Source organism: Rutilus rutilus (assembly GCF_951802725.1).
Source record: "Rutilus rutilus genome assembly, chromosome: 6".
Taxonomy (NCBI): Eukaryota; Metazoa; Chordata; class Actinopteri; order Cypriniformes; family Leuciscidae; genus Rutilus; species Rutilus rutilus.
The window spans coordinates 4,581,407-4,717,637 of record NC_140214.1 but is presented as its reverse complement, the minus strand read 5'-3'; the positions used below and the strand labels follow the sequence as shown (position 1 = coordinate 4,717,637).

At 37.7% G+C, this 136,231-nt stretch overlaps 3 protein-coding genes across 5 annotated transcripts in view; all 3 read right to left on the bottom strand.

The window, feature by feature from the left end:
- The window catches only part of tle2c (TLE family member 2, transcriptional corepressor c), a 22,581-nt gene extending 14,137 nt beyond the window's left edge, over positions 1-8,444 (bottom strand). For both annotated transcript variants that reach the window (XM_084410851.1, XM_084410852.1), the window contains exons 1-2: positions 8,101-8,444; positions 1-32 (exon numbers count right to left, since the gene is read on the bottom strand). The exon at positions 1-32 is cut by the window's left edge and continues 69 nt beyond it. In XM_084410851.1, coding sequence (XP_084266977.1) covers positions 1-32; positions 8,101-8,139 — 71 coding nt within the window. In that variant the 5' untranslated portion in view covers positions 8,140-8,444. The remainder of the gene's footprint in view (positions 33-8,100) is intronic.
- A 6,598-nt stretch (positions 8,445-15,042) lies between these two features.
- Positions 15,043-31,751, bottom strand: chico. 2 transcript variants are annotated; one of them, XM_084412709.1, is made up of 7 exons: positions 31,109-31,751; positions 22,743-22,840; positions 20,549-20,612; positions 19,843-19,887; positions 19,443-19,505; positions 19,180-19,254; positions 15,043-18,591 (listed from the first exon to the last, which is right to left on the bottom strand). In XM_084412709.1, the coding sequence occupies exons 1-7, from the start codon at positions 31,133-31,135 to the stop codon at positions 18,367-18,369; spliced, it is 597 nt and encodes a 198-aa protein (XP_084268835.1). In that variant the 5' UTR covers positions 31,136-31,751; the 3' UTR covers positions 15,043-18,366. The 2 variants fall into 2 exon arrangements, with proteins under 2 accessions (XP_084268835.1, XP_084268834.1); XM_084412708.1 differs by having other exon boundaries at positions 15,043-18,594; positions 31,109-31,739.
- Positions 31,752-37,190: 5,439 nt separating this feature from the next.
- gna11b (guanine nucleotide binding protein (G protein), alpha 11b (Gq class)) lies at positions 37,191-84,347 on the bottom strand. The gene is made up of 7 exons (XM_084411300.1): positions 83,378-84,347; positions 54,018-54,202; positions 50,371-50,525; positions 43,776-43,904; positions 40,573-40,702; positions 40,286-40,439; positions 37,191-38,973 (listed from the first exon to the last, which is right to left on the bottom strand). The coding sequence occupies exons 1-7, from the start codon at positions 83,511-83,513 to the stop codon at positions 38,783-38,785; spliced, it is 1,080 nt and encodes a 359-aa protein (XP_084267426.1). The 5' UTR covers positions 83,514-84,347; the 3' UTR covers positions 37,191-38,782.
- Positions 84,348-136,231: the final 51,884 nt, after the last annotated feature.

Genomic DNA, 136,231 nt, shown 5'->3' with positions numbered 1-136,231 from the left:
TTCATGCCGGCGTGGCCTGACACCAGCTGAGCCTGGAAACACATGAGCAGTGTGAGGGGCGTCACTCCAAAACAGACTATTAATTACTATTTCTACATTGTAATGGGATTACCTTTGCTAATTAGTCTGTATAGATTAATCATGTTAGGTAATCTCAGGAGAACAATACCAGGATAGATGACAAATTGTACTTTCAATTCTGTTTATTTACCATACATGATACACAATGCCTGGCCAAAATAACAAGTTAGGCAAATGTTTAAGAGTCAATGATTGGATTATTATTTCAGTGATTATTATGTTTCTAGCATGTTATTTGTTTGGCAACAGTTCTTCTAACCCTAATTAATGGAGTGTGTAGCTTTTCATTTCTTAAACACCCATGTAGGGAGACACATCATGGCCATATTCCAGGATGATAATGTTAAGATTCATCAGGATCAAACTGTGAAAGAATCATTTTGAAGAATCATTTTCACACATGAATTGATCCTCTGAGTCCAGAGCTTAAATTCAGTGACGTCTCTGGGATGTGCTGGAGGAGACTTTACAGAGGGCTGGACTCTTGCATTGACAATACACGATCTTGACCAAAAATTGATGCAACTCTTGATGGAAATAACATCACAACATATATTTCCATCAAGATCTTGTGTTGACAATGCAAGAGTCCAGACCCCTGTAAAGTCTCCTCCGGCACATCCCAAAGACTTTCAATGAAAGTTGGTTAAGGTTTCACACTCCATCAATTAGGGTTAGAAGAACTGTTGCCAAACATATAAGCATAATAATCACTGCAATAATGATCCTGTCAAACCTGAAAATCCAGTTTTTTATGTTGTTTATATGTCTATGTGGTGTTAAGACGAGTCAGCACCATTGCTGAGTATTTTCTCTTTAAACCTGCAGTGAAAAAAACACGGTTTGAAATCGCTGGTGTTTCTGACGTCACAAACTACCGTGTAACCAATCAGGTCAATGTCCCGGCGGGCTTTAGCATATCATTAACAGCAAACTAGCAAGGAGTCTCGAGAGATGCCAGGTTATCCCGGTATATTTTTCTGTTGATATGAAAAATCGGGTAGATTTAGCAATATAGCGGGTTATGTTCATGTTATGATGAACTATATGCCTTTCTCCACTGACGCTCTGTTGATTGTTAGAAGGCAGCTGTCTGACTCTGAGGTGGCGAACGGGAACACGGGGAACATGGTTCATGTAACATTAGCAACACATTATTAGCTGTAACATAGTCAAGCCTAAGGTTAATCATATTAATTACCCTTATGTGTCCAACGTTGTAAAGAGCGATACCATTGTGCAGCGTTTACCTCAGTAAGTTGGCAGAGTGGATCTGTGAGCTGGAGTGAATGTGCCTGTCTTATTTTATAAACCATCGGTTTGTTTTATTGGGCTTTTTCATGCCATAGTCGATGGTTTTAAACTGATTAAAAATAGGCAGATAAATATCGGCAACTGACACATCTGTGCATCTCTAGTGTTAACCAAAAGAAAGACGGTGCAATGAACATGTGAACATGGAATTAACAGGAAGAAGAGAGAGCAGGCCCTTAAAAAACCCTAATCTGATTATAGTAATGCATTACATATGACTAAACCATCAGAACGCACTGACACAACCCAACCACAGCGCTGTGACCAAGACAATAAAGTTCAACCGCTCACACTTAATCTAAACTAACATTGAAATATTGCTTATCATGCTTTAGTTACATTCTGATACCGCACTCTCATACTGTATTGAATACAGGTGATGCCATTAAGAGTTTAAAACGAGAAGAAAAGGATTGTGGGAAAATCCTGCAGCTTCTGTCTATTGCTGAATCCATTCCCAGACAGAATTAATCATGTGAAATTATAAACTTAAACATTAAAAATACCTTTAGGGGAAGTGGGAATACACAATCAAATCCTCTGATACCATACAAAGGGGGCTTCACTGCATGGGTTAAGAGATAATTTACTGTCCTGCCATTGACAATAAACGCTTTATTTTGTCAACTTTATCAAAAACACGAGACTGGCTGCAGGCACATATTCAATATTGACCTTGATACGACCCGTGATAGAAGCCAGGCCGTCACCTGACAGCACTTCTTAGTTACAAACTATAAAAACTTGTTTGCTAGATCACACCAATAAATGAAGCTCGAAGCTACAATGAAATAAAATAATAACATTTTGTCTGGAAGACAGCAAACAAATGATGATGATGTATCGAGTTGCACAGCACTATACCTTTTGCAATAAAAAAATTAAATCTGTTAGATAATGCCAACAAATGATTCTGCATGGAATTGTTTTTGTTCTACGTTTTTTGCATTAAAATAAAATAATAAAATAAAATAGAATTTTGTCTGTTAGACAGACACCAACAAATTATGCTGTGTGGAATTGTACAATGCTTTTAGCATTAAAATAAAATAACATTTTGTCTGTTAAATAATGGCAACAAATGATTCTGTGTGGAATTGTACTACGCTTTTTGCATAAAAAAAAAAAAATTTATATATATATTTTTTTTATGCAAAAAGCGTGATAAAATAAAATAAATAATTAAAATAAAAATAAATTAAATTAAATAATCAAAAATAAAAATAAATTAAATTAAATACAATACAATTAAAAAATATATATATTTTAAAAAATATTTTAAATAAATAAAATAAATAATCTAAAATAAAAATAAATTAAATTAAATACAATAAAAATAAATTATATAAATAAAAAATAAATAAAAAAAAATCTAAAATAAAATAAAATTTAGTTTGTTAGATAATGGAAGCAAATTATTCTGTAATCTTGCACTATACCTTTTGCATTAAAATAACTGTTTGTCTGTTAGCAGGCACTTCTATATACAGTATTTAGAGCATGCTGGGATATGGTGAAGAGCAGATATATCAATAGGACTCAGAGGCTTTGCTCAGGAAACAAGAGAGGGTGTTGTACAGAGAGCCGAGTACAGCGTGACAGAGCCATGAATTGTCACACACACTGTTCCCCTCACACCAGCCCTGAAAGAACGCAGTCATCTATCTCACACTGTTTACTGTGCAGGGCACTTTCAGACCAGAGATAGACACGGAGAGGGGGAGGATTCACGGAGCCGTGAATAACCGTAGGCTGCTGAAATATTCAGCACATGTGGCACAAACACAAGAGCAGTAACAGCCGTGTGTGTGTGTGTGTGTGTGTGCAAACGACACATGAACCTGCTGTGTTCCCAATCCACGCTTCCTGTGCCGATCACTGCTATTGGCAAAAAAAAAGAAGAGTTCGGGAGGGGAAAAAACAAGCACATCTGTTGGGAGCTATCGTCTCATTCCAGAAGACTGCATCCGTACTGTACATCAGCTCTGATGAGCGGCTTGTTAAAGCCTCGATACACAATACTGCTCTGATGAGAACTGACACCAACACACACACACGCATGCAGCCGCTGACTTTATTAGGGATGTTCACTTTACATCCTAATTTGGTGCCGTTAATTATTTAAAAAATTGCAATAAAAAGTAACGCAAAATTAATGCACATTTATGCAATACATCAGGAATGTTCTTACCATCTGTGAAATTCAAGCTTGAAGCACTATAGCTAAATGTACAGCGCATTAATGCATGTTCTGCAGTCACTGCCGCTACATGCAACATGTTTCACTTAAACACATTTACAGAGAGCAGACGGCACAGAATGAGTTCAAAGTTTAACTTTTTAAGTTGAGACAATTCTTGAAAACAGTGTTGATGGTGCGAGACCATGAGAAAAACTGTTAGGTGTGACCTAAATGGCCAAATCCATCTGTCTGACACTGAATTCACACACACATACAAATAATAGCGCCGACTGAACGCAAAAACTCTCCGTTTCTCTCTCTGATATTTGACATCTCAATAGTGAAAAATGAATTGTAGGTCAATGATGTCTCGAATAATCTCTATTTGTGGGCTTTCCTCAGTAAATGTGGAAATATGTTATAGTGTTGTTAGCAACTCACTCACTGAGATCTACACTCGTGCGAAAACTCCATCTATATTAAACAAAGCGGTCTACACTTCACAATGAATCTCTTAGGCCTGTTTACTGCTGGTATTAAGATGCGTTTCAGTCGATCGGATCACAAGTAGACGAGGGAGACACATTCCCGTTTACACCTGGTGTTTTAATCCGTCTCTTTTGTCCACTTTCAACCACTTCTGTCCTGATTTCTTCGAGGAGAGGGTCTATGGGCTGGTAAATGTATGGGTTTTTATGGACAAAATAAGCTCACACAATTTACATATGAACGTGCCTGGAGATGACGGAAAAACACACGGAGAGCATCAGTTTTCATTTCTGCTCTGACAGCCGCAACACCAGCCGAACACTGTGAGTGTGTGTTAGAAATCAGCAATGGAAAGAGAACATTGTGCTTGATACGTTTTTTGTCTCCAAACCAAACTTGGGTCTCCAGCCGAACAAAGTTTAAATCCCGTCTGGCTAGGGGACTTCCCATAATGTTTACGCATTAGGTCAGTAGACGGTCTTTTGTGGCTGTTCGAACACATTCGATCACATGAGTGTTTACACTACGAAAGCAATCCGGTCGAATGTGTCTCCAGCTACCTCTGGAAGTGGTCAAAAGTGGACCCCGTTTACACCTGTATTTAGTGTCGTCCACTTGTGATCCGATCGACCGAAACGCATCTTAATACCAGGTGTACACAGGGCCTTATTTACATCGTTTTTACACTTTGCTGGTAAAAAATTAAAGGATTGCAGAACTCAAACACCTCTGATTGGACATTGCATTCACGAGTTCAACAGATACTTCTGTGATTGGCTACAATGATCAACGCTTCAAAAACACGTAAATAGAAACCTTTGACGGACTTCACAGAATCAGCGGGTACCGAATACACCTGGTATTACCTGTACTGCAGAAATGCTGGTATCATCAGTTGTTTTAAATGTCAGTACCGACTTGGTACCAAAGTACCAGTACTTTTGACAACCATGTACAGGTATGTGATTGTGAGGAGCTGAACTCTTAGAAACGTCTGTAAAAATAGGGTGCTGTGTTAATATAAAGGAATTTTCTGTATTGATTTTTCACAGGTATTTTACCCCGTATTTTGAATTATGCATTGCAACGTGTTTTAGGCTTAAAGGGGTCATCGGATTCCCATTTTCCACAAGTTGGTATGATTCTTTAGGGTTTTCATGTAAAGTTTGTAACATGCTTTGGTTAAAATAACAGCTCAAAAACAGCTATGGTTAACAGCGACCAGTTTCGGTGCATGTCTCTTTAAATGATAATGAGGGTATTCATTACCCCCCCCCCCCCCCCCTCTTTGGATAAAAGCATCCGCTAAAAGCATAAATGTAATTATAATAAAAGTACATAAAAGTAAATTATCATTAATTCAATGAATTAGTCATCATTAGAATTAGCAATCATCTTTAACACTAATTAATTGTTTAAATGTGCATGTAAAACTGACAGGGTAGGCCTTTGAGAGATGTTAAACCCAGTGTGTGTGCAGGTTTATATATATATGTTCGGTGTTAGAAGAGTGTGTTAAAGACATATCTAATCATTAACACCATCAACGTAAAAACAGTAAATACAGCACAGATGGTGAAAGATACAGGCATCCGCGCACACATTTACACGCGCATATCTGTCATTCACACACACATTCACACTGCACTGCTTCAATGTCTGAGGCCGCTTACATCTGGTATTTACGTCACACTCGAGAGTGATCCGATCACAAATGATATAAACAGAGTGCAACAGTAAGGTTCTAAAAATCACATTAATTTTCCAGAAATTGATTATAATAAAATATGAGATCCACCAAAAGCAAAAGAGCTCAGCAGCGCCGTCCTTTCCCGAGAAACATTGAGAATGGCGTGATCCAGTCTCCCTGCACTTTAAATACACCTATACATAAACATATTTGCATATCTAAGTATTTTCAATAAACTAAAATATTGTTTTTATAATTGTAACTGTAGCAGTTTTTCACTCATGAATTTAAAGGCAGGGTAGGCGATTTGTTCAGGGAACATTTTTTTGTTATGCTGGTTGAAAGTCTCTTCACATCCTGGTAGCAATCACTAAGCTCAGTGATCTAAATGTAAAAGATTGTGAGTTCGGTTCGAATGCAATGATACAATGTCCTTCCTACCTGTCAACGTATGCATTTCCATACCTCACACAAACATCACACGTCATCAGCGCGTTTCATGCTCAGAGTTAGACAGACGTCAGTCACAGAGCGCCACAAACAAACAGCAGGACCTTTTACAGTTCCTCCTGAACCAAAACAACCAGCTTATGCTGCGTTCACGCCATAACTACTGTCATTTGCAAGAGATGGAAACCCGTGATGATATACTCAGAGCGTTTCGTGACTCCAGTTTATGCGTTTCATTGGAAACAACACCATCAACACTGAAATGAATCTGCAGCAGTCAGGTGGTACAGGTCAGCGCTCTTTAAGTTGTTTATGTTCATTATTATTGCAATGTTATGTGCTTTGAGACACGAGGTAGTTTCTCGTGACTCTTTTGTTCGCTCTCTGCTGTGTGTGTTCATGTGTTTTGAAGGAGGCGTGGCTTTGGAGACAATCTAAAGGGAGGGTGGGATCTCATGCTTTCAAAGCTAGCTCGCTAATGCTAGCCTCTCAGAAATTGCCTACCCTACCTTTAAACACAGAGTAACTACCAACAGCAAAGGCCTGCGGTTGTGCTTAAAACAAGTGTATTAAGCAGTTTGATCAGGAAAAAACTGGAAACAATTCTCGGCCGTCCACTTGTGATCGGATCAGATCAATTCCATATATTTATAAAAACTATAATAGTATCTCAAAGATACTAAAATAACAGTGGATGTGATCACAGAGGCAGATGTTAATCCCAGGTGTAAAGCAGTCATGAGCGTCCTGTATCAGATCCGACAGGGTTTCGAGAGCAGACAGATCATCAGCGGCCCAGCAGGCATCCGCTGTAGCAACAGCACACACAGTCATAATATATCACCACATACTGTCCGCTAAACACACGGATATAAACAGCACACGCTAACAAACCTAACCACATTTGCACACTCTCTAAAGGTCATTCATTATGCACACTGAAACTCCTAACTTTAAAAGCTAATGCAAGCTACCACAGAAACTGGGTCTCCATGGGCCTGTAATAACATGCCATCATAGCAAAGGTAGCTTTGAAGTGCAGCTCAGTGTGTGTGTGTGTGTGTGTGGTATCGTGTTGCCCAGTGATGATGATGGAACATGACATTTGCAGCAGAGAGTGGGGTGGCCTGGATCCATATGTAGCAACATGCAGCAATAACTCGAACAAACCATTCATTCACCCGTCCGTCCATCCATCTGTCCATCCCTCCTCCACACACAGCAAACTCACAAATCTCTCTGTTCATGAATGTCATTCTGCAGCATTTCTGCCTTGAATCATTTCTCTTCTTCTGCACATGAACATCTGCCCATCTCTCTCTCTCAATTCAATGAGTTTTATTGCCATGACTGCTGAATAGGCAATACTGTAGACAAGAATATGGCTGAATTACACCTGTTCAAATGAATATTTGTGCATGTGAACTTAATATAATTGTGTTTAAATGTGTGTCAGCTTGAGGTGGAGGGCTTCCCAAACTGAGTTTTGGTTCCTCTAGTCTTGGGGTTTCTTGAAAGTAGATTAATGTAGAGTTTCATAAAAACAAACAATAATAGTATAGTAAAAATACATACATGTGTGTGATACAAAATATCAATACTTGTAAATAAATTATTACAAATGTCAAAAGTAAAATAAAACTCTGGATGCAGATTCATGTAAAATCTAAAATAAGCAGGCTATATTTAATAATAGGCTCATTTATAGGCTGACTGTAATGGCTATTTTCGCAGCCCGTGTATCAACTGAACCCATAACGCTGTAATTAACTCTTCATCGTGACCTTTACCCTGACCCTAACACTAAACATAATGCACGTTTAAACGGGCCCCCTCGCGCAACTCAACGATCCGCTGGAAACGATCTGTAAAGGAGTTCATTAGGCTGCGGTACCTGGGGTCTTCCGTGCGGATACATGGTTCTGGAGGTCATCCACGGGGATCTCGATGGCCAGGATCGAATCCGGAATCACCGTCCGACACCGAACCCCCCCCCCTCCCCGTGCGCTCGCGCTGCGTAAACCCGGATCTCTCCTCCGCTCCCCGCGCTCCAAGCGTTCTCGAGTAACCTTAGAATTTCGAGGTATCCGATGAAAAGTTTAAAAACGTTCTATGCGCCTGTATCGAACGCTCTTCCTCTTTATGACGCACAGTTACGGCGCGCTACAATGTAACAAGATCATCCTGTGCGGGGCGCGTGCACGCAGAGCGCGCGTCGGAGATCAGAGGAACATAAACAGCGCTGACCTGCGCGCACACGCGGTCTGAATAATCTAAGCGACTCGGTTCGTTTGAACGATTCGTTGATTCATTTGAGTCTCCTTAAAATGGACAATAGCAATCACGGTTTCCGCCAAAATACTATGATTATTTTACTACGGGGTTTGGAGGTATGTGTCACCATTGTCCTCGTAGAAATAAATTAACCGAATGAATTCTTGTTTTAGGTAGGCTATGTCAGAGCAAACCGTGAAAGTATCTTTAAATAATGTTACCACAGTCCCCGTTTTACACGCAAATGTAATCACATTTTGTTTGTAATGTGAATTTTTCGAAGATTTAATACGGTTTATTTTATTTTATAAGGAAAGTGGTTAGCGTGGTGAAATTCTGTAAGAGGTTAGTCAATTTTTCGAAAGTTCTGCGAATCGGCTCGACCGAATCACTAAAAAGAACCGGTTCAAAAGAATGATTCGTTCGCGAATCGGCTGTCAACGAGCCAAACTGCAGTCAGCGAGGGGTGTATTGGATTTCTGAAAATCTAAAATAAATATATGAGACACTGAGTCGGAGAGAGAAAGGGGTGAAAGATCAGAAGAGAAAAGAAAACGCACAGCAGCTCTTCTCAGCGGTGCAGCCTGTGAGATATTGACTTTAAGTGCGGAGAGCAAAAGCTGCCTTTAAGGTCGACCGCTTACATTTGTTTATGAAGATTACATAAATAGGATAGACATGTAACAATCGCAAGTGAGAAGACAGTTGAAACCAAATTCCATTGACATATATTATACTATTATAAACTCATCTGTTTAAAATGAAATACTATTTGAAAGAGAACAAAGCCGCAAGCCGCTATTACCATAACACAGAACATAATGTACAAACATTGCAGCCTTAACGTCTCTTTTCAAGACTGGACCCTGATTGGCTAACAAGATTAAAGTCAAGGCCAATAAGTGACCCAAATGCCCACGTTGTGTCATGACATACACTTTGATCTAAACCAATCGTGAAGCAGGACTCCAGCGCCGGCGCGTCTGAGTTAACCAGACAGTGTTGCTTTATGGGTAATGAAGTCATTTATGTTCTCAATCGCCGCATGATGAAGACGGAAAGCCAATCAGCGTGAAAGAGGCGAGTTGACATAATGTGAATATTTATGAGATTATGAGACAATGATCCCCACTGACAATCTGTACAAAAGAGGTATTATGCGCAAACCGACACATGCACATAATATTTAGAAATGAAAAACGGAAGTGATGAGATGAACCGACCAAACTCATCATGACGTATGCCATATCCATAGACTGTAAAATAATGTCATGGCCATATCATATAGGCTGTCCATTATAAATTACCTATCATACATATATTCATATATTGGATAAAGTATTAAACTCACAGATTTAAATATGCAAATCATAATTCGTTTACACACTTAAAGGCAAATAATTCAAATTAATTAACATCAGTACAATCACTCTAAAAAATGCTGGGTTGTTTTAACCCAATGTTGGGTCAAATATGGACTAACCCAACGTTGGGTTAAAAAATGCAATTTAAAAATGGACAAACCCAGCCGTTGGGTTACATTTTTAATGTAACCAATGCAATTTGTCCATTTTTTTATTGCATTTTTGTCCATTTTTGATTTTGTCCAAAATGCAATTTGTCCATTTTTAAACTGCATTTTTTAACCCAACGTTGGGTTAGTCCATATTTGACCCAACATTGGGTTAAAACAACCCAGCATTTTTCAATAAAACATATATTCATTTTAAATTAGAATGAGTATTTTCCTTAAAAAGAAATATTTTGAGTGGATGTAATTTTTACAATGAAAGACTGTCAATTATACAAAATATTTTCTTGGGAAAATTGTTTTAATTATTTTGTCCTCATTAGGCCTATCATGTTCAGTTATTATTATTTTATGTTTTTAACTAAAAGCCAGCTCATTACATCATCCTGCAGGAAGTGACATTTTCGGTGGAGACAATGTGTATATACTTAAAAATACATATAGCCTACACTAACCCCGTATCTCCATCATGATAAAGACGGAAGGGAAAATATGAAAGATGGAAGAAAGGAACAGGAGCCCACAGACCTAAAGAGGAAGAGGAAGAGGAGGAGGAGGAAGAGGAGGAGGAGGAGGAGGAGGAGGAAGAGGAGGAGGAGGAGGAGGAGGAGGAGGAGTGATGCAGTGTGGCAGAAATGAAAGAGGGATAGGAGGGTGACGACAGGCCGAGGAATGAGAAGTGAGAGACAGTGACAGCGCGCACAGTCGCGCACACACACACACACACACACCGCCTGACAGAGTTTAATGAAATATCATGTCGGAGCGCCCTGCCACAGGCCACATCTCCATCAACCAGAGGAAATGAACAGAGAGACAGAAGCGCACACATTCTGCACTGAAAGAGAGAAAGATTACCTTCATTCTGCAGACCTAAAAAATGCTGGGATGTTTCAACCCATGTTTGGGTCACATATGGACAAACCCAACCGAAAAGGATTGATTCAAAAATGTAAACCATGTTGGGTTCGTCCATATGTGACCCAAACATGGGTTGAAACATCCCAGTGTATGAACTCAGAACACTACACTGCACCCAAAGGCAAATATAAAACTATTATGATTATTATTCTGATTATTATAACCAGTTGTATAGATCTACACAGATCATATCAATCACACCGCGCTTTAATACTTCCCCACGCAGTTCTTTTAATTTTATTAATATTTTAAATTAGCTTATATTTTTAGTTTTCGTGTTCATTTTAGTTTGCTTTTGTCATTTTATTAGTAAAAAAAAAGTGTAGTCTCTCAAAGTACCATCTCAAAGTCCGGCAACCAGCGCTTATTAGGGCTTGACTGGATGACCCAGCAGCGACAGCATCTGAAGCATCCCGAAGGACCTCGAAGAGCTGATGACATCAAGCCGGCAAAATCCAGATCCCTGGTGCCGAAGAAAGGAAAGGTCACCAACAAATCCTGCTTTACACTTGGCAACATTCCAGACAGAAACATAGTGTCGGCCCAGATCTGCTACGAGTGGAATCCACATGTACCGGATGTGGGCCGACACTATAGGGGCTTTCGCACCGGAGGAACTAGGAACGATTAGTTCTAGGAACTCCTTTTGGAGGAGCTGATTTAGCTCCTATACAGAGTCGGGTCTAAACCAGCACTATATAGGAACTACCAGTGACGTCCATCTTAAGTCTGTTCAGCGGTTCATTTTTGTTGTAAAAAAGTTATTAAGAAGAAGACCATCACTTTTATCAGGGCTGGGGAGAAGGTGTCACCAGTTAGGACCAGCTGATAACAACAGCACAGGACTGGGAGCTGAGACTCGACCTGGGGAAGAAAGCTCTTAACATCGCTAAAGCCAGATGTGGTGCTGATCCCAGAATCCTTCAAGCAGATTATCCTCTTCCAGCTTACATTTCCCGCATCGAGGAGGACAAGAGAACCACGGACACTGAGCTGGTATAGGAGAGGATTCGCAGCCCAGTCTCTCTGCAGGGACTATAATATGCTGGCCATTAAATATAATAAAGCCAGTTGCCAAGGCCACATTTCTCATTTTTATTTGGTAGCTTGATGTAGCCGACAGTACTAACTACAATAATTTAACATATATAATAACATAATGGCCAACAAAAGTACAAAAAATGTAAATAAAAAATAGAAATGTAAAAACGAATTTACTTGATGTGCTAAAATAACTAACAAAATTAAGTCTATAGTCTATTTAAAAAAACAAAATGGCAAAAACGCACAACAAAATTACTACAAATGTAACAAATTAAAATGAAACATAAAAACTATTTTACTTATTGTACTAAAACAAAATTAAGTCTATATAGACATTTAAAAACATAAAATGGCAAAAACAAAACAACAAAATTACTAAACATTTTAAACAAATTCAAAAAAGACAAATTCAAAATATAATTAATTAATTAATTAATTAATAAATAAATAAATTATAATATCATCTCAATTATAGTAAAAACCCAAACATAAAAAGAACAGCCCAGAACACTATAGACATCCAAGCACAATAAAAAAAAAAAAAAAAAAAATCCTATTTAGAGCTAAATCATTTAATTAATAAAACAAACAAACATCTGAAGTCACAAGGAAACCAAATCAGATAACAAGCTAAAATGTAAGTATATATATATATAAAAATATATATATACATATATATATATATATATATATATATATATATAATATGTCACATATATATTATATCAGTCATTACACAACATCACATTCATAACTTACTATCTTACTATACTATACTATACTATATATATACACGTGTATATATGTGTGTGTGTATATAGTAGCCTATAGTATAGTAAGATATGAATGTGATGTGGTGTAATGAGTGATATAATCGCTGACAGACACAGAACTGATGAAGCGTGCTGGTTAATGTTGTGTTTCTAACGCGTTGCTCCTGATGAAAATGACTGTAATTTCAGCTCAATTCTGGACACAGACGCTCATCATAACATACACAAACACGAACGGTTTCTGCTTCATAAGCAATTTAGACTGTAAACAAATACGCAGTTTAATAATCTTGATGTTGATACTCAACTTCATATTTATGCAATATCAGCACGCGGTGAAAAGCCTGCATTACTGTAAAGCAACAGCAGCACCTGCTGTACACTAGAGAAACTGACACTGAATGGAAACTCACTGCCATTATTGACTCACCCTCATGTTGCTCCTGATGGACTGTCTTCCTCCCATGGCGTTTTCCCACAATGTTCACACGACTCTTTTCAGTACAGAGAAAGCGTAGACAGTGACCAAGAGTGTTCAAGGACTTTATGAACGGACAGTTCTGGCCCTGGACGAACTGTTATAGTCATACTAAAATAAGCAATATTAACCTTTAAATAGCTTCTAGAAGTTAAAGTTTCAACGAAAATGCAAATACACTGCAGTTAAAGATTTGGGGTCATTAACATATTTAAATGTTTTAGAAAGAAGTCTCTTCTGCTCACCAAAGGTGCATTTATTTAATCAAAAATATGATGAAAATAGTAAAATATTATTACGATTTAAAATAATCTTCAGCATCATTACACCAGTCTTCAGTGTCACATGATCCTTCAGAAATCATTCTAATATGATGATTTGCTGCTCAAGAAACATTTATTATTATTAATATCAATGTTGAAAAACGCTTTTTATTTTTTTTGGAAACCATGTTGCATTTAAGAATTATTTTATGAATAGAAAGTTCAAACAAACAGCATTTATTTGAAACATAATTGTTTTTTGGAACATGAATACCTTTACTGTCACTTTTGACCAATTTAATGCATTTGTGCTGGATAAAAATATTAATAAAACATTTATTTATTTATTTTTAAACTAAATGAAACATTTTTTAACAAAATGAAACAAACAGAAGCACAAATAAAGGTCCAATGAATCTTTTATTTGTAAGGCACCATAAATACTTCCTTACTGCTCAATCTCTCATACATGAATAGTAAATGTTTTAACCTTTTTTTTTTTCTTCCAATTGTCTTTAAATGAAGTTATAATAGCAGATTATCAACACAAACAAAATACATTTCCATCAAGTACATCATGTCATATACAACACGCACACACACACACATTTTAAAAAACTACTACAAAGCTCCAAAATGTGGCAAATATTTGATGAGTACTGTCAGAAGAGGGAGGGGCTTATGTCTGGAGAGAGGCGGGGCTTCAGGGATGGGCTTACAAACCGGTTTAAGTCACAAACTAGTCTCTTTCAGCAGATGTTCATGAGACTGAGACCAAGGCAGAACGTTTAGCAACTATAAGACCAGCAGCCAGTGTTACGTGCATCTAAACAAATCAATTGACTATTAAATGATTATAGATTTCTGTATATCTCAGACCTGCGCTAAATGTCCTCTGGGACACATACACCATAAATGTAGCTTTATACATACAAAAATGTGTACAAAATTATATGTATATTGATATATTTATACATGTACATAAATTGGCCAGCAGTTTTTTGAGATCAAACGGAAAGGATAAAAACCAGAAAACGTAATTTAGAGATAAAAAAAAAAAGAAACAAAAGAAAGGAGAATCAAGGGCTCAATAGCGAACGCTTCGTAGTATACATCAGCACTGGTGTACTGAAAAACACAAAGGAATTATGGGAAAAAATCTAATACATGTCCAGGAACACACAATTAGAAAATACCCACAATGCACCAGTGCATATGTACAACCTTAGGTCGACGTGTCTTTAAAATAGCATGGAATATTAGCATACTACTTACTGTGCAGTATATACTGTGTGATGACCTCATTTAGCGTCCATTTAAAATAAAAATGGTTATTTTGTAAATCGCAGGTATATTTTTACACTGGAAAAGGTCTGTGTGGTTTGTTGTAGGTCATCTGGGTAATCAAAGTACACAGAAAACGTGCACACTATGCAGGGCACTATTTATGCTGTAATTATGACAAATCTGCTAGGTTTTTTATTAACAGAAACTTGGGAGTATTGATAAGTTAATCAATTCATTTTGTGATTTTTTGGGGGGGGGGGGGGGGGGGGGGGGTTGAGTGTTTTATTACTGTATTTTTGATCAATATCAATAATAATGCATCCATTTAAATGCTTTATGGCTATCTTGGATGTTGAGAAGCACAGCTGCAGACACAGTAAAGGTAGTATGCCATTCCAAACATCCTATTACAGCTTTACAAGCAAAGACTGTAAAAAAGATGGATAGCGAGTCTCCGCTTCTTTCCACTGTAGAAAAATGAAGCCAAAAAATGACGTCGTTCAGAGCCCGAGTCTGCGAAGTAGTGGAGTATCAAGGTCCCGCCCACACTCGATCTCAAGCACAGCTGTCAATCATGACGTTACACCCCGTTTTTATAGCATCAAATAACTAACTAAAACCAAACTTATTGGGAAAATTAACCCATGAACATACATCTGTGATAAGAACTAGTTAAAATGACCGAAACGATCTTTCTAATAAAAGTGTTTAAGGTGTAATTGGAATTTTTTGTTTGCCTCGCGTCCCATTCGATTACATGGAGAGGGCGGGGTTTATGAGCTTTACTGCAGCCAGCCACCAGGGGGCGATAGAAATGCTTTGGCTTCACTTTTCACAAATCATTTAACACGCACTCACTAGCTGCCACCTTCTGGTCACACATGGAACCACATTCACTGCAAACCAGGCGGCAGAAAAACAAACTTCCTTTTACACAAAAAAAAAAAAAAAAAAATGAGGATGTGGGTCCGGATTGGGAATCTCTCTTTGCTTTTCTCAGGACTGTCACTTTCTTACACAGACTGTGGGCTTGATCAGTTCAAGGGCTCTTAAGGCTTTGCTTTACCTTGTTTTCTAGGCAACATCGACAGTGTGCCGTCTTTTTATATAAAATACTTAAATCAATTAATGTGAAAGGGTCACTACAGGGTTTAAACCCTTAACTAGATAAGCCTAGAATAAAATATCATGAAATACATTGAATATTAGATTAACAGAGGAAATTAACTGCAAGCATTTCTGATCCACTAAACAGACCACTGGCCAGCTGAAGTGCTTCACTAACCAGTGACGTGAAAGCATCGGAATCAGATGCTAGGCCATTCCAGGTGGTTGCCAAGGCGTTGCTATGGTTTCTAGGGTGTTCTAAATGTTTTTTTTGTAAGTGCATTGCTATGCAAATGCTAGACCGTTGATATGCGGGCTGCTAAGTTTTTCTGAGTTGTTGTTTGCACATTGCAATGTATTTGAGGTGGTTGCTAGGGCAGTTGTGCAGTTGCTAGGGTGTTACTAGGTGCTTGCTAGGCCATTCTGGGTGGTTGCTAAGGTTTTCTGAATATTTTTAGCATGTTGCTATGTCACTACTAGAGTGTTCTGTGTGGTTGCCAGGGTGCTGCTCTGTGGTTGCTACATTGTTCTGAATAGTTAAAGAACAATGCTAGGGCACGTTTTGATTAGTTGCTAGGCTGTTGCTATGTGATTGATAAGTTGTTCTGAGTAGCTGTTTGAGCGTAATGTGTTTGGGGCGTTTACCGGGGCAGTTGCACAGTTGCTAGGGTGTTCTAAATGCTTTGAGCATGTTGCTATGCCACTGCCAGAGTGTTCCGAGTGGTTGCTAGGTTGTTGCTCTGTGGTTGCCACAGGGTTCTGAATGGTTGCTTGTACATTGCCTTTGCAAATGCTAGATTTAATTGGTTGCTAGGCCACTGCTTTGTGGTTAAGTTGTTCTGAGTGGTTGTTTGTGCAATATTTGTTTAGGGTGGTTGCCAGGGCAGTTATGCAGTTACCAGGTGGTTGCTAGGGTGTTCTGAATGTTTTGCACATGTTGCTCTGCCACACCTAGAGATATCTGGGTGGTTACCAGGGTGTTGCTGTGTGGTTGCTAACATATTTTGAATGTTTTTGTGAATTCCTATGCAAATTCTAGAGCTTTCTGATTGGTTACTAGGGTGTTCTGAATTATTTCTGTGCCACTATCAGAGTATTATGGGTGGTTACTGTGTGGTTTTGTTAGTGCATCGCTATGTAAATGATATGACGTTTTAATTGGTTGCTTAAGTGTTGCTATGCAGTTGCTAAGTTGTTCTGGGGTGCGTTTTCCAAAAGCAACTATGGTCGCAAGTTCAATCCTTACCAAAAGAGTTCAACAAAACTTATGAATATAGTTGGCTAACGATGCTTTTGGTAAACGCAGCCCTGCGTGGTTGTTTGCGCAATATGTATATGATGGGGTGGTTGCCAGGGCAGTTATGCAGTTGCTAGGGTGTTACTTGGCGGTTGCTAGAGCGTTGCCTGTGCGTTTTGGGTGACTCATAAGTGTGCACTACCTAGTCTCTATGATATTCAGGTCTCTAGATATGGTTTGGGTTCCTCCGTCAATATCTATGAAGCATTTTTCACCCATTTTATCATCTGCCAGTAGAGCTGCACGATTCTGGATAAATCAAGAAACATAATTTTTTGGGGGATGTTTTATTACAATCAGCGTTTTTAAACGAATCTCTTGTATCAATGACAAATACATTTTTAATAGTCCCTTGTCGCCACCTACTGGGCGTAACAATATAATCGATACAATCGTTATTTGAAGCAGCGTTACTTTCAAAAAGGGATTCTATTCTCATCGTTACCGTAGACAACAGTGTTTATATCCGAACTATAAACTGTTATCCCAGTACTTCTGTGATAATTTGAATATTTGTAACACAGAAATAGTGATACAGTGTGGCTGAATAAACTGTTTGTGAAGCTGTTTAATTCCTATAAATGACAACTGTTCTCTCTGGCTCAGCCCAAACACCAACGCAGATTTGAGTGTTCCGGTGTGATTTTGTCAAAGTGATTTTTGTCGAATTGTTGTCATTTAGGAATAAGATTGAGTGGGCGTTTGAATCGAGATTGCGATGTATTAACGATTAATCGTGCAGCTCTATCTGCCAGGAAAAATTAAGAGTCATTTACAGTAATAATACACCTCTCCTCAACAAGACACACGATTTGAGGTATGTTACATGCTGAAGTTTAATACTTAGGGTTAGGGGTTTGTTCAGATCACTAATATGATACCCCAAATATGATAGTAATAGAACCTTAGCAAGCACCACTAATGAAAAGCAAAAGAATCAAACAATATTACAGAGGAAAGATTCGCTGTAGAGAGAGAGAGGGGGAGAGAGAGAGAGAGAGAGAGAGAGAGAGAGAGAGAGAGGAGAGGAGAGAGGAGAGAGAGAGAGATTGAATCAGACCCAATCCAATGAGACAGGTGTGAAGAGAGGAAAAGGAAGGTTTCGGCGATCTCTCCTCGTCTCTTTCTGAGCTCCGCCACTCTTTACAGAACTCATGAGACAGAATCAAACCATCTCTACGAAGGCTAGTCGGATTTGTCTGCATCATCCTCGCGGTGGCCGTCAGCCCCGTCGCGAGAGCTCTTGTCCTCCTTGGCCATGTGCGCGTGTGACGCGAGGATGCTGGACAGCGACAGGAGGCCAGAGCTGGAGGTGACGGCGGGCAGGGAGGGCTGAGTCAAGCCCAGGGGCAGATGGTTCATGGGTAACGCCAAACCCTGAAGCTGAGAGAGCTGGTGAACCTGAAGCTGCTGCTGTGATCACATCAAAAAACAAACAAACAAACATCCGTGGAGGTTAAAGACAGCTTTAACTTTCTTATTGTTGACATGCATGTGCATTTAACAACGACAAAGCCACATTACATTTAACTTTACATGTAAAACACTTACTGATAAGAATATAATTGTAATGCGCACTTTATTTTGCCATAATTTTCACTATTATTTCGCCTTTCCGAGTATGAGAGCGCTAATACAGAGTTGTTTTAATAGCGTTGCTTATTCGAACCGTCCATTTCAATGAATCGGTGCAAATGAGAATCTAATATTCAACAGTTTGAAAATTTGCTTGAATTTCATGGAATATAAATATTATAATATTGCAGTCTTTTACTTGCATAAAACCAAAAAACTAAATATTCTTCATTCAGTGCGGAAAAATAATTCTCGCATAAAACAATTTGAATCTAATTGGCTAAAATGATGGATCCTCTGATTTTCTAATATCTGTATTTATGTATCTGTATACATATCTACATACATACTTTCTTTTTTCTTTAGCTATAATCTCTCGGCCCTACATAATAACACTCATGTTGAACAGTATGAAGATCCTACCCGAATAATTGAGTTCATCTCAGGAGGAGTGACCTGTTTGGCTCGCTCGATCGCCCCCAGGACCTGCTGCTGGTGCTACACACAAAAACACACACACACATTTATATCTGCAGGTAAGATAAAGCACAGCACACAAAAACCAACCAAAACCCTCTTCAGTGTATAAAAGCAACCCATGACCAGCAAACCAACAGCACATTTATGTCACTAATGAGGCTGAGAGTCATTATAGAGAGTGTCATAAATAAATCACACAGTCTGACCTCTTGAGACAGGTAGGGCAACACCTGAGCACAGATTCCGTTCAATCTCTTCACGATCTCCGCCTGCGGACAGAACACAAGCACATCTCATGGGTTTACATGCATTAATAAGGTAGCTGGGGATGCGCTTACAGTCTGCTGATGTTGCACAAAAGCACATGAACAACAGTCAGTCATGATAATGTATGCTGACCGCGTTTGATGGAAGAACGCTACTGAATCTAGGACGCTGCATACGTAATGTACAAACCATACAAGTAGAGTTCTGCACTTTAAAGGAAACTATGCAGGTTTTGCTCAACCCTCAATCTAAAAAGCTACATTTCTTGTCATATTTATTAAATATTTTGACAACTATGATAATGCAGACAAAAAAAGACACACAAATTCATATTCTCACCTGTTTGTGCATTTCAATGTTGAGTCCATATGACATCTCGTAGTACTGCAGTCAGAGAAACGGGAAAGAGGAACAGAGCAGGTATTTACATTTACAGATACATATGAACATGGAATAGCTGGACTTTTAGCGATTCCCATTTTCTAGGGTAAATTAGGACATCTTAAAACGTCTCAAACAGCGTCTCAAAGAGGCATTACAAAAGAGTGTGGAGAGAAGAAAGCAAAACACACAGTGGTGCATTGACAGTCAGAATCTTTACATTCATTAATGATCTTTTTCTAGTATTTCTCCTGAAACTGTGATTTAGTCTCGGTGCTCGAAGCGTCGCTCTGGGGTAAAGCAGCAGATCACTCAGATCTCTGCGGCCCCGCTCTCAGACACAGCTGTTACTGACACACATTCACATTGATCCGTCACGAAGACGTCAATACGCTTGTGCACACTTAAAACCCATGATACAACTGATCAATGAGACGCTTGTGTGTGAATTACTGCAGACGCCCACAGGGTTACAGACAAAAGAAAAAGACTAGATTAAATGAATAAGGGAATGGAAAAAATTGCACAATTAAGCCAAAAAAAAAGGGGGGAGAGTGTACGAATTGTGCATATAAGAACTAAATAAGAGACTATAGAAAGAAACAGCATAATCTGAGTATAACTATAGGTCTGATAAAATGTTGAACATTCATGCTTTACTCACCATTATGTAATGACGCTGCATTTCAGATTTCTCACTCGCCAGTTTATCACATTCCATCTTCAGACTAGGACAGAAAGAGAGCAAAACACAAGGCAGCATGAGATGAAATGTGTTTAAGGAGGGAAAATGACATGATGCATCTTTAGGTGATGGAAAAGATGGAGAAGTTCTTATGGTCTGAATGACACGGTCTGCATGTATGACAGCTTAAATATTTGCATTTCACCCTAAAACACACACACACACACACACACACACACACTCATTGAGGCTGTTAGCTGCACTTTACCTCATTTTCTCTCTTTCACTCTCGAAGCAAAAAAACCCCAAAAAACGAGAGAATTCTGCAACATTCTATCACCATGACAACAAGTTTTCTGTCTGGACAGTCTGATGGAGACTTGTGATTGGCTGGCCGTGCATTTAGAAGAACGTAACTATGAAATAATGTATGATTCTGTCCTTCATATAATACTTCACCCTTTCTAAAAGTGGCTTTGGTAATGTTTTACGTTAAATTGTCTGTGCTACACATACACTACCACTCAACAAGCTTTGGGGTCAGTAAGTTTTTGAAAGAACTTTCTTATGCTCACCATGGCATGAATAAAAATGGCGATATTGTGAAATATTATTACAATTTAAAATTTGTGAATATATTTTAAAATGTGATTTATTCCTGTGAATTTTCAGCATCATTACTCCAGTCTTCAGTGTCACATGATCCTGCAGAAATCACTGAAATATGCTGATTTGCTGCTAAACAAACATTTCTGATTTTACTGACTGACGCTAGTGTATAGCTACACTAAAAACTGACATAAGTGGATATATATTAGCTTTGGACGTCATCTATATGCTAATAACACTCCTAAACGTTGACAAAATAAACCTTATGCAAATTTACAATCATTCTCTGCCGGGAAAACTGTTTGTGGTACAAATTTTGGATATAAAAATTAACAAATGCACTCCAGAATGAGAATGTCCTTCCCCCAACATCACCTGCCACCGGCTAAAAGCAAGTAGTAAATCATGGTTTATGACTGTGATGTAAACTAAAGACTATCGACTAGTTGAAACAAATTACTTTTTTTTTTTTTTTTATATCCCCATCCCAACGCCCTAAAATCAACACAGGAAAGAAAATTGCATTTGTCAAGCCATTTTATGAGGTCTTTAATCACTAAAAGCAATAATAATAATAATAACAACAACAACAATGTAATCACAAGCAGCTCCACAGCATGACGACTCATTAACCGGCATGATTTAGTGTGTTCTTGGGTAAATACTCAGTGACGTGACGTGCCGTGATTTGATTTTAAACGTACACCAGAGTTATGGCTTTTTCACACGGAGAGAGAATATTCAGCGTGGAAACCTAAAGCGCCGCAGTGTGTCGTCTGGTCGAAGCGGCAGATCTGAAAGACATCAGCACACTCTCGTTTGTTTATCCTTCTCCATTTCCCTCTTCCTTCCTCCGTCCGTGGTGTGTCTGATGTGTGATGGCCGGATGCCCTCCATGATCGCTCGTATCTGTGGTGCTGACAGATGATGACAGGAAGCTTTTCCAGGAGGGGTCGCGTTCACACCATTCGACCGACACAGAGAGGAATTCACTCGGGCAGGGTGTTTTTAGGGTGTCGAGTGAAAGTGCCCGTGCTTCTCAGGGCTGTGTTGAATGTGCTTTAACTAACGGGTAAACTAGTTTTGTGTATTTGAAAGCTTTGGTATGTGCCTGGCTACACTGCCATTCAAAAGATCACCAAGGCTGCATTTATTGAATCTAAAAAAAATACAGTAATTTTGTGAAATATTATTGCATTTTAAAATATGTTTTCTATTTTTAATATATATCTTAACATGCGATTTACTCCAGTGATCAAAGCTGAGTTTTCAGCATCATTACTCCAGTCTTCAGAGTCACATGATCCTTCAGAAATCATTCTAATAAGCTGATTTGCTGCTCAAGTTTTCAATGTTGAAACCAGCTTAATGTTTTTGTAGAAACTACGATGCCATTTGTTTCAGGATTCTTTATTTGAAATATAATCTTTAGCAGCATTATAAATGTCTTTGCCTCTTTTGTTCAATTTAATGCACCCTTGCTAAATAAAAGTATTATTTTCATTGAAAAATAAACCCTACTGAGGCCAAACCTTGTGACGGTGGTGCACGAGTGCTTGTATACCTGTGATATTGTGCCTGCAGGAACTGAAACTCGTCTTTGATGCGATCACAAGAGTCTGATGTGGTGAATTTGAGCGGCTGTGCTGATTGAGACGAAGCCTGAAAAACAAAAGGCATTAGATGAGAGATTAGATTCGACAGTGACTGATGATGAACGAGCGAGGCGGTAGCTAGGAAGAAGTAGGCTAACACACTGAACCATATTTCAATTGTTAAAACTCTTCGTTTCCAGTTATCAAGCTAATTTTAAGACTGAACTGATGCTAAAATGTGCAATAAGTGCATAACACAAAATGTTACGACCACAGACAAAAAGCAAACCCCAGCCATGATAACAACTCTTTTGATCATATTTAGCTTGTGGTGTGACTGGTGTCCCTTCTCAATAGCATTTCATTACTGCAAAGTGCAAACAGGTTAAAAGAATTCTTCTAAACGGCACAACTGAGACCGTGATTATATCTCGTATCTGAGGTGAGCTGCTCAGGTCAGGCTGAAATTAAAGCTTCGCACAAAACAGAATAGAAGGGCCATTGGCTTTTCACCTCTGCCCTGCTTTACTAGGGGTCGCTGACATGTGACCTTTAAGACCAGACAGACAGGAACAACACAAACCATCACACCTTAGAAAGAGAGAAACTGGATATGTTTCTGTGCTCAGCGTGTTTTACAGTCACACAGTCGTTTGAAAGCGGACAGATGCACACAGAAATTGATGGACAAGTGTGTGTGTGTGTGTTATGATACAATTGGCCCCCAGAGGAGGAATATACAGGCAGAACAAAACATCTTTTACACACACACACTTTCAGTTTTCATGTCTTATGGGGACTTTCCATAGAAAGTCCCCTAAACTTTTATACTGTACAGACTGTATATTCTATCAAACTGTATATTCTATCCTATCTCTTTCATGAAAACACATTAGAAAGGTAAACTAAAGCACCTTTCCCATTCTCCTCCCTCACATTCATGAATGTCCATCCCTCCATGTCTCTCCTCCTGTGGATGATAAGTGTCTCGAGGGAGAGGAGAGACATGTGTGTTTCAGTAAATCCCTCTAGTCACTAGTCTATGGGCTGCTAATAGAAATCAATTAGAGGAAGAGAAACAGCAGCATCACCTGTGACCCCTGAACCTCCTCCTCCTCCTCATTCACTCCAGCATCATTCTCAGATTAAATGTGCTTTATTGGCATGACACTATTGACACACTAAACTCCAGTCAGAACACCGTAAGCCTCACACACGCTACGGGACAGAAGGTCGTCGCCCTGCACACACTTAACGACTCAGGTTTCTGTTGTGTTGGTGCACACGACACGTTTATGCACTAAATTACACAGAACAGGGTAAATAAAAATGTGCTTGAAGGATAAGTGTGATGCTTTGCTCTCCTCTTGCATTCTTGTGCTCTTTTGGAAGAAAATCTGGCGACTAGTTGAAGCATGTCACGTCTCAATGAGCAACACCACAAGATCTGCCACTTCTTGCAGAGTAAAAAACATCAACAGTGACAAACTGGATCTTATAGAGCGGGCAGTGGGCACCTTAGCATTGTGACGTGTGTGTGTGTGTGTGTGGTATATATATATATATTAAAGCTTCTAGAGTAAAACAGAAATATATCAAATAAAGCCTTCATAATAAAACAGAAACACAAATAAATTAAAGAAGCCTTAAAAAAATAAAATAATGATAAAATAAAATAATTCAAATAATAAAATGTATAAAATTTAATATTTGGAATAAAACTGAAAAATAATGTTTTATTGCCAAAGCATCCAATACACAAAACAAAAAAGCACACAAACAAGCTAAAAAAATAAAGCCTCTAGAATGAAACGGCGCACACACCCGTGTGTGTGTGTGTGTGTCACCTAGAATAAAAAAAATATATAAAAAAATAAATAAAGCCTTTATAATGAAACAGAAATAATAATAAAAAATAAAAAAAGCCTCTAGATTTTTTTTTTATATATATATATATATATATATATAAAATAAAATATCTAGAAAAAAAAAATTTTTTTTTAAAAAAAAAATCTCTCTCTCCTCTGGCGGCTGTCGGGGGTAAAGGCTCTGCTGTTGCCCCCTTTGTGATGCTAATGAGGGGCTATGGCCTGAGTGACCCAGACATCTGCTGCGTGCGCACACACACACACACTTAGAGCCCTCAGGGTCTTATCTGCTTTTTTGTCTCCAAAATTGCGGCTGGTGTGTGTTAGTAGCACAGGAAGTGAGATGTTTTGAGGGGGGGGGGAGTTGAGCGTGGCGCAGACAAAAACAGTCTCGCAATTACACTCCAGCTCATGTGTGCAGGCGTATATATATATATATATATGTGTGTGTGTGTGTGTGTGTGTATGTGTGTTTTCACAGTATGACTGATCTTTCAGTGGTTCACAAACACATTAGCAGCAGCAGCAGCAGCGGGGTGTGGTGGCGGTGGTTGTGCACACACACAGTTAACAGCCGAGAGTGTGTGTGTGTGAGATTATTCCAGAGAATATGAAAGCGTGTGTGCCTGTGTGTGCGCCGGGGGGATTAACCTCTCTCTCTGTTGGGGGTGTTGTACTGAGAGGGGGGTCTTGTTAATTCAGTTGTCCTTAATAATGTCTTCCAGACCCCTGTCCACCCTCACAACACAATACACACATAATGAACCCAGACTACTCTCTCTCTCTCTGTGTGTGTGTGTGTGTATGTGTGTGTGTCTGAGAAAGAGAGTCTCATACTCAGCAGAAACGCAGAAAGAAAAAAACATTTAAAACTAGATGCTCTGAAGAAAGTGTTATGCAGCTGTTAAGGTGTTTTGAGTGGTTGATGGAACATTGCCATGTGATTGTTACAGTGTGGTTGTCGGTGTGCTTCTATGTGGTTGCTAAGGTTTTCTGCATAATTGGCGGATGCTATGCAGTTTTTAATGCTACTACGTACGTACGTACTGGCCCAAGTCAGAAAAGGCCCTAAAATTCCTATGATATTCCAACACTGTCTCATGAGAAATCATAAACGTAAACCATAACGCCCAACCTCTAAAGCATGATTTAAAGAAACATTAATGTCTGTATAATAAACAGCGCTAGGTGAGCTATAGGACAAATGTTTGTTTAAATTAGGGCAGCACAATTAATATTAATAAGAAATATGGTGATTGTCAAACTTGGTGCCAAAACGTGACGACTGCGATTTAAATATTAGTAGTATATTACAAATTAGTAATGTAATTTTATAGTAAAAAGCAATTTTATTTTGACTGATTTAGTTATTATACAGTGAAATACTACAACAGAAAAATTTCTTTGTGTAATATTTTTATGTAATGATAATGTAAATTTTTATTACTATATAAATCACAAGCATTTTTTTAAATTTGCATTTTAATTTGCAATCACATTTATTTATTTATTTTATTTTTACAAAAAACACAATTCACCCCCCCTCCCCCCCAAATCATGCAGCACTAGTTTCAATCATTAACTCATGCATAAGCAATAATAGCAGTTATGCTTGCCTTAGCAAACACCACTACGTACATAAACAAAGATAAGTGATGAGAGAGAAAGAGATCCTGTGACTGATATCTGGCTGCATAAGAACCACACACACGCACCTGCTCCTGTACACACACACACACACGTCTAACACACTCTGCTAAACGTTCACAGCTGATTAGTGGGTTTCTAACAGAATTCAAAAGTAGAATGTAACAATCATACTGTGAAATCATGAGCTGGGAATGAGCATTAAAAAAATAAAAAAATAAAAAAAGTACAATTTCCCAGAAAATGCCAACAGTGTTTCTTCGAATTTCCTGATGAATCATCACATGACCTGTGATGTGTGGAGTGCTAAAAATAGCCGTTTATCGTTGAGCTGTTATATGGAGATCTGTAAAGTTCTTGATGTTTCACTGCAGGCTCTTCAGATCAGCATTTTGGCTTCTGGTTTTGTTTAAGCACTGGTATTTGGATGGTTTTCTAAAGCACTAGAGGGTTCTTTGTGGAAGTTAAGACGGTTCTCCATGGCATCAGACTGTAAAATCCTTTAAGAGTTTGCCAAGTCAAGCATCACTATTATTATTGCACATACTGAGGGTTAGAGACTTGAACAAACCCAAACACTAAGTAGGCTAATTAACTTTGGCACGCAACTTCTTTTGCACTACAATTGCTCGGCTTGTTGAAGAGAGATGTGTTGTTATGTTTCTAAGAGACTGAACTTACAATTTACACAGCAACCAACCACACTAAGGGTGCTCTGATTGATCGTTATCGGCCGATAATAGCTTTATATAGTTCGATTGCGTTCTGGCAGTTCTACCAGGAGTCTGAAAAGGACAATAAATTTGTAACCTCTTTGCGGAGACATTGCGAATAACTCTATAGCAATGACGGCAAGAAACTAGAGCTGTGCGATTTCACAGTGGTGCGCTTTCTAAAAGCCCAAACTGAACATTCAAAACCAGCGTTTAATCAGTGATTGTTCGTAAAATACAGTCTTCAGCTGCTATTTGATAATAAAAAGTTATCAAAAAAGCATTAAAGGGATATTTCACCGCTGGAAAGATGAATGTGTATTTAAATTGGGTCATTTATGTAGTAGAAATGTGAAATTATTTTAGAAGTTGGTGCCTTCTAGAATGAGAAACGGCAGAAAATGTATTTTTGGCTCATGTGGATGAAAGACTACAACTCCCAGAATGCACTTGCTTCGCTGCCCTACGAGGCCACTCTCAAGCCACGCCTACCGGTTACAGAGGGCAGTATCGGAAGAAATGATACAGCTAGGCTACTAGTCGACTGGAAACTGAAAAGACGGCGTTTTATCGTGAGATCCCCCTATGGGCGGGTTGAACACATGCGGGACGAGCTCCTCCTACTGGCTGGAGTCTCTCGCCTCTGGATAAAAGAGCCTCTGATGAGCTAAATGACGATTTTTGCGTCATCTGAGTTTTTTTTCCCAGACACACAATACAGAAATCTCTCGTCTCAGGGGGACATGAGGGAGGGAAGCACGGTCACTCGAAAATACTACCGGGTTTCTACCGATACAAAGCTTAATGCTAATCGGTGAAGTATCCCTTTAAGCCGCGGAAGTGAGACTGTTCCCCAAGCGTCTTTCTGTGCGCATGCTCCAAGACGGAGTGAAACACGGAGAAGCAAAGTGAACTTTTGGCCGTTGAGTTTGTGCCTAAACGGTCAAATACACACCGAAAAAATTGTCAAAATGGTTAGTATTCGCTTAAACACCATAGGTTATGTCGTATGTGTAACAATATATCGGATTTGTGGTATTAAAGTATTTAATTAAACAGTTCAGACTAGTGAAACTTTGTTAATGGGACATCCCAAAACGGCAAGGGTGTTTCTAATACGTCTGATGGCCAACTTGACATTTTCCCTCTCTATTTCTGACATATTTCATAATTAATCTGGTTATTTTTTCCTCTTTTGAAAAGTCGTAGAAATGCTTCCATGGACTTTTTCCTTTCGCTATTGGAGCACCACCTGTTTACCACCATAGAAATGTACCCAACTATGATGACTTCTGGTTCGAGAATCCCGGAAATGTGAAAAGTTTCACTTTTTTTTTTACTTTATGAGAAAAAGAAAAAACACAAAAAAACACCTTCCTAATTTTCCTACGACCAAAACAATGATATCAACACAAGACCTCAAAAAGATCAGTGTGTTATCTCAGCACAAGAGAAAAGGAGTTTGTTATTGTCCATTATCTTCACTGAGCACAGAGTTCAAGAGTTCAGATGGAGAGAGGAAGAGGATGGTCATCGCAATCTGACGAATAGCTACTTATGGTCACCAAACAAAGCTGAAGCTGTAATCCTTAACCATAATCCACTGGGCCTGATTTATTACCACAAACAAGATGAAAAGAACCAACAATTGGATTAAGAGAAACAGTGTCACACATACTTCATTTAGAATTAAGTGTTTTCTATTTAAAAAAAAAAAAAAGAAGAAAAGAAAAGAAGAAAAATGATCTTTCTCAATCCTGACTGTGAACACAAGTTTAACTGTCTGCAGCAAAATATCATTCCCTTTCAAATAATTCCTAACTCAGGATTAGTCCCGAAACAATTATCAAATCTGTCGACCACAAGTCGATAAGTAACTTCAGAGGTTTGATAAGTCAAACTGATCCCAAAGATCCTGAATTCCAAAGAACACAGTAAATCTTTGAGGCCAAGATTAAACGGGGCAGTCAGCTGTAACTCCTAATCCAAGATTTGGGATCCTGCAGTTAATCTCCGCCTGATTCCCACTTCTGCTGAAATTTCAGAGGTTTAAGACCAAAGTTTGGTCAGTGTACTTAAGAATTCATCAGCAGCAATAAGACGTGAAAATAACGTCTTTAAAGTGGTCAGTTTTCGCTGTTGATGTATTAATCTGTTATTTTAAGACACTAGAGCCTTGTCAACAACAACAAAATCCCTAAAGAAATGCTGCCTGCCAAACTTCGGGATTAATCTGGAATTCTCTATGAACGGACAATATAAACAAATCATTATTTATGCATTAATATTTATTAAATAAACTTGGAAATAAACATTAAAATATTTAGAATTAAATTATGTATATAATTAAAAAATAATAATGTAAGGTCTTTAGTTTTTAGATGGTACTTGTTTGATCTTATTAGGACTAGTATCAATTATAAAAGAATCCCAAAAGCATTTAGGGGCTGTTAAGACACCATTTTTATATATTTTGGCCGGTCATTTACACAACAACACGTTTTGGGGGCCTGAAAAACGGGTTTCAAAGTGCAAGTTTTTGAAAACGATACCGTTATCGTCTCAGCGTAAACTACAAAAACGCTAATTTGTGAAAATGATGACTTCATGCGCATGCATATTATGTGTTCAGTCAAAGCGACATCGCCAACTACTGGCCTGGCATGAACGATACAACGTTTTAAGTCGTTTTCGCGGATCTACGTGAACGGGGATCGTTTTGACGACGTTGCCGTCTGTGTGCGAAAAAGGAAAAACGTTTCCGTATTTAGTACATCGTTGTCGTGTAAACGCACCCTCGTTCCTTTAGGGTTTAAAGTGTCACTTCATGGAACTATAAGGCAGAGACCATATCAATCCCAACTGAAAACACCATGCTTCAATAATAAAATATAAAATACCGGACTAAGGAATCGTTTTACGGACACCACTCACAAGTGTCAGAACGTCCCGTTCACTTTCTCACAGACATCATCTCAAGTTCGCTGAAGACTGAAATGTTCTCCTAAATTCTACTCTCTGAATTAGCTCAATTAAAGAAACCTCCAAATCCATCCACTTGTGGGGTTTTCATTTAGCGTCCTCCTGTTTGTGTGTTCACATATGCCTGTGTGCATGGGGGAAAAGGCAATTAGGCTTGAGTGCAAACAAAATAATGACTGGGGACTCATTAACACAAGCTGCCCACTGTGTGCACAGGAACAATTCGTGGAAACGACACAATTAAGCCTCTACAGGGAGGGAACCAAGCAACTGGTGTGCAAACAAGCATCTCCGACCCTACCTGAACCAGAATACATTCAGAAATGCTTTCATTTAGACATGCGACCTGGAAACCTGACATCTGAATCGTGAGACATAGGCCAAACTGTGAAAGAAACCTGCCAAAGATCAATAAACAAACACATTAAGATGCCACTGTGATCTATCCATCCATTTAGCACAGCAAAAAAACACACAAAGACATCTTCTAAAATGTCTCTGGTAATCCAGGTGAAAAAAAATCATGTATAGATTCATATTACTGGAAAGAACAACACTGCATTGATAAACATTACGTTAGGCCTAAAATCGTTGCTTTCTGAGACTCATTTTGACAATGCTTTCAAAACAATATGCTTCATGTATGTCTTTTCAATGTCAACAATGCTCATACTCTTCTACTAAAAACAAGTAGATCCAGTTTTTGCAGGAGGAAGGATACAGACTGAACAACACTAGTGAGGACTAGACAATGAGAAACTGGCCATCTTTAAAACTCACACTGGCACAATAGTGGACAATGGTGCACAAACTAAGTGGACTTAGCAGCTCCATACAGAACTTACATTTTCTGTAAGTGGACATACGAGAAGAAAAAACATGGTATTGCCATTGTACATGTAAAAAAACAAAAAAAACGCACCTTTGTGCATGTGCAGCATGGTATTACCATGGTCCATGCCCCAAAACATGGTATAATCAGGGTTCATGTCCACAAAAACATTATAGTACCAATAAAATGGTAATAACATGATATTTTCTGTTATATCAATATAGATGTGATACAATGTCCATAACACCTGCTGTGTGACAATCAGCATGAATAAAGGAGAATGAAACACTTACCGAGTGCCTGGCTTGTGGAAACATCATATCAGCCTGTTTTTGTGCTTTATTCTTTCTCTGTAGATGATATGAAAAAGCTTTGGATTGAGGTTCTCTTTGTTCGGTCTCGATTAGGTCTAAACTGATCAGTTTGAAGGTAGAAAGGTATTTAGTCTGGTCTCCTGAACAGATTTCCTGGCTATGATCTCCAGTTTTCCTGGATTTTTTTTGTTCAGCACTGCAAAACCTACATCAACTTCAGACGGCTTTGCCTTTAGAATAACAAAAACAGAAGATTATCTTTACTAAAGTTTGTGACATTGCGGTTTCAAACACGAAAAATGAATCTTCTTTTGGAAAAGGCCAATCTCAGCGATTAATCCACTGCCAGGCTGATCATACTTGCCCAATTTCCAGCTACAAGCTAACTGGCTAAAGCTAACAGATGCGTCTATATTGCAGAAAGTGAGGAGAATGCGTTTGAAAATGAGGTAAAAGCGTCTAAAACTGGTCGTGTGTACACTAGTCTTGCGTATATCTGTCTATAAACGGTGAAATAATAGCCTGTGCTCGAAAAATCATGCCTCTTCCGCCGCTTCTGGACTCGTATGTACGGACTCGTGATGCAAGACGCCAAACAACGGATTCTACTACGGTGAAGGCTTTCCTCATGAATATTAATTACTCCGTGCTCACGTTGCCTGGTAACCTTCCGGGAGCGTATGTTTACATCACCTAATTAATATTCAATGAGTGGTCTGGCTTACTGCTGGGTCTCCGATACAAAATCTAAATCTAATATTTAACCTTCTTCCAGTATTGCAAAAAGTTTCCTTTTTTTTTTTGGCACTACTTTGTTTTATTTTTGTCACAAAAATACAAGTATGATGTGACGTGGTGTTTTACAGTCACTGTATAAGTAATAAAATGTCCTTAAAATGATTTATATTTGTAGTATTATTTATTTGAGGAAGGTGTACTTGGAAGATGTTTAAAATCTATTTGTATTCATTATTTTATACCGAGAACATTTTGGCACTATTAAAATTAAAAAAATAAATTCAAGCGTTCGCTTTCCAGCCAATCCGACAGGCCTACCAGGCGAACGTCGTGTTGCGTCATTAATATTCATAAGATAAGCCTTTATCGTAGTAGGATTTGTACCTTGGTGCGTTCGCATGCGGGATTTAAGGTGGCGCTCAGTAGGCCCATTTTAAGATGTCAAATGGATGAAATAACAGTAACACCGGAAGTGTCTGTCGGTGGAAGGTGTTGGAATTGCGCTGCTTTTGTTCCCGGTCAATGCACAGCGACTCCAACCTGTAGTACAGGCAACTGCACCCATGGGACCATTTCCACTGTGGTGAACATGTTATTTATTAATATCACCAGACATATTCCTGGAGTATTAAAGACGCCATCCTGTGATTTATAATATAATATAATATGCAAATAACAAAATTAGGATGATGTAAAGCCTATAAACAACTTTTAAAAACAAGTAATTGATCAAGCACATTATAAATAACAAATTAGCCTATACTACTGTTTAAAACAATTGTAAATGCATGTTATTCCCCCTAGGCTACAAGATTATCTTAAAGGGATAGTTCACCCAAAAATGAAAATTCTTTCATCAATCACTCACCCTGAAATCGTTCCAAAACCACAAGACCTTCGCTCATCTCCAGAACACAAATGAAGATATTTTTTTTTTTGAAATCTGAGAGATTTCTGTCCCTAATTTGACAGCTACACAACTACCACTTTGATAAAACTAATCCATATGAATTGAGCAGTTCAGTCAGAAATCTCTGAAGAGACGCGATCGCTTTATATGACGAACAGATTGAATTTAGACTTTTATTTATACATTGAAAATTATAATACAGTAAATATAAACAGAAGCTCAACCGAAACTGCTTGATGCACGAGAACAAACCTCTTTCAGAAGCTCAAACGTGATGCGTAACACGAGAATGAACCTCATTGGTTCTTGTTGAAGCTCAAACGTGCTGCGTAACACAAGAATGAACCTCATTGGTTCTTGCTGAAGCTCAAACGTGCTGCGTAACACAAGAATGAACCTCATTGGTCCTTGCTGAAGCTCAAACGTGCTGCGTAACACGAGAATGAACCTCATTGGTTCTCGCACATCAAGTGAACATGCTTGAGCTTCCGTTTACCACAACTGATGTGTGAGTTGATGAATGTTTATAAGTTTAAGTTTATATGTTTTATAAATGTAAGTTTTATTTAGCAGGTAGGGAATTTTTCTGTGTGCCCCTTCTGGACAAAAAACACAACCATACTTGGCAAACAATTTAAAATAAAGGCCATAATAGACTTCTGTGCTGAATTTATAATGTAGACAAAACAAAAACAAAATACTTCCACTTCAAAAGCAGCAATGTGCAGATTTTTAACACTTCAACATTGCAGACACTGCAAAGAAAACAAGTTACAAGACAATCAGCAAGTATAGGAACAAATTTATTTAAATTTAAAACAGATACTTTATAATTTTTCTTTTTTTAGAAGGCGGTTATGAAAATCATTTCCATGTTTGAATGAGGTTCAGGCAACAGTGGTTGAAATGAAACAAATACAAATAAAAACAACAACAACAAAAAAAAAAAAATGGCGAGAATGTCGTAAAATAAATTTCCACTATGTTTCCTCGTCTCGAGGATTTCGATGTTTGTCTGAGCCCAAAACTCCCACCTGGACAAAGAGCACATGCTTTAATAATTACAATTCCTTAAAAAGAAGAAAAAAAAAAAAAAAAAAGAGAAAAACAGCAGTTTATCTTCTAACTTAAATACAAAGTAAATCCGTTTACTCTCTTATTTAGTGTTTCACTCATTTTTAAAAGGAGACCGCGTCTTATTTCACGGTCCGCATGTGATTTGGACAACAATTGGCACTTGTTACGAGTCAGTCTCAGAGAAGGGGATTGGCACGCACAATATTATACAACATTTACATTTGGTATAATTACAAAATAAAAGGGTAAAAAGAAGCAGAGAACGAATGAGAGAGAAAACCAAAATAAAATGTACATGATTGTCCTGTCATAATAAAAAAAATAAAAAAAAAGAGAAAATATTAAAGTGGTCCTGGACATAACAGCTTTCAGGTAATGTATTACAATAGAAGAACAGGGGATGAAATCAAATTTTAATGGGTCAGAACCATTTGACCATCCATCACACAGATGCATCTAACCGTACCAGTAAACATACTTGCATGGAAATAACGTAACTGTCGTGTCTGCAAAGGGGCAGCAAATTCAAAAGGAGCATCTGAAAATATTCATATGTTCATTCCATCACAATGAATCATTGAATTAAATTGCAACCGTCATGGATTCATCTTTAGGTGCCTACACACTAGAGAAAGCTCTTACAGGAATGCGGAAGATTCATTTTTGAGTCTCTGAAATGAAGCGAATACTGAGAATTTGGTTCGAACAATAGCAACTTTTACAGCCAAATTTCCTTTTCAGGAATAATAACATCTGGTTTAATGGCACAGACATTTGAAGGAAACTCTAGCGCCCTTTTGAGTACTGAGTGTTGCTACTTCCAGAGCAATGCAATTTCAACAAGACGACATGTTTGCAATGCATCGGTCAAGCATCTGCGTTTCTGTATTTGTGTACAGTATTGTTGGCCAGATGCCTTTGAGAACAGCCAAAGCCTTCATTACTGATGTTTATTCACCTGTCCACTTCAGAACCGAAATAGAAAGCCGCAGGCGAACAATTATCTTGCCAACAGCGGGACGGATACTATTTTCAATTTGCCACTCGCTGGACAATTAGGAAGTTGGCCAATGAAGAATATTTGACCTGAGGAAGGCTGTGATTTACTGCTGTGTTCAATGTACGAAGCATGCAAAATATATGCAGGTCATTGGCAAGATCCAATAAACGAACAAAGTTTTGCCTCCAAACCTCATCGACTGTGCCCTACTGACAAAAGAAGTGTGCTTGTCACGTGACTACCAATCCTAAAATGCCCAAAAAACATCACACGGTTCACAGAGGTAGAGGTTCTTGAGGGAACGTCAAAACTGGCACAGTTATAGATATGTGTAGCTCAAACGGTCGCGCTGCGGCTCGAAGCGTTTCTAGGCATTTGCCTTGTGGCACAAAAAAAAAAAAAAAAAAAAAAAGTGCATGAAGAACAATCAAAGCTATGCCGAAAAACGTGCCCTTCTTACAATCGAAGGCCTTCGAACCGCAGATATAACAAAGCAACACATTCTCATAGTGAGCAGAGCCATAATTTCAGCAGTCGCAGTGAACTAACACCAGATGCGAGCGGCGCGACGCGACAAAAGCAAATAGAACCCATTATAAAAAGTGATGCTGTCTACACTGGATGCGGAGCGACAAGAACATTCCCGCCAGTAAACTGGTGCCCCCTTTTATTTCTGATGTTGTGGCAAGCAGGGCGGGGCCGAGAGCTGTGGGAACGGAAGGATAAAAGGAGGAGTGACGACAGAGGACCAGTCCTGGATTATTTATGTTGTGTTTTATTATGTTTACATGCGTCAGTCGTCCATGAGGGGCTGCCGCTTTACTCTCTCTTTGTTGTTAAACTTTACGTTGATCGTACGCCAGTTCCCGTCTGCTTCTTCCCTTATCAACGAACTTTGTTACAGACATAGTTCAATTGCTTGCGCAACTTCTGACACCAAGAACAAATGGATTTGCAAAGGTCGCTTTGTCGCGTCTAGTGTAGACAGCCTCAAGCTGTTGCGGCGTGATGACTGTCGCGATCCATTTGAACACTTTAGAGTAAGACATGGTATTTTAGATGATTAAGTGCTCAATGGCCATGATTTGCTTCAGTGTCTTCAAATCTAACTTACTACAACAACACTGCAGGATTTACAAAATGGTGTGACATTTCCAAACCCCACTTAAACACTGAATCACACGGGTCGAGTTTACAAATATCACGTCAGGTTTTATATCCATCAAGAAAGCGCTTGGGAATGCTTCTCTAGTATGACCGTGGTAAGTGATGAACTCAAAAGTGATAAAATAATGAATAATGCATGAGCATTTGGTGGAAATGGGTGTAAAACTGATCACGTACAACAGAAGAGACGTTTCTCTTGGTACCGAATCACACTTTGAGCTGTGACCAATTGCTTCTGGCATGGTTTTTCGTAGCCCTTGATGAAAATGAATGAAACATCACCAGTATAAAATATCAACTGTAAAAGAACCATAGAACACTTTTTTTTTCTATCTGTGCATCACATACACGATGAAGGAAACAAGCTGTGAATTTAGAAAGAAATTCAAATAAAATCAGAATCGAAAGAAAAAGTCACTACTTGCAAGCGTCGACCAAATAGATCTTCAATCACAAATAAAAAGCTGTCTATTTTCATATGGTACATTTCCTATGTTTGTTTTTAAGCACTTCACCTAAACATCATTTGGAAATTTAACAAAAAAATCTGTAGGAAAGTGAAAAGTGTGGTAAGGGAAATATATTTATAGTACAATATATTGTGTGCTTGAAAAAAAAAAAAAAAATTAAAATAGAAAATAAAATAAAAAACTGATCATTTTTATCCATAACGGAGGTTTATACAGCAGTACAGACACTAGTCTCCTATTTCTGTCTCATAACATGGGAGTGCTTCAAACAGGAAACAATAGCATTCAAATTATCAACAACTTCAGATCTGGTCCATAAATTATATAAATAAAATGTTCTTTATTTAATTAATCTTTTCTTTTGCTTAAAAATCATATTTTTTATTTTCCATATATCTCATATAACATTCACACCGCAGAGAAGGCCGTTTCGCTTATCCCTCTCTGATGTTTCCAAACGCTCTAGGTTTTCTCAGACTATTGCTCATCATAACCGTGCGCGTTGATTTTTTAAACCACATTCGTCCTCCACACGTTACCAGCTATGTGTATATCCTTTGACGTATTCATAGTGACCAAAAAAAAAAAATAATCTAAAATTAAAACGAAGAATCACAGTATCAATAATATTGTAATTCATAAGAAAACCAACAGAACCATATACAATTACGAAAAAGTGATTTTTTTTCTCTTTTTTTTGCCAAAGATAGTGTACCACAGACGTTTTGTATATAAGCAATAATGTGTATACGTATTTACAAATATAAATATACACAATCAATTAAGTTCAGCGCATAAATGCTTTCCTGTCCCCCCACCCTCGTCCTCCCACGTTCCCACCGGAATTTCGTTCAGAAATTCTTGAAATTGTTGAGCGAAAAATGTATGTTATGACAATAAAAAAAAATAAAAACTGCATAAACAAATAATGGATTGTGTGCATCTGGGCCGCTGGATGACGAATATACCCGCGAGTCTACGGCCCGGATTCTGAATTGATAAAGTATCTGTTCATGAGCGAAAAAAAAAAAAAAAAAAAAAGATAACCGCGCACTAATTTATTAGATCGCGAAGTTAAAACGAAACCGGGAAGAAAGATAAAAGATAACAACCATGGGGGAAGGAAGCAATGCAATAATTTTCAACTCTAAATGTGGAAATCTGCAGAACAATACCTATCGTATGTGTATAATCCTGTTTCGCGCACATTTAAAAATCCTTAACGCTGTCTCTTACCCATCATTAATTCGACTGCTCTTATAATTTACTTTATATTCTGTTGCAGTAGAAGAAGCTATAGTTACTTATCATTAAAACGTTTTTAAAATGATCATCTCAGCAATATACACAGATTTATTTATTTTCATCTCTCCCTCACGTGCTTTTTGCTTATATAGGCATTCTTACACTATTTTCGTTCATTATCTTTTTTTTTCAGATTTTTTGTTGATTTTTTTTTTGCATTTGCGATGCTCTCACATGAAGTTTACATTCATCGATGCGAGTTGAAGACTAGCCTCGTCGAGAGAATCATCTCTGCGAGTGAAAAGGTTCTCCACACCATCAGTGGAACCCGCTGGATTTCTAGAATCCGCCGGAATCCTCAGAATTCTAGAAGGATCCGATGGATCCGTTTCGGAACTTCTGGCACCACAGCACTAGTCCTTGTGTCCATGTACAAGTATGTAAATATGTTATTATTATTTTTTTTTAGTCATTTGTCTTTTTGCAGGGCTGTGAACACCACATTTTTTCATTCATCCAGGCAGAATTCCCGAGAAACACTCGGAGCAGAGGACGTGATTGGAGCGAGTGATAGTACAGGAAGAGGAAGGAACGTCACATCCAGTTTTTCAGGCCAGCGAATCACAGATCGTTCTCATCGTAGCTCCGGCCAATCCAACATCTCCTTGAAATACGCGTGGCGAGTCGGAGTCTAACGCCCTTTGTCAAATCCAAGCCACGTTTTGGTGGTCAAATTTGATAAAAGGGAAAGAGGCCTTTGACGAGAGCTGCCGGGGCTGAGCGGACAGACTTTGGCAAACAAATAAAAAAATAAACGATGAGCAGGACACGTCCGTTACGATTCCGCTGGACAGAAAGAGAACAACTCTGGAAGCTGGGAAAGAGAAATGAAAAGAACGGTGTGTTTTGAAGGTGTACATGATGCCTGTGTGTGTATGTGTGTGTGTGTGTGTGTGTGTGTGTGTGTTGTGGACGTAGGTGTGTGCACGCTCTGTGGGTGCCTGTTCTATGCTGATTCGTGAGAGCGGTGTCGGACTCGTCACGTCTCACACCAGGTTGTACTCCTTCAGGTTTAGCTGCAGGATGGTGTCTTTCACCGCCGCGAACACAAAGCGGATGTTCTCCGTGTCGGTGGCGCAGGTGAAATGCGAGTAGATGATCTTGTCGCTGTCGGGGTTCAGATCCACGAACATCTTCAGGATGAACTCCCGTGCGGCCTGGGCGTCCCTCTGGGGCCCTACAAAACAACGTGAACATGGAGTTAAAGACTTCAGGAGACCTGGAGGAGTTTATTTACTCCACAATTAAGAGGTCTTCACCAACTGGCAACAAGATGAATGATCAAAACAGTATTTATAGAGTGCAAAAGCTAACTGATCAGTGCTTTTTCCCATGCTTTTTCCATCATTTGTGATACTGAAAATGGATGTAAAAAACAACTTTGTAGACTAGAGATATCATTCACAGTCATTTCTTGCTGAAGATACAAAAGTTTGGGGTCAGTACGACTTTTTCATGTTTTTGAAAGTCTCTTTTGCTCACTAAGGCTGCATTTATTAGATCGAAAAAACAGTAAAAATAACAGTATTGTGAAATATTATTAGAATTTAAAATAAAAGTTTTCTACATGAATTTACTAGTTTCAAAGCTGAATTACTCCAGTTTTCAGTGTCACGTGATCCTTCTGAAACAATTCTTATACGATGATTTGTAGCTCAAGAAACATTTATTAATATTAATGACAATGTTGAAAACAGTTGCTGCTTTTTATTTTTTTTACATTATTTTTATTGATGATTTTTCAAGAAAATGTCTTATACAGCATTAAGGAAAACAAGAGAACAAGGGGAATACATTCTGTTTTGGGGCAAGTATAGATTCAGATATACAGTCATTGATTTTTTTACATTACAGTACTCAATCCTGCTTAATATTTTTATGGAAAAAGTGATGCATTTTTTCAGGATTCTTTGATTAATAAAAAGTAAAAAAAAAAAAAGAAGCATTTATTTTAAATATGTTGTTTTATAACATTATAAATGTTTTAATGTCACTTTTGATCAATTCAATGTGTCCTTGCTGAATGAAAGTATTAATTTCTTTCAAAAAACCTATCTGTATAGTTTATATAATGTGCTGACAATAGAAATTTCCATGACCTTTTAAGATTGTATTAATTTACATGATTATTTTTAGGCCTGGACATCTGAAATGTCCTGATGTTTACCCACATAAAAACGATTTCTGTGATTAGCAATTTTGCAAGGTTATATAAGTAGTGTAGTATTTCATCCAATATCTGGCTATTAAGAACAATTTTCTTTAAAAAGTTGAAATTACACTGCTTTATTCTGTCAATTAACTCTAAGAACTCATGGCAGATCTGTTTTGAAAGGTTCATTTTTACTGCTGTTACGCTCTACACGCCTTCAAACATGTCAACGGAAAGCTAATCATTTCATCAGCTACTAAAACAAATGCATGCATTGGTACTGTCTGCATTAAACCAGTCTATGTGAAAAACCCTGTACGACAGGAAGAAGACGTACCATCAAACTCTGGGAAATAGTCGACCAGGTGGGAGTAAGAGATCTTCTCCTCCAGCAGGTCCTTCTTGTTGAGGAAGAGGATGACAGAGGAGTTTTGGAACCATGGATATGTGATTATCGTCCTGAACAGAGCCTTGCTCTCCTCCATACGATTCTGAACACAGACACAAAGAATGGATCATAATATATGTCAAAATGCACAGTGAAAAAAACACTCACACACTCACACACACACACCCACCCACAGGTAAAGGTAAACACGTCTATAGTCAAATAAAGCTGCTCACCTCATTGTCCGATTCTACCAGAACCTGATCGTACTCGCTCAGAGCCACCAGGAACATGATGGATGTCACATTCTCAAAACAGTGGATCCACTTCCTGCGCTCTGACCTCTGACCCCCTACATCAACCATCCTGAGAAACAAAGAGAGCGAGCGTTTGCATTATTGATTGGTTAAAGACATTATATGCATCAATAATTCATGACTATACTGTGCACAGTATGCAAATCTTCTGTGTGCATGGAAGGACCTCGTCAGCATGCTAAAATGCACAGCACACAACCAGAACACGCTGCATATCATATGTATCCCAAAATGCAATGCTTTCAACTTGAATTTTCAGTTTCAAGTGTGCCGAATTCACCGACAGCGACATCTTAACTCCTTTATCTCCTCCTTGACTTATTTTTTATATTTACAAATGAAGACGTTTCGGATTTAAAAAGCAAGATAAGTGTGAATCTTCAACATATCATAGTTTGTTTATCCTTGCATAATGCACATTTTTCAGTTTTACATACTCTTTAAAAAAAATAGTAGCCAGTATATAGTATATTCACGCATATACTGCATACATTATAGTACGTAGTATGCATGCAACAACAAAATACCTTATGCATTCCATGCAATATATACAGTTTAATAGCACTATTTAAAAATAATAATAATAATAATAATGTGAACAAGGAAGTCAAACTGTAATATGCTACATTGTTGTCACTTGACCCTTATTTTGTTGAATGTTAAATCCAGCAAGTCCAAGAATCATCTTGCAAATAAAAATATGTTTACATAGTAAAAGCATAGTACTGTTGTTTATCATTGCATAATGCACACTTTTCAGTTTTACATACTCTTTAAAAAATAGTAGGCAGTATACAGCATATGTATGCATATATTGTACTGAATACAGTGGAGTATGGAGTAACAAAATACCTTATGCATACCATGCAATATATACTGTATAGCTACTATTTAAAGAAAGTCAAACTGTAATATGCTACATTTTTGTCACTTGACCCTTATTATGTTGCATGTTAAATCCAGCAAGTCCAAGAATCATCTTGCACATACAAATATTTTTTCGTGAACATTTGAGTCCAATCACCTAATTAGTCAATAAAGACAAACTTTGTGCATATGCATAATGCACAAACAATAAAAGTAGTATGCTAGCATGCTATTCCGAACATACCCATAGCCCTAGATTTCAGTAACATGGTAAATGTGTGCAGCCAGCACTGATTTCGGGGTTCACGCGGCGCCCCCTAGTGGAGTCAGAGCTCCAGTCCTGAGCCAGCAGTTCACAGAGGGGCCTTTGATAAATGAAGCCCTCTAGGATTGGCTGCCCAAAATAAAGCTCCTTCAGATAGAAGCGTCCTCATTTCCTTCAGCCAGGGGCTCGGTGACCTACTTCTGAACATACACACGCTCTTTAATGTAGGACGAGTCTCCACATTCACTCCGCACTTAGCGAACTTTGGCAGGAGGACAGACAGAGAGAGAGAGAGAGAGAGAGAGAGAGAGAGATGTGAAAAGATAGAGAGATGGCCGTGCGCACTCGTTTTTTTTTTCTCTTCCGGGAAGCTCGACACGAGGTGCGTGTGGGTTTAAGACAGTTTTACAGAGATTAACAACCACAGAGCTGATGGTAATCATTTATGGAGTCAATATGGCAAAGAGGGCAGAAATAATCTGGTGTGTGTTTTGATGAATTTTCATATCACGTACGTACATAGGAACGATTCAAAAACACGCTGTGAATCTCATCAGCGTCTTTCATAAGCATGACAGATTTTAAATGTGTGGGTGCACTAGATACGAAAACTTTCCATAAACTTATAGCAATTTTGTTATGAAAGTTCAATAATTAGGCCTAAAACTAAAACTATGAATCTAAGTTACTGTAGTTCAGAAAAAAAAAAGTGTATTTTAGTTCACATTCTTTTGAAAACACTCATTTTGGTTTAAACTGTAGTTTTGCTTAGCTAGCTTTTGTCTACACAGGCCACACCCTTGGGTCATGAATATTAATTACATTATATGATGTCAGCCCTCACTAATTTACATTCCTATTATTCATTTAGCAGATGCTTTTATCCAAAGAGACGTACAAATGAGGACAACAACTAAGTGATTCATCCTAAGGAGGAAATAACATGAGAAGTCTACAATACAAAGTTTCAGATGTTGTCTAGAAATTAGATTTGCGGAAGTTGTTAAGTGCTAACCATGGTTGGATTACAACTGACCACTTGTGCATTCGTTTAACCACAGCGACCGGATGGCAAGAGTCCTTTTAACTGGCAACACACACTGCGGCCATGCAAAATAAACCTCTTTAAAATATAATGGTCATCTTTCAAAAGAGAAACGTTGCTACGCCCCTGCATGCACTACCAATCAAATGTTTTTTTTTTATTTTTATTAAAGAAATTAATACTTTAATTCAGCAAGGATGCATTAAATTGATCAAAAGTGACAGTGGAGACATTTATAATGTTCCAAAATATTTAAATGCTGTTCTTTTGAACTTTATATTCATCAAATAAACCTAAAAAAAAAAAAATATATGTATCACGGTTTCCACAAAAATATTAAGCATTTCAACATTGATAATAATCAGAAAGGTTTCTTGAGCATCAAATCATCATATTAGAATGATTTCTGAAGGATCATGTGACACTGAAGACTGAATGATGCTGAAAATTCAGCTTTGTATCACAGGAATAAATTACATTTTACAATATATTCAAATAGAAAACAGTTGTTTTAATTTGAAATATTATTTCACAATATTACTGTATTTTTGACCAACTAAATGCATGCTTGGTGAGCATAAAAGACTTCCTTTAAAAACATAAAACAAACTTTTTAATACTCATTTAAATTTGTGCTTCAGCCGACGAACGGTGTGTCTCTCTCAAGAGAAATCTGGAAATCGTTTTGTGGGGTTTTGATTGTTTCTCAATAAAGACAAACACATCAATTGAAAAATACAACCAAGACGACTTTAACTGATGTGGGGTGTGACTGGATCTTTGTAGGTCACACGCTAGAAAGTCGTCTTCAGCTCAGGAAAATATTAATAACTCTCCAGCGGTGGATGTATTCTCGATGCTAACCTACATTCAGTGGGACAAAAAAAAATCATTTCCTAAATTTCAAAAATGAAAGCTGATTAATAATTGCCCTGTTTCCTCTACCTGAAAATGATGCTTTGAAGGTCGAACGGGTATTCAATAATCCCTGTGGTCGGGATTCGAACCCTCAGAACATCCTGCTGGGTGGGAAGGTAGGAGGACTCGGAGATACGATCCAGATCAGTTAGATAGCTACAGAAAGAGAAGGAGAGAGATAAAAACATCATTAACCCCTTTATATCACACGCGGGTGGTTTGGTAAAGGATGTTTCCAGACGTCCCAGTCAGCAGATCTCAGAGGATGCTTATTATGGTGTCTTGTGAGACAACCTAAAGAACACAACGGCTAAATAGGGAAGACAAGTGTGTGTGTGTGTGTGTGGTCAAACTAAGGTTCTTTTATTTGCAGAATGTACACTGGTCTAATATTCCTGACGAATAGAAATCTCTTTATTGACTTGAATGAAGAATGAAGAGAATAAAAACACCATTCGCTCCAGAGGAACATTTTCATAGTTTCTATAACTATTGGCAGATGTATCTGATTTTTGTGTGTGTTTTCTCCACGGGAATTGGGAATGATTTTAGTTTATGGGGAACTAAATTAGCTCCTACTTCTAAACCAGCGCTATAGGAACTACCAGTGACGCAAGTGTACATTGATTGGCCGAACGCATGCCATACGAAACAACCAAACCCGACATTTTTAAAAAGCCATGTAAACACACAGTTTACATATACTTACTCCACGGACATGGAAAACAGCGATAAGACATAAACATACAGAAAGCTAATGTTAAAGTCTATTGCGATCTCAGAATTCCGGCCAATTGATAATACCCAGAATATCAAAATCGACTGCCGGCGGTGGATCCTTTTCCTATTTAGCACCAAAACTTTGGAACAGTCTTCCTAACATTGTCTGGGAAGCAGACACACTCTGTCTGTTCAAATCTAGACTAAAAACACATCTCTTTGACCTAGCATACACATAACACATTATAAACTTCTATAATTCAATGTTAGGCTCTATAAATTAGGTCACCGGGAACCGGGAACACTTGCCATAAATCCTGATGTATTCGTTACATCATAAGAAGAATGGCGTCTACGCTAATATCAGTCTCTCTGTTTATCCCGAGGTTTACCAGCGCAGTCCGCCGGATCCAGGCCGTATCCAGGTCTGATGAAGGACCTGCGCCTGGACGAGACGACAGCGCAGTCCTGAAGTGTCAACTAGTCTCTCCCCTGTGAAGGCCTCCTTCCCTTCCCTTTACCTCTCTATAGATAAAGTGTTGTCGGGATAATTCCGGTTCACGTGGCTAGTGATAAAAAGTGATAAAAAATTCTGTATTATACATTTTAAGGCCAGACAAGTAGTTTGTTGAGGGTTGGTTTGTAGGGAAGGACTACACGCCTGCGCACATATATTCAAACACACATACCTATAGACTGAACTCGTAATACGCATGTGCACGCTGTCAGCGTTCTCACAGGTTTGCGTTTTTAAAGTTTGCGTAGAGAGAACTTAACCCCTCATTTACACTGCAAACGTCTGCGACAAGGTTTTATTCCGTCCTCCACGCGGTGCCAACTCACACCAGGAGCATTTCAGAAGCGGGGCGACTGGATGCGCGAGACCACGTGATTTGCCTGTCCGACGTGGTTTTTCTTGATTTTTTGGGTTTCTACCATACAGTCTATGGTTTCTACCAAGGATATTGGTGTGTAATATGCTTGGGAGTTTGCACAGGGTGTTTATTTTGAATTTGACAACATTTTTTTGTATTCCCGGTGCGACTTGGACGCGCGTCCGTCAAAAATAGACTAGGCGCCTATACTGGGAAGCTTCTGAAACGCACCGCGTCGCGGCCGGTGTAAACACAAGCATTGACTAGAATGGGCGCGATCAGCTCCGGTAGCCGTGTCGCAGCCGCAATGCGCCGCAGACGTGTTCAGTGTAAATGAGGGGTAAGAGTTTTCTGTTAGAACGGTGTCGTCTTAGCACCCCCTAAGTTAATAACTAATGATCGTTGCGACGGAAGTGAATCAATCAAAACTAACTTTAGCTGGACAATAACTTTATTCTAGAGCTGCTGTAAAGCCAAAACAATCTCTATTACTTTAATTTCCTATTATCACTGTAAAGCTGCTTTGGAACAATCTACATAGTTAAAAGCGCTATATAAATGAAGATGACTTGACTTGACTTAAAGGCTGTCGCCATTGTCTGCAGCGTTGTGGTCTATTCTCAGCCTTGATTATATGTAGCACTTTACTCTTTAAATCGCATAAAGCCCAGGACACACCGAGCCCACATCAAAGAACTAGAGACGATAAAAGTTGACTGTGTTGTCGGCTGCGTCTCGCTTGAACACACCGAAAGGACTAAAGGCGACTGTCAACTAGCACGTGTGTTCTGCGCCTGCGTATAAGTAAATATCTGTCTTTTTTTCGTCATTCAAAAGGGAAAACCGAAACTAGGACTGCAGAAACAAACCGTAAAACAAAGCAGCGCTTGCTTACTATTTTCAATATCAATCACTATCAAAATATCAGAATGTAAATTTATCTCTTTTAATTCCTTTTATAACTGTTTTAATTTCCCTTGCTTTTATTTTGTGCTTATTTTCAATAGCCGCTTTCCGACCGGAGGAACCTTTTCACAGTTCCTAGATCTATTGGCTAAAGTACCCGGATGTCGGCGTGTTCGCACCGCAGGAACTAGGAACGATTTTAGTTCTAGGAACTCCATTTGGAGGAACTAATTTAGGTCCTACTTCAGAGTAGGGTCTAAACCAGCACTATAGAGAGCCTAAGTCCCGCCCCTCCGCTTCCGGCTCATGGGACCTTATTTCGGAAAAAATATGTATGGAAGTCAATGGCGAGAGACAACTTATCTTTTTATTCCGTCTGAACTGTGCCCTGAATTACACATATGATGTTTGTCAATTTAAAAGGTAATTATGAAAGTCAAGAAAGTCGCAGTTTGTCATAAAACAGAAGAGTAACGTTTAGTTTTATGTGAAAATCGCTCAATGAACTACATCTCTCGTCTCCCATTATGTACGTCACAAGATCCGTTGCTCGTGTGTGTGTATTCTGGCTCAAAACACTCAGGCATGACGGTGTTACGTTACGATTATAATGTAAGACTATAGAAAAAATGTCAGGCGTTAGCTTCAGTAAAGTTAGCTTCATTCATTGAGAGAAAAGGTATGACGTCCCCATGTGCGCCTTCTGGGTTTGTAGTCTTTGTAATTACGTATTTTCACAGTCTTATACCTCAGCAGTTTTACATCAAGCTGCGACTTTCTTGACTTTAAAATGCATCTTTTAAATTGACAAACATCATATGTGTAAATCAGGGCACAATTCAAACGAGATCAAAATATTTGTTGTCTCTCGCCATTGACTACCATACAATATTTTTCCGAACTAAGGTCCCATGGTGGTCGACCGGAAGGGGAGGGACTTAAGCACTACCCGTGACGTTATGGTGCGTTCAAGTCATCTCGTATAGATCGTATTTACGAGTTGAATGCACATGAACGCCACCACAATGTCGTAAATACCAGTGGGGAGCGACTTCCCACCTAGTACGTACGAAATTCCCAGGAGGACTTGAACGCACCATTAGTGTACGCTGATTGACCGAACGCACGCGGAGCACCAGCACCCGCCATTTTTAAAACAGCTAGAATGTAAACACACAGATTATAGCCTATATTTACTCCAGAAACTAACTATACAAACATGGAAAACAGTGATAGATGGGTCTCTAAACCTTTATGCTGAAGAGAAAATCCAACGCAACTTTGAGGGGACCAAGCCAAACATGATTATGTTTATCTGCCCAGCTAGCAACACTGGACATCAACCACACGGCATAGGCTAATAACCTTTTTTCATATACTGTGTACTTTCTATAACAGTTCTATCTGATAAGATATTAAACAGTACTGTTAGACAGATCGCTAACTAATAAACACAGAGAATGCGAGCAGTGTTTGCTCTGGCGTTCTCAGCGCCACCAAAATAAAGGTCTGTCGCGCCGTCAAAATAAAAGTCACCGTGCTTGCGTCACTCCCTTACCCCTCCTACCAGTTCCTATGGCCGCTTGGCCAGTGCGAACGCAAACAGCAAAACCGAGTTTGGGGGAGAGTAGTTCTTAGAACTGTTTAGAAGTGGACAGTTCCTAGAACTAAGTTCCTGTAACTACTTGGTCGGAAAGCGGCTTATGCAAAGCACTTTGAATTGCCATAGTGTGATATTTTAATTCCTTTCTTTGTAAAGCATTTCGAATAACTGTTTTAATTTTCCTTGCTTTTATTTTGTGATTATTTGTATTCCTTTCTATGTAAAGCACTTTGAATTGCCATAGTTTATGAAATGTGCTATATAAATAAACTTGCCTTGCCTTGCCAAATGAGATGTAGCCATCTGCATCCCGTTTTACCAATTAAACTACAATGTACTTGTTTTGAATTGATATCTACAGAACTGAAGAAATAAACTATTGAAACTATCAAATCAATAATCAAACATGCTTTCGTAGAACAGGTCTGATTCATTTGTGTGAACTGGTTCATTAAAAAAAAAAGATCCACTGATTAATTTTGATTCCTTTGCATTTTGAAGCAAAACATGTAGTAAAATGCTGTAGTTTGTCACGGTTGACGACTCAGAACAAGATCAGAAACGTATTGAAATATTATATAAACGAGTATGTTTCTAGTTTTATGTAAATCTCAGATAGTTCTACTGTACTGACTTGATGGAGTTTTTCGGTTCCTTGCCACTGTTGCCTTTGGCTTGCTCAGTTGGGGATATTCTGGGGATATTTAATTTGATTTTATCAATAAATTCCACTAGAAACAAACCTTGTTGTATTATTTTAATTTAATACTGTGAAGCTGCTTTGATGCGATCTGTATTGTGAAAAGCGCTATACAAACATACTTGACTGACTTGACTTGACTTGACTGATGTGACCTGTATTACCCCAACAAACCAGCAGGGGGTGTGATTCACATGATGCCAACGACTCCAAGCTTCATACATTTGTGTGTATTAATGTGGTGAAATATGCACTGCCTCCATATTTTATTGGGCCAGTAAAAGAAATAGGACAAGACTGACTGCCGCCAAACTGTTCAATTAGATCATCAGAGAGACGCGGACACAAACCCATTCAGAAAAAGGACCACGAAACACTGAAGCACGTTCTTTGAGAGATTAATTGATTTGTGTGTGTTGTACAAGCTGGAAGACATGTTATTTCTAAGTACAAATTGATTTGTTCGCCTTCTTGTTCCAGATTTAATAACATCTTGGATATTGGCTAGCATTAAAGAAATAGTTCACCCAAAAATGGCAATCCATTTTTACTTCAACGATCGGTTGTTTCTTTCTTTCACGGAGAATTTTTTTCTTTCGAAATTGTATTGGTCATTTTTCCACACAATTACAATGAATAGGAATGCAGGCTTTCAAGCTCTAAACAGGACACACCATAAAAGTTATCCATGTGACTCGTGTGCTGCATTGTAAATCTTCTGAAGTCACATGATTGCTTTGCTTTGTGGGAGTTATTTACTAAAAAAATCGTTCTCATTCATCGGAGTTCATGAGCAATAGCGATGTAGGTAGGACTGACCTTTTAAATCAAATCTTTTCAAAGAATCAGTTGATTTAGCTCACAAAATCAGTCTGAATCACCGGTTGATGAATCAGACAGATTCCCATAGATTCAGTGATCAGTTCAAGATCATCAGTGATTAAAGATTTCCCCACATAAGAGTTGATGACATGAATGATGACAGATTTCTCAATGGAATAACATGCACCAATGATCATTTACAATATGACCAGGAATGCGTTAAGAAAGTGTGTTGACTTTTTTTTAATTGTTAGGGGATTTGACATGGTTTAAACACAAACATGATTATGAATAATTAGGGCTGCCACTTTTGTGAAAAAATCCTGTTCGATTTTTGAGAGACAAGTGTTCACTGAATAGATCGTAAAATCGATTTTACATGTCTAAAGACGTTTCCATTTTAAACGCCAAATATAGGCAAATCCACGGACAACTAACAGGCATTAGGACGAATGTAAAGAGGGCGCTTGAGACGCGCACAAGTCAGCAATTCTTCTGATGATTTATTGACGTGAAGTTTCGTGCACAATGACAAACAGGAGTGCAACATTCTCGAAAAACAAATAAGCGTGGACTGCCATAACATCAATGAAAAGCATTACTGCAGGCTTCAACATGCCTGTGTTTACAATTAGAAATGTCAAACAAATTTCTCCTACGTAGGCGATTGTAGACCGTAGCCCGAATCTGTATCTGAATGCATGAGACTGTCTGAATACCAGCAGAATTCACATTTTTGTAGTAAAAAGAGACACGTTATGCAGAAGTATAATTTGCTGTTATGTGTGTTTGTCACTGCAGTTGCTGTGTGACGCGCGTTCGCTGCGAGCGTATCGTGACGAGCTGGACGCGCTCCTCGAGAAGGCCGTTAAAATCGATTCCCTATTTTCCTTTGCGAAACTTGTGTTGCTTGGTCCGATCGATTGTGCAATCGATTTTCGAACGTAAAGTGACTATGAATAATCATATTGTATTCAATGCAGAGATGATACTCACTATTTGGTGGAGTCTGACAGCTGGTACTCTCGGCGTCTGTCGTAGGCCTCTTGAATGCCTGGATCTGACCAGAGCATCTTTATGGCATTAATGTAGGGGTGGTCAAATGACATCACCTTCTCAATGTCCACCTCCTTCACCAGCATAGCGTTCGCCTGCAATCCAGAGCGGATCAAAAGTGTAAGACAAAAACAACGGAAGAAAATAGAGATAATCAACAGCAATGCAATAGGGCAGCTGACATTCCATGTGAAAAAGAAGTGCACTTAATCGTACTGAATGTGCACTTCAAATATTAGAAGTATATTCAAAAATAAAAAATAAAAACGTACTTGAAGATAATAGAATATTAATGAAATAAAAGGCCAATTAAGTGTACTTAAAATGTACACGTTCATGACTGTTTCTCAACTTTTAAAAAGCGCACTTTGTAATAATGTCAAATTAAAAGATTTTAAAGTACATTATGTTTAAATCCATAATCCTTTTGTCATACACACTTATTTTGATGTGTTGACTAACCTATTAAAGCACATGTAAAGTAGATGATAATTTTAACTGTAGTGTGTTACTTCACATAACATTTGAATTTAATAATATATACTAAACTGCAACTTCATATATTTAAATACATGACATAGAAGTTTTACCATACAGTTTGACCATATTTCAAAGACAACAGAAGTAATTATGAAATGCAGGGCTCAAGACTGTGACCAAATGTTTGCATTTTGCGACCTTTTTTCTTCAAAGTTACTTTGCAAGTAAATTTTGTTGGAGGTCGCACTGCCATCACCACGTTGCTCAACTGATCAAACACAAGAGCTGCCATTTCTGTTGCATATGAAAAATGGCAAAACGAAACGAAAGCAGAACAAAACTTTCACTCTTTGAGCTGCGCTGAGAGTGTATTAGCTCGGACTAATATTAGACAGCGCGGCACGAGTTCGATCACGCGACACCGTTACTACACAGCGCCAGGAGATCAAGTGAGAAAGTGTTTGAATTCGCCGAAAATCACATTATGAAATAAATGTTTTTCTCGAATACACGTTGGCCACAATTATTGGTGCCCCTAGAAATTTTAATGAGTAAAATATATCTGACGCATATTTCCCTTTATATTTACAATTTTCAGCACACCAGGGTGACTAAGAACATCTTAGAAATTATCCAGCCATGACTTCTTGTTTCACAAGAGTATAAATATGAGGAAACACAAAGGCCAAATTCCCTTAATCATCACATCACAACGAGTAAAACCAAAGAATATTGTTCTGATGTGCAGCAAAAGATTGTTGAGCTTCACAAAATAGAAAGTGGCAGTAAGAAAATAGCTAAAGCATTGAAAATTCCCATTTCCACCATCAGGGCGATAATTAAGAAGATGTTACAAAATTGCCTGAGAGAGAACGTGCGTCTTGATTGTCTTAGCGAGGAGACATCTTTAATGTTCTGGGCCTGTTTTTCTGCTGGAGGTCCTGGACATCTTCACACATACATGGATTCTATCAAATACCAACAGATTTAAAAAACAAAAAACAACCACAAATGAAGCTTCTGCCATGGCCCTCCCAGTTCCTTGACCTGAACCCTTTAGAAAACTGAAGAGGAGAGTGTATCAACATGGATCTGGGAAACTGAAGGATCTGGAGAGGTTCTGTATGGAGGAATGATCTCTGATCTCTTGTCGGGTCTTCTCCAAACTCATCCGGCATTATAGGAGAACACTCAGATGTTATCTTGGCAAAAGGTTGCAAAAAGTATTAATTGTTGCCAACGTGTATTAGAGAAAAAAAAAAGTATTTCATAATAGGATTTCCCCCCTGTTATACTTCAATGAAAGATTAGATTTGTGTGATTTTTTTTAAATAAAAGGTCAATAGGATAAACACTGCAGATTTATTTTCACAGGGTGCCATATTTAACAAGGGTGCCAATAATTCTGACTTATTTTCATAATAAGCTCTCTTTTTAAAAGAATGTACTTGTTTTACTAAAGGGCTGACATGCCACAGAAGTCTGACGTGTGCAACCCATACACAAAAGAATTGTATTTGAAATATATTTTCTGGATATGTTTTGGAATATATGCAAATATTTGAAATTGGCCCAATAAATATATTTCATACTTATATTTCATATATTTTTGTTATATTTCAGAATATATTTCAATGTATTTGGAATATATGCCACATATATTTTTGACACTTTTGGGGACCCGTACAGAAAAAAATACATTGAAATATATTCTGAAATATAACAAAAATATATGAAATATAAGTATGAAATATATTTGTTGGGCCAATTTCAAATATGTGCATATATTCCAAAACATATCCAGAAAATATATTTCTTTTGTGTATGGGAATACTCCTATAAAAGCCTATTTTAAACATGTTCTAATGTTTCTGTAATTATTATAGATAGAGCTTCTATTATGCATGACGTCTTATTAATAGTAAGACCACATGGATTATTTGTCTTTTTTTTTTTTTTTTTGCCACACTAAAGCACATTTTAAGAGAATGACAAAAAATTATGAATTGTGAAAAACCAATTCATGGTTGAAATAAGTGGTTAAAAGCAAAAGGTGACCAGTTACAGCAGCTAAAAAATAAACTTCCTCATATACATACATATAAATTTGAACCTAAAATCGTTTTAAAGAAAAAGGTTAAAGGTGCTGTTTTTAATTTGTCACAAAACTTTTTGCAATTGCATTTGGTGATACTATTGCAGCATAAAATACACACTTCACCTTTAAATTCCTTGTTATTTGCCTATTTCTGTTAATTTCAGACTCAAAAAAAAAAAAAATCAGTAGATGAATATTATTTGACATTTGCTGATTATATGAAAATCGCAACACTCTATTTGAGTACAGTAATTTTGGAAATTAAAATTTTGCCCCAGTCAAATAAAAGTAAAAATAATAATAATACAATTCTGAATTGTATTAAATGGTGTATTTCAAATGAAAAGAATTGTAATACGTTCATCACATTGTCCTAACGGGCCGTTTACACAAAAACATTTTCAGCTAAAAAACGGGAAACTTTTTATGTGTTTTGGCTGTTCATTTACATGACAATGGCTGAAAACACAAACTTTTGAAAACGGGTTTCAAATGTCACATTTTTTAAACAATACCGTTATCGTCTCCGTGTAAACTACAAAAACACAAATTTGTATAAATGGTGGCATCATGCGTATGCGTATTACGTGTTCAGTCTATAGGCGCGTAGTGTTTCTTTACAAAGTGACACTGCCAACTACTGGCCAGGCAGCAGAATACAGCGTTTTTAATCATTTTCAAACGATATCATTTTGACAATGTCGTCTGTGCGCGAAAAAAGCAAAAAAACATTGTTGTCATGTAAACGTACCCTTATACTACCACATGAACCCTGAAGTTTCTTCTCCTCAATGGCTGGATATGAAAATAAATATTTTTTATTTTCAAAAGCAAAAGAAAGAAACACGAAATTTTATTCTGCATAAAGAATTTGGCAGGAAATGTATAATGCAAAAAAGGCTTTAAAAAAAAAAAGTCTTGATTCAGGGGTGAAACATGACCTAGATGTTTTAATCAGATTAACCCTCAAATGCTTTAAAATGGTCTGAAAATACTCAACGATTCTAACCTTGTTCTGCTCGTACTTGTAGCCGATTTTCAGGTTCTCGGTGGCGCGGATCATGGCCTGCATGGAGGTGAAGATGTTCTGGTACACCAGCTTGGTGAAGCCACGTTTGTCCTCGTCTGTGTATCCAGTGCCATGGATGATACGCATCTGTTTGATGAACGTACTCTTGCCGCTCTCACCCGTGCCTAGAGCAGAGAGAAGGGTCAGAGGTCAGGTTTATGTTGAAAGACTAGATAAAGACCACATGAACGGCATCCTTCATTCATGATCATCCGTTCAGATGGTTTGGTCACAATGTGGCAGCACATCAGGACACTTAATTGTTCAATTGAGAAAAAAAAAACTCATGACTCACATTAATGTAATTTATTTTGCCCGTTTAATTGTCCTATAATTTATATATTTGTATTTAATATATATATACACACACACTGAACAAAATTATAAACGCCAGATACTGACTGGTTTTCGGACCCCCAAAATACAGTAAACCTGCACATTTTAGAGTTGCCTTTTATTGTGGACAGCCTAAGGCACACCTGTGCAATAATCATGCTGTCTAATCAGCATCTTGATATGCCACACCTGTGAGGTGGATGGATTATCTCGGCAAAGGAGAAGTGCTCACTAACACTGATTTAGACAGATTTGTGAACAATATTTGAGAGAAATAGGCCTTTTGTGTACATAGAAAAAGTCTTAGATCTTTGAGTTCAGCTCATAAAAAATGAGGGCAAAAACAAAAGTGTTGAGTTTATAATTTTGTTCAGTGTATATACATACATACAAATATTTTATCTGCTGACCTGCATTTCACCATGAACCAACATTAGAATAAACATGAACATTATTGAAATGCTAACTTAAAATCTCATGGGGTATTTTACATCTAAGGAGTTTGACTAACAAAAACGTTTGGGAACCTCTAGGTTTCAATAATGCAATGTGTTTTAATCTAAAAAATAAATAAAAATCTAAACAATGTTGAATGCCTGTGAAGCCCAGTGTACAGTCTGAACTTCAAAAGGGTTGGTATGATCTGTCACACATGTGAACTCGCCCACACACACACAGACCCCCATACTCAGACAGAGATTAAAGTCAACATGGAATGACACACACACTTTAATTCTGCAACATTTCCAAATGAAACAGGGTATTCAATGTGAAAAAAATGGGCTTCTTTTAAAGGAAGGAAGTCCCTTAAAATAGCATGCATTAATTAAACGACCTGGAACACAAAGGAAGATATTTTGAAGAATGTTTGTAACCAAAGTATTTTGTAACCATAGTATTGTTTCCCCCATACTACGGAAGTCAATGGTGGCCCACAACTGTTTGGTTACAAACATTCTTCAAAACATGAGGGTGAGTAAACGATGACAGAAGTTTCATTTTTGGGTGAACTATTTGGGTGATGCTATCCCAAGGCATCATCGCTCAAACTGTAGCCACAGTAGAAGGAGGTGAAAACTTTGTGTAGGTTTTGGTTGGAAAACCACAAACCTATTGAGAGACAGAGACAATACCAAAAGTTGTTTTTGTTGTCCCCACTCGCCTCGAACAACAAACCTCTCAAACAAAACGTCACCCTTGGCTTCCTCTCTTTTACACACAGTTAAAAGCTCTTTCTCTTTCCCTGTCTCTCGTTACATAACACTCCTGTTCTGCTTCTCGGTTCAGCTGAGTGAGGATTTCAAATGAAGGCCGCTTTTTCAGAATGAGAAAAATCCTTCATCCCCTCTGTGACTGACGGAAGTGAACCGATCAGCGAAGGGGCACGAGCATATCTGCACAAATAAAGCCAAATCCTCCTCAGTTTTTGAAAAAAAATTGTTGAGGCTCAGAGGAATGTAAATATGGCGCTGCGGTGGAAGCTTTCAACTCTACGTGCAGCACAAAATCTACCGCACACTTTCATTGTCCATCAGGTATTACAATATATCATAATACAAAAATGCAACAATATGTATCGTGGATAGTTCACCCAAAAATTCAAGCTTTCAGAGTTTTAGTGTCAGTACTACATTAAACAGCTATATATAATGTTGAATATAATGTATAATAATACAATGGGGGAATATTTGTGGGTCCTGATAATGCCAAATGTCTGATGTTACCAGTAAAAAGTGGCCTACATTATTTTAAATATATGTAGTCAGTGACAGAGAGTGCAAGCATATTCGTCTAAAATAATTCTGTATTTTCAGCTTCAGAATCATGAATATTGTTATTCTATTCTATGTTATTCTATAGCACCAAGCCTATTCATTTATACCCACAAAGTAATATCAAATTGAGCATTCTAATCAACAACAGTACATTTTTTATGAACTTTTTAACATACGTGTTGGAGTATCGCAATAATATCGTATTGTGAGTTCAGTATTATGATTGATGTATCGAATCGTGAGGGTATTGTTACACCCCTACCATCAGGTAATACTAATAAAGTTTCCAAGCAGGTTTCACAAACATTTCCCCCGCCTCCTATTTTTCCAGCCATTGCCAATATACTTTATATACAATAAGTGCATTTACTGTGCAGGGTCAACATATTACAAGCTGATATTTTCTTGGTCTAATATTTGTTACTTTTAGTAAAAAATTTAATAAAAAAAAAACTTATATGAACAATATTTTATATATATTTTTTGAACTTTTTCTAATAAGCCCCTGGAATTTATATGGCATTGAAGGGGCTTGTATTGACAAATTATACTATAAAACAGTCGAGCCTAATATTAGGGGTGCAACGGATCGTAGTTGATCCCTGATCCATACGGACCAGTCCCCACGGTTCGGCACGCATGTGATTCGCGGATTAATTGCAAAGTTGAATCATCATAGAGTGAATGTTTATCATTTGCACATGTTTTGTCTGGGCCAATTTATACATTCAAGCAATTTTAAACCATTCAAGCGCAAGAAGAGGCCAAAGAGAATTGGTTCCTCTTTCGTGTCTCCTTGCGCTTGAACAGACACATACACACAAAATGATCAAAATACCCATCTTGGCAAGTATTCTCTTAAACACAGTCGATTATGTCTTAAGTGTATATAAAGAGTTAAGAAAGAAATCAGATGTGTATCATTATATTGGATCTGTGCACTCTGTCTTAAAGTGACAGCAGCCTATAAATACGTAATGCAGTCCAAGTCATTAATGTTAATCAAACAACAAAACAAAGATCAAAATATATTTAATTTATACAGTAACACTATAGTGTTTTTATACTTTTAATGATTACATTTTTGAATACTACTGTTAGACTATACTTTATTAGTAACTTTGTATTATTTGTAATATTGTATTTATCTATGCTTGTAATTAGTGTATTTGTGACTGTTCGCTTGTCTTTAAAAATGTTTGAACTTTATTAGTTAGGCTAGTAGTTTTTGCTGTGGTATCAAAGTATTTAAAGTGTGATTTAAGGAATTAATGGAAAGCAAGTTACATTTGCCCCTGTCCCATTTAATTTTTTTTTGGTTTTAATATGATTCAAACCGTAATATGATTCGTGACTTTTGTGATCCGCTGCACCACTACTCAATATACATTCAAATTGAATAATAGTATTAAAATATTGTAATTAAATTATATAATATACTTTATTTAAATAATATAATCAATTTAATTATAATTATAATAAAGATATTTTGATTTTGATGAAATGGTGCCATTAAATGAAATAGCACAATGCCATTAGCAATTACACAGACTATTTGTGTAATATTTGCCAACTTAAAATCATAGATTGCCGCATGTGTCAAAAAATATGCATTTGCAGTGTAAACGCAGCCCAATGACAATTCTACAATGGCGTATTTAAAAAAAAACTTAAATAGTTAGTAGTTACAATACAAAAATGTTGTTTGATAAAAGCAAACATAATAGTGCAGTTAATCTGCACTTCCCACACATACAGGTCAAATTTAACCTTCTCTCTGCAGATATTACAAGTACCAAATAAAAAAACTATAGAAATAAAGCTTACTGATCTTTTAGAAGAAGCACAAGCAATGCTATTTTTCTCTTTTCTCTCTGTGGATTCATGCTAATGGAGATTAAACACACTGATTGTGTACCAGGTCCAAAATGGAAACACATTAAGACGTGATGCATTAGACAACTGATGTAGCAACACCCGAGGTTTAAACAAGAGAGAGACAGAGACCATAGAAGTCTACACTGCTTTTCCAAAGCAAAAAGAAGAGTTGGTTTTTAATGGGTCAGCGCTGATTATGTTATGACAGGGCTGGATCCCTGGAGAGTCAATGTGCCTCATATCAAACAGGTCAAACAGCGTTTGCTTCCCATGCTAAACAGATGCAAATCTAACTGCATCAAATTACAGTATCTGTGCATCATTTAAAACTCACGTGCAACCCGCAAAACATGCGTCAGGTCTAATTGTTTTATCTTTCAGCCGAGCAACATGCCACAATGTAATTGCATCTTAGAACAAAAGCAGAAAAGATGGTTTTGTTGCTCACAGACCCAGGAAATGTCCTGGACGCTGCGAAAAGGGGATTTTCCCGATCACCAAAAAAAAACTAAAAACAAACCAACAACATATTTTCCAAATATAGGGATGCATTAATGCCAAGAGATACCTAGCTTATAGGATGGTCATCAACACAAAACCTAAACTTATTTGGGCAAAATAATGACCCATGATTCATTTCAGGTAGCAGGGAATCTTCTAGAAATGTCTGATGTTAAAGGCACACTATGCAAGATTTGTACCTTAATATAACAGCTTCGAAATCATTTTCGATGGTAAACGAACTCGTAGTAACTCAAAAGTGGGGGCAAAACCAGCAATGCAGGTTTGAGAGGTGGCGTCCCAACAAATCTCGCGAGAATCACGACTTGCTTTACGGCACGACATCACATACATCAACAACATGTGAAGCAGCCTCTATGGAAGACACTAGCACACATTTCAGATGTGAATCATGGCAGTGTCGACGAAGAAAACGAAGAAAGCGCGGTCGGAAGAGTGCAGAGACGGCTCTGCGTGAGTGGTATTTACGACAGTAACGTTAAATATAAGTACTCCACAGCGACTCTAGGGGTCGCTGTTTGAGAAAAACGGAAACTGCATAGTGTGCCTTTAAATAGATCTCTAGTATCTAATGAGTAAGTGACTCATTCTTATCTCTGAATGTGCCAGTCTTGTACAGCAAACCTAAAAGACAGAAAAATAAAAATTCTAACTTGTTTCTCTGAGACAACGATGAGATTAAATGAAGACTGAAGCAATACAGTGGGTAAAGACTGAAGGCCATTCCTAACTCTGTACACACCTTTTAACCCAAACGGACCCAGGTCCACAATGCTTTCAATGAGGTGGAAAATCTTTTTAAAAGACGCACATCCGGCATTATTACACAAACTCTTCTATGCCTCTATGAACTATTACTACAAAGTGAATGAAAGTCTGATAACAAATATTTGCAGTGCTTTAAAGGAAAAAGAATCTGCATTCAAGGTTCAAAGTGCCAGTCATTTGGTTGCTATAGTAACAATGCTTCCCTTTTGTTTGTTTTAGTGCATTCATTTTCCGTCAGAGAAATACTACACGCATCAGCATCTCTCCTGAATGAGCTCTTACAGTCATATAATGCAGTATAATGTGAACTTTGGCACGTCACATTTTACTTTTTTAGTCAATCAGTTGACTACCTGCCTGAGAAAAAAAAGGTCTGTCAGAATCTCGATTTTTGGACACAGTACAAATGCGTACTAGTGCTGGTTGAAAACCTGTGTGTTTTTACATTTGGACCCTGAACTCATACCAAGCCACTAGCCTAAATGCAGACAATGTTAATGTCTGTGTAAAATGTTACAAGCCAGTAGTAGGTAATATAGCCTTCTCTACAACAACATGGCATGTGCCGTTCTACACTGGTGCATTTTGCAGCATTGCATTCACTCTTGTTGGTAATGTGCACAATCTTTTTTTTTTTAAAGAAGCCAGAAAAAACAAACTTGTGAGGAATAGCAGTACAGACTCTTCAATAGGTTGAATAACATTGAAAATATATATTTTCAAATCTCCACCAGACAAAAAAAGACGAAACAAGGACTTGTTGCCCTTTGATGATCAGGGTTGAGCTCCATTCAGAAATATAAAATGTCTTAAATTCCAATTCAGTTCTGGAATTTGAATTCAGGCAGAATGATACAACAATAGGCAGAACGATACAACGATAGACAGAATGATACAACGATATGCAGAACGAACGATAAAACGATAGACAGAACGATACAAAGATAGACAGAACGATACAACGATATGCAGAGCGATACAACGATAGACAGAACGATACAATGATTGACAGAACAATACAACGATAGGCAGAACGATACAACGATAGACAGAACGATACAATGATTGACAGAACAATACAACGATAGGCAGAACGATACAACGATAGACGGAACGATACAACAATTGACAGAACGATACATCGATAGACAGAACGATATAACGTTAGGCAGAACGATACAATGATAGACAGAACGATACAACGATAGGCAGAACTATACAACGATAGACAGAACGTTACAACGATAGACAGAACGATACAAAGATAGACAGAACGATACAACGATATGCAGAACGATACGATAGACAGAACGATACAACGATTGACAGAACAATACAACGATAGGCAGAACGATACAACGATAGACAGAACGATATAACGTTAGGCAGAACGATACAATGATAGACAGAACGATACAACGATAGACAGAACGATACAATGATAGACAGAACGATACAACGATATGCAGAACGATACAACGATAGACAGAACGATACAATGATTGACAGAACAATACAACGATAGGCAGAACGATACAACGATAGACGGAACGATACAACGATTGACAGAACAATACGATAGGCAGAACTATACAACGATAGACAGAACGATACAACGATTGACAGAACAATACAACGATAGGCAGAACTATACAACGATAGACAGAACGTTACAACGATAGACAGAACGATACAAAGATAGACAGAACGATACAACGATATGCAGAACGATACGATAGACAGAACGATACAACGATTGACAGAACAATACAACGATAGGCAGAACGATACAACGATAGACAGAACGATATAACGTTAGGCAGAACGATACAATGATAGACAGAACGATACAACGATAGACAGAACGATACAACGATAGACAGAACGATACAACGATAGACAGAACGATACAACGATAGACAGAACGATACAACGATTGACAGAACAATACAACGATAGGCAGAACGATACAACGATAGACAGAACGATATAACGTTAGGCAGAACGATACAATGATAGACAGAACGATACAACGATAGACAGAACGATACAACGATAGAACGATAGACAGAACGATACAACGATAGACAGAACGATACAACGATTGACAGAATACAACGATAGGCAGAACGATACAACGATAGACAGAACGATATAACGTTAGGCAGAACGATATAACGTTAGGCAGAACGATACAATGATAGACAGAACGATACAACGATAGACAGAACGATACAATGATATACAGAACGATACAACGATAGGCCCTATACAGAACGATACGATAGGCAGAACGATAGACAGAACAATAATACAACGATAGACAGATAGCCAGATAGATAGATAGATAGATAGATAGATAGGGTTAGGATTGCAGGCTTTCTGTCGGACACTAGTCGCGTGATGAGTTCAGCCATGACCTCAGGCCAGCACAACACACTGAACGCCTGTACTTCTGTCACTCACAGCGCTGTCTTCACTCACATCAAATTAAAGATGGCGCTTCCTCCGACTGAGCTCTAAACACATTCATTCATTCATGAAGCGAACGGATCCGCCTCCAAAACCTTCCCAGACGAGCCGAGCAAAAGAAATAGAATAATTTAAAACGTCTGATTTATTTCTCGTGACCCTGTCACAAGATTACAACAGCCCCCAACATACACTCCACCCTTCCAGTTATCTCTCTCTCTCTCTCGTTCTGCTTTGTGTACGAGGACAGACAGCCTCTCCTCTTAAATCAGTCATTTAGCTCCTCCGAAACAGCCAGCTCTCCTCCTCGTCCACTATTAGGCATATTCATAACTCAAATGCTTCTTTATTCTATTTTTTGAAATGACCTAGAAATAGGAGGGCAGCTATTATGGTCTCCAGCCGGTACGGTGCAGGCCTGCGGTCACGCTTCGGCTTCAGCTCTCTTACAAAATCAAACTGGACTGGACAACCGGATCTGTCAGAGCTAAGAAGCAAAAGAATATGAGTACAGGATTGGAAACACATGTGTCTTATCAGTTGGCCGACACAAAATATTGTGCATTTCTTTACAGGAATAGTTCATCTAAAATACAGTAGTCAACATTTGAACTTTGCATCAGTTATACATGAATTTTGAACAACACCCGGTCTTGTCTTAGGACAACTTTGATTCACTTTTTTGATCCACTTCAAATGTTGACTACTGTATAAGCTTTGTGAAATTTCCTTACCAGCAATGACAGTGAATGGTACTCATAAAACAAGTTCATATAACTATATTTCAAGTCTTCCGAAGCCATTCAAGTTGAACAATTCCTAAGCAATTTCTAAAACCTGGCAACGGATTCACGAAAATCTTCTTAAGAAAGAAGTTCTGATCAATTCTAGGAAGTTCGTAAGAATGTTCCTAAGAGCAATTCTTGGAAAATTCTTAAAGGGGTCCTATTATGCTTTTTCACTTTTACACAACAAGTTAGTGTGTAATGTTGCTGTTTGAGCATAAAAAAGATCAGCAAGGTCACAAAGCTCAAAGTCCACTCCAAAGGGAGATATTCTTTTTAACAGGAAACACTTTTCAAGAACTACAACAAACGGCTCATTGGGTCTACAACACACTTCTTCCGGATCTTGTGGAGTCCCACTGTCACTCATTTAAATAATCCAAGGAATATGCAAAAAAAGGGGACGAGGCCTTGGTGAACTGCCCTAGAAAAGACGAAGACGGCCAGGGGCTGGATTCACGAAAGTCTTAAGAATAAAATTCTTATTAACCGCTATTTTCTTCTTATTTTTTAATCTAAGAAAAAAAGATACGAATATTTTGTATTCCCAAAAAACTTTAAAAGGGATAGTTCACCCAAAAATCTAAATTCTGTCATCATTTAATCACCCTCACGTTGTTCCAAACCTTCTGCTGAACACAAAGAAAGATATTCTGAAGTAGGGTTGAGGCACCGTTGACTTCCATAGTAGGGAAAAAAATACTATGGAAGTCAACGGAATCAGAATAAAAATATATTTATACAGCTTTGGAACAACCTGAGTAAATGATAACAGAATTTTCATTTTTGGGTGAACTATCCCTTTCAGAAATACTCATATTCCTGAAAAGAACGTTCTTAAAAATCATCGTTAATAACTTCTTAAAGTTAGGATAACACCCAACCTGTCTTAAATCCCCAAAGGTAAGATGTTTAATGAATTTATTGGGTTGTTTCTTTCAAAGATTAAGTGTTACAACATAACACTGGTGTAGCAATGTTGGATGTTATGGGAAGAAGGAGGCGGGAACCGGCGAACAATCAACAGATTTTAATAAATAAATAAACAAATACAAAACGAAGTCCCTCACGGACGACGGCTGCAACATAAAACAGAAACAAACCATCAAATAAAATCCAGGCCTGGCCTCTCTCATCCTTCACTGTCTATACATATTACCAGTAATGTGGACGAGTACTCTGAAGTGACTCATCGATCATTAAAACAGTGATAGCACACTCTAGAGAGAGCGCATAGAGACAGGGAAAGAAAGACCGCTGCATCTTCTTGAGACGGGCTCTTTTAAAATAACTATTTTAACTTGACACGGCGCATTAAAAACACGGTGCTGAGAGATTAACTCCCGTCAAGCCAGTCGCAACGAAAATGTTCTGCGTGCTTATTATGATAACTACAGTAATCTACAGACACCGCAAAAAGACGGGCTTTGAGGTGTTTTTAAATAGATTTCAATCAAAGAACACCAAAGAACATACTTAAGGAAAGATTTTGGGAATACAAAATATTCTACTATTTTTCCTTAGGTTAGAAAATAAGAAAATAGCAGTTAAGAAGAATGTTATTCTTGAGAATGATTCGTGAATCCGTTCCCCTGGTCTTAAAGGGGTGGTTGATTATGATTCCACTTTTCTAACTTTAGTTAGTGTGTAATGTTGCTGTTTGAGCATAAACAACATCTACAAAGTTACAATCAAAGTTCAAAGCAAAGGGAGATATTTGCTTTTACAGAAATAGTTTTTTAAGGACTACAACAAACGGCTGGTAGGGTCTACACGACATTCCTCCCGGGTTAGTGACATCACCAACCCTAAAATTTACATAAACCCCGCCCCCTGAACACGATTTATAGATTATCAAGACAGAATATGCTAATCAATGACTAGAAGATAACTACACATAAACTACATAAATTCATCAACTAACCATTCAGAAATGTCCTGTTGCATTCTACATGTTGTCACTGAGTCTCTCCGTCACTGACTCCGTTGAAATCATCTGACTCCAGTTTGAACATAAAAGGCTAAAAGTTTTTGAAATTTCCAGTGCATGTCTGTGTGAGGTAAAAGCACACAAGCTGTTGAAGCTCCGCCCCCTGTGCCGGGAGCAGCAGCTCATTTGCATTTAAAGGAACAAACACAAAAACGGTGCATTTTTGCTCACCCTCAAAAAGTGACAATTTTAACATGCTATATAAAAATATCTGTGAGGTATTTTGAGCTAAAAACTTCACACACACACTCTGGGGACATCAAAGACTTATTTTACAATCTTGTCGAAAGGGCATTATTACACCCCTTTAAACCAGAATCCAAAACTGCTATTGTCAGAGGTGAATGGAAAAATGTACTAATCATGTAAAATTTCTAAAACAATGACTCAGTCCAGATAGACTGACTCAAAACAAAACTAGATAGCCTCAAACTATCACTTCCATTATAATCAAAAACTGTAGACACTGGAATCATCCAATGTAGTGCATTACAACGCATATTCGGTTTTCTCAAGCTACTTTATTTTTCCTGTACGACCAAAATAAATGATTTATTTATTTATTTGCTATTTTATAACACTGTACTATTAATTTGCAAATATTTGTTACATTTACTATTCATTTACAAATATATATGGTATATACACACTACCATTCAAAGGACTGGAGTAATGATGCTGAAAACTCAAGATTTGCTTCACAGGAATAAATCACAATAAATTTTTTTTATTCAAATAGAACACTGTCATTTTAAAAGGCAATAATATTTACAATATTAATATTTGCTTTTACTGTATTTTTGATCAAATAAATGCAGCCTTTGTGAGCATACAAAAAAAAAACTTCTTTTAAAAACATTACTGACCCAAAACGATTTCAACGGTAGTGCATATATTGTACAAATTTATATATTCTATATAAAAAATATAATATTTGTGAATTTATTCATACGATTTTTTTTTAGCAGGTAATTCAGTAACATAGTCAAGTTATGTAATTGTACATCTAATGATTGTCCTCTTGAACAATCCTGATTTTAGATTCAAATTAACCGGTGAAAACTAACCGAATCTGGATCTGGGCTGAACAGCGTCCCAAAACCACTTGGCAATTCTCAGGCTCAATAATTATTCCATGCACAGTGGAAATAGGAGAGCAGTTTGGGATGTAGGATATGGCGGCACCTCGGGCTACAGCCCAGCACGAGTGGCCTGTATAACACGAGAGATGCTGGCAGCAGTTGAGAGCGCGAGCCAGAAAACTCACTCCAATCTAGGCTACAACTGTCCCTCAAGTCCTGCAGGAGTCTCATTCAGAGACCGGCCTGAAACCTTGTGTGTGTGTGTGTGTGTGGGGTGGGGGGGGGGACCACGTGGGCGGACAGAGCTGAGAAACTGTGTTGTTGCCATAGAGACAGGCCGAACCCCCTCCCCCCGCTACAAACCTCCCCGTCAATTCCTGAGCGTACGTATAAAACAAGAGCACTTGTATCTTATCACGTCACTGCAGTCAAGCAAGGAAAGGAGATGATGCTGGGAAGAGAGACAGAAATGAAGAGATTTAGTCCAAAAACAGTGCAAAATGCAAAAGGGCAAATACGGCTCTGTTTTAATAAAGCATGTCCTGCTTTCAGCAAAATGAATCTGTCTGAGCTGAACCTACTCCTCCATATGTTCTCCTGACCCTTCGGTCAGCGCAGGTTTGAATCACTGCAGACGCCCAGACTGTGAGGGGGAAGCGGCACGGATGCTCCTGGAAAGCATGCAAACATAACCAAGTAGGCCATTTGCAGCGCGCTTTAACCGCAGCGAACTGTTGAGGTGAGCGTATCAGATAAACGACAACCACACAATTAGCATTGAGTGGTAGAGATAAACCTACTGAGGTTTGCATGATTCAAAAAGGAAGTGCTTGGTTATTTTATTTGACTATGCAAACTCCACTAGCGCCGGTTGCACTGAACTTTCTCCCAAAGGCCAATAAGTCTTACAAGTTCATGCAAAAACATGCATCAAACCACAGAAGTGATACGGCGACTGCAATGGATCTTAGTCGGGGTAGCTGCAATATTGAATGTCACATGGATCAAATCGTTCAGCCAATAAACCAAACCAATAAACCAATATCAATAAACCAATAAACCAAATGTCTTTTTAGCAAAAACATTTACATGGTCCAAAACTTCAGATATATGGGATGCTGATTTGTCAATAAGATAATGTTATCTAGCATGCTATCTTAAAAAAAGAGACTCTTGAGCGCATCAGTAAGAATGTGGTAAACTACAAACAAATCAGTAATATTTTGCATCATATGCTATAGTTTTTTTTAGGAAAAGTGAGTTTATGCATTTATGGAGTTAGTTACATTATAGCTGTATATTTTCCAACCCCACAAAAGCCAATTTAAAAATACTTACTAAAAATTCTACTTTTTTGTGGAAGGGCAAGTGAAAATGAAAACTACAGGCCAAACTGGACACCAAAAAGAAATAATATTTGTTGAACACTAAAGAAAAAAAAATGCAAGGCATTACAAATGTATAAAAATTCAACAAATCCAGAAAATACATTTTAAAGGGTACTAAAGTAAGGGTCAAAAGCAGTCAGGTGAGATAATTTTTTCTGGGTATAACAACACTATCGTTCAAAAGTTTGAGCTTAGCAAGAAACATTCTATTCATCAAAGCTGTTTTAGTTAAAACTAATAGTACCATTATCTTACAGCTGGTTGCCACAATTATAAACTTCACTTTAAAGGTGTGGTATATTAAAGATGGTCTTTCATCTCGAAGAGACCATAACAGACACATATATTGGGGGCAGTCGTAGCCTAATGGTTAGAGAGTCAAGGTGATGATACACAGGGCAACTTTTTGAGCAATGTTGCTGGGCACTTTCCCATTGAAAATGTTCAATACATTTCTATCTGGATAATTTAGATCGGTCATGGGCCCTGTGTCTCATCCGGTTGCCCGTTGACGGCAACATTGCCCAGCAACATTGCTCAAAAAGTTGCCCTGTGTATCATCACCTTCAGACTGGTAACACAAAGGTTGCGGGTTTGATTCTCAATACCGCCAAGAAACGACTTGAGGTTCGCTTGAGCAAGGCACTTAACTCCCAATCGCTCCCCGGGCCCTGCTAATGTGTGTGAAGAGGACAAATTCAGAGTATGGGTTACCATACTTGGCCTTCATGTCATGTCACTTTCTATTACTGAGAATAAAAACAAGACAACTTTTAAAAAGTGACTTGAATCAACACGCTTCCGACCTCTGACACTTGATTATGCACTTTAAACTGTAGAACAGAGATAAGACTAACTATAATAAGTACCAACAATGATCTCTAAAACCACATGACCACTGTTAAACTAAACTATATTCACTTAATCAAGAACTGCAAAACATTGACTTAAAACATTAAAGACATTAAAAACAAAAGTCGCTCCCACAAGGTGTTCTGAACATACGGCTCAAATGAAACTGAAAGTCTCTATTTCAGAAAAAAAAAGAAAAAAGTTCACATTATTAATTATTCTTAAATGTGATGCTGTCATAATAAGAGCATGATTTCACAGACACACCCTGCCTAACATAATGCATAGCCATATTTCTGCAATACATGGCCTTTTATGATCCCATAAATCAATAGAATTTTCTAAAACAAAAAGCTCTCAGGAGGCCTTAATGTGTTGGTGAAACTTTGAGAAATTGGTGTAATCAGCCTTTAATGTATACAAGCACAGCTGCACAACAGCGTCTCGGCTGCTTTTTAAAAGCTTATTAACGGGACCAAAGACTCCATTTTACTGGCCTTAAAAAAGTTCTCATTTTGGAGCCGTCTGTCATCTCTCAGAAGTATGCGGTTCCTCACACTAGTTGCCTTATGATTCCTAGTTAAAGCTGCCGTCTGGATGGAATGTAATGTTAATGAATGGCTACTTGTAGACTGGTAGCGTCGCCTCCCGTTTCTAATGTGCTCTTTATGAGTGACGGAGGGGAAATGCTGAAAACCAGGGACGCTCCATGTCTCAGCGCTACTACGGGAAAACAGGAAATGCTGCAGGGACAGAGCCAATAACAATTAAAAAGGTCTTTCCCTTCCATAAAGGAGAACAGTAACCAACACATAAACAAGCCTGAACCCTACGCTTAATTCTTTAAGACAACAATGTGAAAGCATTATTAGTCTCGGCTGGTTAAAACTGTTTTGGTGCTGGACCAGCAAAAAAATAAGATAGTGAAGCTGGCAAATGATTATACTTTTTGTAGTGTTAGTGTAGATTTTTGTTTTTGTTTTTCCTGTAAACATCCTTAAAACAAGATTAATTTACCTAAGAAGCAAAATGACAAGATATTATGACGAAATTTAGTAAGATGTGTGAATAAAACAAGAAAAACTAAATCAAGAAAAGGGTAAGAAAAATCAACTTAATTCAAAGAGAAAACAAGTTTATTTTTCTAACCCCACTGGCAAATAGTTTCTGCTTTTTGGTTGTTTTGCTTCTCAAATAAGTGATCTTGTTTAAAATATGTTCATTTTTACTGCAAAACAAGATCAAGAGTATGATTTTGTGGATTTAAACTGAACGACCCGTAGCACACACAAGGAGGAACAGGAAGAGGACTGAGTTGTATTTTAAAGAAATTCAATACAGATTGTGTTCTTCAACCTTGGAACACAAAAGGTATATTATTAAATGTGATCAAACTAAATATAGAAAACTAAACACAAATTTCTATAGATAGGATTTCAAACATAAGCCCATAAAGCCTATATATATTTCAAACTTCAAGGCTTCTTAAACTAAATTGGAATTTAAAAGACATTCCATTCAATTCAATTCTGAATGAAGCACAACCTTGGTAACCAGATGGTTGAGAGGCCTCGTCATCAACCTTCAAATTACGCATGCAATGAGCCAATGATTAACAAAGAGGCAAATCATGCTATGTTTAATCTCTGCATTATACTAGAATGGTTGAGATGTAGAGTTGGGGAATCAGAATCGGATACTTAAGTTCAGGAATCGAAAACTTTGATTCATTTGTGTGCATTTTAATATGACTTTAAACCATTCAAGCGCAAGAAGACCCACACGCTGTTTTCTGTTTTGCGGACACATCCAATGCGTGCGTACAGAAAGCCGCCTCTCATACTGTATAGCGTGCGATACTGAGTTGAAGAGTTCTCTTCCGTGTATTTTTGAACGGACAAATACACAAAACTATATCATAATATCCTCGTGAACACAGTCGGTTATGTCTTAGGTGAACGCAAACAGTTGACAAAGAAAACGCATGTGTAACAGTATATTGGATCCGTGCAGCTCTTAAAGTGACAGCAGCCTAATATTCCTGCTGCCATCTCTATAATAACGTTAATCAATCAACAAAAGATAAAGAGAAAATTCAGTCGCTGGTCTTGACTAACTTTTGTAACTATATTTGTAATGTATTTTTATTTCTGTACCTTAATACCTGAAAATCTTAAAATTTCAATCGTATCTTTTTTCAGTTGCAATTGCTAATTTGTTTATTTGTGCTTTTTAAATGACTGTTTACTTGTCTTTAAAGGGATACTTCACCGATTAGCATTAAGCTTTGTATCAGTAGAAACCCGGTAGTGTTTTCGAGTGACCGTGGTTCCCTCCCTCATGTCCCCCTGAGACGAGAGATTTCTGTATTGCGTGTCTGGAAAAAAAACTCAGATGACGCAAAAATTGTCATTTAGCTTCATCAGAGGCTCTTTAGTCCAGAGGCGAGAGACTCCAGCCAGTAGGAGGAGCTCGTTCCGCATGTCTTCAACCCGCCCATAGGGGGATCTCACGATAAAACACCGTCTTTTCAGTTTCGAGTCGACTAGTAGCCTAGCTGTATCATTTCTTCCGATACTGCCCTCTGTAACCGGTAGGCGTGGCTTAGGAGTGTCCTCGTAGGGCAGCGAAGCAAGTGCATTCTGGGAGTTGTAGTCTTTCATCCACATGAGCCAGAAATACATTTTCTGCCGTTTCTCAGTCTAGAAGGCACCAACTTCTAAAATAATTTCACATTTCTACTACATAAATGACCCAATTTAAATACACGTTCATCTTTCCAGCGGTGAAATATCCCTTTAATAATGCTTGAAATTTATATTAGTTATGCTAGTTGTTTTTTAAACCATAGGCAAAAGATCCTTGTGTGCGTGTTCTTTAGCCCGTTGTTTGTGTACAATTAAATGTTTTAAAATAAGACTTAGATTAAATGTGAATGATATCCTATCCAAGTTTGTTTGCTTTTTACCTTATTGGAATCGAAATTAGGAATTGATACGAATCGTAATCGATAAGCAGAATTGGAATTGGAATCGTTAAAATTAAAATATGATACCCAACCCTATTGGGATGTGAGCGCGAGTACGGTCAAGCATCTTCGAGTACCTGTCAAGAAAACGAATGTTTGCTACCAATGAGATGGCAAGAAGACTGCCTGTGTTCCACATCTACTCACTAAAAGCTCCCTTTCTGTTCCTTTCCATCAGTGGGCTTGCGTTTCTATGGCCTACTTTGTGAGGAAATTGATCTGTTAAATGTGTCAAGGATAAGAAAAGGAAAAACGTGCATGTGTGCAACAGGAAAGGCCATTCGAGGTTTGCGGTGTATAATTAGATACATGATTACCATACAAAGTCATATTTTTTGGCCACTCCGCTTCTGTTCGTCGTATGCTATGACTGAGCCTAACCAGATGAAAAATAATGAAAAGAAAGAATGACAGGAATAAAGAATGATGTGTGTGTGCCATCTATCCTTGCAGGTCTCTGTGGCGTTGCCGGAGAATGGCACCTGTTCTATAAATACCGGCACAGGGGGAGCAGAGGACGAACTCAGAAGTCAGGTCAGTCAATCACCTTGAAGAATTTCATCAAGGATAACAGAGAGAACATCTATAAATACACACATCAGAGAAAAAGAGATCCTTCACTTAGTAATCTCACTGTAAGAACCCAAACAGCAAGTTTGGGATGAAAATACTCACTATTTTTCTCTGAGCATCGTGAGGGCAAGGCACAACACGCCTGTGTCGCTTCTTTCTCACTTAGCTCTCCTCCGAGACCACCTGGCCCCGTTTGGCGCCGTGTGTGGCAGCATGTGCGGTTCAGACAACAGCGCTCTCTACAGGCAGGTTAAGATGAGGGGCTGCTTATATAAGAGGAACAGCAGGGACTCACGGCCAATTAAAATCCAGCCTCATTAAAGAGGACATCACCTACCGTTAGGGACACTTCAGGATTCCACTTGCCTGCTGTTATGCGAAATTCTGATACTAGCCTTGAAGGAACGATAGGTAGGTGACTGAAGGCATGATGAATATTAGGGCTGCACAATATATCGAAATTATCGAAATATCGCAAATGTATATATCGCGATATGCATTTCGCAACGGCTTGCAATAACTGGGGTCATGAATAAAAGACAAAGAGAAAATCACTCGCTGCTCTTGGCTGAATAACTTTTGTAGCTTTAATAAGAATCAGGATATATTTAATTCATACAGTGAAAACTAAGCAGTGTTTTATTTTTACATTTGATTATTCAGTTTCTGTTGTTGAATAAACCTAATGTAGGCCTTCCTGAAACCCTAAACCCTGTGGTTTACACTGATGTTAAAACAACACTTCTTATGCTACAGTAAAACACTGCAGCAAAAAGAATGTGAAACAAGTACGGTATGTATGTTATATAATTTTTAAAGATATTTTAAAGATAATTTAAGTTTATTTTACACACTTTAAGCATTATCGTATCGCATTATTTAATGAGTTAGTTATCGCATATCGCACTTTTCTTCAATATCGTGCAGCCCTAATGAATATTAACAAAATGCAAGGAAAAATCTTGTGAACAAGACCTCAAATGCACCATCACAGGTACACGAACACTTCTGAAGTCATTCATAAGGTCCTTGCACACTGAGTCCGAAAATTTTTGTATGCGGTTTTTCGTATTCGTCATTCGGTGGCTCTGAACTGACAAAACACCTCTCAAAATACTTGCTACAGATGCGAAAAATGCAGAAAATCGAACGGACGAGACGGACGAGAATTTCGGACTCAGGACCTTTAGGGGAAAGAAGTATTTATGTACATGTGGACCAACAATGTTATACAGCAAATCTCTTTTTCCATATGACAATACAAAAATGCTTTAAGACGTTCCCATAAAAACGGCAGGCAATAAATTGGTGATACCATTTTTCCTGACAACACACACATCAACGATAAAAAACACTTGCAAGCATGCAATCAAATCTACAACACCAGACCACAACCAAATACCCAGCGTCCACCATCAATATAAAAAAAACCGGACCGATCTCGTTGCACAGCATCTGAAATGCTGAAATGTCGGAATAAAGTCTGTCGTCAAAGCGGTTGTGTATAATTACCTTCCAGAACTGTATTACACGACTGTGTTCCCAAACAGCAGCATTCGTCTGCGCGCATAATTTATTATACACAAAATTATTTTTATAGAATGGCTTCTCCTACTGCGGCAACTTTCATTTTTCTTAGAGATATTTAGCGCTTGTTTATCAGGAAGTGACGATTTTGTTCTCTTCGGCTCACTGGATGGAAATGGTGCTTTATTCGCAAATGTTTTATGCGATATTCCAATTTTGCGCACAAGTCAAATTCGCAACTTTGGATGGAAACATAGCTTGAGAGTAAACGATGACAGGATTTTCATTTTCAAGTCAACTATCCCGTTAATTTCCCAGAATGCCATTCCCTGTTGAGACTCTTTGACCTGTAATTCAGTAAATTCCACTTCCAATTCAAATCTCACCTATGTGTTGTGGCCAATTCGATTTAAACTCACACTTTATATATTTGGTGGATCTTTGGTGGATGGGAGGCCAGAATGCAGAGAAAACTCTTTGTTTTAGAAATATCAGATGTTGTGTGGATGGGGCCTGAGAAGGTCAAACACCAGCTGATAAAAACATCATAATGCTGTAATGCATTTTGGTATCCTAGACTACGTTCACACTGCGAGCCTTAGCGTTCGATTCCGATTTGTTGCTCAGATCAGATTATTTTTGTATAGCTGTTCACATTGTTTTAAATGTGGCCAATATCAGATTCCAGTGCAAACAGATCATGTTCCTGAACTGACTTGCATGCGCATAAGAACGATAAAAAGACGTCACGCAGCACGCAGTCATACCGAAGTAAACACGGAGGACATTAAAGTAAGCAATTACGCGTTTATTTATAGTGTGATCTGCCGCGGAAGCCAGCGAATTTATGCGCAGGCAATATAAAGAAACTTTAGTCAGTGTTTCCCGAAACCATCGTTCTAACGAACATTCGCAAACAGCATCGCAAAGTTGTGTGGTTGGAATGACAGCTCTCGACCTGTGGTTAGAAGCAGTTTCTTGTTTGCATGATATGTGGACTTAATAAAATAAGCAAGCTAACATTCAGTGCAATCTGCATCCTTTATTTAGAATACATACAAATGTCATTTAAGTCTTTTTGTTTGATTGTTTGCTCTAGTACGCAAGAACGAGCCTGTGATTGAATCTGGAAATAAAGCAAAATAACTGAGAAAAATAGTCCTCAGATGCCATGTCCGTAATTTATAGCAAAACATCTAGCGTTAATTCGATCTCAAACTGATTCAAGAAGTTAATGAGTAACCCGCGTGGTTGAACGATCAATTTGCGACAGTACGGTTTTGGGAAACAGTCGTGACTAGCTAGTTGATTTCTTCAACGATGCATCGTACTATGGTAGTTAAGCAGCGAGTTGCGTCGTTTGTAAGTGAAACGCACCCCTGTTCGGATTTAGGACCACATATGGAAGTGGCCCAAATCAGAATTGGAAAGATCAGATCCCATGTGGTTTGTGCTGTTCACACTGTCATGAGAAAAAACAGATCTGAGTCACATATGAACAACAACAAAAATCTGAGCCCTAGTTCTGGTAGTGATTTGGTGGAAAATCATCTGGCAGGAACATCATCCACAGAGATCCACTGTTCTCTAAGCAGAGAAAGCTGGTGGTTCTGTGATAAACTCAGTCTATTAGCTCTCCTAACATGGACAGGAGCGACAGGAAATATCCCGCCAGCTCAAGACTGGGCTGTCATAGCGTCTTGTCACAGAGGCACAGTCATGACTTCACTGCCTTATTTGATCAAGACGGATGTCTCAGCATGTTCATATATCCATTATGCTCTGCGACGGTGGGTCGCAATCAAACAAAAGCCCCGCGCAGACACCTGATGCACACGCCGGCCAAGAGTTTCGACGCCTGCTAGGTGGAAGTCCAAAGTGCAAATCCTCTTGTTTGCACTGGACGTGGAAACCACCGTGAAGCCTAGCTTGGGAGGGAGCAGAGAAAGAGACAGCGACTGACTGGAGAACAGTTGTTGCTCTGAAAACAAAGTAAAGGACTTTTTATGAAAAAAAAAAAACAAGACGGATGTGTCCTGGGAGCACTACAATTGAAAGTGAAAGTGTGTGCAGAAGCCAAGGCCCTTACTGAAACATGATGTGGCCGTTAAAACCAAAGTTTAATCTTCAGTAGGGCAGCCAGGAACACAGCACTCCAAAACAACTGCTGCCAATGCTAACAGATTGTCAACAATACAAACTCACACACCACATCACCAGGCCATTTTGGTGCATAAAAAGCTTAAAACTGTCTGGTTTTGTTGTTCACAATGACACCGGCCCACCCACCATTAACATAAAAGCTTCCGTGTAAAGACACAGTTAAACTAGACATTGTAAACGCAAGAGACCGGAAATGGCAACTTATGCAAAGAAACTCGGTGCGTTCCACTGAGTATGAAAGTGTAATTTTAAATGCTGACCTGTTAATTTGAATGACGAGAAGAGAGAATCTACAAGTCACAGATTGACCACTTGGCCACTTTCGTTTACAACTTCATTAAACAAGGCAATTACAAGAAAGACTACAAAGGTTCTTCTACACAGAAGAAAAAACACATGAAAAAACAATGTTAAAAGGTACTGAAAAAGAAAAGAGACAATATCTAAATTACAGTAAATTGACCAAAAAAAAAGCTACATTTTAGGTAAATTATAGGTAAATAACCTCAAGCTCAGTCTCAAACTTGTAGAACAGAGCTAAAATTAAGAATGTAAAGAATACAAATCATTGTTATATATTATATATTTTCTTATTTTAAAATGTATTATTTGTGATATATTTACTAGAGTGTGACATCCTACAAATAGTTGCAGTGTAGCGTTGTTATTGTTAACTACAGTAAAAGCTCAGAGAAAATATATATTATGTAAGGGTTAATGCCCTTCGAGGTGTCCATTGTCAGGTATTAATGGGCGACGGCGAGGCGTGCCGCGTGAACCGTCCGACGCGCAGCGGAGAAGTCCATTAATACCTGACAATGGACACCTCGAAGGGCATTAACCCGCTTATACCATGGTCACTTGCCAAATAACACATTTTTAAAACATTAGTTTATATTTTAATTAGTTTTACAATCGAAATCTAAAGTTTTTACAAACAATAACTTGGTTTCCCTGGTTACGCCTGACGGTTTATTTAGCAACCGGAGATATTTATAGTCCGCTCGATTTATAGTCTGTATAGATACTTTGACTGCCTGTTGCTATGGTTACTCACAGCTGATGTAGCCAGCGCATTTATTTATTAATTTCGAACGGTAAACAGTCAGTTTCACCAGAACTCCTTTACTAGGTGTCCTCTATCACTTTTTAATGAACACCCTGCAGCCAATCAGAATCGAGTATTCACCCAGACCATGGTATAAAAATATATATTAAAAACGTTGAAAAACTAACTGAAATAAAAATAAAAATTACTGCTGAATAGAAAATTAACAAGCTGACCATATACAAATGAAAGCTAATTTAAAATCTTAGTAAATATATATATAATACTAAAATAGCACTGTTGCGGTGTTGCATGCTTAAAGTCTAGAGTTGGGGATCATGTTTAAAAACTGCTGCAATGGTCATTCAACTCATCCTTATATAAAATCGTCAAGGTTGAAGTCAGAATAGTGCTAGTGCGTCAACACCTGAAACTATTGACTAGCAAGAATGTAGCCCAGTGCAAGAAAAAACATCCCAGCATCAGTTCCACAATTCTGTCCATTCCAGCAGAGGACACTTAATTTTGGGGGACAATTTCTAGCTTTAATCTGTTTTGACCAAGTACAGAGAGCAACCAGGCTCAGTGCGCCTGGCCCTTCCATAGCCTGATAAGGGCTTCAGGGCAGACCAGGGGCAGCACAAGCCGCATGGACGGGGGAAAGGGTGGAGAAGAGCAGTGAAGCGAGCAGCAAAATGAATGGCACTGGCAGGAAGTCATGGCCCTGTCAAACTAAGCCAGCGAGAAGCAGGATAAAATGAACTCTTTACCATTTCAAACACCCGAGTTGGGTTCAAACGGGTAAAGAAGAAGAGCGATGAGCTAAAATATAATGACTTTGACCATTAAGACTTCTGAATGGAATTTGAACTGGGACAATCATCATATGTTCAAATGGGATGGCAATATACAAAACAAATGAACAGTCCATTACATCCATTACAACATGCATGTTAAAGGGATAGTTCACCCAGAGATGAAAATTCTGTCATTAATTACTCCCCCGCATCTCGTTCCAAACCCGTAAGACTTTCGGAACTCAAATGAAGATCTTTTTGATGAAATCTGAGCGACTTCTGTCCCTCTATAGACAGCTATGCAAGTAACATTTTGACGCTTCAAAAAGTTCAAGAGATCGTAAAAAACTAATCCATATGAATTGAGCGGTTTAGTCCAAATTTTCTGTATGATGAACAGATGGAGTTTAAGCTTTTATTCACATATAAAAACATTCATCAACTCACACATCAGTTGAGGTAAACGGAAACTTAAGCATGTTTGCTTGAAGTGCGAGAACCAATGAGGTTCATTCTCGTGTTACGCATCACGTTTGAGCTTCTGCAAGAACCAATGAGGTTCAATCTCGTGTTACGCAGCACGTTTAACCTTCAGCAAGAACCAATGAGGTTCATTCTCGTGTTACGCAGCACGTTTGAGCTTCAGCAAGAACCAATGAGGTTCATTCTCGTGTTACGCAGCACGTTTAGAACCAATGAGGTTCATTCTCGTGTTACGCAGCCCGTTTGAGCTTCTGCAAGAACCAATGAGGTTCATTCTCGTGTTTCGCAGCACGTTTGAGCTTCAGCAAGAACCAATGAGGTTCATTCTTGTGTTACGCAGCACGTTTGAGCTTCTGCAAGAACCAATGAGGTTCATTCTCGTCTTACGCATCATGTTTGAGCTTCAGCAAGAACCAATGAGGTTCATTCTCGTGTTGCGCAGCACGTTTGAGCTTCCTAAAAAACCAATGAGGTTCATTCTCGTCTTACGCATCATGTTTGAGCTTCAGCAAGAACCAATGAGGTTCATTCTCGGGTTACGCATCACATTTGAGCTTCACAAAAACCAATGAGGTTCATTCTCGTGTTACGCAGCACGTTTGAGCTTCAGCAAGAACCAATGAGGTTCATTCTTGTCTTACGCAGCACGTTTGAGCTTCCTCAAGAACCAATGAGGTTCATTCTCGTCTTACGCATCATGTTTGAGCTTCAGTAAGAACCAATGACAGTTGTTCTCGCACGTCAATGCTTTTATATGAATAAAAGACTCAATTAAATCTGTTCATCATATAAAGCGATCAGGTCGCTTCAGAAAATTTGGACTCAACCTCTCAATTCATTTGGATTAGTTTTATGATCTCTTTATGAACTTTTGTTCATAAAATGGTAGTTGCGTAGCTTTCAATGGCGGGACAGAAATCTCTCAGATTTCATCAAAAAGATCTTAATTTTGGGAGAACTAACCCTTTAAATGTATGTAAAAGTTGCAAGGCTGAAAGCATTTCTGTGGTCCATAAAACACGCTGTTAAAATTAAGAGTATAATTACATCATCAGGGAGAACATCTTAATTGGGAGCATGCATGAGATTACAACTTGGTGAAGATCTCATACTTGGATCCCACAAGATGACAGAAAGGCACAGCATATTTTGTGAATGCTTCTTGATTGCATAATTAGGAATCTCTAGGAATTTCTTAAATGAGCAATCATGGAATAGTCACTGCTTTTGGAAATCCAACTTCACACTTAATGTTCCACTCACACGCAAATGGGGGAGAGTGAGTGCAATACATAGGCTATGCATAGATGTTTTCTTCTAAAAGAAAACATGAATTTCTTTATATATCCTGTATAATATCCTGTTTCTTTTAGCATAATCTATTTTCTGCAGAAGCAGGACTGAGCTCTTGTATTTAAGGTTGGTTAAAATACAACAAACACTACTTTGTTTCAGAAGTCATACAGAAAATGTAAGGTTTACAGTTCAAATTCTCTGTGCATTGGAAACGAATTCATGAATGACATAACATCAAGATTTCAGTTCAAGATGTGACAGCTTCACAATAACTCTCTGAGATCTCAAAGGACAAAAACATCTGTACAACAATACATGCCACATTACTTCAGCGCTACAGCAGCAGGAAATTCATTAACATTATTTTAAAATAATAATGCATTATTTTCTAATAATTTTGTAGTGCAACGGCATTAATATAATTAATTATTTTTAAAAGTCACCTCAGAAGAAAAAGAAAATCAATACAAATGTTAAATCCAGGTCATTTGAACATCCAGTACACTTGCTTTTCCATTTTGCGGCACAGTAAAAACGGGACACCATCCCAGTATGTTTCCGCGTGAAAGTGCAATTAATGTCAATTAAAAATAGGACAAATTCTACATTTCACAAAATGTAACAGTGAATCTGCATTACCTGTGGCCCAAACAAACTGTAAAGCCACACAGAGATAATCTTAATAATACAGGCATTAGGATTACATATTCATTCAATCGGTGACTATATGAGATCTTAATATAAGGTTGTCAAAACAGCCCTGCCCAAAAGCACGAGAAAGATTATTTTCTGGAATAAAAAGATGATAAAATAATTGTAAAGGTTTCTGAGAGAATATCAGAAGATGTTCTTCTTCGGTTTTGAAAAAAGTAGATCACACACAGCATTAGCAATTACAAGGTCATGGGTTTTGATTCCCAGGGAATTAATTAACTAAGAAAAACATGTAACATTTTACATATATTCCAGACTATTATCTTCATGTATTTGGTTTAAAATGGCTTTAAAGATTCATTTTTCAGAGACAACCTAAAGTAGCCAATTGAATGTATAATGAACAATATTTAAAGGTATAATGGAGGATTTTTTTACTTCCGGGTGGATCACCTATACTATTGGTGCTCCTAATTGTCAATCATTCTGGTGAATCAATCAAACTTATTCAAAAAGTGGAGAGGGCGGGTCTTATCTAAAATTCGGAAAGATCCTCCACCTTTAATGCAAAATGTCAAAAATGTCTAAAATACAGTAAAAATCTTGTGCCAAGGCTTGGCTGTGTTAGGCTGCAATATTTACCAGCACTTTATTTTCCCAAAACATGAATAATGCCACAGTCATACAGAGACTTAATCCTCTAATACATGTAAAGATGTACGACAAGGATCCCAAAATGTGTGACCAAATAAAGTGCAGCAAAATCATTGTGAATATCTGAAATAGCGGCCAGCCCTACTAATAACCACAATTTGTCAAAGCTTAACTAGCCTAAGCTGTTTTAACAGAGTGAGAAGCTGGTTAACACAAAAGCAGCTATGGTATCAGCAATGGAAGCAAATATGTGTTCGCAAAGCCTATTAAGGTCCTGGCTAATCCAGACTAGCCAAGACTTATCCAGAGTTAGGCTGACAGTTTTAACTTATTTAGGATGGGCCATTAATAGGATGACTGAGCACCAACAAGCTGCTTTTTTTTTTTTATATATATACTTCCTTTGGTGGCATGGGGATAGGGATAGGGAATGAGACAGGGAGAGAACTTTTACTTATTAATTCTCTCATAGCGGTAAAGGTCGAACTCTTGTATTTTCACAGAGGTCACGGAGCCACATAGGAGCCACTGTGTCCTCACAATCATTCACTGTTACAGAACTGCTCCTGTTCTCGCTTAACTAGAGTTCACCAGACTAGATGAGCTCGAGTGGTGGGCAACTTCAAATAACGGGTACTACAATCTTGAATACTGGTTCGCCAATGTATCAAGTAGACTCCAAATATGCAAATAAGTCAACTGACCCTTTCCTAAGCTCCGCCCCCTTGGATACTGTAGCTAACAAGCTAACAATTTCAGTAAAACACGCTGATGAACGACACAGTAAAATCTAAAGTCTCATTGGAAAATGATATCGGTAGATAGGCTATATTAAGTTTAATTGAACATAACGCTTCTTAAATGTTTCTACAGGTACTGTCTCAGGTATCAAACGTGTTCATCCTCGTTGGGACGCCTGTAGACCTGTAACATCAAACAAAAAGAGCAATAGGTTGATAATATGGCAGATGATGATGTTTGGGGGGAAAATAATAACGAATGAAGAGTAAATTGAGGCATATTTTGCTGAAAAAGCTAATTTCAAGTTCATTCCAATGTCGTGTGAAGTCCGTCAACCGTAACCAAAGTGGGCGGAGTTTAGCGAAGGGTCAATAGGACATCATTTTAACACATGTCGTCACCAAAACTCATTCTTCTGTCCATCTCTCCCTATCTGTCTTTATTATCTGCTCAGCTTCATAGTATTTTATGATCCATACCAGCAGCTCATTTTGTGGTTTCAAGCGGAAGAACAGTCCTGACTAATAGGAAATGAATGACGGGTTGTCCGTGTCAGATATCACCGCTTACCAATTCACTGAGTCATACACAGAACAGCAACCAAACTTCACAGCTTGATAAAGCATCCAATTCTCCTTCCTTGGGAGTAACCAGAGTCCAGAGCACTCACGCCCTCATAAGGCAATAACCATCCACCATTTTGAGATAATTTGACCCAAGAACTAATGTTAAAAGTGCAACAGCGACCCGAATTTGACAGGTGGCACCGACTGACATGATAAATTGATTGATGTTTACATACAAACTAATTTTTTTTTTTTCTCATTAATTTGAAGATTATCAAGGGGAAAAACATCCTTTGCAGCCACAGAAAAGTGTCTATGTAATCACCCAATCAGGCTATTAATTAATTATATACATCGTGCATTCTGAGCTTTTTAAGCACCAAGTTCCCATACAAACTAGCCTAATTACTTGCGCAATATGTAATGTTTAATTGTGCATGCGTGGCGCGCTAATCACCATTTACTCTGCGCACTTTCACTATCACGTGAGACCCATTTGAATTCTATTGGGAATTTGCCACTTTAAGATGCTCTGGAGAAAGTAAAACGTGATCTAAAACAGCCACGTAAACTAAAAAAAAAGACTGATGAAAAGACGAGAGAATATCATCCTGCACCGACACACATTAGAAAGCTTTTTAAACTACTCATTACCACCTTTACTAGAATTTATCACGTTCTATTGAGGTAAATTTTGACTAACTTGTAGAATTACCTGTTAAGGGAATAGGTTTTTCACTAAAGATTTATATCACAACTGTGGCATTGTTGTAGATATAGTTTCTATGTGTGGGCTAATATTTTTCATAACAAATGCTATAGATAAAAAGAAAGAAATACGTTAACATTGGCCTTAGCATGGTAATGAAGCGCCATCAATGGTCTTACTTCTTATTTTAACAAATGGTTTACAATTACAATAACCATGTTACTTTTTCATAATGTCCAAGTGCAAGAGCTTTAAAAGTCAGATATAAAACCTGGATTTCAGATTTTCCAAGAATAGTATAAGTTATTTAAGTGAAATTCAGTCAAACTGAAAACGTTTTCGGTGCTTAAATAATATAAAATACATAATATATCCTATGTAAACAAGTAATTGTTAACTAGGCTAGTACTTTATTGCAGTTATGTTATCAACCACATTTGCATGTGGCTGATAGGCCTACCACAAAAGACCATTTAGCAAAAATAAATAAACTAAATGAATATCTTCAAACCAAAACTACACCCATTTCTATACTTCAAATCACTAAAGCTGTAAACGTTCAGCTGACAATCTCCCAAACCTCAGCATAATTTCCCTAAAATTTGAATAGTGTAATCTGACAGGAGTAGTGCAGTAACATATAATTTGCATTTATTGACACCTTGCATCCTTTAGCAAGCCTGCCATACAGTAAACTCATTATTGATTGCACATTTTGCACATATTCTTATAGCTCTTATCAAGCAGCATGCAACATCACACAACAGACCACTTGGGCTGACTCATAACACACAAGTGACAGCTAGAAAAATGAACTAGCTAATGTACGATTATATAGGAAGACCTATGATGACAAGCACTATCATGTACATGCACACAACAGAGAGCATGCTGAGATTTGTGTGCTGTTGCATTGCATGCCAGGCCCTGTCCAGCATTCGGCCCACATATGCTAAAGCGCTAACGCCTTAGCACTTTTCGTAACGTTGGTATTGAATAATAATAAATAAATAAATTATATATAAAAAAAACATTAACCACAAACACCTCAACCCGCCACCACACTAAAACGGAGGTGGTGTGTTTAGCACCACAAGTCACAGCTGAAAACCACAGCGAAACCTGTCGACTGACTATGAGTGTGTGTGTGTGTGTGTGTGTGTATGTGTGTGAGTGAGTTTAACGGCGGCGGCGGCAACTGCGGTCTCCGTACCGAGCAGAAGCAGCTTCAACTCCCGTCTCGAGTCGCGTTTGTCTCGACGCAGTTGCTTATCGATTTCTGCGTTGATCCGTTTCGACTCCTTGGCCTCTTCGCTCAGGCAGCAGGCCATCATCGACTCTAAAGTCATCCCCACTGCTTTACTGGCCTCGTCGGGGCTTCAGAAACCAGGAAAAATTAAATAAAATATCACCTCGCTCAAGTAGCCGTTGGAAAAAAGGCGCGAAAAAAATAATGAAATAACCCCTTTATTCTCCTTCTCTGAGGTTAACTATTAAGAAAAAGAAGGGAAAAAATGAGAGGGAGGTGAGGAGATGATCTGAAGGGGGTTTGAGAGTGGGGGAGGGGGCCGGGGGGCCTCGCGCGCTGCGTTCAGTCCTCTCGCGGCGAACGCGAGCCTCTACCCCGCGTACGGACCGCGGTGAAATCACGGAGGTACGTGAGGACGAAAAACCGGGAGGATAGAAGAGTCGACGAGGAGAAGGAGGTCCGGGAGCCTTATCTCGCAAATGATTGAAAAATCCAGGACAAACTATCCTCGCGTAAGTTACATGCGACACTCCCACAAACGGCTCCGCGGCGGCTCACCACCAACACGGGTCCCGGTGAAAACGGGACAGATCGCAAAGTCGCGACATCCACTTTTCCTGGCTATCCCCCCCCTCCTCTCCAGCCGTATCCACCCCTTCAAACGGAGGGAAAAAAAACCTCCTCTGGAAAGGAGGAATTGCTGTCCGTTCGGGGTGAATGAAGCGTCACTGCTTCACAGTGAATAATGTCAAAAACATTCCGTTTTGTGTCGTTTTTATATAATGAAAGCTCTCAGTCAGTCACAACACTTGTAGAATTTTTTTTTTAAATCCTGGAAGAAGGGAGGAAAAAGCCCGTTGCCTTTAAAAATGGAATATGCCACTTTTTTTTTTTTTTTGTGCGGATGACAGCACGCAGCGTCTCCTCCTACATCAGCGGAGCTGCGTGCGCGCGCACACTAGTGTGCGATTCTACGGATGATTGACAGAGAAAGGAGAGGCGGGAACTGTGCGCGTGCGGATAACAGGAACTGTCAAGTTTGGTCGACGGCACAAAGTCAGTCAGGCATTCTGATCTGAAAGCGCTCACTCCGGGGCGTGTCTCTTATTCTGAGGAAATAGTGTGTGCACTTGGCTGATCGCTATTACTTTCACAGGAGTCTCGCATTGTAGAACAGATTTCTGCACACACACGCACAAGTGGCATTCGCAGTTTTACTTTATTTTAAGGTGTCATTGTTACAGTGTAATTACATATTTAAGTACTGAGTAATATTAAGCAACTACATGTACTTACTACTTACTATAGGGTTAGGGTAGGATTTGGATTTGTTGCATGTATTTATGCAAAATTTATTGTTATTACTATGGTAAGTTCATGTAACATGTAACAAGGACACTGTAAAATAAAGTGTCACCTAGATAAATATACTTTAATTGTAAATGCTACTATTAATAATAGGCTACTAATAATAATATCGGGTTATTCCCCCTATGGGATGAGTTTTTTTTTAATCACATCAAAATAGAAGTTATAGTCAAAATAGAAAATTAAACAATTTTCAACTTTTTATTAGGCTATATGATTCAAATACATTTTTTTTTTAATCAGTTTATTGTAATTTGAGCTGAAATGTGAAACATCCAAGTTGATTGAAATAGCATGCATGGGAAATATATTGATACATTGTTACATAATTTAACCTTCTTTAATTATAAAGACATAAATTAAAGAAGGAAGTTATAAAAAATGAAAATCTTGCCTATGGTCATTCTGTTATAAGAGAACATATATATTAACATGTAATCTGGATTACGATTTTATTCACAAAAATAAGTATACTTGTAATTAGATTATATTACATTTTAAAATACTCCTAATCAGACTACAGTTAATTTTCTATTGATTACATGTTATTTTTTCTTTTTGCTCACTGCTTATATAAGTTCAGAAGGTCTTCCAGGTTTTTGGAGTTGCACTACCACTGAAATCTGAGACCCACACAGCATTTGATCACTGGATTTACAGGAATCATTTCAGTTTTAAGTAGTTTTCTCAACGTTGCCTATCTAGTCAGCTCCTGCCGAACACATTAATTATTATTTGAATTATCACTCAGTCATTTAAGTTTGTATGTCTTTTGGAAGGCGTTTTGTCTTTCAAACACATTAGAATGAAAAATTCACATTGTTTCATATTTATATGCAATGCAGGGATTCCCCAAGTTTTTTTGTCAGCTGAACCTCTTTGACCTAATATATTTACTTGAAGTACCCCCTTAGATTTGAAGTCAATAAGTTAGGTCAATAATAAAATTAAGTCAATAATAATAATAAAATTAAGTTCACTGGTCTCTGATGTCGGTTAATGGTCACAATGACATGCAGGTAAACAACTATTTTTTTTTTATCTTTTAAGTAAATGTTTCATTTTGATTGTTTTTATTTTAAAATGATTTATTTTAATTAAATTTTTTTATGATTTATAGCTTTTCATTAAACTCACGAACCCCAGTCTGAGAAACCCTGACGTAATGCTATATTTAATGCACTACATGTTGTTGATAACAGAAAAAGGAATAGGCTTTTATAACTTTTATCATTGATTTGAATAGGATAATCTTGTACCATATTGATATAAAAAATCAATATAGGCTATATAAAAAAATATATATTTCATTCTCTGTTATCAACAACATATACAATATATATATACATACTGTTACTGTGTAGGCTGTTAATTTAACGGTGCTGTAATTAAACATCACAATTGTGGAACTCTGCCTTCATCTAGTGGACATATCAGGTAGTACATGTTGAATAACTGACGTCATAACGTCTTGATAAAGTCCTGATGAGTGGGTATGTTAACATTTGCTTTAAGATTCACAGCGAAGTGTAAAACAGCATAAAATAAATGTAAATCAATCAAACAAATCTATACAAAAGCCAGTGCCTCAGAAGAAGTATTTTTATAGATCACTGAAAAATTCCCATACCTCCATTTGTGCTATTTTATTGTTTTAATGACTTTACTATTATTTTAAAATGTAGAAAATAGTCATATGATTTAGGATATCTGACTGGAAATAATGTTATGTTAATTTTAATTGTTGGTCAATCCTCATGTAATATGAGTGAGTACAAACATGTGGGAAACATCACATGCTTTTCTCTCTTTAAAGGATAGTTCACCCAGAAGTGAAAATTTTAAATGTATTATTCATTATTAAATAATTAATGATAAAAACGAATTCTCGTTGAGTTGTGACAGTGACAGAAAGACAGTAAGTCCGGCCATCTTTGATTTGATTGGTCATCTCGATCATTTGGACATTGACGAGCACGTTTAGATCACTGAGGCAGAGCAGCCTAAAGATTTAATCATCATAAAAATGTAACTTTTAAAACTTTTTGTCATCCTAACAACAAACAGCTTTACTCATTCTACGCTAAAAGCATAAGATAATGCAAATAAAATAAGAAAATATGAATTATATTATTATTATTATTATTTTTAAATTCATAGCTCAGACAAAATCATTGGCTCTGGTCTGGGAGGGGCAGTGCCCCCCTGGTCCCCCCTTAAACTCCGCCTATACATGTTTGCTTGACGTGTGAGAACCAATGAGGTTCATTCTCGCACGATTGAGCTTCAGCAAGAACCAATGAGGTTCATATGGATTCATTTTAGAATCTCTTTATGAATTTTTTGAAGCCTCAAAGTGTTAGCGTAGCTGTCAATGAAGGGACAGAAATATCTCAGATTTCATTAAAAACATCTTCATTTGTGTTCCTAAGATGAACGAAAGTCTTATGGGTTTGGAACGACATGAATGTGATAAGGCTAAATTAATGACAAAACTTAAAATTTTGGGTGAACTAACCCTTTAAATCCCTAACTCTATGAGCATAGTGATGCTTGACTTGGCAGTAATGCTGACAATGTCCTCACTCACTGTGATTTAGTTTGATGTAGCAATATCTGCTATTTCACCAATTCACAAAAACAATAAATTTGCATGCTAATCTGTTCTTATTTTGCGCAAATGCAGTCGCTTGCAGAATAAAGTAGATACATTAGATCCTGACAGCAGAGGGCAGCAGATATTCGTGATCAACAATCCTGATCCTATTGTTTCTTCAGACAAAAGAGGGCACTGTTCGACTACAAATGCTCTTAGCCGTGCATACTTATTCATTTCAACCGTGCACAGATCCAGTTCAAGGGGAAAAGTTATCACAATTAGCCTAATAAACCTCGAGAACAATCTCTTGCACACACATCACATTGGCCTTGCCTAATCTGCTATCCTTCTTCATAGTGCATGTTTATTTTCATGAAAAAAAGCAAAAAAAATAACCTTGATTTGCAGTTTTCTTAGAATACATTGCTAATTTCAAAGCCAATGTTTCTTCTAGTCTCACTTTATATTGTCTCGTTGTCTCGTTTTTCAAGTTGCAAAATGGACATATAGCTGCCATCACGCAAAGACAGCGTCAGTAACATGACAGCACGAGACACCGGCTATATATTTAAAAAAAAAGTTCTCGATGGCTTCGAACTTCTTTTAATTTCACAATTTACAATAAGCACAAACCCTCTGCAACGTATAAACACTGAAAAATGGCCTTTCATATAGTCGTTTAGAATAAATGCAGTATTGATTTTTGTTTTGACGCTTGATAGTGAAGGTCTCGCCCTGGATTTACGTGCTTTAAACTGGACCTGATCTGGGAGCGGTCGAGATCACTTTATTCCCGCCAGAGCTCCAAGCCTGTTTCCAATGGCAACCATATATGTGCAGCGAAGCGAAGCGACTCACTAGAGAGAGTTCCATGTGGAACGCAGAACGTTCTCTCGTCATCTGATTTCACCGCGGGATGTTTGCGATCTCTCCACCCGGCCAGTCATGGAACGTTCCGATGCCAGAACTCTCTGTACGCCTCCCGGGTTGCCAAATCTGTGATCGTGTGAAAGGTTTGGCACATTGCATTAGTAGTTTTTGTCTGAAATACTTACTTTTTTTTCTCGATTGCTTAAACACATTTCTTGAAACTATGCCTCGTATTCTCAAAACAGTAAACACAAATGCATAACGTCTCACCCAATTCCCCAAACATCCTATTTTCAGGTCAAAATGAAAATGAACCATGTATGGTGTATACACTCAAAACCTTTAACTCTTGCTGAAAAACCAAACTTTGCCCTCAGACATCACACACAAGCCCTCACAAACACACACACTACAACATAGTCTTACACACTGGTGCAATACATTTAAAACAACATTTCCAAAATGTTGCTTGTTCTTATGATTGAGGTGACTAAAATTTGACCTTACTCATAGTCCAGCCTCCCTCATGGTCATACCATGGACAAAGACATGGACAACTAGAGTGTCTTGTCTCCTTGCCCTTCACCTTCACCTTCCTCCTCCTCCACTTCACAGTCTTTCCCTTGTTCCAAAACCCAATGAACTGACTCTGGCCCTTTTATCTATCAATAATACAGTTTTTTCCAATTGCTAACACACAATTTTGCAAACTAGGCTGGTTTTATCAAAATACTTAACACAATTCACAAAACCACACACCCAAACTGCAAAATAGGCCTACCTAATATATCCTGCAAAATGAAGCACTGCAACCAAACCTACAGCATTATCAAAATCAAACTTTTGCACGAAATGCCACACACTTAATTCATATTACCAGATTTTTGTCTAACAAACTACACACTGTTGGGCATAATGAAAGTATTGAGTATGCTTTACCATAATACTAAAATAGTTCAAACTGTAGAAAATTCTTCAGATTGTTCACATGCACAGAAATATTTGCAGAGACACACACATGCTGTTGAAACATTTATTTTTTTATTTTTCACCAAACAAGTCAGTGCAACATATGCACAGCAGATATATTTACATTGGACTGAACAAAAATATGCTCACAAAAAACAGTAAACTGAAAAAGATTAAAGTGTTAACAATTAACCATTGAGGTGTTTGGTCAGGTGACACATGTATCGGCCAATCAACTCATTTTGAATGGCGGTGTTTTGAAATGGCAAACATGTGACTTTATGTGTCTTACGCAGAGAACCGTGTTCAGTGCGTTTACAGTTTTTCTCGATTGTTTACACACATTTTCTGAAAGCATGCCTCATATTCTCAGAACTCTACACACAAATCCAAACACACACACACAATGGGCAAAACCCCTCAATTCTCCTGCAAAATGAAACTTTACATTCAAAACAATGTTATTTCTTCTCAAAATGGTATTTTGTTTTCAAATGACACACACGAACCATCACATGAATAGACATTTATAAGAACCAGTTGAACACTGATGTGCTCAATGTAAAACACTATGATGAATGGAAAACACTTCTTCTCCATTCATCATAATGACTTAGGTCTTTTTTTGGTTCAGTGTTACACTTACTACAGACAGTACATACATAAGTGTGTTGTAAAATATCTGAGAATATTGTTTTTATACTCAGAACACAAATACACGCTAACAAATATATTTTATTTATCCCACAAAAACAATGTACACAGTGTACATCCCAACCAACACAAAGTTGTACATACAGTGGTCTACATACAAAACAACAGAAGAATTGACTGTATACAGTTACAGTAAAAAAAAAAAAAAAATCCAATGTTGGCATCCATTGCTCCATTGAAGAGCTCACCTGTGGCCCTTTTATGCTAAAGCTCTGATTGCTAATTGTAAAACTGTGTGACGGGTGTTTGCCCATGTGATGAGTCAGTGTGCATATCTGAATGGCAGTGTGTTCCTTGTGAAAACAAGAGATTTTCTGCATGAAAATTGTGCCAAAAGCAGAGAATTGTGTGTAGTGTTTTGAAAAAAGTGTGTTTTAGAACTGCAATTTGAGTGTAAAGCAGGAATTGTGCTTGTAGTTTAGCAGAATTGGTTCAGGGGGTTGGTGAATGAGTTACATGTTGTGGTCATTGTGTCTCAAGTACCAGAAAATGTGTGTAAACAATCGAGAAAAACTGTAAAAAGTGCCATTTTGAATTGCAAGATGTGTGTATAGCAGAAAATGTGTTTAGACTTTTGAAAACTTGAGAAGAGGTTTTGCTCTCTGTGTGTCGGTTTTAATAATTATGCTGTGCATTTTAGTGTGTTAGCAATTGGAAAAAACTGTAATATCAATAGAAGGTTCTGATTGGTTTGTGATCAATTTTGACTTTTAGTGTTTCCACTTGGGTAATTGTATGCTAATTTAGCCGAAGCTGTGCTGACTTGAGTGAACGATATTGAATGCTAGTGCTTTATACATGACAACATGGTGTAGGCAATGAGAAATGAAGGGATTTGTGTGTAGAGTTTTGCAGTGACAGTTCAACAAATCTGACTCATGTGTCAAAACAGGGGAATAGTGTTTATAGTTTAGTGAAATGGGTGTGCTTTTTGATAAATGGTGTTATGGTTTTGAAATTTTAGTTCAAAAGCCTGGTTATAGTGTTTAAGCAATCAAGAAAACCTGTAATAGCATTATACCAATGATAAAACTGTGCTAGATGAGTTTTGTGAGGGAGGGCCTTTGAGCTCCTTGATGAAAAGTGACTATGACTAAATATAGGCTATAGTGCGTATAATGCCAGACTGTAAAATATGTATTTTAGGTATGGCATATGTTGAGTTTTGATATTTGGAAAGGGCCACTGGGTTAATTCTGGCTATTTATGATTGGCCTTTGGCAGGGGTGTCCAAACACTGTCCAGCACAGTTTAGCTCCAGTTTGCCTCAACACACCTGCCTGGAAGTAGTAATGAATGGGAGAAACAAAGCTTTTCAAAGGTTTGAATCAATTGAACCAATTGGTTCGCAGAATGATTGCAATGATTAAACAAAAATTATGAAACTAAGCGTTCGAAATCCGGGAGCTGGGAGTTCTGCTGGTCAGAACAGTGTAAATGCAACAAAACACCTTTTACAAACCCATTACAAATGTTTTATTGAAAGTAAAACCTATCAAATGCAATTAACTAGTAATCTGATAAGATTAAATATCAAGTGTCTGTATAATATAGGCTATGTGTTCTTTTATCAATTTTCAGGGCTTGTTTTGTTTGTTCGATGGATTGCCTCAACTAAACTGGCCAATAAGAGATAACTACTATTATTCATTTTAATTATACTAATGTCTAATTAAAAAATCTACAAATGTATAAAACTGATCAAAGATCAGGTAAAACCTATACTTGTTCAATGGTTCACAGAGATCATCCCCTTGATTTTGACCAATGGAGCGAGTCTCTGATGCACATCTCAAGCAGCAATATCCCACAATTCAACTTGATTGTGACGTCACAGCAGATCTCGCTTAACTACATATGATATATTATTTAGAAAATTAATTATGTTGAGATTTAATCGCAAAATAGGCTACTTGTAGCTCACAGTCAAAGTTTATACTATTGATCTTTTTTTTTTGTGTGTGTGTTATTGTAATTTTCTATATATTGTAAGATTTTATATATTTTCTCCAACAACTTATATGCATATATAATGGTGTAAAAAAAGGGGGTTTAAATAATAAATCAGCACATTGAATTCCAAGTGATCAAGGGCTTAGTGTGTTCCATTTAAACCTTATGCACGAGTTCTGCCATTAGTGGGCGCACTTCCGAGTCCACGAGACGAAGGGAAGTTAGCGAGTGAAGGGCATAACAATTTGGAGTGGAATGCAGCCCTATAGTCTTATTATTGGGAAATATGAGGATCTGTAGCTCTACCACTGAAGAACGCGTAATGTTAACTTGGATTACGCGTGCCTTGATAACAATCACATTACAGCCTTGACGTCACTGAATTTCGTTCAGAGTTGTGCGACAGGCAATCACTGTGTGCAGATACCATAGAAATGAATGAGAAGCGCCGTAAACTGAAACCTGTCACACAATTGTCCCTGAGTTCTCGTATAAAACAGCATTTTTTCAGTGTAAACTCTAAAAATAGAATATTTTGTCGAATGTCTAAGAGCAAACATGTCGAAGATTAGCCAATGGGCTGTCAATTCATTAAATGATAAGTAATGAAGCCTCTCCTCCATTGACATCCATTAAAAAAACGGCCTCTGGTCTCCTCAATGCGTACCGCAGCGTTAGCAGGCGTTACACTTTTTTATTCTTTGCTAACATTGCAGGCTTGCTTTCAAGTGGCTTTGTTTCTAGTATGGCTTGTATGGGATCCAGTATTTGGAAGTACTAGAAAGAAATGCCACAATTTATCAAGACCTTGAAGCAGATATGAGGGAGAAACACCAGCTCCCAGTATAAGGGGTTTTCCTTGCCATTAATGTTTGGATACACGCCTACGTCTCCTTCCATTAAAAATAATGGCTATTGCGGTGGCTGCGATATACATAAACCTACCAACATCCATCGCCATGATTTTTTAAATGACTACATGTTAGTCATAGCCTATAACATCGGTTAATGGAAACGCCGTCATTTCGCAATAGTTTTTTTTATTAACATTTAGAAATATCGCAAAAGTTTTGCGAAGATCTGTAATGGAAACGCGGCTAGTGGCCCTCCAGGAGCAGGATTGGACACCCCTGGCACTTGGGCTGGTTTTATTACACAGACCCGGCAACACCCTGCTGTACACAGAAATGAGAACTCTGTCATCATTTACTCACCCTCGAGTCGTGCAAAATGCATTTGCTGTGTGAAATTTATGCTGTGATTCGCTGAAATTCTTCCTCTCTGCTGCAGCTCTCAAATCTCATTCTGCATTCCTCATCTTCAGGCGTTTATCTGTACTTTTGGGAGCTCGACAAACATGGACTCTGAATAGTTTCTGTTGTGTTGCATATAGAGAAAACAACAGTAACATTTGGAATAACAAGAGCGTGATAAAATAAGGACAGAAATTTCATTGATTTAGCTTGTAATTTGTGCCAAACATCTCAACCTTGGACCTCACAGTGATTGATTGCCATCTGGTTTTTCCCCCCTTACCACTTGGTCCTCTCTATTGTCAACCCCACAACCGTCCAGCTCTCAAAGACAATGATTTGGAAAGCCGCGCTCTCTGTACGTCTGTGGACGCATACGATTATGGTTTAGGATTAGTGCTTCTGCTATAAAGGGTCACGGGATCATTTGTGAAAAGGGGTGACCCATGAAACTGAAGTATTATTAAGACGTCAATCCTGCCTTCTAGCCATTATACACTTGATTAGGGCACTTAACCTCTGCTCTTCCCCAAGGACTTCCCCTGCAATTAATGCTATTAGTCAGTGACACAAAAAAGATCGGCTAATCGAGTACACCATTGGAATCAGGGCCTTAGTAACAATAAGGATTGTTTGCCCAGAAGTTATTTTATAAGTTATTCTATAAAAAATAACAACAATGTCAGAAAACTATATTTGAATCAACACTGAAAAGGCACTTAATATCAAATAATTTATGTTCTATTTCCAGTAATAGCAGGAAATGTAAAGTTATAATGTAACTCTGTGACAGCTATAAACTTCAACCTTTTTGCTGGAAACTGATGGCATAGCCCATGGTGCAAAACATAGTCATTTATCAATCGTGACTCCAAGACTGTCAAGACTTCGACAAAACAACAAAACCTCATCTATGTCGGCCAGCTTGATAGATTTACCTTGGCTACAGAATTGGCAAAACAACATGTATGATCAACAAATGTAAGATTGTTGGAATATATGAGCATAAACACTTTACCAGGGTTCAACAATAAGGATGGCCTATAGTTTTAGACCATCATTACCAGTGAATGTATGTCTCGCATGTATGATCTTACGGTTTTCTAATGAGATCTATGTGACGTTGTTGCGAATTTTGATTTGAGAATATGCTGTTTTGGTATAGCAAATCAGTATCATAATGTTTTGCATCATAATTATGATGTTAAAACTCTAACATTTCTAACATACTTTGCTAAAATAAATACTTTGCTTTCTCATTTTTGTTGTGGGGCCTGTTAAGTGAAATTAAATGTAAAAATAAATACATAAAAAAATAATACAAAGTAGTACACATTTATCAAACGTGACAGTAAAACCATTCATAATGTTCCAAAAGTTAATCACATTACATTTCTATTTCAAATAAAGGCTGTTCTTTTGAACTTTTCATTGACCAAAGAATCTTGAATAAAAATGTATCATGGTTTTCACCAAAAATTGAAGCAGCACAACAGTTTTCAATTGTAATTTCAATATTAGAATGATTTATGAAGGATCAAGTGACACTGAAGACTGGAGTCATGATGCTGAAAATGCAGCTTTGATCACAAGGAAAAAATTACATTTTAATATATTTTCATATATCCAATAATATTTATCTCAACATTGCTGTTTTTTTAATCAAATAAATGCAGCCTTGGTGAGCATAGGAGATTAAAAGCCCTCTAGTTGCATAATAAAGAGTATGTCTATGCTGTTGCAGTGCAAGCATTAGTAGCTCAGTGTTTTGCCAGGCCATAGCATTCATCATCAGGATTAGGAATATTCCCAAATGCTGCTGCATGAAGTGGCCACATAAATACTCATCATCTTCAGTTCCTGAAATCAGGATTACTAAGACGGTTCCCACATCAGGGACAGTCTCTGCGCAAAGACCCAAACTCTTCTACTTTCATAGCATAAATCACTTGCCAAACAACTTTTCATCCCTGTAGTTCTGCAGAAAAACAGTCGGTAGCGCACGCTTACAAAACACGGTTCCAAGAAATCCCTGACTGCGTCTTTCTGACAAGTTCCCAGTTATCCATCACAGAGAGCGCAGGGTAGCCGGGGTCCTGCGGTGAAGGGAAACAGTGTGTTGTCTCTGGTATCTTGCCTTTTGCAAACCCGAGTCATTAATTAAAACATCCTTCCTTCGACATCAGAAAAATTGAAACTAACCAAGAGGGCTTTTGCAATTAAGATGCACAGATCCAATTAGGAGAGTGATTAATTGCCAGGGAGGGAATTTAAATAGGAACGGCTGCAAACTAAGGCACAGTGGTCGGTCCTGAAACAGGTTCGCCGTCGGCGAGGATGAGAAATCAAGGAAATAATTGTCCAGCAACAGGAGGCTGAAAGGTTACCGTTCGAATCAGAGCTATAAAGGACGACCACGTAAAACAATTCAGGCCAGCTAAAATGATTTAATCTTCCTTTTTGAGTAAAATCTTGTAGCCTTACAGGAATGAACACAAGCATTTCTCATCAGATTCTTCCAATGTTCTGAGCTATGCCACATTAACTTTATAGCTCTCTTTAATGTATGTCAACTATTGTCTCATTTGTGTCTATTTTTAATTCTACCCATGTATTTTAGGAGAAGCATCCAACACAAAGCTGATATGGCAAATGAGTCTCCTGTGCTTTCAAAAAATATAAATATACTTATTGTAGGAGGCTATTTTAGACACACTGTAAGATTTACAGTTTTTGTAAATACTGACTGATTTTAATATATAAATGAGAGAAAATAATGACCTGTTCTAAGCATTTATTATATAAAACTGGACACATCAATATTCAGTTGTACTGATCTCATATTTTTATTCTTTTTTTACCGTTTCATATTCATAATATTGTGGAAAAAGGTACAGTAAATGGAGGAACTGGATTTGAACCTGTATCAGCCGTATGAGCACCACAGCTCAATATGTCAGAGAATGTGCGTTTCCCTAAATCTTTTTCTTCAAAGTCACCATGAAATCTTGTTTTTTTTTTATGGAATATTGCAGTGTTTATTATAAAGGATTTATCTGTGCACATCATTATTGTTTTAAATTGTATGTACCTCGTAATCTTTAATCCAAATATCTTCCCCTCCGTCTTGCAGCTCTTCTCTTCTCTTCTCTTCTCTTCTCTTCTCTTCTCTTCTCTTCTCTTCTCTTCTCTTCTCTTCTCTTCTCTTCTCTTCTCTTCTCTTATGATGAGGGCGGGGCAACCTGTCACTCACATCAGATCCACCAATAGCAAACCACAACCATTCAATTTATTCCTAATGGACAAAATCAAGTCTCATCCAACATTTGTTCTCTATTTCCAGAAGCTGTTTCACTCAGATATATGTCACAATAGAGAAGAAAATACTATTTCAAATTCTGTTTCATGCCGACTTTAAACCTTATACGTTGTGTTGTTCCCGGGTCAAAAATGACCGGCCTTTTATATATATAAAAAAAAAACCTTGTAAATCGCTTGTTATGTTATATTATCACCAAGTATTGGATTGAATCTTTTTGTCAACTTGTTTTCTTTCAATTAGGACAGGTTTTGTATTTCTTTTTCATCATAGGCCTCATTGATCTGAGCTCATGCACCTCAGTTTTTTAAGTGAAAAAAAAAGCAGTATTTGTGGATAATTTTGTCAATATTCAACAAAATATTGGAAAAAGTTGCACTGTTTTATCACACTATTGTGCTTTAATGTTTAATCAGGAAGTTTGTTTTGAAATGCTTTTATCTCGAACAAAATTGTACAGTCAAACTTCCGGGTCAAAAATGACTGGCCTACAAAAAAAAATTGCTTCTAAATCTCATTATGCTAATATTATCACCAAATATTGGAATCAATCTTTTTGTCAACTTTTTTTCTTTCAATTAGGACAGGTTTTGTATTTATTTTTTAAACTGATTGATCATAGGCCTCATTGATCTTGACCTCACTGATCTCTGTGACAAAGAAAGCCTGTAATACTCAAAATAGTTTGTGTACATGAACGTACGTGTGTGTGTGTGCGTGTATCCACAGGTCTGAGGCCTTTATCTTTGCAAGCACACATGTAAATATGTGAACATGATAAACATGCTCCTGTTAACTAAATGTTTCTCTTATTTTCGATCTCCCATTCATTTTCAATAGCTGATCATTTTTGACCAATATAAGCTCAGATCAAAGAGGCCTACTACCAGAAAGTTTGAAAAATAAATACAAAACCTGTCCTAATTGAAAGAAAACAAGTTGACAAAAGATTGAATCCAATATTTGATAATAATAATATAGCATACAGAGAGATTTTTAAGCTTTTTTGTTTGTTTGTTAGTTTTTTTGTAGGCCGGTCACTTTTGAACACCGGGAACACCACAAATCCTCTCTGGGTCAAAATGACCCGAACATAACATGTTAAAGTAAAGTTGCTCTTCACCTCATCTTCAGCTTGTGTTCATTTATTCTGATAATGAGAATAAGTTGTGACTCGATGTACCATTAAACTGGAAGAGGTTTGTCATACTGGGTAACTGAATGAAAGACAGATCCTCCAGTGTTCTTGTTCATAATAAAAATTTAGGGGGCAAATCACTGACTCCAAGTATAAGCAATTGTAATAATGATGCTAGCCTTAGCAAACAAACCAGCGTATAATCGGTTATGTTAGAAATCAGGATGCGAGATGTAATGTCAAAGTTGTGTGTCACCATCACCATGGAGTTGATTATCCAGACAGACAAGTCATACCTGCAAATAGAAACACCATAATTACATAGCGATCAGGGCAAAGCAAGAGAGAGAGGGTGAATAAAAGAAAGAGTGAACTAAAAAACAAGTACACGGCTTACTCAAAAGAAAGAGAACAAATATCCATCATGCTTATCTTTAAAATGCTATCCTGTTTTTTTACCCCATGCTTTACCCCCGTTTCACCATGTTTTTTTTTCCAAGAGATTCTTCCATGCTCGATGGTTTCTCTGTGAATAAATAAGCAAAACAAATACAATGGCTGAAACTGTACGGGTTGTTTTCACAAACAATGTCCAAATATGTTTCAGTTGTGTTTACTTTTATGTACCATGATATTACCATGTTTTTTGGGGGGCATGGCAACACATCCATATAAAACTAATGTAGTTAGAAGCTCAGATGATTTGGTTTTGGGAAAATTTGATAAGAATATTTTAATTCATACTGAGATCTCAAGACGTTTTATTGCAGACTTGGTATTTGTATGTATTTATAAAGTACATTTGTATCTCAAAACAACGAAAACAAACATTAGGCTACAAAAAATGTAAGTTACTGTGGTGAAATAGAGCTGCCAATAGTTTATTGATTTAAAAAAAAAAAAGTGCTTATCCGAGAACTAATCTTAGCACAATTTGAGCTCTCTTCTGAAACTAGACAGTTTTAGTGGCATTACTGGGGTCTTTTCCAACAACAACAAAAATCTAAACAGGAGATTTAAAGTCGCAATAAACCGGAAGTATTTTCCCCATATATGCGAGCGAATGTAGGGCGGGGCTTGATTTTGTCCCTGGCGAATTAATTGGATGATAGTGACAGGTTGCCCCGCCCTCATCATCAGAGAAGAGAAGAGATGTCACGGCGAGAGGGGAGATTATTTTGATAAAAAATTATGAGGCATATGAATTTAAAACAATAATGATGTGCACAGATCAATTATTTATAATAAGTACTCCAATATTCTAGCCTGGTTGACACCAGACCCTTCTCAGTCGTAACTGAGAGTGGGTCTGGGGAAGCTTCATTCACATCCCATTTCCAAAGGGGCGTCACCAAGGGACGTCGCTCAAATAGACCTAAAACCAATCAGAGCGATCGTCATCGTGTAAAGCCCGCCTCAACGTTTGTGATTGGTGCCAAGATTTGGAAAGATTGAAGTTGGTCTGGGTTTTCCCAGGCTAGCGATATTCCATAAGAAAACAAAAACAAGATTTGTCAATTTTGTTTTTAAGGTGCTTTAGACAAAAGTCTCCATTCACTCTGCAGAACCAACAGTTGAGATATTAAAGTATTTTCTCTCTCCTGTAGTGACTGGAGTGTGGGAGTACCGTGTGAGGTGTTGAAGGTGATGCGATGAGCCATGTCAAGCCCTTGGCGTTCAGGACTGAACCTCCAAAACACATTATTGTTCGCCGTCCACCTCCATACTGCCATCCCAAATTGCAAACTGCAAGCTATTTTTTATATTTTAGCAGGAAACAGCATTCAACCATTATGACTGGCAATAACCTGTAAAACGTTCATCTTTTTCCACCGGCTGATTCGAGAGACTGAAAAGAAACTTTACAGCCACCTCTCATCGTAAATAACCATTACTGCAAATGACTCCGTGAGCAAATTGTACTGTGTGAGTTTGAGAAATGTGATATATTTTGTTATTTCCCATTCATTCGCACACTGAGCAGTAAAATTGAATGTTTCCCCAGCGGCTGATTCTGCAGCTCAAACCGCTGGGGTTGACTCTTCTCGACCGTACGCCTGTAAATGGGAACGCAACAGCTGTGCTCTGTACGCTCTGAGTGAATCAGTCATGGCATTTCAGAGTGGCTTTTGTTCCCGTAATTGACTTCAATGCTGGAGAGCAGCGTCACCTGCCGTCTCCGGTACCGGGGTCAGTATTAGATAATCAATGCGCCATTGACCAACCAGAACTTATCAAAGAAGAGGAAATATCGATTACGCGCCGCAGCCGTACAGACCCAAGTTCATTGGTTTTAACTAGTGCTATTCCTTTGTGAGGTGGCATTTAGATGGATTGATGCCTCTGCAAGTCGGGCGTGAAAGAAAGAGCCACATTATTGAGATGGTTTTATATAAGAGAGTCCCATGAGCTGAAGAAATCCATCGCAGAGGTTTTAATAATGTGCAACATCCGTGTGGAGAGCCGGTACACACGCGCCACATGTTCCAGCGCCGCCGCTGGTTGGGTTTCCTGATGATGTTTAGGTGAACCAGGCCGGGGTGATGTTGAGTAAATCTGTTCTTTAATCCGAGCTTTGTGGAAAGAGTTTGTTAACTGCGGAGGCACCCTTTGATCATGACATTGCTGAGAGAGAGAAGTGGGAGGAAAGGTAATGAGAGCGTGCCTGAATCAACGGGACTTTGAATCAACTCACTCTAAAGACCTTTCACACTTCTGCCAAATATTCTCATTAAAAAATATTGTTAGAGCCAAAAAGCTAAGATTTCTTGGCTTTATCAAGGGCGCTGACAGCCATTTCCAGATGGCATGAAAGTCACACCGAAACAGTAGGAAGAATCATTTGTTTGCTCCATTGTGAAATGCATCCAGAAGGTGCAATAAACTTTATAAATATGATTTGTTTTAGATGTTAAAATGCTTTCATATATCCCAGTTTAACTGAATAATGGAAGATAATGGAAAAACATGTTCCAATCAGCCAAGCGAAGTCAACATCATAACATTTTTATTTGGATTCCTGAATATATACATCATGCATTTTTTGCATTTAATTTAGGTGTGTTTGTGTATGTATATATATATATGCATGCATATATATGTGTGACACACATACAGTATATTACAGGTGAAACTCGAAAAATTTGAATATCGTGCAAAAGTTCATGTATTTCAGTAATTCAACTTAAAAGGTGAAACTAATATATATTATATAGACTCATTACATGCAAAGTGAGATATTTCAAGCCTTTATTTGTTATAATTTTGATGATTATGGCTTGCAGCTTATGAACATTTTCAAAATCTCTGAGATTTTGAATTTAGGGTTTTCATAAGCTGTAAAAAATTAAACAAATAAAGGCTTTAAATATCTCACTTTGCATGTAATGAGTCTATATCATATATTAGTTTCACATTTTAAGTTGAATTACTGAAATAAATGAACTTTTGCACGATATTCAAATTTTTCGAGTTTCACCTGTATATAAACAAACTTTTGCTAGATGTGATTAATCAATATACAAGTACATACTGTATATACACACACCTAGACACACAAAATGCATGATGTTCTTTGCCAACTTTTTAAAATGTATTACAATTAATTGACAGAAATAAAGGTCCATCCACACCAGTCTCATTCCTTTTATGCATGCACTGCATCTGTTGCTTTAAATGCTCAAGCTCTCTAAAGTAGGATGGATTCTGATTGGCTGCCAGTGTTTTTATCATTCATCAGCTGCAAAAAAATCATTATTAAACTGATTCTAACAATATAATTTCCCTGTACCTTTATCGTTAAAGTTGTGGTGTGGGCTATTCTTTAATATTTAGAAAGATTTTTAGAACTATATCGTCATTGGTGTGAACGGTCAGATGGGCGGCATAAAAGTCAGTGGGTCATAACCCAGTTACCCAACATGCATCTGTTAAACATGAGAGATATCATAATACTCAAAACCCCTAATTTGCTCACCTCAAGTGTTGTCTGCGTGTGATGACGTGGCAGTGAGTCAACACTGTGTAGGGACCCTGTGAATTGGAACACAGCAATTACCTTTGCAAATCCATTTGATGAGTTTATGGCCGAGAAATTACACACTTCACATTTAATTCGCCACCACCAAGGGGGAAAATTGGATTTCCAAAGGGAAATCTTAAGAGGAAATAAAATAATAGAGTAATACTAATTCTTATAATAGTCTATTGACCTTTTGAACACGTTGTTCTTCCTGACATTATGTGATGATGAAACCAGTGTCAAGTGCCACTTCAACATTTGCAAACAGGGCTACATGTCATCATAAAAATGGCTCAAAGTCAGATACAAGGACATCAGAATGATACAAGTTAACATTAGCAATATGCACAGTATATGTCAGAGTGTAATTCTAGGAAATGTTTTAATTAACAGATCATCCGAGAATAATGGGAAAAAGGCACGGAAAATGATGACATCAGAAAAGCGTTTAAAAGCCAAACTGATGAAGCTAATAAAGATGGGCAGCAAAACAAGTGAAAGAATCGAGATCTCTTTAATATCTCAATTGTTTCTCCCAGACAGCATGAGTATGAATGATTTTCCTCCCGATGATGTTTCTACATTGTCTCGAACTGCGCTCACACATACCAAGTTTGCAAATACGGGTCAGAGATCTCAATATGAACTCAAATATTTCTCACCAAATAATATAATGCTATCCGCAACCATTGTCAACAATTGCCTGATTTGTTTCTATTTCTTCAAAGGCATTTTAGAAGAAAGATGTAAAATAATAAGCAAAAATATTCCCTCTACTATTTAACGCTGTAACACTTTAACAATGTAAAGACTGGACATTTGTATCCTCTCCTTAATGATAGCATGGGTCATTTTTTATTTTATGTATTGCTACTAATCAGACTCTGACTAGTTTATGCATCTGAGCTATTTTCATTATCAGCGCTGAGAAATATGGCTACATGCAAACAGCAGCCAATTAGAGCGGGTACGGACTGGAGAGACGAGCCCCCCCGCCGAGAACAGTCTCTTAGCGTGTGTGCAGCGCTCAAATGCACTGGTTCGACAGCCGTAAAACCAAAAGAATACATTGCAACAACACATCTGAACTCCAGAGAGGGGTCTTAAAAGCAAGGGATTAGCTTTCTGCACCGATACGCTTTCATCATATGTACATGTACGCATCTGAATGTAGAAGGCTAACGAAGACCATTTAAACCAGGACTGTGACTCACTCTCTTTACAATAGCGCAATGCATGGAGAATTTAAGCCATTTAGATAGGGGAATTGAAAAGGTTTCAATGATCAATGCATGTTCAGTAGCCTAGGTGACGTATATCATTACATTTCAAGACAATGACATGCATTTCTGTTACATTTTACAAATGAAATATTTACTTAAAATAGTTACTTTTTAGAACTTGATGTTAGCCAACACCATCATTAAAGGTGCATTATGTAACTTTTGTAACACTTTAGTTTAGGGTCCAATTCTCACTATTAACTAGTTGCTTATTACCTTACATAGGATATTGTTTATTAATACTTATAAAGCACAGCACATATTAATGCCCTTTTCTGCATGATCATATTCTACATCCCTTAATCTTACCCAATACCTAAACTTAACAACTACCTTACTAACTATTAATAAGCAGTGATTAGGAGTTTATTGAGGCAAAAGTTGAAGTTAATAATGAGTTAATAGTGAGAATTGGACCCTAATCTAAAGTGGGACCGAGTGAGACAGGTTGAAATGGAGCTGCTAAATCGCCAACTTCAGGAGAATCACCCGTTTAAAGAAACGCCAGAGGAGAGTCTGCTGGCAAAAAAGAGAACGAGACAGACCTCGTAATAAAACACGAATCAACATTGGCTTGGCTTTTCGGAGATGGTGAGAACTGAGGGATTTGAAATTTTGTTAAAGTGTTGGAGATGGTGTTTTTATTACTCAACAGGTGAGTACGGTATGTTATTGAACAGATAAATTGCCATATGTCGCTCTCTCTAACAGAGTTCATTGTAAAGCATTATCTCATTATGGTTTCATTATGGTTGTTGTAGTGCAGTTCTGGAATTTATCTTCAAGGAAGTACCGTGTCTATTAATGGGTAAAGCTACAGTAACGTCGTCAGCTAGTCAGCTTGAGATCCTTTCTGTCGAAACTGGTTATATCTCTGAAGACTGGCAGTGAATGTTTTATGAGACGTAGGAATCCATCCGTGCAGTTACGCAGAGCCGAAGCACAACCAAAACAATGTTCTTCCGCAAAATGCATGCAGTTTTTGTTCTTTAACCTCTAGTCTAGAGGGTCAAAAGTTGCATAGTATACCTTTAAAGAAAAGATGTAAAAAAAAGTTATGATGTGCAGATCCCTGCATAATATACTATTTTTCAATAGTAAAACATTTTAAACCAACCTTAGTTGTTTGCTGGTTTACCCTGACCAGCTCAGATTGGTCTAGTTTGAGGATTTAGAGAGGTTTTAAGACCAACTAAACCATCTAAAACCACCTGAGAACTTTTCAGTCTTTTCAGTATAAAACTATTCACTTTATTTTTCACGTAAGCGCGGGTGCGGCCATTTGTAATTTGAATGTGTCTGGCTTCCGGTGTCATTCCCTTCCAGTTATTTTTAGCTGTACAAAACTGCTCGTTATGCTGCTTGATATTGCAAACTGGTATTTCTTACCATATTATTTTAAAGGGCCCTTTTCACAAGATGTAAAATAAGTCTCTGATGTCCCTAGAAGTTTTAGCTCAAAATACCCCACAGATATTTTTTTATATATATAGCATGTTAAATGTGTCACTTTTTGAGGGTGAGTTTTTGTGTCTGACTGTTCCTTTAAATGCAAATGAGCTGCTGCTCCCGGCACAGAGGGCGGAGCTTCAAGAGCTCGTGTTCTTTTACCTCACACACACATGCACTGAAAATTTCTAAAACTTTTAGCCTTTTATGTTCAGACCGGAGTCAGAAAGACTCAAGAAGAAGTGACAACATAACATTTCTGAATGGTTAGTTGATGAATTTATGTAGCTTATGTGTAGTTATCTTCTAGTCATTGATTAGCATATTCTGTCTTGATAATCTATAAATCGTGTTCCGGGGGCGGGGTTTATGTAAATTTTAGGGTTAGTGATGACCCGGGAGGAATGTCGTGTAGTCTCTACCAGCCGTTTGTTGTAGTCCTTAAAAAGTAATTTCTTTAAAGCAAATATCTCCCTTTGCTTTGAACTTTGATTGTAACTTTACAGATGTTGTTTATGCTCAAACAGCAACATTACACACTAACTAAAGTTAGAAAAGTGAAATCACAATCAACCACTCCTTTAATATAGTGTCTTAATTATAAACAAACACGCTTGTTTGTAGCGTTTAACAGTTTACTGCACTTTGATATATTCTTCTCGTTATTTCCCTGTAGCGGCTAATAAATCGGAAGTCTCACACATTCACAGAAAACACATTACTTCCATATTGAAAATAAGGTGGATAGTAACTACGGCACTTTGGCAGAAACTATGGTTACCATAGGGATTTCTGTGTAACCATGGCGAATGTTTTGGTAGCAAAGAGACTGACAAAGAAAGAAAATGTAATTGTGAGATCGCTGTAATTCTATCTTTCTTAATTACTTGCATCACCGATATTGTAAAACCGCTTCTTACTCTCAGTATGTCTTGTTATCGTGTGATTTCTCCTCCAAACAACATTGTGCACCATACACTGGGCGACAGGGGCACGATTTCAAATGTAACACTAAAATCAATGACTTAAAACTACTATTAACTTTAAGAAAACATTACTTTGATTGAGGGGAAGCGTGTGGAGTTATTGTCTCTGACTGCTGTTCCTGCACCCCGACACCTCTTTCTGTTTCACTTCCACATCACAGCTGGTGTCTGTTTCACACCTGTCTGAGCAATTAAAGCACGCACACATCTGCCTCACTATCTAAAAGAAGACGTATTGATTTAATAAGGCAAATTATAATTACTAGACGTTAACCTTGCCCCCTGATGGATGGATTGTCTTGTGAATTGGGGGGGGATTTCTTGACGTTTGGTGAGGTCACCCTCTGTTGAAACTGGATTTTGGATGGAGGTACTAATACTATATATATTACTATATACTGTATTTATTGGAATTGTTTGAAATGTTTGTATTTACTGCCCATCTACTGGACAACATGAAGTATAGAAGCCCGTTTGACACCCCTTAATATGAAGTAGAAATGTTTAGTCAAAACTGCAACTCTGTAATTGTGAGATATCATCACCAAATAATGCTAAAGTACTGTTCATAAAATAAATAAAGTAACAATTGCAATCACACGAATGAATATGCAATGTGTTTAATCATTTTCAATTTACACTGTAAAACAATTATTGTGATTTTAACAGTAAAATACTGTAAAAATGCTACAGTGAAAAACTGGTTAACAGAAAGTTTCCTTATATACGGTAAATAACTGTGATAGATCTAATGGTACATTTAATGTAATTGTATATATTAGTATTAACTTTCTTGTGGAAGAACTGCTTTGATTGATCATGTGACTCTCATTACTGCTGTGATAGGTAGTTGTCAGTGTATTACAATGGTACAAAACAGATATTAATACTTCAATAGGATGGTGAATTAACATTATATCTGATAATGAAATACGGTTTATTACTGTACATTTTAAGTTAAGTCTGTAAAACCTAAAATGTTGCTACCGTATTTTTTACGGTAAATTTCTGGTAACCACAGCTGCCAGTTTTTTACCGTAAATTAAACTAAACAAATTAAAGCTAAAGTAATCCCACACACACAAGCAAACAACTAGTCATTTGGCATTGTTTTATGACTCCCATGCCTCTTTTTTTATTTTGAATATCTTTGACAAAATCACATCCTGAGTTATAGCTTTGTGTTGCTCATCGGTGGAGTAATGGATTCTCACAGTAATTGTCGAGTTCACAAGGTGCATTAGGATTTTGATTTCACACACACATGCACTTATGTCCCAGCTCAGATGTCTGACAGCAGACGGAGATCATAAAGTCAAGTTCATTTGAAAAGAATTTTTATCCCTAGAAAAAGTTGCTCAACTCCCACAAGTGGCTGTGATATCTCATTAAAGCTGAAAGGCCTTTTTGCTCTTTCTAATACCTGTGACTTCAAGAGAGAGAGAGAGAGAGAGAGTTATAATGACAGTGTGAGAAGGTCTGGTGATATCGAGCAGGTCGTTTCAAGTCATTGCTCACATTTTCACAGGCCCGCATGTTTCCATTAATCTGTCATTATAAAAAATACTACCTCTCCAACAATATCTCTTGAGCTCCTGGGGTTTTGCAGTCTGGTTGGGATGATAATTTCTTAGAAGAAAGCATCAGACTATTTCACCCTTTTCCGAGAGGTTGCATTTCAAAATGAATCCAAACGGATGGCTTTGTTTGGGTGTCTATAGTCAAAATTTGGTGCTTGGTGAAGCAATCATCACTTGTATTATTGCTCACACTGAGCACCAGAAATTTTCATAACTATCGCATTTTGGCAAAAACTATGTACCATACAAGACAAAAGAACTGTACAGTATAAGAAAATAAACAGAATGGAGAAAGAGAGAATGAAAGTGAGAGAAACAGTAAAGGGATGGAGAAAAGAACATGTGAAACATGCGATGTGTGTGGGCGAACGCGATTCATCATCTTTGATGCCTACAAGATCTATTTTTTCCACACTGATGACAGCAAATGTGTTTGGGAGGAGTGTCTAAGAAACCCCATCTGTCTTTATCATAACAAGACCACAATAAATAAAACCACTGACCATCAAGGGCGAGAGAAAAAGGTACACAAACTTTGGTTGCAAACAAATATCCAATTAAAATCATCGAAATCGCATCGATCAACAAGTCGAATGACTTGAGAAGAACATGATGAATGAGTTATGCGACAAAGCTGAACCCTTTAAAGCCTACTGTATGGCCTCTAAAGTATCAACATGATCACAACTTTGCTGAAAAACCTCTGATTGATACTTTATACTTTTTTAGCAAGTATAATTGTAAAAAACGTCCACTTTCAGCTCGTGGTTCACGTGTCTTTGAGCAGTGAAATCTTTACTGATTTTTATAAAGTAAACAACATTAACACTGGACTGAAGCAACAATTATCAATACATCATTTTTTAGGAAAATAATGGTTTATTTGTTCATCTCTCAATATTCATTGTATCACAGTGCATTATGTTTTTAAAACTACTGAGCTTTGATAAAAACTAAGCATTTAAATATCATCTTACTAAGACATATTATTCTGAAATATAGAGCGACAACTGATGCATTTTAAGTCAGTAGTCTGCTATACTTATAAAAAGATCTCATTGATTTACATTACAAGCATCAGAATTGCATCTTACTTTTTTGGCCACATATTTCAATTCTCAGTTTGGGCCTCTGAATAAAATTATTTAGCAGCATGAGCTCCATATTATCATATCATATAATCCTGATGTATCAAATGTGATACGTAGTCAAATCAGATCAAAAGCACGCACATCCAAAGCAATATGCTGCTCAAATTGGGTGCTCGACAAGAAAATTAATAAAAAAGGGGAAAAAGTCGGCACACCATGGCTCCAAAAATGTGAAAATTTAATAATAGACTCACACACAGGTGGTAACGTTTCGAGCATGTAGGCTCTTCGTCAGACATGTATCAAATATGATACAGTCATGATATGATACGTGAAAAAAATAAAATAAAAAATGTGTAGATTGCTTTTTATATTTTGTCTAATGCTCAATTACAGTACAGTAAACTATGTCAGGCTTTACAGGGTTAATAGTTAGTGGTGTTTGCCAAGTCAAACATTACTATTAGTGATATTTTACAGTACATTTTATGAAATTGAGATTTACACATCACATGAGAGCTGAATAAGTAAGCTTTCCATTGATTTCTGGTTTGTTATGATAGGACAATATTTGGCTGAGATACAGCTATTTGAAAATCTGGAATCTGAGGGTGCAAAAAAAATCACAACATTTGAAAATCTCCTTTAAAGTTGTTCATTTATGTTCGCGATTAAGCTGCATTCACTCACAAAAATACATGTTTTATATATTTACGGTAGGAAATGTACAAAATATCTTCATGGAACATGATCTTTACTTAATATCCTAATGATTTTTGGCATAACAGAAAAATCGATAATTTTGACCCATGCAATGTATTGTTGGCTATTGCCACAAATATACCCGTGCGACTTATGACTGGTTTTGTGATCCAGAGTCACATATGAACACCCCTACAACTAAATCTAAAACATGATGTATGAATTAAGCGATAGAAACCTGCTGTCAATCAGTGCAGCTCAAGCATTGCTTGTTGCATCCCATCCATCACTTTGTACAGACTCAACAAGCAATGCATCTCTCCAAAGTAATGGAAAATGCTCAATAAACCTCTGCGGGTAAAGTGTGCCAGTCTAATTGATCTAGTTGAACTTCGAATGACACGGCCTCATCTTCCTCTATAAGAAAACAGAAAACCAGTATAAATGCTCTGGTGAGCTGAAGTGGTCTTTTGAGTGCTCACGCTGTCACCTCGATGACAAGAGGAGCGATTCCCAGATGGAGAATTAGGAGATCATCATCTCTGTCTGAAATCCTCCAGCTCAGTGGGCCGTCACCTGTGGCGTGTGAGAGGGTGTCGCTCCTTAATTACGCTGATAATAGGACGATCATGCCCCCCTCCTCTCAATAAAAACGCAGAAATCCCTGGACTTTTGAATCAGAATTGTGTGGCGCCAGAGCGTGGCAAGCAGACTGCAAGCTCAGAAATCACACTCACACCTTCAAGCTCCAGTGCTTTTCCTGATTATTCAGTTCATTTCTTATCTATATTTTTACATTTTATGAAAAAATAGTGGTCTTTTCCATGCAAACCTCGCCACCAAGATGTGTTCTGTGTAGTTGCAAGGGCAAATCTACGGGGGTTAGTTTGGTATTGGGTGGCCGGCTGCATAAACTGCTTAGACTAGTCTTAGACAGTCTTAGAAATGAATGTGAAAATATTAAAATCCCAAATTTATGCAGCTGAGATTATTGAAAATTTTTAATTAAAAAGATGCACAAGGGTTAAATACTCTCCGTTACACTAAAACCAGCTTAAATGTTTTTTGATTAAATGTAAAACACAATAATTACATTGGGTTAAAGCAGGGGTCACCAAACTTTTTTCTCTGAGGGTCACATTATCGTTCATGACTGTGATGGGGGGACCGGGTCAGCTATATAACATAGAAATGTATGACCCAGACCAAAATGACCACCAGCAGGCCTCATTGTGTAGTAGAGATTACTAGCCTAGCACAGCCATCCCCACTACTATATCAACACTACTATATCAACACTTGATTCCTGGCACATATTTGTTTATCTTCACTAGTGGTTTGCAAAAGTTGTAATCGAGTCTTCACACTTTGTTTTAATTAAAGTTATTCTTCACAAATAATCGTTGGTCCACTGTTCTTTGAAAACTCTGCACTTTCTTTTAGGGGTGGAAGGGTACACAGAAGTCACGGTTCGGTTCATACCTCGGTTCAGACATCACGGTTCGGTTCAATGGAGGGAAAAGCAAAACAAAAATGCAGAAGGCTTGTGCATGTCTCAGGCTGGACCACCAAAAGAAAAATAAATGTCTTAAGCCTTGTATTTAAAAAAAAAAAAAAAAAGTTTTATTAATAAAGTAAAGGCATAGAACCAGTTTAGTGCACTGACAATAGTTTTATATAATTAGTTTATTAATTCAATTAATAAAAATACCTTGATTGATATGTTTGGTAATTGTACCTGAATGAATTTAAAATCAATCTGCTACATTTCAGATTAATATATTTGTTTTCCTTAAAAATTTAATTAACAGTAACTTAAACACTTTGCACTTGCAGTTTGAATGATGTCCTGCATAAACTAAATGACGGAGTATGTTTTTATGTTTCCACTGTTCGATCGCGGCCGTGCCTCACACACTCACTCACTCACTCACACACACACACACACACTCACTCACTCACAAACACACACTCACTCAGCACACACACACGCGCGCACACAAATATAAGTAAACACTTTACGACTTTTCGATCACGCCCACACCTCTCTCTCAACATATTCCAGCATTGCAATCTTTACATCGCAGCCTGCTTCAGAGCTAAGGCGGAGCTACAGATTAGGTGTCCCCAGAGCCATATAGAGAGAGAGAGTTGCGACAACTCCATTGACTACAATGGAACGCTTTTTTTCAAGCAATGGCGGCTCGTAGAGCCTTTCAATAGTTCCCGGAAGTAACAGCAGCGCGGTAGAACAGACCGTTTGTGATGCAGTTTTAAAAGATAAGACGTTTAAAGAATAAGATTGTATATTATCAGATTATCTGAATCAAATAAACTTGTGTTTTAAAGCATGCTAGTTGATTCCAAAGCACTTCCTGGAACTATCTGAGGTCTACGCGAATCACGTGACAACTAAGAATTTTGAACTTCCGTTGTCGCAACTCTCTCTCTATATGGCTCTGGGTGTCCCTAAAGAACCCGCGTATCTAACAGTAGTTCCGCATTACATTAATTAAATTGCACGCGAGTTTTATTTATTTTTATACCGTGTATTCTCCGTGTAAATGTATGCACCAAACCGTGATGCCCGTACCATGACGTACCGTCCATGACGACTTTTGGGGATTGCCTCATAGGGCCGGTTCAAGTAGTGGGGGGCAGAGGGGCTGGGGGGCCTGAGTCGGCCCGCGGGCCTTAGTTTGGTGACCCATGGGTTAAAGTATTACCCATGTATTTTCTATAAAGAAAAATGAAAACAATTTTCTTTCCGCTTTAAGATTTTTCATGCACCTGCATTTATAGTGCATCTATGCTAAAGTATATCAATTTGCCCAGCTGTTTTCTATGGAAGCTTGTTTCCGCCACTGAATAATAAATAAATAATAATAATTGCGACTTTTTTTCTCACAATTGCGATATATCAAGTCAGAATTGTGACTTTTTTTCTCAGAATTGCGAGATATTAAGTCAGAATTGTGAGAAATAAAGTCGCAATTCTGAGAAATAAAGTCAGAATTGTGAGAAATAAAGTCGCAATTATGAGAAATAAAGTCGCAATTGTGAGAAATAAAGTCGCAATTCTGAGAAATAAAGTCGCAATTGGGAGATATAAAGTCAGAATTGCATGATATAAAGTCGCAATTGCGTGTTATAAAGTCAGAATTGTGAGATATAAACATTCTGAGTTAAAAAATAAATAAATAAAAAAAGTCATTTTTTTTCCTTACAATTGGACTTTATATCTCACAATTCTGAGAAAAGATGTCAGAATTGCGAGATATAAACTCGCAATTATGTGTTATAAAGTCAGAATTGCGTGATATAAACTCGCAATTGCGAGAAATAAAGTCAGAATTGCAAGATGTAAACTCGCAATTGTGAGATAAAAAGTCGCAATTATCTTTTTAAATGTTTTATTCTGTGGCGGAAACAAGCTTCCGTAGTTTTCATTTATTTTATGGAAATCATCTTCAAATCAACAAAGCATCAGTGTCAGTATCCCATAATTTCATAACAGGTGGTCAGGTGGTCATAGCACTCCGTGAGAGCATCTTTCTCCAGAAGCTGCACTCATTTAGCTGTGGAATATGAGAAAAGAGCTACCGGTGATAGACATTTCCTCCAATTATTCTATGGAGGTGAACGAGCAGTGAATATGAGGAAGGGTGTGAGGATAGTCACCAGCTCTGCGTCTGATATCAGCTGATGGTGACACTGGCTGATTTAACCTGCTATTGAGTTCACTTTCCCTACGTTAGAAAGAAGTCACTTCTTCCTCTCCATTGGGCATGGTGAGCGATCGCTGTGCCGTCTTAATTGCACCCAGACCAACAAACAATAAAGCCTGCTCGCTTTGGACTGGCCCAGTCAGCGCACTCCCAGATCTGCCTTCCTCGTACTCTCTACTTTCTCTTTTACCTCCAATCTGCATTTCTTTCTGTCGATCCTCCTTTGATCTTCCCGTCCGCCTGCCCTCTTCCTTTCTGCACAGCTTGTCAGATGTGCAGATGTTTCACAGTTCTGTTCCTCTGTTCTGAGACGTGGCACGGCTGGTCAAGCTGCCTGAAACTGAGCATAATTGACAGGCTTCTCCTTGTTCGGAATGCAATTAGCAGCGGAGAACCAAACCCACCATCACAGGCCACACACACACACACACACACACACACACACACACACACACACTACACCTGGCAGTTTTCACGAAGAAAGACGATTTTTGGTAGAGCATTAGAAACAAAAATGCCAAGTTTCTGTTGTGACAACTATACAGATAGAATGATAATCGATTTGAATAATAATTTTTAACGATATTCTTACCTTACTAAACAATAACTCGTTGTTGTGGTTGTTTCTATAACATCGGGTCTATGAAAAAATGGCACCATTTGCTACGTCTCTAAATATGAGCCCCCCAAACAACAACATTCACAGACTAACAACTCTCATTTAATGTAATGTTTTTTTTTTTTTTTTCTCAAATAAAAAAATTGTAGATTACCCATTAAACATTATCAACTCAATTTGTGGAAAATTATTATTATTAATAATTCAGTCAATGATGGAGAGACTCAAGAAGAAGTGACAACATGTAGAAGCAACAGGACATTTCTGAATGGTTAGTTGATGAATTTATGTAGCTTATGTGTAGTTATCTTCTAGTTATTGATTAGCATATTCTGTCTTGATAATCTATAAATCGTGTTCAGGGGGCGGGGTTTATGCAAATCCTAGGGTTTGTGATGTCACTAACCCGGGAGGAATGTCGTGTAGTCTCTACCAGCCGTTTGTTGTAGTCCTTTAAAAGCGATTTCTGTAAAAGCAAGTATCTCCCTTAGTTTTTAACTTTGAGCGTCGTAACGTTGCGTATGTTGTTTATGCTCAAGAATAAAAAGGGGAGAGAATTAAGTGGTTAACAAAAATGATTGGACACCATTGACCGCACCACTAGCATTCTAATGTAATATTAATGCTTCAGCTGTTTATGTAGAGCTGGAACATCGTCCTGACCAGTCTGCATCCTAATGTTCAAGTTTCCCTCTTGGCAGCACATCTTGACTCATTAGGCTCGAAGCCACAGGTAAATGCATTCTCATTAGCCTCTTTTCTAGCTCACCAACAAATCCAACGAACCCAAAAAACATCGTGAGAGACATATTTGTCTGTACAAAACATTTGTTAGTGTTAGGTTATTTATACATGCTGTGTGTGCTTTCATTGCCTAGAACGGAAGATCCTGATGCGTGTAAGTAAGGTAAACACTTCATTATTAGGACACATTAATGAGACATCCTGTTCTATCAGGCTTAACTCGAAATGGTCATGTTGGACTTCATGAAAACTGCTGTATTTGTATGATTAAACTGAGTGATTCTCAGAGCACGCAATCTCCTAAAACTTCTGGACCTTCAAACGTGATGAAAAGTTGGTACCCAACATGCAACAGTTTAATTGAACCAATTAAGACATTCAAGTCTTGGTTTCTCCTGGTTCTGCCGCTTTTGTTAGATGGATTTCAGTTTGCCAGAACCCCAGTTTGGCAGTTAGCACATGTATTATAAATAATTGCATTTGTCTATGATGTCAATTATGCACATGCATGCAAATGAGACTGTCAGTGAATGATTTACATTTTCAGTGTGTTCCTCGCACAAAACCATCATACAGCTTCAGAAGACGAAGAACACAAATCATTCGGACTAAATCACTTAATTGGTCCTTTTAAGTAGCTACGTTTATATGGACACCTTATGTTTCAGTCGGAATGAAATCAATTCGATTGATGAATCCGAACACAGTGTTTACATGAACGATAAATAAAGTCATTTTTTTAAAAGACTTAAAATGTATCCGTCTCTGGTCATGATTTGGAGAATGAGCATACGAACCGTTTTGCCGTGCTGCTTATCATCACGCAGTAAAAATGCCCAAACCAGTCGTCTGTGGATGAGAATCCGAAACAAGGACTGGTGGGACGTTGTCCTGCTCCACTTCACAGTGAAAGGAGAAGTTTATAATGACGGGACACTCATTTATATGACACTTTATTCAACAGGAAGAACAGCTTCGTTTCGCGCGTCATGCGTCATTGCGCTATTTCAACGTCATTGCACATGCGCAGTCCTTTCAGTTTCGGTTTTCAATCCGATCAAGTGTTTACATGTTCTCTCGGTCGGATTACAAAAGGAATAAACCACCCCTTTCAATCCGATCCAAATTCCAATCGGATCGAGCTCAATCGCATCGATTAAGGTGTTTACATGAAGGTTTTTCAGTCCGTCAATCCAATTATAAGGGTCCATGTAAACGCAGCTAGTGTTTGACAGAATTGTTAGGTAGGTCATCACCGAGACTATTCCACAGTTTAATTGTCACTATGCATTTGTTGTCTGGGAAAGAATATTGTTAATATTCTTAATAATACCCTTTGTGTTGGCAGAAAGAATGTCATATGGGTTTGGAAGCACATGAGAGTAAGTAAAATGACAATTGTAGTTTTATTAGGTGAATTTATTCTTTCCTAATGCTTCTAAACTGAAAGCATACATTTTTCTCCCAGTCACTGTCCTTTTAAATACAAAGTGGCAACAAGTAGAAATATACGAGAAAGACTGATCTTAAAAAAACAAAAAAAAAATATATTTTTAATCTATCAGGATGTCAACTTTATGTGTAGAATTGTTTCAAACTGGACAAAACAGAGTCAGAATCAATGTCTTATGGTTGGCATTTGCATTGATCTATAGCAATTGACTGAGAAAAACTGACACATCTAGCAAATCATTAAACAAACCAGTATCATTCTTTCTTGAATCAATGGTTCCATGAAGAACCTTTAAGATCCATGGAACTTTTCCATTGCACAAAAGGCTCTTTATATTGAAAAAAGGTTCTTTAGATGATTAAAATGTTCTCTTTTTTTTAGAACCATTGACTGAAAGGTACTTTGGGGAACCAATCATGGTTCTTCTATGTTGTCGCTGTGAACATTTTTGGAACCTTTCTAGCACTTTTGAGTTGGTTTTGCATCTTTTCCCCACTACAAACTCACTGAAGTCACGGCAGCTTCTCTGCCAGAACGATAGACTCTAAAATCAAAGATGCTTGTAAAATATCCAGCACGAATACCAAAGCGCCACAAATAGAAAGCATTTGACCTCACCCACACACCCGTAGGGTTCAGGTGATCTTCAGCCTCAGGATGAAAATATTGTTTCTTGCCAATAGAACAAGAAAAGTTTACTCCAGTGTTCAGCTAACAGTTAATACTGTATCAAGCTCTTGGTATCAAGCAGTTAATATTATTTATCAATATTCACGCTGTTATTTATACTGTGATATGATGAACATTGTTTTGCCTTTTCAAGTCAGAAATCCGGCATCTCGAGAAGAAAGTGGATAAAAATCGATTTCAAACAGCAAAAAGGATTATGGAAACCGGCCTGAAATTGTTCATGAGGTGATTTTAATACAGCTGAAGCTATTTATTGGCAAATAATTATATGACTAAAGGAAATCACTATGTATTTCAAAGCTTTGACTGCTTAGTTGTCCGCACACAACACTGAAGCTTCTGTTGTTGCTTTATATAACTTCACTTGCTTTTTGTATATAACCCACTCATAATTTGAATAAAGTTTTATTTTTCATGCTGCTATGCACACACTGCAAAGTTTCGGAAGTGACAAGCATATTAAAATGTGTTTTTTTTTTTTTTTACCAACTTTATTACCAACTGTTCATTTGATCATTTGAATGTAATATTCACATAAATGAACGATATCTGAAGGCTACATTTATTTCATATTTTTAATTTTCAAATAGTTCAAATAAAACAGCTACAATAGTGTTTGCTATAGTAAATTTAACCGTATAATAAAAAACAAAATAAAACTGTAAAGTTTTGGTAATGTTACCAACTACTGAACTTTTGGTATCATATAACAGTTATTAATTATAAAACAAATAAAACAGTTACACTTTTACTCAAATAAGTACTGAGTAATATTAACTAACTACATGTAGCCTACTTACTATAAAGTTATGGTTAAGTTTGGTTTAGGGTTAGTCACTAGTAAGTATGCATCATTTACTGTTATTATGAACCAATTACCAATGAAACTAGTAGGCATGTGTTTTCTAACACCACACTGTGCCGCACCACTGGCGTCCAGTGTAGACAGGTTATTACTACTGCAGAAATACAGAAGTAGAAGTACTATAGGTGTTTGCCCACTCACATTTTTGTTCAGTAAACGTGTAGTTTGACTTTTACGTTGAATTTACCACCAGCAGCTTTATTACAGACAGAACACCCACTGTAAGCCAATAAATGTCCTGTTTCCGCTCCACGTTCTCCTGAAATCCTCATGTGTGTCCTCCCCAGTGGACGTCCCCTCAGGAACAGCTGTTAGTGTGGAGGACAGGTCTCCCTGCGGACCGAACCTTCTGCAGAGTGAGAGACAGCGAGACAGCTTTCACCTGAGAGGCGTTAACCCGCGTCTAGAGGTCTAGAGGTCAGAAACCAGACAGATCTCTGTGTAAAAAACACACACATACCATCAGCTTCCAATTCAAGCTGCTTTAACCATCAACAACCTGAGTTATTATCGTTAACTAAAACGAAAACCATAAAAAATGTAATCAGTTGAAATAAAAAACATTAACTGGAATGTGTATATATATAAACGTAAACTTGTGGTAATGTACTGAAAATGACAAACACAACAAAATGATTAAGTTACTAAAACTTTAACTAAAATAAAATACAGAAACAGAATCCATTTAATAAAAAATCTAATTCAAAATATTAACAAAAATTATAATAGTATATCACTAAACAGTCAACAAGTCAAACAATAAAAGCATACATTTTTCAGATTTAAAACAGAAAATGTATTATTAAAATGTGTATTATTAAAGCCGATGTCACGTTTGGTTTTGGCTTTTGGTTCACGTTTATATTTTATGTCTTTTATTTTCAACGTTTCGGTCACACGACCTTCATCAGGAAGGTCATCAGAATTCATTACATTAATTGCAAGTAACGATAGTGTGCGGGAGTTCCTGATCTGCTGAAACTACCTACCTATTTGGTCTTGTTATCCTACGCACCTATCACCTGCAGGTGTGCGATGGAGTTTGTTCACTAATGTCTTTTATTTTGAAATTCTCAGTCATGTTTCCTAGTTTCTTGTCATGTGACTTCCTTGCCCTCATGTGATCTTCCCTGTCTTATGTGTCATGTTATGATTGGTTGATCGTCTTTATTGTTCACAGGTGTTTCTTGTTACTCAATAGTCTTGTTGTCTAAATAGCCCTAATGTTTCCATTGTATCTTGTCTAGCTTCGTCAAAGTAACCTACTGTTGATGAGTTTCTTATTTCATGGTTTTTGATCAAGTTAATGTCAAGTCAAGGTCACGTTTTTGGTAATAAAGAAACTGCACTTGGGTTCAGTAATACTCGCCTCCAGTGGACCTGTGTTATAGCCGGCATGAAACAGAAGTTGCGATAGTCTTCTCTATTGTGACGTATATATCAAAGTGAAACGGCTTCTAGAACAAGGGAAAAAAAGGTGGGGCTTGATTTTGTCCATGAGGAATTTACTGCATGGTTATTGGCCAATCTCATTTGAGTGACAGGTTGTCCCGCCGCATGCAAATGAAAAAAAAAAAAAAAAAAAATTACCATATGTTTCCACCGTTAATGCAATAAACCATTATGCAGAATGGTTTAGAAGTGCTCTGATCTGGCAGGCATTCGGCTCGGCTCGTGTCCGATCATCTAGCGCTGAGGCCCCAGCAGATTTTCCGTGATGGATGACTATAAATACTGGAGCTCCATCATAAACACCCTTCAGCAGCAGCGCGGCTCTCTTCTGACTCACTGAGATCTTTTAATAGCGTTAGCCTGCTGTCGAGGGCTGGTGGCTTCAGAACCCCACTGGTTTGATTAGCCACTTCACCCCGGACTGTTTCTTCACTCTTGATTCATACTGCGGTAATTCTGGTCAATCTGCAAATGATTTTTAGTCAGTGGGTATACTGTATGTTGGCCTTACTAATGGCTTGCGATATTGCTCTGCTAAAATACCATATTTAAACTGCTTGAGCTGGTCACCAATTATATTGCTGGATTCAATATAAGGCACTTTCGTGCTGGTCAGTCTACTTGGCTTGAGCAATAACCAGCTTAACCAGCCTGTACTAACAGACCATGCAGCGCTGCTCTTCTTCTTCTTTTTTTTGTTAAGACCATCTTGCAATTTAAAGCCAACATGAAATCAAAAGCAACGCCATGTTTGAAATTAGTTAGAAACACCGAATAGGTTACAGAAATTAAATGAGTTGTGAAAACTGACTTGTTTGTAAGTCCAATGGATAAAAGCTTCAGCTTAATGAATAAATGTTAATGTAAATAAATATGTAATGTTGATTTTAAGCTTCTCCTAACTGATCTAACCTGTCTAAACTGTGAATGTTGTTGTCTTCAAAGTCATCAGTCATCCGTATTTAGAATAAATAAAGTATTTTAATAGTGAAGCCAATTATTGTTTTCATGCAGCTAACTTGTACCAACAGCACTCAACAGCTAATTAGATAGTTAGCTGAAATGGAAAATAATATGGCTCCCATTCTATCGTCATAGCAACAAGAACATTGTTTCAGGGTACATGTCAGCTTAACTAAAATCAACAAATGCATTTTTTTCTCTCTATAATAAACGCTAATTGTTCACCTGTAGAATGTCTATCTATCTGCCTGTCTGTCTGTCTATCTATCCATCCAACCATCTATCTATCTATCTATCTATCTATCTATCTATCTATCTATCTATCTATCTAACCATCTATCTATCCATCCATCCATCCATCCATCCATCCATCCATCCATCCATCCATCCATCCATCCATCCATCCATCCATCCATCTATCTATCTATCTATCTATCTATCTATCTATCTATCTATCTATCTATCTATCTAACCAACCATCTATCTATCTATCTATCTATCTATCTATCTATCTATCTATCTATCTATCTATCTATCTATCTATCTATCTATCTATCTATCATTTATCTATCTATCTATCTATCTATCTATCTATCTATCTATCTATCATTTATCTATCTATCTATCTATCTATCTATCTATCTATCTAACCATTTATCTATATATATATATATCTATCTATCTGTCTTTCATTTATCTATCTATCCATCCATCCATCCATCCATCCATCCATCCATCCATCCATCCATCCATCCATCCATCCATCCATCCATCCATCCATCCATCCATCCAACCAACCATCCAACCATCTATCTATCTATCTGTCTATCTATCAAGTATATATATATATATATATATATATATATATATATATATATATATATATATATATATATATATATATATATATATATATATATATCTGTCTATCTATCAAGTATATATATATATTTGCCCATGCACATAATGAGTCAATGGGTTTGGCCCTCAACATTCTTCAAATATTCTTTGTGAATCAACACATGACGTGTAAGTCAAAGAGAATAAATGCATCTACACCAGTGCAAATTATTCACAAAAAACATGAAATGGTCATTTATATGATTTATTCATGTAGCATCAGGCAAATGTTTCCATTTACCGCCTCCATTGCCCTGCTCCGCAATAATGGTATACAGTATGAGAAAGTACATTTGGTATCTTAGTACCACCACAGTTTTCATTTCAAATCATTTTCAAATCTGAGATAATTTCTTATTTAGTTTTTTTGCTTATTAGCATTGCAATGCTATGATCAAAATCATTTTTGCTATTAAAAAAGCAATTATCTTGTGACAGTTTGAGTAATTTTCAATATTTTGTTCAGAATAAACACCCTCACAAAAGTTGCAATTTTGAGGCAGATATCTCCTAGTTAAAAGGGGATGATTATTTATAGTGCTTTAGCACACATGAGTGAAGGGTCACACACTCCTCTGTTTGATGCTGAGTGCCGTTAGCAAGAAGCTAACCGATCGAAAAGCCTCTTGATGCCAAGTGTAATTATAACACTCCATTGAACCTGGAAAACACACTGAATATCCATCTAGAGACAAACAGCCACTTAAGGCAAGTCACTACAGACAAACCATTGTTTTGGGGCTTTTTTGGACTACTGGACAGAAAACATCCAAAATATACATTTATTATTTGTGTCTGTAGATTTAAATTACTTGCATATCTTTAATGGCTGTTTTCTCAAATTGAGATGAACTGAGTCAGTAATCTCCTTTTCAGCATATACTGAACTTTACAGTTTTATTCCCATCTATATTCTGAAGGTTTTTTGCCTTACAGCTGCAAGCAGCAATTATTGAGGTTCAAAGGCTTTAAGGCCTTTAAGCACATTGGTGAAAAGGTATTATATTATGCATGTAACCACCTAGATCATCGATGGAAAAGACCAATTACAGTCAATACAGGCAATTTACTAAGGAAAATAGTCTAAAAGCTATATAACAGTTAACTAGTTCAGGCAAAGTTGCTCAGAATGAGGAGGTCCACCATGTGGCATGAGTGTCATGGGCATGAGCGAAAAATCGTGTGATATACAATCCTTTATGTACGTGAAAAACACGAAGGCGCCCCCCGGTGGCTGATTTTTTTCTAATTTCTCATAGGCCGTGAGAAACACAGTCCCAGCGAGTTTCATTCCGATCGGCCGCCGGTAACCTTGTCTGCCAGCCGCTCAAATTTCATTGGCCAACGACGGCCGTGTTTTTCGAGATATGCGAATGTCCTCGTAAACAATCACGGCACCTTGGACAAAGATACATCATGCCAGTTTTCAAGTCAATCGGACTGACTGTTGTGTAGCTGTAGTCGTTTTCGTGTTTTTCTTATTTTATAGCGCCACCAAGTGGCCAGTCGCTGTGTCCCTTTTCACACAACCACAGACCGAGCCCGTATATAAGTGTGCCAAGTTTGTCGAAATGATCTCATTCTATTCAAGAGGGATAGTCGTTTTAGTAAAAGTGACGTCCAGTCATTGAGGTCAATCGAAATTTTGACTTTTTTTTTGTGATAATTATTGACACCAGAGAATCATTCTGCACTGGTTTGGTTCTGATCGGGTGAAAAACCTAGGACTAGTTTGCAAAAGTATGTTTTAAAAAAAAAAATCCCAAATACCTGAAAATCTTAAACGGTTTAGGAGTTATGAGCCATTACAGACTTTTGATCGCTGTAGCGCCACCATCAGGCCGATTGGGGCGAGCCTTGGTGACGTTGTAGGCGGGGTGGGTACTACCAGCCCTCAAAGTTCCAAGTCTCTACGACTAACGGTTTGGTCTGCCTGATCACTTTTTTAGGGGAGAATGCTGATCCTTGGAAATTATAACAATTACAATAGGGTTTTAGCGATACGCCCTTGAACCCCTAATCACTGCCAATCATCAGAGTTTATATGTGCACTCACAACCAAAGGGATACATAATCAAATTCATAAATATCCATTTACCATTTTAACATTCATACTGAGTGACTGATATAATCTTTTATATAGAATACACTTGTTTATTCACATGAGTCGACAGTTTGAACTTTCTTGTTTCCTTTCATTTATTTTCAAGATCTGAGGTAAATTATCCATTTGTCGCTTTCAGGGTGGCTATAGAGATCAATATGATACTCAAACTTACATTAGACTCTTTTAGTAATAAAGCACATAAACAGTACCTGGGATTAGCATACTTTGTATGTTGTTGTTCTAGCCGTGACGTCGCAGAAATAGAAACGGTTGTAATAGAGTGCAACAGTCGGGTTCCAGAAGTAAAAGCTCCATTCATTTTCGCCATACGGAAATTTTTAACGATAACTTATAAACCTTTAAAGACAGCATTACTGTGAGCTACGAGGTTGTTAATTGGTAGTATTTGCTTGTATTGAAGCTGTCAGCCCACCTTATTTCAGTTTTAAAATAATTGCATTTCACAGCTGAATTCAGGGTGAAAAACTACATTACCCATGATGCTTTACAGAAAATTCCATCAATCAGAGAACTGAAAAAAGCGAAGCACGCCAAAAGCTCTCTTAAGCTCCGCCCACTCCCATGAAGCATTGCGAATGACGTAATCGAGTCGATCTCTCTACACTCTCAAAATACTTAAATATTTGAATATATATGCATATTTTGCAATAAAATTAAATATATTGTGGTTTTTTTTATATATAATCAACATTTTAAATGAGTATTTTTTTTATTTCTCCATCGTTTTTAATTTGATTATGCTGTTCTCAATGCTTTGTGGGATTGTAGTTCTTTCCCTCACTGAAGCCGTTAAGTACACAGTCTTGTCTCTTTGCATTTTTGTCAGATTTTGAAATACTTATTTGCTTCAGATCTGTAGTTTGTAGTGTTGTAATTCACCTCGTAGCTGCTTGGCTTGATTTATGACTTATAACTCTTTAACAAAGACTTCCTGAAAATCCCTGTTGGAGAAATTACTTCCGGAACTATAACGCCGGGTACTAATGCACTCAATGTTAACAAAATGAAACACAAATTTTGAACCTAGCTTTATCCAATGTTCAGATTTCAATTAGTGCATATTTGATTACGATATACATACATAAACATAACAATTTCAGAATACCGAACAATTGTCTTAATGTACTGTGATTGATCAACTGGGAAATTATAACTATTAGTTAAAACATTTAACCTTTTCACCATTGCTAATAAGTCATAAATCTTGTCTTAAAGACTCACTTATAAAACGGCTCTGATGCAACACACACACACACACACACACACGCTCATCTTTCAACAGTGCACGTTTGTCAAAGGTGGCAGGTTGAGGAAATGTGTTTTTGGATACCGACATCCCTAACTTTAATGTGACAAAGGCAAAAGAACGAAGAGGAAGAAACAAAGGGGTTGTGATGAAAAAGAGGCTTGTGACAGCAGGAGAAAAAAAGGAGCTTGTGATGGTGCACAGATGAAAGAAAACAAAGCCAAAGCTTTGACAAGACCGTACAAGGCTGCTTCAATCACAGCTGTACGTTATAACCTTCCAGGACACATTTAAGGGCACTTTACAACCGTACGCCTCCAAACTTCTCCATTTCAGCCCATCGACTTCAATTTAACTTGTTCAAGCTAAACCGAAAGGCCTTGATTCGGTCCAGTACACTGGGATTTTAAACGACTGTCTTGATATAGGAATAAATAAATATTATGTCTCTGTGCTTTTGTGACAAATCAATCAGTTCGTCACGTCCTCCTCGTATTGTTATTAAAGCTTGTCCTGAGTGGCTGCCAGTGGGGAGACATGAAAGAGAAATTATGAATCTGACAAACACCGTCACAATGTTCTCAATACTCCGCCATCACGCGCTTCAAAGGAAATGTCAGTGTGAGAGCAGGAGAGCGTGGGGAAGGAGGAGAGTGACAGCGTCTTACAGCGCCACGACTCAATCTACTCTGGCAGTTTGACTCGTTCACAACGTGAGGAGAAATAAAAAGAGGTTGATGCAAAATTGCTCATTCTGCTTCTGTCGTGGCATACGGATTAAATCGCACAGAAGAGTATTACAATAAGAGATCTGTATGGAAGTAAAATAATGCCAAATGTTTTTGAAACAAAAAAAGCCTGTTGAATTGCACTACTTGAAAAAAATATGCATTGCATTAACCATGCTTGCATTGTAGTTTTCCGCGAATGCATTTTTATGGGCTGAAATTCAACACGGCTGAATATTTAAGCTGTGAATATTTCAATTCAAAACATTTCAAACACATTTTCATTAATAGAACTTCAATAATCCATATTCACCTTTCATATTTCACTTCCAAATATACACTCACCTAAAGGATTATTAGGAACACCTGTTCAATTTCTCATTAATGCAATTATCTAATCAACCAATCACATGGCAGTTGCTTCAATGCATTTAGGGGTGTGGTCCTGGTCAAGACAATCTCCTGAACTCCAAACTGAATGTCAGAATGGGAAAGAAAGGTGGTTTAAGCAATTTTGAGCGTGGCATGGTTGTTGGTGCCAGACGGGCCGGTCTGAGTATTTCACAATCTGCTCAGTTACTGGGATTTTCACGCACAACCATTTCTAGGGTTTACAAAGAATGGTGTGAAAAGGGAAAAACATCCAGTATGCGGCAGTCCTGTGGGCGAAAATGCCTTGTTGATGCTAGAGGTCAGAGGAGAATGGGCCGACTGATTCAAGCTGATAGAAGAGCAACTTTGACTGAAATAACCACTCGTTACAACCGAGGTATGCAGCAAAGCATTTGTGAAGCCACAACACGCACAACCTTGAGGCGGATGGGCTACAACAGCAGAAGACCCCACCGGGTACCACTCATCTCCACTACAAATAGGGAAAAGAGGCTACAATTTGCACGAGCTCACCAAAATTGGACAGTTGGAAGACTGGAAAAATGTTGCCTGGTCTGATGAGTCTCGATTTCTGTTGAGACATTCAGATGGTAGAGTCAGAATTTGGCGTAAACAGAATGAGAACATGGATCCATCATGCCTTGTTACCACTGTGCAGGCTGGTGGTGGTGGTGTAATGGTGTGGGGGATGTTTTCTTGGCACACTTTAAACCCCTTAGTGCCAATTGGGCATCGTTTAAATGCCACGGCCTACCTGAGCATTGTTTCTGACCATGTCCATCCCTTTATGACCACCATGTACCCATTTCTCTGATGGCTACTTCCAGCAGGATAATGCACCATGTCACAAAGCTCGAATCATTTCAAATTGGTTTCTTGAACATGACAATGAGTTCACTGTACTAAAATGGCCCCCACAGTCACCAGATCTCAACCCAAGAGGATCTTTGGGATGTGGTGGAACGGGAGCTTCGTGCCCTGGATGTGCATCCCACAAATCTCCATCAACTGCAAGATGCTATCCTATCAATATGGGCCAACATTTCTAAAGAATGCTTTCAGCACCTTGTTGAATCAATGCCACGTAGAATTAAGGCAGTTCTGACGGCGAAAGGGGGTCAAACACAGTATTAGTATGGTGTTCCTAATAATCCTTTAGGTGAGTGTATTCAAACTGTTTAAAAATACAACCTATAATATTCAACAGGCAATTTTCGGTCCATTTTATTTCGCTTTACAAATTTGCTTCTACAAATTCAGTGGTTCAAATTCGACAGTAAATTCAACATTGACATCCAGGAACTGCAGGAAAAGCAGTAGATTACCGAGCATACTCTCCCCATCTGCTGTTAGTCGATCTCACCAGCAGGGGGCGCAAGCGCGTGTTGTTGACGGAGACCAGAGCAACAGTTAGAGCAAGCCATTCATTCATAAAAACTGGTTTACAGAAATGTAAGTGTATTTGTGATTACTATGAGGGCTGTTTTTATGTTTAATTCAGTGTCTTCACGGTCCCCATGTAGTCTTTCTCTACCGTGAACGAGATTATAATGTTGTTCCATTTGAGGAAGACATATATTTCTGTTGGTTGTTTACTTTCCTTAACTTTATATCGCGGCGATGTGCCGCAGTACTAGGGTTTCCCTCAATACTTCAGAACTGCTTTTTGGTTTCAAAAACATTTGGCATTATTTTACTTCCATAGATCTGACTGGAGAAGTTGAAAGATAGCTGAAGATATGTATCCAATGTATACATAGGCCTATGCTATTTGAGTTTTTTTTTTCCTTTTTTGAAGTGCATCCTAATATTGTACAACCATTTTCACAAATGTATTGCTTAATATTTAACATTATTATTGATCTGCATGCATTGACACCATTATATGAGAACTGAACTGAGCTGGACGATGACATCACTGTTTTCTCCAGAGTGGCTGTATAGATAAAGGAACTAAATGAATAACTTTTTTACAACAAAAATGAACCATCACTGAATTTACTTAAGCTGGACTATGACACTATTTTCTTCTAGATAAGCGGTACAGCCGAAACTAAATTTGTTGCATTATTTTCCTGTTATCACTGTAAAGCTGCTTTGAAACGATCTATCATAAAAAGCTCTATATAAATAAAGGTGACTTGACGACTAAGAAAGAAGGAATTTCTCAATAGACTATTTCAGATGTTAAAAATGGCAAGGAATGCAAAGAGTGCCAGAGCAATTTATCAATGTAACATGAACCTAAATTAACCTAAAAGTTAATTAACATTCTAAAACAGACAGTTCCAACTCTGATTGGATGCCATAAAAAAAGCAGATGAATGCACATTCAATATTAATGCATTCCTGTAGATTTAAAGCTGAAGTTGAAGTAAAGTCATGGTTTTGATTCCCAGGGAATATGTGAATTAATCAAATATATACCCAGAATGCACTGCAGGCCTAAGCTATTTGGATAAAAGTGTAATTGTAATTAATAATTGTACGTTCCTAACTGACCACAGTTAGGCTAATGAACTACTTGGTGGAAGAATTTTTTTTTTTTTTTTAATAAATGAAAAAAGAATAAATTTATTCATTAAAAAATAATAATTTCTAATTAAAAATAATTAATATATTTATAATAATTAATAATTAGGATTTTTTCCACAAGAGCTACCCATCCACCCTACTAGCGTAGCGCTCCTTGATAAATCAAATAAATAAAAAATAAATAAAATAATGAATTTTACCACGGTTAATTAAGGAGATTTTTAGGCTTTTTTTCCCATTAGAGTTACCCATGCACCCTCGTCTAAAATAAAAATAGGAATAACAGTTGTTATCGGTAATTAAAAAATAATATTAAAATGGACATTTACAGTGAAAACAAATCATATCCACTAGAGCACTCCTTGATTAATAAAATAAAACACTGAACAAGCATTTCTCCAACTTAGCCAGCTCTAGCTAGCAAATCATCTTGCAATGGCAAAGGAACAGCTTTTCCCTGTCGAGAACCAGAAGCAATAACACAGCGATACGGGACGCAGTGTGACAGGAGCTCCAGCTCGCAGCCATCATTTTCTTAATATGATAATAAATACACTATATTATACATCTTATTGTCTGGAATTGTTTATCTCTGGATTACTCTCAAATATGAATATACGAAAACCTTTGAGCCTCGCATAATTTGATATTCAACCTTCATTCACTTCTTATGCAAACAGCAACAATCCTAAGGCAAACCCTTCATATTCTCTGACGGATCTTGATTTATCCCTATATTCATAACACAAAGTTCAACTTAGAAAATAAAGCACCAGTCAAACAGATCTTTTTTTGACTATGAAATATTGATTTATTTATATGCAGTTTGAAAGCTAAGGAGGAATATGCTCATTTCTTTCCATCAAACGTGTGTATAAAGAGCTTCCCTGTTTTAATATTTCTCCCAGCATGCCTCCACCACCCAAAACCCGGAGCGTATATGACTCGACAAGTGTGGGGACACATTCAACACAGGGGTTTTGATTATCTGCACAAAAATGAGGGCGGTAAATTGTCTAGTGTTAATGCTTATAGCCTATACGCCTCTGCATCTTTATTTTCATTATTGTGTTGAATCTTGTGTAAAATCTCCTGCACTGAGAACAGCAAGTCAACGTGATTCTCTCACTTTATACAGAACCTTTCAAACGTTTGGGGTCGGGAAGATTTTGAAATGTTTTTGAATGAAGTCTCTTCTAGGGCTGCATTTATTTGATTAAAAATACATTAAAAACAGTAATATTGTGAAATATTATTACAATTTAACAGAACTGTTTTCTATTTAAATATTTTGTAAAATGTAATTTATTCCTGTGATCAAAGCTGAATTTTCAGCATCATTACTCCAGTCTTCAGTGTCACATGATCCTTCAGAAATCATTCTAATATGATGATTTGCTGCTCAAGAAAACATTTATGATTATTATAATAGTTGTACTGATTCATATTTTTGGAAACCGTCATGCATTTTTCAGGATTGTTTGATGAATATAAAGTTCAAAAGAACAGCATTTATTTTAAATAGAAATCTTTTGTTACATTATAAGCGTCTTTTCTGTTACTTTTGATCCATTTAAAGGGATACTCCACTTTTTTTGGAAATAGGCTCATTTTACAACTCCCCCAGAGTTAAACAGTTGAGTTTTACCATTTTCGAATCCATTCAGCCGATCTCCGGGTCTGGCGGTACCACTTTTAGCATAGCTTAGCATAGATCATTGAATCGGACAGGACCGTTAGCATCTGTCTCAAAAAAATGACCAAAGAGTTTAGATATTTTTCCTATTTAAAACTTGACTCTTCTGTAGTTACATCGTGTACTAAGACCGACGGAAAATGAAAAGTTGCGATTTTCTAGGCTGATATGGCTAGGAACTATACTCTCATTCCTGCGTAGTAACCAAGAAACTTTGCTGCCGTACCATGAGTGCAGCAGGCGTAATGATATGATGCAGCGCCTGAAAATAGTCCCCAGCTCTGTAACTTCCAACGTGACCGGGACTAAGTTTGTCTAACCTATTAGACCTATTTTCAGGCGCTGCGTCATATCATTACGCCTGCTGCACTCATGGTACGAAAAATATCGAAACTCTTTGGTCATTTTTTTTGAGACAGATGCTAACGGTCCTGTCCGATTCAATGATCTATGCTAAGCTATGCTAAAAGTGGTACCGCCAGACCCGGAGATCGGCTGAATGGATTCGAAAACGGTAAAACTCAACTGTTTAACTCTGGGGGAGTTGTAAAATGAGCCTATTTCCAAAAAAAGTGGAGTATCCCTTTAGGGCATCCTTGCTTTATAAAAGTATTAATTTCTTTAAAAAATCTTACTAACCCCAGATTTACAGCAGTGTATTTCCTTTATATGCTACAAAAACAAGTTTCCATGTGACATAAAATAAAAATATATATTACTGTGAGTGATTATTTGGTGAATATTATTTAAAAAATACAACAACTTGCACCACTAAAACGACTTTCTTTTTCTGCTGACATCACAAATCCCTTTTACTTTTTCAGCCCCTCCATTCTGGAACATAACACCCATTAAAGCCCAACAGACATAAAGACACACACAAATAAGACACAATCAGAAACGCAGAGCTGATTTAACACAGGCACAGAAGAGATTAGCTGGAAAGAGGTATTCATCTAATGTTGTTACTTCAGTACCTGCTTCTGTTAACCTCATCATTTGTAGTTAGGGAAGATATATACACAAGTATGATAATTCAAATACTTGCTCAGTGCATTGAAAGTTCACAACCTGCTGCACATACTTTATGTATTTTGCCGTTATTGTAGCAGTACCCAACCTCAGTACTCATGGTAATAGTTTCCTGCAAATGTTTGTCACTAAAACAGGTAAACAGGTGATTAACATGTCAACAGTTTAATTTACTTTAACCTACGCTATTCAAGATTCATGACAGTAGCTGATCTGAAAGAGAAAAATAACTGTATTATATGGATGCATGATATATCGGCAACCATATCGGTATCGGCCGATATATGTTCATTTTTAGGGCCCGAGCACCGATGGTGTGAGGACCCTCTTGGAATTGCTCTGTTTATAAATGTTATTATCGTTATCGGCCCCCGTAAGAAAATTTTGCTGATATAAAGCCCATAAATGATGGATTATTTCCTTCAGCTGAGACCATGATAGTTTGTCTTGCTTGAAATATGATTGGAATCTCTAAAGACGCAAGTCTGTCGCTCCATAGAATTATAATGAGAACATCATAATAATTGTGTGATGGGGACATGGATTTTAATGGTGAGACTTTTGTTTTTGTAATCAGGCTCTCAAAAATTATGTAAAAATTTGGATTTAGATTTATCGGCTAATTTATCGGTTATTGGCTTTCAAAGAAGTATCGGTTATCGGTATCGGTCATATTTTTTATATCGGTGGATCTAGTAAGCTGTTTACTCTAATATCTACTATAGCAATCATTGATGAATAAAACTGAATGAAAATAATAATTTATATATATTTTTTAAACAAATATTTTTTTTTAAATGTAATTTAAAATTGTATTTGTTTATAAAAAAAATTTTTTTTAAAGTGCATTTAAAAAAATTGTTATAAATTAAAATCTCCATTTACAGTGAAAACACAAATCCGCTATACCTTAGCATACCTATACCTATACCTAAATAACAAGGAGCACTCCTTGTTATTTTATCATGTAAGTGAAGTAGTCAATGCATTATCACATGCACACATACATAACGTTGCATTGTCTCGATTGCGTCTGTATTATTCACACCACAGGATATCATTCCTTATTAATCTGCAGTTTGCTTCCTCAGAGCTGTGGTCGTATGAACAGAAAAAGTTAATATTAAACAGGAAGCTGAAGAACAAACTAAATGAGTTTGCTTGTTTATAAATCACATTCAGATTGTATCAGTTGCTATGTTTGATTGAAATAAAATACAAGAGCACTATTCCTCCAGCCTGGGTCTGGATCTAAACATAGCATGTGTCCTGACGCAATTTCCCAACCACTTTCCTTACATTTCCAAGCATTCTTGCAGGAAAGGGAGTGAAACGTATAATAAGACAACAATTTTCCTTCCTGTCATCTTTTATCTCTATTTTCCTGGAAAACATTAGCTATATAGTTTGATAGAGTCGATTTACCAGACGCGGCTCTAGCGTTCTGCTCTCCCTCTCCGAGCAATAACAGTCTGATTATTCATAACTCCAGTTCGCATCTCTGGGAAAAGATCTCCACATGTAGAAGGAGACGGAGGTGTTTTGATGTGCCACACACGCTCATTAAAAAGGGCTGGAAAGGTTAGTGACAGTCGCAGCAAATGGGCCACTCGTCTTCCGCACGAGTGTGTAAACGACATTCACGCGTCTCCTAATGAGGAGGACAAAACATTCCCGGATTGATTATTTGAGCAATTTCAGTGAACACAGGAAATATAGAGAGCAACTTAATTGCGTTGGGGGGAAAGAGATTGATTGAGAAGAGAGAGTGCGTTTATGAAGTGTGATTGTTACAGGGAAAAGTGGGTGGAATTCTGCATAATGCATTTAAAGGGTCACCAGGGTAGGTGATTTGTTCCTTAAACATTTTTTGTCATGCTGGTTGAAAGTCTCTTTACATCGTGATAGCAATTTTAAGTTAAAGGGATATTTCACCGCTGGAAAGATGAATGTGTATTTAAATTGGGTCATTTATGTAGTAGAAATGTGAAATTATTTTAGAAGTTGGTGCCTTCTAGACTGAGAAAAGCCAGAAAATGTATTTTTGGCTCATGTGGATGAAAGACTACAACTCCCAGAATGCACTTGCTTCGCTGCCCTACGAGGACACTCCTAAGCCACGCCTACCGGTTACAGACGGCAGTATCGGGAGAAATGATACAACTAGGCTACTAGTCGACTGGAAACTGAAAAGACGGCGTTTTATTAAACCTTAATATGAATATTTTAAAATAACATTAATAATAAAAATGACAAAAGCACAAAAAATGCAATTTTTTTTAAAAAACTACAAAATAAGATAAAAAAAAATCTAATAAAAAAATATCAATAAAAAACTATAACAGTATATAAATATTACTAGAATAACAGGAGATTAGTCTTGAAGCATAATCAAATTAAAACTAAAAACGAAATTAACAAATTAAACCTTTAGTAGTCAGTTTTAAAAAACAAATGTAAAAAGCACATAATAAATAATAAAAGCACATAACAAAATGACTAAAAATTTCAAATGAAAACTGAAAATATAAAAATAAAAGCTAGTTCAAAATATGAATGAAAATTGTAATTAAATCGTAAAAAATTACACATTGAAATACTACACTTTTATTGACAGTTGAAAGCATAATCAAATTAACTATAAAGTGAACACCCAGATAGTGTTAATATACAGGTGTTTAAAGGATTTGTAAAATAGAAAATAATGTAAGCTGCAAAAATCAATCATTACAACTCTTAATTTCAGGGGTGCAAACACATGTATGGTCAAAAAAGAGAGAGGTAATCGAAGCCCTCGTCCCGCGGCAAATATCCAGATACTACATTGCCACCATCCCCAACCCACCCCTATAGGCACATAGAGTCAAATGAAATTTAGAAAAACTATCTTGCACTTCTTCTTCTTGCTTTACTGCTACTTCCTGAAAACAATTTCACCTGATGACCAGCTCTTTTTGTAAAGAATTAATAATTCTAGGATGATTGGGGTAATTGTGTAGGGTAGGCCTAGTGCATCTGCATAGAAACTAATAAACAAAATACAAATATAAATACAATAAAACACAAATACACGAGAAATAAAGCAGTGCTTTATGTTTTTCAGGTAAATTAACTGTATTAAGTATTAATACAATTTATCTTTTGACAAAACGTGATTTTTCTCTTTCTCTTTTGTTGTTTGATTAACTTTGGTGACACAAACAGCTGCAGGTATATTGGGTGCTGTCCCTTTAAGACGAATGCACGTATCTAATACCGGTAATGACACGCATCCGTTTTATTTTGACTGCGTTTACGGGGAAACTCGTTGAGACGGACACTGGCTTATTTTTTCGTGCACATGTCTGTTCAAACTCAAATAGATAAGAAAGAAAAGGGAATTCGGTGTTCACGAACTTCACGTGCTGTCTGCGACTGCGTGGCTCTGTGCGCCGACAGACCATCTACATTTGGATGTTAAACATAATATATATAGCCTGATACAGCAAAGACAACGTCGGCAGTATTGACGGCAAAATAGGCTACATAATATTTCGTTCTGTAGGCCTATTGACAGGGGCAATATTTGAAAATCGATAATTAGACCTATTTTTTAAATTACAATTATATATGCATTTGTCAAAACCGAGAGACTTTCAAGCATCAAAATGTAATTTATTAATATGTATTTGCGCCTTCTATTTTGTCTGAAAACTTCCAACACTCTTGCGTGTCGCGTGAAAAATAGGCGTCGGTTGCGGTTCTATTTCTAGCACGCGGTTTCGGCGCGGCTCGAGAAGTGTGTGTGTCACGCAGGCATTGTGCTCTAACACAAGCTCTAACCAGTTAACATGAGAGCCGACATAAAAACGGACACTCCACGCCACGCAGAGAGAAATGTGATGCAGTGGCAGATCCAGAGTGAGACAGAAACACTAGTGGTTCACGCTTGCGCACATACTGCTGGTTTGGCGCGCAGTGTTCTGATTCGCTTATTTCCTATTTACTTGTTGGTGGATTATAATCAGACCCTGTCATTCTGAGGGTCAGAGAGAAGGTGGAAAATGGTCATGAAAACAACTCTTTTGGCACAAGAAACCTTGATTAACATTAAAATGATATGATAAAAACATGATATTATACTTTCTATGCAATTAACTGATCATTCCTGTTCATGCCACCAAAATAACACCCAAATAAACATTAAAGGGATACTTCAGGATTTAGCATTAAGCTTTGTATTAAAACCTGTAGTATTTTCGAATTACCGTGCTTTCCACCCTCATATCCTCCTGAGATAAGACATGGATGTATTTTTTGTCTGGAAAAAATCCTCCGATGACGCAAAAATTGTCATTTTGCGTCATCTGAGGAGGGGCTGTCCCGCATGTTTTCAACCCGCCCATAGAGGGTGGGATCTCACTCACAGAATGTACACATAGTGTCAGCCATATTTTTTTGGAAGCTAAGCTAGTAGGCTCTTGTTCTGTGGAGAAAGCTGAGTAGTAGGGGTTACCATCCTGTTTTTCCCGGACATGTCCGGCCATCGAGATCGTCCAAAATGTCCGGGATTCGGCTTTTGCTTTCTGCAGTCGCCAGAATGTTGTGTTTACATGAACGCTAAACAAGTGATCGGTTGATGTGCATTTTAACATTGCTAAGAAAATTCCCGCTCCTCCGTGAGAGATACGAGACCAGTGCGTCTCACAGGTGTCGGTCATCAGTAATCACGCCACCGGCCTCGTGTCGTTCTCCCACGGCCCTCAGCCTCGTCCTGCTCGCCACAGTAAACATAATGAAAGCCGAATCCCAGACATTTTGGGCGATCTCGAAATCCTCGTCACAGAGACTCACTAGTAGCCTAGCCTTTTTGTTTAACTGCGCGCTCTCTTACCGGTAGGCGTGGCTTGGGAGTGTCCTCGTAGAGCAGCGAAGCAAGTGCATTCTGGGAGTTGTAGTCTTTCATCCACATGAGCCAAAAATACATTTTCTGGCTTTTCTCAGTCTAGAAAGCTCCAAATTCTAAAATAATTTCACATTTCTTCTACATAAATGACCCATTTTAAATACACATTCATCACATTCACATTCAAGTATCCCTTTAAGGATAAGGAGAAAGTGCCCACATGGCTTCACAAAAAAAACCCTGTACCTTGATGCCAAACTGCGCACACACACACATGCACTACAGTAATTACTGCTGTCTGTGTGGGTTAATTTGGTGCTTTTGACACAACACAGATGGCCATCAGTCACCGGTTCAGCAACCATAGTGAGCTGATTTAGTGCTTATGACCGGAATAAAACAGAACATTCCCTTGTAAACACTGGACACTGGTCTCTTCGCCAATGTTCGGAATAGAATATTAGCTTAAGACTTACTGTGCAATAAAAAACGTATTGCACTGCTCTGGTTTCCCGTACAATGACGCAACTCGCTGCTTAACTACCGTCGTGCGATGCATCGTTGAAGAAATCAACTAGCTAGTCACGACTGTTTCCCGAAACCATACTGTCGCAAATTGGTCGTTCAACCACGTTGGTTAAAGGGATAGTTCACTTTGAAATTAATTTTTGATATGTTTTAGCTTACCTCAAGGGCATCCAAGATGTAGGTGTCTTTGTTTCCGCAGTAGTTTCAATTTTGATATTTTTAGGTCAAACCGTTCTTGTCTGTCAGTCATATAATGCAGGTCGATGGTCACTGTATCAAAACACAAGCACAGAGTCCAAATTAAAACAATTCCCCATCGTAAGTACACATTGATGGCCTAAGACACGAAACGAGCGGTTTGTGTGAGAAAACGAACAGTATTTATATCGTTGTTATCTCTTGAAAACAGCACACGTCTAAATGATCTGACGGCGCGGGCGGGTATAGATATATACATAGATGTCGCCTTGACTACTGCAGTTCATTGGAACGAAACCGTAGCCAAGCGACATCTATGTATATATCTATACCCGCCCGCGCCGTCAGATCATTTGGACGTGTGCTGTTTTCAAGAGATAACAACGATATAAATACTGTTCGTTTTCTCACACAAACCGCTCGTTTCGTGTATTAGGCCATCAATGTGTACTTACGATGGGGAATTGTTTAATTTGGACGATGGGGAATTGTTTTAATTTGGACTCTGTGCTTGTGTTTTGATACAGTGACCATCGACCTGCATTATATGACTGACAGACAAGAACGGTTTGACCTAAAAATATCAAAATTGAAACTACTGCGGAAAAAAAGACACCTACATCTTGGATGCCCTTGAGGTAAGCTAAAACATACCAAAATTTATTTTCAAAGTGAACTATCCCTTTAATGATGTCACGCATGTGGTGGAGTACTAACTGAGGTCGAATTAATGCTAGATG

What these genes read in the sequence shown, in the direction of transcription:
- chico (XM_084412708.1), bottom strand. Translation starts at nt 31,135, where the DNA reads ATGATGTTTCCACAAGCCAGGCACTCG. An exon ending in TGCAGCGTCATTACATAATG is followed by an intron (nt 19,888 to 20,548) that starts GTGAGTAAAGCA and finishes CTCTGACTGCAG; the next exon opens with TACTACGAGATGTCATATGG. An exon ending in TGCCCTACCTGTCTCAAGAG is followed by an intron (nt 19,255 to 19,442) that starts GTCAGACTGTGT and finishes TTTTGTGTGTAG; the next exon opens with CACCAGCAGCAGGTCCTGGG.
- gna11b (XM_084411300.1), bottom strand. Translation starts at nt 83,513, where the DNA reads ATGACTTTAGAGTCGATGATGGCCTGCTGCCTGAGCGAAGAGGCCAAG. An exon ending in GTTGAAGCTGCTTCTGCTCG is followed by an intron (nt 54,203 to 83,377) that starts GTACGGAGACCG and finishes TCTCTGCTCTAG; the next exon opens with GCACGGGTGAGAGCGGCAAG. An exon ending in CTGTCAGACTCCACCAAATA is followed by an intron (nt 43,905 to 50,370) that starts GTGAGTATCATC and finishes CTCTTTCTGTAG; the next exon opens with CTATCTAACTGATCTGGATC.